The 121896-nt window shown below is 37.0% G+C and overlaps 7 protein-coding genes and 1 long non-coding RNA gene across 23 annotated transcripts in view; 5 read left to right on the forward strand and 3 right to left on the reverse strand.

Moving 5' to 3' along the window:
• LOC149503533 (uncharacterized) overlaps nucleotides 1-5493 on the forward strand; it is a 6615-nt gene extending 1122 nt beyond the window's left edge. The window contains exons 1-2 of the mRNA XM_089729300.1: nucleotides 1-2991; nucleotides 4504-5493. The exon at nucleotides 1-2991 is cut by the window's left edge and continues 1122 nt beyond it. Coding sequence (XP_089585426.1) covers nucleotides 214-1857 — 1644 coding nt within the window. The 5' untranslated portion in view covers nucleotides 1-213 and the 3' untranslated portion in view covers nucleotides 1858-2991; nucleotides 4504-5493. The remainder of the gene's footprint in view (nucleotides 2992-4503) is intronic.
• A 32149-nt stretch (nucleotides 5494-37642) lies between these two features.
• Nucleotides 37643-43074, forward strand: LOC149503534 (uncharacterized). Its single transcript, XR_016323463.1, has 2 exons — nucleotides 37643-38258; nucleotides 40077-43074. It is a non-coding gene; the product is annotated as an uncharacterized LOC149503534 (long non-coding RNA).
• MSL1 (protein) lies at nucleotides 40239-67513 on the reverse strand. Of its 3 annotated transcripts, XM_028177170.2 has the most exons (13): nucleotides 67282-67513; nucleotides 66710-66745; nucleotides 62551-63063; nucleotides 61229-61363; nucleotides 60064-60196; nucleotides 59771-59939; nucleotides 59576-59691; nucleotides 58786-59504; nucleotides 58488-58695; nucleotides 57642-57805; nucleotides 57435-57559; nucleotides 47166-47372; nucleotides 40239-46596 (listed from the first exon to the last, which is right to left on the reverse strand). In XM_028177170.2, exons 3-13 carry the CDS (start codon nucleotides 62944-62946, stop codon nucleotides 46524-46526), a joined length of 2445 nt encoding a protein of 814 aa, XP_028032971.2. In that variant the 5' UTR covers nucleotides 62947-63063; nucleotides 66710-66745; nucleotides 67282-67513; the 3' UTR covers nucleotides 40239-46523. The 3 variants fall into 3 exon arrangements, 2 of the variants coding, with proteins under 2 accessions (XP_028032971.2, XP_089585451.1); XM_089729325.1 differs by lacking the exon at nucleotides 62551-63063; XR_003624755.2 differs by lacking the exons at nucleotides 40239-46596; nucleotides 66710-66745; nucleotides 67282-67513 and adding an exon at nucleotides 49658-49737 and having other exon boundaries at nucleotides 47233-47372; nucleotides 62551-64665.
• On the forward strand, nucleotides 65096-85941 carry Hk (potassium voltage-gated channel subfamily A regulatory beta subunit hyperkinetic). Of its 11 annotated transcripts, none has more exons than XM_028177138.2 (19): nucleotides 65096-65348; nucleotides 65423-65517; nucleotides 66538-66639; nucleotides 67509-67643; nucleotides 68079-68190; nucleotides 68264-68399; nucleotides 71957-72030; nucleotides 74290-74523; nucleotides 74603-74714; nucleotides 75106-75251; nucleotides 75946-76025; nucleotides 76143-76275; nucleotides 77805-77941; nucleotides 78192-78288; nucleotides 78367-78482; nucleotides 79249-79385; nucleotides 81289-81451; nucleotides 82237-82303; nucleotides 82737-85941. In XM_028177138.2, exons 3-17 carry the CDS (start codon nucleotides 66586-66588, stop codon nucleotides 81398-81400), a joined length of 1815 nt encoding a protein of 604 aa, XP_028032939.1. In that variant the 5' UTR covers nucleotides 65096-65348; nucleotides 65423-65517; nucleotides 66538-66585; the 3' UTR covers nucleotides 81401-81451; nucleotides 82237-82303; nucleotides 82737-85941. The 11 variants fall into 11 exon arrangements, with proteins under 11 accessions (XP_028032939.1, XP_028032940.1, XP_028032942.1 ...); XM_028177141.2 differs by having other exon boundaries at nucleotides 65097-65348; nucleotides 75124-75251; XM_028177140.2 differs by having other exon boundaries at nucleotides 65098-65348; nucleotides 74621-74714.
• A 299-nt stretch (nucleotides 85942-86240) lies between these two features.
• Nucleotides 86241-91415, forward strand: LOC114245183 (sodium-coupled monocarboxylate transporter 1). Of its 2 annotated transcripts, XM_028177239.2 has the most exons (13): nucleotides 86242-86508; nucleotides 86580-86739; nucleotides 86824-86941; nucleotides 87043-87110; nucleotides 87259-87413; nucleotides 87491-87631; nucleotides 87716-87934; nucleotides 88006-88133; nucleotides 88607-88749; nucleotides 89128-89309; nucleotides 89932-90052; nucleotides 90769-90912; nucleotides 91299-91415. In XM_028177239.2, the coding sequence occupies exons 1-13, from the start codon at nucleotides 86261-86263 to the stop codon at nucleotides 91350-91352; spliced, it is 1881 nt and encodes a 626-aa protein (XP_028033040.2). In that variant the 5' UTR covers nucleotides 86242-86260; the 3' UTR covers nucleotides 91353-91415. The 2 variants fall into 2 exon arrangements, 1 of the variants encoding a protein (XP_028033040.2); XR_016323450.1 differs by lacking the exon at nucleotides 89932-90052 and having other exon boundaries at nucleotides 86241-86508.
• Nucleotides 91416-92065: 650 nt separating this feature from the next.
• zyd (sodium/potassium/calcium exchanger zydeco) lies at nucleotides 92066-102654 on the reverse strand. Of its 3 annotated transcripts, none has more exons than XM_089729391.1 (10): nucleotides 102448-102654; nucleotides 96816-96998; nucleotides 95738-95925; nucleotides 94675-94861; nucleotides 94468-94530; nucleotides 93936-94270; nucleotides 93694-93856; nucleotides 93501-93602; nucleotides 93305-93426; nucleotides 92066-93121 (listed from the first exon to the last, which is right to left on the reverse strand). In XM_089729391.1, the coding sequence occupies exons 1-10, from the start codon at nucleotides 102464-102466 to the stop codon at nucleotides 92894-92896; spliced, it is 1590 nt and encodes a 529-aa protein (XP_089585517.1). In that variant the 5' UTR covers nucleotides 102467-102654; the 3' UTR covers nucleotides 92066-92893. The 3 variants fall into 3 exon arrangements, with proteins under 3 accessions (XP_089585517.1, XP_089585523.1, XP_028033000.2); XM_089729397.1 differs by lacking the exon at nucleotides 102448-102654 and adding an exon at nucleotides 102082-102236; XM_028177199.2 differs by lacking the exon at nucleotides 102448-102654 and adding an exon at nucleotides 100289-100481.
• A 3789-nt stretch (nucleotides 102655-106443) lies between these two features.
• Nucleotides 106444-116677, forward strand: LOC114245122 (sodium/potassium/calcium exchanger 4). Its single transcript, XM_089729403.1, has 11 exons — nucleotides 106444-106808; nucleotides 106885-107003; nucleotides 107443-107545; nucleotides 107872-108059; nucleotides 110103-110250; nucleotides 111230-111331; nucleotides 111757-111867; nucleotides 112300-112515; nucleotides 114468-114569; nucleotides 115958-116079; nucleotides 116281-116677. The coding sequence occupies exons 1-11, from the start codon at nucleotides 106664-106666 to the stop codon at nucleotides 116491-116493; spliced, it is 1569 nt and encodes a 522-aa protein (XP_089585529.1). The 5' UTR covers nucleotides 106444-106663; the 3' UTR covers nucleotides 116494-116677.
• A 2113-nt stretch (nucleotides 116678-118790) lies between these two features.
• Nucleotides 118791-121484, reverse strand: LOC114245156 (uncharacterized). The gene is made up of 3 exons (XM_028177200.2): nucleotides 121219-121484; nucleotides 119833-119893; nucleotides 118791-119742 (listed from the first exon to the last, which is right to left on the reverse strand). The coding sequence occupies exons 1-3, from the start codon at nucleotides 121321-121323 to the stop codon at nucleotides 119201-119203; spliced, it is 708 nt and encodes a 235-aa protein (XP_028033001.2). The 5' UTR covers nucleotides 121324-121484; the 3' UTR covers nucleotides 118791-119200.
• Nucleotides 121485-121896: the final 412 nt, after the last annotated feature.

The following is a 121896-nucleotide window of genomic DNA, read 5'->3' on the forward strand; positions in this document are numbered from 1 at the left end:
CGGGCGCAGGGCAAACCACCGGGCGGGAGGCAAGGCGTGTTTCCCGTCCGGTGATAACACCGAACGAAACCGGCGCCGGAAATCAAAGCGCCGGCAAAAGAGAAGGTTGGCCAGAGGAGCACTGGCCGACGTTGTAATCCCCGTTGCGGCGCCGGTGCCTGAGAGCGGGGGCAGCGGTGAAGGGGAGGGGGCGATGGATGTGGTCCAACAGTAATGGACCGCACCTATCGCTTCCTCCAAGGAAACCTGAACCACTCCGCCAGAGCTCAGGACATGCTGTCTCAGAGCATGGCGGAGTGGTCAATAGATGTGGCTGTGGTCGCCGAGCCGTACTTCGTTCCCCCGGCAAATGATTGCTGGTTTGGGGACGATGGCGGCCTGGCGGCCATAGTCATAAGAAGAGACGCGGCGATCCCCCCCCTGGCGATGGTGACCAGGGGCCAAGGGTTCGTCGCAGTGCAGCTGGAAGGGACCGTCGTGACCGGCGCATACTTCTCTCCGAACAGGCCTACCGTCGAGTTCGGGCATTTCCTGGGCAGGATCGGGGCGATTGCTCGCCGCCTCGCTCCTCGCCCAGTGATTCTCGCGGGGGACCTCAATGCGAAGTCTGTCGCATGGGGCTCCCCCCGCTCGGACGCTCGGGGTAGGCTACTGGAGAGGTGGGCGAACGCGGCCGGCCTCTGTTTGTTGAATAGAGGGTCGGTTGCGACGTGCGTGCGGTGGCAGGGCGAGTTCATTGTGGACGTTACTTTTGCGAGCCCGGCCATCGCGCGCCGTATCTGCGACTGGAGGGTTTTGGAGGGGGCGGAGACGCTGTCAGATCACCGATATATTCGGTTTGATCTCTTCGCCCGCTCCGCAGTCGCGGACGCCCACGGGGACTACCCACATGGTGCGCCCCGGTCATTCCCCAGGTGGGCATTGAAGCGCCTGAATAAGGCGCTACTGATGGAAGCCTCTACGGTGGCGGCGTGGACGCCCATGCGTCCATATCCGGTTGAGGTCGAGGGCGAAGCGGGGTGGTTCCGGGACACGATGCGACGCATCTGCGACGTATCGATGCCCCGGATCAGCCCTCGGCCTCCCAATCGCCAGGTGTACTGGTGGTCGCCCAAAATCGCGCAGCTCCGCGTGGAGTGCGTTCGGGCGAGGCGCGAGTGCGCCAGGCATCGCCGCCGTCGCTTGCCGCGGCGCAACGATCCGGTTGCGTTCGCGGTGGTGGAGGCCCGGCTGTACGGCACATTTCGCGTCGCGCAGAGGGCTTTGCAGCTGGCCATCAGAAGAGCCAAGAACCAACACATGGAGGGTCTCTTGGAGACGCTGGATGAGGATCCGTGGGGGCGACCCTATCATATGGTGCGCAATAAAATGCGCCCATGGGCCCCCCCAATCACGGAGCGTCTCCAGCCTCAGCAGTTGCGGGACATCGTCTCGGCGCTGTTCCCGCAGGAGCGGGAGGGATTTGTCGCTCCCGCTATGGACGTCCCGTCGGAAAACGGCGGCGACACCCCTGCTGAGGTGCCCCACATAACGGGGGCGGAGCTCCATGTGGCCGTGCGTAAAATGTGCGCGAAGGACACTGCGCCCGGCCCGGACGGCATGCATGGCCGGGTTTGGGCCTTGGCTCTTGGTGCCCTGGGAGACCGACTCTTGAGGCTTTACAACTCCTGCCTCGAGTCGGGACGGTTTCCTTCATCGTGGAGGACGGGCAGACTCGTGCTGTTGAGAAAGGAGGGGCGCCCGGCGGATACTGCCGCCGGGTACCGTCCCATCGTGGACATCCACGGACGCCGTGGAAGGCGATGCTCGACTTCTGCAAGTGCACCATTTCGCAGAAGGAGGCGACGGGGCGCGTGAGAGACGCACAGACCCGCCGCCGTCGAGCGGGGGCCAGGGAGGCGGATCTCGCCCAAGCCCTGGCCCCCTAAGTGTTTCGGGTCTCCCTCACATGCCGGCCTGGGGACCGGCGAAGGGGGCCTAAGAAGACGACGTGCAAGCTGCTCTGCACGCGTTTTATGCATGAGCATCCGGGTGATGGAAGGCCGGCTATCCTCAACCCACGCTGGTTCTGACCCAGCGGGGTATTCCGTAGGATAGACCATTCTAATCGGTGCCATCTAGGCGGGCTTCGGATAGCCTGCCGACCGAGAGGGCTGGTGGTCGTGGCGCCGACGACCGCCAATCCGGCGTCCCGAGGGGGAGGGTGATGGGAGAGATGTGCTCCGCACTAAACGCTTCACTTTCCCCCACTTGCCTTTTCATGAGTTTTGTCTCATGCGAGGTTTGGACGTTGGTTGTTGAGAGACAGGAGGTTTTAGTCGGTTCGACTCCGACATGCCCCGCCCTCCATCCCCAGTGAAGGGCGGAAGTCCGGCGATTTCCTCCTGACAAAAAAAAAAAAAAAATTTCAAATGTAAATATAGTCGAGAATTCTGTCGATGATTTTATTTCACCACATGGTCACCTCACTATCGACAAAATGCACCACGGCCAATCAGGGCAAAGGCCGAAATTACAAAGATTGAAGTGTAGAGAACGCAATGCATGTAGTACATTGGAAGCTGACTGGGTCATTGCGTTCATTGGGCGAGTACACATCGCGCAATGTATGCTATTTATAACTTGCTGCAATAATATTATTAATGTTTGGAATTTCATAATGCTCAGTATATTTTTATGTTTTAGACAAATAATATTGTAATTAAATGGTAATTTCGACTTACCGATCGAAAGATATACCTCCTCGCTCTATACTTGTGCAGGACGAAATAGGGTTTTAAATAGTTTTATCAAACAAATAGAATTAATATAGTTCATAAGTAATTACGTAACATAAATCCGAACAAAAACAGTTTCACTGTAAAAAATTGCGCCAAGTCCACGTTTATAAAACTCATCTCAATAACATTTGCACTTTACAAAAAAAAGAAGACTTCAATAGCTTTCATTCTCTACAAAAATATGTGAAATACAAAAAAATACCAAGAAACCGTCATAAAGATGAAAAAATAAAAAATAAATTGTTGAAAATTTAAAAATAAAAAAATAAAAATTTTATCGTACTTGGCGCGCGTCATTGAGTACCCCAAATTTTTCAGGATAAATGAACATCCTTTCAATGTTTAGAAATTTATAAGTAGGTCAACCTATGAAATGCATAAATGTAATTAATGAATTATTATTTCATAATAAGTTTTACAAAAGTTAAGTAAAATCGACATCTCATACGTATGTTATTTGAATTTTTTTCATTTCCCACTCATCTTTTATGATTTGAACTAAACACCCTCTCGTGTTCGCTTATACAAATACAAACTACTTACGAGTCGATACGTATGTATACGTTGGCTTCAAAACATTTGAAAAAATTCTCAAAGATGTTTTTCAAAGGGTAGAAAAGAATAATAAAGTTTCAGCTGAATCTAAAGGGGTCGAACGCAAAAGTGGTCGATTTGGCATATAATAGCCCATAGGTATATAGTGAGAGCTGTTGAAAATTACCGTAGTTCTGTCTCAATTTCTCATAAAACGCTAACAAGAGCGAAAAAGACAACCTGGGTAACTTTTTCAACTTTCACTGTATATTAAAGCAAAACGGTTTTTTTCTCGGGTTGAAATTCTTCCGAAAAATTTTGGGGTACTCAATGACGCGCGCCAAGTACGATAAAATTTTAATTTTTTTATTTTTAAATTTTCAACAATTTTTTTTTTATTTTTTCATCTTTATGACGGTTTCTTGGTATTTTTTTGTATTTCACATATTTTTGTAGAGAATGAAAGCTATTGAAGTCTTCTTTTTTTTGTAAAGTGCAAATGTTATTGAGATGAGTTTTATAAACGTGGACTTGGCGCAATTTTTTACAGTGAAACTGTTTTTGTTCGGATTTCATATCTTTTTGTTAAGTATTATTTTTTGCTCATTTATTACTTAATAAAAATAAATTATAAATAGTCACTCAGCTTAAAAGCTAATGAAACGCTCAATTAATTAGTGTTTTAATGTTAGGTGCCCGACTGGCATGAGACTCTCGGGTTGTCAGTTCCGGTATCGACCGGGGACGCGTGTATTCCGCTTCAAAGTCTGGCGCGCACTAATTGGGGGTGCGAATGATGCAACAGATGCGCGGGCGCGGGTAGCGCGGGGTGGGTCGTCGCGGCACGGACCTGAGTCACATTGTCTTTGGCTGCTGTTGCCCCGCGAAACGGAACGCTGCGTTACATACTCCCCCTCCAAGTTGGGAACGCGTCCCGAGTCCAACTTGGGACTGTTAGTCTGAAGACGCGGCCTTCCTCTCTGCCTCTTTGGCATAATTGGATGCGTACTTGAATTTGACGGAGAGTGGGTTAAATCCGCGGTGTGATACTTGCCGATGACATTGTTTGACAAGTCTGCTATGAAGTACGTTGTAGGACTAACTATCTTTACTACGCGATACGGGCCATCCCGTCGTGGCATGAACTTACGTATTACACCCGTAGACGCATAAGCAAGCCATAACGAAGGAAATACTCTTCCAGTAGGACTCGGGAGCAAGCCACGGCGGTGGCATCAACAAGTGCGTAGAGTTCTACCCATCTTGTAGCTACATCCTCTACCAGGAGTACCCATCGCTCCCCCTGCTCTCCTTCTGGCAGTGGCCCGAACAAATCGATTGCGAGAACCTCTCCTCGCTGTTGAAGCACAGGAGTGAGCCTATACGGCGGTACCGATATAGGCGGATGATCACCGGTATCAATGTGGTGCTCGGCGTAAAGAGTTGGGGCTCCCCCACCCTAAAGATGTCTCCATTCTGCTGCAATAAATGTGATAGCTGCTGCCGTTCATCGGAGCCAAGCATAGAACCCTTATCATCACGCAGGAAGTCAGCAGTAGAAGCAAACATGCATGGCTTAGGGCACTCATATTCAATTGGATAGGTAACCCGTTTTCCCGAAAAATGCCAAGTGGATGAAGCAAAGTCAAGCACAATACCTGCCGCCACCAAAAAATCCATGCCAAGCAAAGTTTCATTATTTTGAGCATCTGGAAAAACAGTAAATTCAAGGGTTACTGACCTTTCGGGACTTATCCTTACTTCTAGAGTAGTGAGCAAAACTCGGCGGGTGCGCGCGGAACCGTCTGCAAGCCTCACCCGACGCCTGGTTTCCTCACACGGATGGTTATGCTTTAACAGCAATTCATAAAGCAACGCACCGGCAACGCTACTCTTAGCTCCCGTATCCAACAAAGCATTACCTCGTATACCTAAAATTTGAACACTTAAAATTGGTCTTAACCTAACCTGGTGCTCAGTAGAGTTACTCTGGGCAACACTTTTCACATTAGAATTAATCGTCGAAAAATGTCCGACGTTTTCCATGGTCACCCTATTTTCGTTCATCATGGTCACCCACCCTATCGCGGCCACTTGGTACCTCGGAATAACTATGTTTTGGTTCGGTACCACTCGAGTAACGCATCAGGGGCCTATTCCTAGAACTAATATTATTGTTTATATTATGAATTTTATATTTATAATATTAAATTATTATGAATTTCTAGAATAATTTTGAAGTTTTTTTTTTTTTTTTATGATTGAAGGTTTACTGGTGGCCCGAAGGCCTTTCCAGTTTCACCAGGACAGGTGGGCGAGCAAAGGCTCAGCCAAGAGGGGTGGGATTTGCTAACAACTGCCCGAGCGCCTCCGAAGGAGACCTAACAACTCAAGAGCAATTGTTTCGCGAATGAATCTACTACCGGATCGGAATCGCGACCCGCTGAGAAGATCCGGCGAGAAACTCAGCGGGCTGATGCATGGGTTAGGTTGCACGTCGACCTCTTTGTCGAGTTCGACGAGTACGGTTACCGGGGTCCCTAAGCCTGCCCCTAGTATTAGAGCTGAAGGCATCTAATGCAAAGGTTATTGGATCTGATGGATCCGTAAGGACGTGTCTAGGGCGTCGACGGTGACTGGCTCCTGCATGATCAGGATTCGGGGAGTAGTCAGCGGCGGCAACGATAAGGCGATTATCATGACGCATAGCCTTATCGAAGTATCGTTCCGACGCTGACTTCATGTATTTCCGAATTGATTCGAGGCCCAGGTCGTCGTGTAGGTCAACGTTCCTCACGAACCACGGAGCCCCGACAGCTAACCTGCAAAAGCGGGATTGTAGGGATTGGAGGGTGTCTATGTGTGTGCGGGCCGCGTGAGCGAACACCACACTCGCGTAAGTCATGACGGGCCTTATGCAAGTTTTGTAAAGTGTCACCTTGTTCCGAAGGGACATTTTACTCCGCTTACATATCATGGGGTAGAGTCTACCGAGAATAAACGCGGCACGGTCACGGACTGATTTTATATGCGGGCGGAATGTCATCGATGCATCCAGGGTAACGCCCAGGTACTTGACCTTCCTGGCCCAGGGTATGGGTTGTCTAAAGAGAGTAATCGGGGGTGTGAGATTCCTCCTCCTAATCCGGGAGGAAATCCGTGTGGAGCTTCCCCTCTGAAATAGCACCGCAGTACTTTTCGCTGGGTTGATGTCTATGCGCCATTTTCGGAACCACTGTCCTAGGGCTAGGGCTGCGCTCTGAAGCTTCTTCGCGATTAGGGACTTATTTCTACTAGAATAGTAAACAGTCGTGTCGTCGGCGAATAAAGCTAAATGGGTCGGCGGCGACCGGGGAATATCGTTGACGAATAAGCTAAATAGGAGGGGTGAGAGGACAGAGCCTTGCGGGACTCCAGCTGTGAGAGGTCGTGGGGAGGAGCGGGTTCCCTCGACTCGATATCGAAAAGAGCGGTTCGACAAGAAGTCCCGTATGATGAGCACGAGACTATCCGGCACGCCCATGTTGAATAGTTTGAAAATCAAACCATTGTGCCAGACTTTGTCGAACGCTTTTGCGACGTCGAAGAAGAGAGCTCCCGTGTATAACGGTTTTGGTCGATTAAGCCCCACAAGAATGTGCTCCGTGAGGCGGTGCACCTGTTGAACGCATGAGTGATTTGTACGGAATCCGAATTGTTCATCGATGAGAATGCCCTTGGATGAGACGAAATCTCTGAGGCGCTTGTAGAGCAGACGCTCATACAGCTTGCCTAGAGACATGAGGAGGCTAATCGGGCGGTAGCTCGTCGGATGATTTTTTGGTTTACCGGGTTTATGTATGCCGATAACGTCCGCTTCTTTCCACACCGCGGGAAAGATACAGTTCGCCATAGCGGCATTGAAAATAGATGCCAACATCACGATGAGTTGGACGGGTAGAAGTTTAATAACGCGGTTAGATATACCGTCGGAACCGGGAGCCTTGCGAGGACGTAGGTCTTTGATCAAGTCTTTAACTTCCATCGGGGTGACGGGTGGTAACGCATCCGAGGGTGGCAAGGAGGCTCTGCGTTCTACCTCACTGTCTACTAATTCTACATGAACAGGGTCCACGGATTGAGTGCTGGGCGTGCACTGGGTTTGCAATGTATCGGCCAGCAGCTCTGCTTTTTCGTCATCATCAAAGGCCGCGAGTCGGCCTGAGGGGCCTACGAGGGGGGCATAGTTACTACCGTATCCGATTTGAGAGTACGAGCTAAGCGGTAGTAAGACCTTTGGGAGGGCGCGAGTCCTTCTAAGAAATCAGACCATCTGGCATCTCGGACTTCGGCGATGCGAGACTTTACGTCGCGTTGTAGGGCACGCATTCGAATACGATTTTCCGCGGTAGGATACCTGTCGTAGGCGCGTATCGAGGCGTTCTTAGCTCTAAGGAGTTCCCTAATATCGTCGGACAATTTGAAGCGGTGAAGGAAGTCCTCCGCTACAACTTGTTTCGATGACCTATCTAATGTCGAGGTGATGTGTGATGTTAAGATGTCTATGGCTTCAGCGGTATCCTGAGGAGACGGGGTAGAGTCCGGGTTGAACGGGAGCGATGGTGGATCAGATTCAGCCAGGCTGATGCCCAGCGTGTGCCAATCCACCACAGTCCTCGTGACGGGAACGGAATCGGGAGCGCGACCGAGCTTCATAACGACGGGACGGTGGTCTGAATCTAACTCTGAAACTACTTCGATCGAGTGTAAGCGCAGAGTTACGTTTTTTAATAACGCTATGTCGAGTATATCCGGGCGATGCGCGATATTTAGCGGGTAGCGAGTCGGGGTTAACGGAGCGACGATATCGAAGGCGAGATCATCGACTAACGCGTCAAGCCGCCTGCCATTCGGGGTTGTGGTGTGTGAGTTCCACCTGATGTGTTTACAATTTACGTCGCCCGCCAGAATAACAGAGCTCCCCATACCGAGCAGCGCCTCGATATCACTGCTTAGAACGATCTTATCCGGTGGAAGATAAACGGACGCGATAACGATCGGCGCGTGTCCCGTCAGTGAGATTCGGCACACTGATGCTTCGATATTAGCGAGCGCGGGAGGATCGAGCGGGACGCAATGCAGGGCTCTTCTATAGTAAATGACGGTACCACCACCACGGGCAGAGAGCCTGTCGTTCCTGACCATGTTATAGTTCGCGATTTTAGGGTCACGGCGCGCGGGCTTAAGTAGGGTCTCCTGCACTAAAAAGATATCAATTTGATGGTCACGCAAAAAGTCAGAAACCTGATCACGTTGATTTGCGAGACCGTAAGCGTTAAAAAATCCTATCGTCACGGATAGGGGCTTTATTCTACTTATATACGCCATTGATTACCGGCGGAGTGAGGGGAGGACGTACGTATTTAATGACGCGTATACGTCGGCGTATTCTTGCACAACGGCGATAAAGTGTTGTGCAGTGGAGGCAGCGCGAATGGCGTCGCCCAAAGCGTTAACGCGCTGAAAGTTGATCGACTGAAAGAAGTCGATCGCTAAAGCGAGATTTTCGGACGCGGTCGGAGGGCAAGTCGCGGGAGAGGGACGAGTCGCGGGGGCGGGACGAATCGCGGAGGAGGGAGTTGTAGCCGTGTTCGTGTACGGCAGCGGTTTCGCCCAGGCCGAGACACTGGGCACCGCCGCCGGAACGAACGCTGGCTTAGCCTGCGACGCAGAGGGTGCCGAGGCTTTGATGTCTGGGCCGGAAGCTCGGAGGCGGTTTCGGCGGGCGACGCGGCGATTTATTTTCGGGGCTCGGGGGCATCCGCGGTAATTTGCGGGGTGACCCTGTGTTCGACACAGGACGCAGCTAGGCGGTTCCGTCGCGGTTTTTTGATCGCGAGTGCATAGGGCCGTGGCGTGATCGCCTAAACATTTGACGCATCGGGGGCGCGCGTGACAGTTACGGGAAGAGTGCCCATACAATTGACAGTTATGGCACTGGCTAGGAGTGCCTTTTTTATGGGGGGCGTCGACAGCGATACCAGAGAGCCTACAGACGGTCTGTGTGTTAAAGATTTTCTTACCCTCGGGGGTAGGCTGGAGAGCGACTAGAACCATATTATATGGCTCCCTACCGCGACCGGTGTGCATACGGTGCACAGAATTCACTGGTAGGCCTTGTTCTAACAGGTCGACTTTTACGAGCTCTACATCTAACTCTTTAGGGATTCCGCGTATTACAACGCGGAGTTCGCGCTCCTCCTGAAGCGTATAAGTGTGGAAGCTTATACGCTCCTTACGGAGGTAAGAGGTGAGGGCCCTATGGTCATCAGATGAATGCACCTTTATTTGGATGCCGTTCGCGAGGTTACGGGCATTCGTGAAATTGATATTTTTGGCCTTAAGGGCCAGGGAAACTCGATCCCAAGCTGCCTTCTCTTGAAGGATTACCGGAGGAGGGGACTGGGTTTTATTTTGTGCCACCGGACGCGGCGACGGACTGGCACGGGCTGGAGGCGCAACGGGAGTCTGGGAGCGGGGGCGCGACGCGTTCGCGGCTTTGCTAATTTTAGCGGCCGCGGGAGCTCGAGACTCCGCGGCACGCTTCTTACTCTTTTGTACCAGGGTAAATCCATCCGTCGTTGAGGCGGGGGCGAGGTCGACCTCCATCTCCGAGTCAGAGTCGGAGGACGAGGAGGCGGGCGCAGGTGACCTACGAGCAGGTGTTTTGGAGGGCGCGACGGAGGCCGCGGATGATCGCACAGCTGGAACGGTGGCCACGGCGAACGACGCAGCAGTTTTACTCGCCAGTATAGGCGACGCGGGAACGGCAGGCACGACGGAGGCTGCGGTGCTCGATGTAGAAGCTTTGCACGCAGGTACAGGCGACGCAGGAGCAGCGAGCACGGCGGAGTCTTCGAGAGAGCTCGCAGTGTGATTGGCCTTGAAAGCCAGAAACTCTGAGGCGAGCTGTGGATGACGAAGTCGGAGGAACTCCGCGAATACAGCGTCCATGATCGCTGAGTGCCCAGGTGGGGCGGCCCTGGGTCTTGACAACACTCGCCTTGCGGCGAGGCCCCAACTTCTCGGACCTGAGCGGTTCTATTGAACACAGGTGGCGATGCGGCGCGATTACTACAGGACAAAGAAAAAAACACAACAAAACCGAAATAACAAAAAGAAACAAAACAATTAAACACTTCCAGGAAAGCAGTTTGTCGGCAGATGTACCACGAACACAGAAATAACGAAATGAAACAAAACAAATAAAAACTTCCAGGAAAAACACTTGGTCGGCAGATGTACCACGAACACAGGCCGCGCGAACAATGGCCGGGCTAACAAAAGCCGGGCGAACAAAGGCCGGGCGATCGAGTGGTCGATGGGCACGTCCGCACGTGACGGGTGCCTCTATCGGAATCTAATTTTGAAGTCTAACCTTGTTATCAGTACCGAAAAAGCGCGGAGGAAGAATCGCCTTAAAATCGGTAGGATAATAATTATTTTCATTATCAACAAAACATTGTTTACGATTATTAATATAAATGGACGACTTTACGGTGTTTGAAGTGCAAGCTGTATGCAACGAGCTGTCGCGATGAATAGAGTTCACTGAACTTGACAGCTGTGTATTTACTTTACCAATAGGTAAATCGGATGTGACTGATCGGGTCCTTGCAGCGTCGACGGCGTAATAACTTGCGTTACACTTTGTACACTGAGACCGAGTAACACCTTTGGTACCACACCCGTAACACGAGGATACAGCTTGCGTATTTTCGTTGTCGAATTTAGTTTTTGACGCTAATTTTAAACACTCATCACGAATATGTCCGTACTTTTTGCAATAAACACAGAACAGTCTTTTAACAATCGACGTAGATGATACATTATCAGTGTTCGTGTAGCGAGGCGCGGGGACTCGAACGGTGCTCGGCGCAGCGCTGTCGTCGCGTGGCGGGCCGCCAGCGGGGCCCGAGTTGAATATTTTCCGCGGCGTCATCCGCGCGTATGTATGCTGCGAAGTCGAAGCACCGGTGGGAACTTCGCCTACGGTACTACCCGATGAACGTGGCGTCGCTCGCTGAGGATGATGAATAAATTCAGGCGGACTGGTCTCGTAGATGGAGTCCTCGATATGGCGCGTTTTCTTTAATAACGTGTCGTATGAAGTTATTTCGTCTCTTCTTAATCTTTTACGAACACGACGGTGTAGAAGGCCGTAAAGCATATCAATTTGAACTTTCTCACTAAGGTCACCAGGTGGGAGTCGAGCTAGTAGGGCTCGTGCTCTGGCAACGAAGATCTCCGTCTTCTCTCTTTGTCCTTGCGACATTTTGAAGAGCTCTAAGTAGACTCGATGGGGCGGTCTGCAATCACCGAAAGCGCTTCGTAACGATGATAAAGCGTCGTCCCAGGAAGTGATGCTAGCTTTAACGCCTTGCCACCACACGGCTGCATTTCCGGTTAGTAACATCGAGAGTCCTCGTAACGCGATGGCGTGTCCTACGTCAGCACAATCTTTGTATGATTCGACCGCGTCAAGGAAACCGTCGAGTGAGTCGCCGGGCGCTCCGCTGAACCGCGCCGTGCATGACGCGAAGTTCCCAGAATGGTGAGCGGGCGTCGAGGAAGGCGGCGATGTCGGCTCCGACGTCGGTGTTGCTGATGATTCGAGTTGAGTTTTATGCTCAAAAACTCGGTCGAGTAGGCGTTCGAATGCTGCCATTTGACTTTCTTGTAATGACGCCATGTTGTTTGCGGTAAATGTTGGCGTCGGTCCCGCGGTTGAACCAATTTCTTCTTCAACGTCTTGAAAATCGGATTGACGCCGTGACTGACGACGAGTACGTGTCGTAATTACGTAGATTCACTCCGAAATACTAGTTAAAGGGCCCGCGCTTGGGCTGCCAGTTTAATGTTAGGTGCCCGACTGGCATGAGACTCTCTGGTTGTCAGTTCCGGTATCGACCGGGGACGCGTGTATTCCGCTTCAAAGTCTGGCGCGCACTAATTGGGGGTACGAATGATGCAACAGATGCGCGGGCGCGGGTAGCGCGGGGTGGGTCGTCGCGGCACGGACCTGAGTCACATTCCCTTTGGCTGCTGTTGCCCCGCGAAACGGAACGCTGCGTTACAATGTAATAATAATCAACATCAACTTTTACAAATTTAAACCGAATTAAATTTTGTTTCAAATGTGAAGGGTAGATGACGCTGTTCTTAATTATTTCAGAATTTAAAATTAAAATCTGAAAGCCTTGAAACATCAATCCACATAAATGTAATTTAAAAACTACAGTAAGAGGCTTAAATAAAAAGCTGAACTTAACTCAGCCTTAACTAGAATTTTCTTCGGAATTCAATAGTAAAGTTCAAGTTATTTTGATGAAATCAAAACCGAAATATTCATAGCATCTTAAACAATCACCTACGAATAAATATTAGTTATTATATTATTTATTATTCGTAGACAATCACAACGGTTTTATAGTTTTGGGAAGGGATTTTTTGTAACGCCATCTCGTAAAGTATTTCGGTATTACATTACAAAACAAAATTGTTTCTCCAACAGTAACAACAGTACTTGCTTCGGCAGTACTTAAACTAAAATACTAACAGTAACAACATTAACGTTATTTAATGTATAAACCGTTCAATAAGAACTGCAAACTATCCCCTTGAAGCTACAGTTTATGTAGGAATAATGACTTTTTGGCGGGAACGCGAGGTGTGAAGTTGTGTGATTTGTTTTAATTTGTCTATTTAGTGTTTCTTCGGGTTTAAATGTGTAATAATAGTGGTTTATTAACTGTTTAATATCTGTGAAAGTGCACAAATGTGGGAAAATTAAACAAAGACGCTGTACGTAACTTCTCGGTTTCCTCCAAAAAGTCCACTGAGATCTTAGTAAACGACCACCACCATTTTACTGAGATTATATTTCATTCCATATCATCTCATCTCATTTCATTTCATCCCATTTGATTAATGTCTCAAATTAATCATCTTCATTTCATTTCACTCCATAATATCACATTTCATTTCACTCCATAATATCATTTTTCATAAAAATATGAATATAAATTAAAATAAGACATGACTTAAAGGTCTCAGTTACCAGGTCATAAAATCCATTACAAATAGGAATAATTCCAGCGCACCCTGGCGGCCGTAGATTACCATTCTCGAATATTTATAGTCTGTGGCATGTCACTTTTTACATCGAAAAAAGTCAGGATCGAAATTTTTGAGCGAGCCATAGTTTGTGGTGATAAAATTAATAATTTCAAGTAGATTAATTGTTGTAATTGATATAACTAGTTAATATGAGTAAAATAAAGTTGTGAGTGATTGATATAATATACAATTTAGGAACCAGAAGTACCGTAGAATTAAATAAAATTTCGCAACCTCAAACAACTGTTCTGCTCACAGTAAACACAGTCGGTAGTCTGGCGCTCCGTTTACAACGGGATTTTTGAACGGAACTTGGCGCCAGATTCTACCGAATCTGTGGATAGATTTTCTTTATCAAGATTTATTGATATTAAAGGTAAGTAATTTTTGTTGCCGCCTTTAGATTTCTTGTGATTTTGTATTTAGAGTCGCATCTCAAATACTCAAATATTTAAATGAAGCTACCCAGGATGAGGTTTGGTGATTTTAAGGGGATGAGTGTCTTTTATCTGTCTTCGGCGGTTCGTTAGCGCTAACTCTGTTAATTTCATAATCCTCTGAAATGTGTAACAAGATAATATCTGCTTTAACAACCGGTTCGTACTTGCCGTTCGATAAAATTTATATATAAGTACACAACCATACGTTCAGCTTTATTTTAACTTCAGACCAAGAATCAAGTGATTAATCTGTACTTCTAAGAACAACTCCACAAGACATTTCAACAAAAGGTTTATTTATAGTACATTTATTTGAATTCGTAGATGGCTGCGGTATTATGCCGGTCTTTTCATATTGTCTTATTAGCCTCCATTAGATTGAAGTTATTCTATATTGTGTACAAAAAAACTTATTTAATATTTAAAAAAAGCGTTTGTTAGTATTAATGAAATTTGTCTCAAATCATAAGAAAAAAATGTTGTATGGGTTAAACAACAGTATGAAAATCAATGTATCAGTAATCCCAGTATGAAAATCAATCAAAATATAAAAAAATTAACCCGTCAGATATGACAATTCGAATAACAATAACGGGAATAATTATACAGCTTAAGGTTTTTGATAAATAATTTTTTTATTTAAAAAATCTTATGAAGACCGATAGTTTAATATATGCTGGGTAAAGTCCAAAATAATACGTAGTGTTCGATCCAAAATGATACATAATTTTAGTTATAAAAAAGGTAATGCGAAACAAAAACACCCCTGAATGATTTATCGAGTGTATTAGTTTTAGACGGTGCACGGGAAAACATCGTGATAAAACCCGCATATTTAAATGCCGGGTCTCGTTCGCGATCCTACGGAAGAACTGAGCGAAATATTTACAAGATTGGAAGTAAACACTTTCTCGAAATCTTAGCGAATAGCCTGAATCCATGTGATTGGAGTTTATCCTATTATCTATTATATCTGACTAAATATTATCATTTTTATACATCTTTATACAAATCTATTGTAATTAAATAAATAGTTAGAAATGTGTTTGTAGTAAAATCTGGAGGACAAAGGGTAAAGTTAGTGCAAGTTAGTTTAGCTAGACATGGTTCGTAATCGATATTTTTTGTGGTAGTGCGGGTATTAATACTGGGGGTAGGACGTCTTGCGAGTCTGCACGGGTAGGTACCACCACACTGTCTGCTTCTGCCGTGAAGTAGTAATGCGTACGTCTCAACATGGGTGGTGGCATTTACGTTGTATATGTATATGGGCTCCAGTGACCACTTATGATCAGGTGGGCCGTGAGCTCGCTCACTCAACTAAGCAATAGAAAAAAATTAATAAAATTAGAGACTACCAGTGATAGGTACTTAGATACATTTGTAATTAAGCGATATTAAAATGAATACTTGATGATAATAACCGATACGTATTTAAATATTACAAAAACTAATAAATACCGAGAAATGTATAAGAAAAACTAACACAGTATTAAAATGCTGCTATTTTTTGCGGTTAACTAAATAAAATAACTCACTATTATTCAATGAAATTATTTTGAAAATTTTTATTATTTTGAAAATTTTAATCTTTAATTTTTCTTAAAATTTAAATTTGTTCTTTTAAAATCATTTATCGAAACATAATACAGAAAATTTCTAACTTTACCCGATCGACCTTTTCGACTTCTTTATTTGAAGTCTGGGAGGAAGCAATGTCCGAGACTGCTATAACATATTTGTCAATAAAAAGACAACAGTATGATTCTATAAACTATGATATTATTTTTATCTCGTTGAAAGTCTTAAAGTTTATTGTATTTATCTGGAAAATAGGTCAATCGTATTTCAGTCAGCGTCTGACGAACGGAAATAGATTTTCAATTTAATATTTAGGAGTTAGTTCTCAGATTGACTGGAATTTTAAATTTGACTTCCTATATACCTAGTCAGGTCATAAATTCTGTCACAAGTTTAATGTAAAATAATTGAAACAAGTTTATTCATTATGTAACCATTCATATACCAAAATGAACTTAACAAAACATAGATTCTTATGACACTAAAGTTTATTCAAAATGACCTCCGTGATTTTGAATACAGGCCTTCAATCTGCGCGGCCAGTCGTCTATCGCAGCACGAACGAGGTCCATGTCAATATCGGCGGCTGCCTTAATCAAGGATGTTTTGAGTGACTCCAAATTGGGATGAGGCTTTGAACACGCCTTTTCCTCCAAGTGTTGCCATATCTTGTAACCTAACGGATTCAAATCTGGACTGGAGGAGGGCCAGTCTTCGTGCCAGATGAAGTCGATTTCACGCGCCGCCAGCCAGTCTTGTGTGCTCTTCGCTCTATGAGCTGGCGCCGAATCTTGTTGGAATACCCAGTGCCTGTTATTGAACATGGTATGAGAAACAGGTTCCACAAGGTTCGTCAGGACTGTATTTTGATACACAACTGCATTTGTTTTTACACCTTTCTCACAAAAATGTACCTCTGTTAAGCCCCAATAAGAAACTCCCAACCATACCATGAGCGAGGATGGAAAATGACCTCGTTGGACACGCGGAATACGGTTGCTCGCTTCTTCACTACTGTGTGCGTACACCTTATCATTTTGTTTCTTGTAGCTCTCTTCTACGGTAAAAATTTCTTCACCCGAAAAAATAATTTCCCGATATTTTTTTCCCGCGTACCGCTTCAACAAAGCGCGGCATCTCTTCAGTCTCAGGTCCATTAGACGAGCATTCAAACGATGTCCTGTTTTTCTTCGATATGCCCGAAGCCCTAAGTCTTCATTTAACACCCTTTTCACCGTGGTTCTGCTTAACCCCATCTGAAGGGCCAACAGTTTCTGCTTACGTTTAGGATTTCTTTGAATTCGCGCCTTCACAGCTTTTATCACTGCTGGAGTCCTAACAGACCGAGGGCGACCACTTCTTGACCTGTCATCTACACTAGAGTCTTCATTGTATCGTTTGATGGTACGATAAACGAATCTTTTGGTTATATTAAAATTTTTCAGTATGTTAAAAATTTGAATTGGCGCGTAACCGCAACGATGCAACGCGATAACTGCAACACGGTTTTCTTTAAGCGTCCACTCCATATTTAAAAATGAGTAAAATTCTAAAAGTATACATTTTTATTTTCATGAACAATTCGAAATTCGAATTCAATAAACTTTTTTGTGGCCAGCATTCTAAAAGAAAAGTTTTTACTGTGTGACAATACTTATGACCTGACTAGTTATATAAAATTGAATTGCAGTTCGTTAGTCTCGCTAAAACTCGAGAACGGCTGGACCGATTTGGCTAATTTTGGTCTTGAATTATTTGTGGAAGTCCAGAGAAGGTTTAAAAGGTAAATAAATATGCAAATGCTTGGAATTAAATAAAAATAACAATTTTGTTTTTCCTTTGATGTGTCCCCCGTCGGACAGATTCCTTTTGTTTGTTTTAAGTTTATTTTATACAAAAGTTTAGGTCTTTTATTTATCGATTGAGGCACTACGAAGTCTGCTGGGTCTGCTAGTCTATTCCTATTTTTTTCTAAATAACTTGTGTTTTAAAATACATATACTTCGCACACGTTCGGTAAACTGCTTTTAACTCGACCATCCATTAAACTCAAGCGTGCTTGTTAGGATGAGTTTTAAGCACATTTTATGCATAAATTATAAATTTAACTTCGAAGCCGAAATCTGAAAATGTTTTTATTCATGGCTGTATTATCTCTCAATTGATAAGTAACGAATTATTTTTCGTGTAAAATGTTAGTTGATTTTCCTGGTAGTAAAAATTCAGTAAAATACCTACCGTATGTGCTACCCGAAACTATGTAGTTACACGATGCTATATTTCAATACCTTCGAAGAATAGTGTTTAAAGTATTTGATTTTAAAAACAAAGTCGCAATACTAAAGGCTGACATTGATTTCCGTGTTAGCATTTCCGAGACGAAGCGAGGTAACTCTTGTATCTATAACAATACAATTGTCCCCTCGGCCGGTACAGTCAACAACGTTATTGCGCCGCTTATAGCTCAAGTAGCTAGGAATAGAGGAGGGTTAGCAACGCAAATTCCAACGTAATAACAGGCAAATGGCAAGCTAATATTGAAACGGTCTGCGGAGCTTGATTATTGTGGAGAACAACACAATAACACTTCTGCCCTCTTGCTTAGTACTGTGAGCCGAATGCTTAATCGAATGAGTAGTTCACAGATACGATTATATTATAGCTTCCTAAATGTCCGTTTGCGATATTGAAGGTAACAGGTAAGAGAAAAAAAAATCAGATCGAAATTTCCGATAACACATTTTCTGCGGTTGTCCATTTCGGCTTTATGCGTTCATAGAGACCGCAAATAAGACTAACTTTTAATTAATTCTGTCAAACAAATTGTGTTCGGATTAAAATTTGAATAATTCACAATGATTAAACTGAGCATATTGATTAACAATAACGTATTGATTAATCCGGAAATTTACTGTTTTTAGGGTGTTGTTTACTAAATCTGAATACGATTTCGGTGATTGAAATTTTCTAAACTTATGAATCAATTGTAAATTTAAAAGGTAAAATGTACTGTTAATCTAAAACTGGGCAAGCTAAAGAGATTCTGAAACAATTTGAATAAATCTGGAAAATTGATTTATAAGTTGCGTAAAATATTAACTTTTACTGAGTCGTTCTTTGAGACTTCTCGATAAAATTAATATTCAGAAAATATTTAAAAACAAAACAGTAGTAGCTACGTTGACCGTTAGCTAAAAGCTTTTATGCTTTTGGTCAACGTAGCTAAAACCTATTCAAATATTATATGAAAGATAATTTCATTTCTTCAAGCTCTTGTTAATTTAGAATTCATGTAATGATTAGCTCCAGATAGAGAGATTATCTAACCTAACAACTAAAAATATACGAGTATTATGAATTTCAATAGCCAGACCATAAAATTGTCCGGTCTGAGTGAATTGATAGAAACACAAAACCCAAAATCCCAAACATATTTCATAAAGCATAACTCGCTTGCAATACTCATCTAAAAAACTTCATCTGTATTTTTGTTTTAACATAAATAGTATACTAGCCCATCGTCGAGAAAATGAAATGCTAGTGCAGCGACAATAGTGACCGTATGCAGACTGTGACCTCTTTTATTGGCGGATACACGGGCTCAAGCGTGGAAATAAAAGTTTATTCAACGTACTTTCTGATAATGTGTCTGTACTTGTTTGGTTAATGGTCAGAGTTTCTCTTGTATTTATGTTAGAGCTAAAAGCGTTGCATTTTTCCTGGACGATATAATTGTAGACAGCACAGAAGCGCACACTATAATGCTTCGTTTGTGTGAAGTAAACAGTATTAAAAGTCGGAAATTTACTGTCGTAAAATATATTTGAAGTGAAAATTATTTAGGCGCATGAGGGTAAAATTTTTACAGAACGTCACGCAGGTATGCAACGGAAGTGACGTCAAACTACTATTGAAATTAAGTACTTGTCAAATGTCAGTAGTATTAGTTGTTGTATTTTTCCAACTGGAAAGGCAGATGTATCATACCATACAGCCTATTATTTTATTTATTTTTTGTGAAAAATGTTAATAGGAATTGAAATGAAATGAAAAGAATTTGGAACATTAATCAAATAGCATGAAATTAAATTAGTCAATTCATTCATTGGCAAAATATAAGTCATTTACAATTTAGAAATCTTAACATAATGTAACTGTCAACACTGAGATTTGAGATTGACATTTGACAGACTTTTGGCGGGAACATATTTTCCTTTTTCCCTTCCTCTATCGGAAATCTAAAGTTTTAGATTTGTATAAATATAAGCAAGACTCATAAATTAGTTCGCCCAAAAAAGTTTCACTTCTGATATGTGTACTTTGTACGTACGCACTTTTTTTTTATTGCTGTATGTAGACAGCAAAAAAGTCTTATCCAATTAACTTGTGGGCTTACACAGTCGCTGTAGGCATTATTTAACACACGGACGCTTTCATTACGTTATGAGGTAATAATTGCATATAATCCCATGGAGAATTTTGTGTAGTAAGATCATAAAATTTATGTTGTGTAATAATGTTTTTATTCATGTCGAATACTGAACTAAAAAAAAGTATCTAAAAATATTCTATGTAATCGCGATAGTGCGTACCGTTGTAGGGTAGTAGTATTTTTAAACCAAGAGTGATTTGTGCGTAGTCTTAAATAATTCCACACTATAAATAAATAATGTTAGAACTAAATGATCATATAATACTGACTGGTTCATAAGTATAAAGGACCCGCAATGCAATAAATCAGTTTATTTCATATATTTCTAAGCTAAGTCATATAGACAGCTAAGTCTGGTCGTGTTTTATTACTATTAACGTATACATATTAGTACTGTTGATTTATGGGTAAGTAAATCTAAGTATTTTTATTCAGTTTGTCCTGTCATTTGTTCTTGTGCCACTTTTACAATGGTTGATAGGTCCCTACTGTAACTTTAGATAAAAAGATTGACAAATAAACATACTAACTATGAATTCATATAACATACTTATCGATATACACGGATTAAAAAAAATATATAGATAGAAAAGGCACCGTTTTCGTAATTAAAAAAAAAAAAGTCTTTCAAATCCGTTTTTATAAGGATCAAAAGATCAAAAGACAAACAAGGGCTGTCTGTTTCATATTTCCAAACTATATACTCGTAATATTCCAATGACTGACGATAAGGCGACGGCAAAGTGAAGAACCGTTTGTTACGACAAGTAAAAAAATCAACAAAATAGTTACGCAACAGTATTCCATTGTTTTGATTTTTAAAAAAACTACTTGGAGTGGTATTTAGAGCAATAGCAAACAGGCAAACTAAATACATTAATATTTTGTAGGTTTAATCATCTTTAATTAGGAAACATTTCAACTATAAATATTATGATATGATAATAAGACTTAACAATAATCTCGAGAAACTGATTTAATTTTATCTTACTAAAAACTGTAATAATTTCTATGTCAATATGGCAAATTTGATTAAAATCAAACCAATAAAACGCATACCTATTGTATATCAACTTTAAATACCGGTGTGTTCTTCTATACTAATATTATAAAGAGGAAAGATTTGTTTGTTTGTTTGTTTCGAATAGGCTCCGAAACTACTGGACCGATTTGAAAAATTATTTTTCCATTAGAAGCCGACATTGTCCCTGATGAACATAGGCTACTTTTTTTTTTTTTGTTTTGTTTCATGTGTGTTTTAATGTTTCCGAAGCGAAGCAAGGGCGGGTCGCTAGTATTATTATAAAAGTCGAATATGAAATGAAAGTGAATGATATAATGAATTCAGTGAATGAAAAGAATATGATAAGAAATGAAAGTCGAAGAAATTTGTTTTGAAAAAGGATTTAAATACGAAATTTATATTTTGTCGAACGCAACTTCTACAACCCTGTCCCATTTACTTTACTTTGAAAAGAACTAAATGATGTCTGTTTATTGTGACTACATTATTAAAAACAGGCTACGAAAAATAGCCTCGTTTTAAAGAGAAGCGTTGTAGACGAGGTCGTTTCTTTAGAATAAGTTAGAAATCGACCATTTTTATAATATTGTTTATTTATCTTAAAGCGAAAAACATAGTCACCTGGTTTTACATAAAGATTTATCATTATTTGCCGACGCTTTCATTATCATGCCTCTTTAAATATCTGTTCAAGCGTTATTTCAAATGTTTGAGAAAAAATGTTCTGTTCTTTTAAAGAATTATGTTATTAGTCAGCGCGTGTATTTTTTACTATTTATTTATTTATTTATTCAACTTAATGCACATAAGTACAATGGCGGACTCAATGCCTGAGGCATTCTCTACCAGTCAACCAAGGGTGGTGTAGAGAATCCTGTGGTAGGTGCATAATTTAATGTGAAACAACCAAACTACATTATACAATATATAAACACATACACGGTATATATATATATATATATAATCACACAAACAACGTACACAATTTTATATCATGATAATAATATAAAATTTACACATATATCTATATATAATCTCTCTCACATATTCACATACATATTCATATACACACTTAGACACAACTTAAAAATATAACAAAGAAATAGAACCACATATACATATATATATATATAGTACAAGAAAACAGTATATTGCACAGAACACACATTGCAAGTCAAATTGTTAAGTTTTTAAGTTTCTCCAGAAAAAGTTGGCGTACCTTTATTTTGAAAGTTAGGCGATCAGTGATCATCCTAACATTAAGAGGAAGTGAATTCCAAAGTTGAACAGATTGAACTACGAAAGACGAACGGACTAAACTAGAGTTGTGCGTGGGACAGTGAAGGAGTAAATTATTAGAGGAACGCAAGTCCTTATCGTGCGAAGAATGTAAATATTTAAAGTACTGAGTCAGATAGGAGGGAGGAGTTGGGCATGTTAGTATAGAATGAAGCGCAGTAAGAGCATGTAGATTGCGGCGCTCGCGTATAGGAAGAAAATTTATTTCGGAACGGTAAGTAGACACGTGGTCATACTTGCGAAGATTAAAAATGAAACGAATGCAGTTGTTGAGAAGGCGGTCGAGTTTGTTCAAAAGGTCTGCATTCAGGTCAAGATAGCATACATCTCCATAGTCAATTATGGACAGGATTAAAGCTTGAACAAGCATCAACTTTATCTTAAAAGGGAGAAAGTTCTTGAAGCGATAAAGGGCACGCAGAGATCCAGTAACCTTCCGACTAACATTCAACACCTGTACCGCCCAATCAAGTCTCTAGACTTGATTGGGCGGTACAGGTGTTACTGTATATGGATTCTAATCCATATACAGTCCAAGGTTTTTGACTGATGGGCTCAAAGGTATAATTGCTCCATTATAAGTTACGGGTGGGAGTGAGCTAAAATCTAATCGTCCCAACAAACGGGGACTACCAATAATAATCGCCTGACATTTGGTTGGATTGACCGTCAAACCAAACCTACCAGACCAATCGCATATAGCCTCTAGATCCCCATTCACTCTGCGAACCGCTTCAGACACACAGTCCACAGTAGCCTGCGAGTACAGCTGTAGGTCGTCAGCGTACAGGTGATACGAACACTGAAGGGACTGAGTTATGAGATTGATAAAGAGAGAGAAAAGCAAAGGGGAGAGAATTCCGCCTTGAGGGACACCAGTATCTAGATCACGCCATGAAGATGAAGACTCATCAATGCGGACCGATTGCTGGCGCCCTCGAAGATATGATGTAAACCATTTCAGCACCTCAGGCGAAATCATAAGATAGGACAGGATAGATAAAAGGATTTCGTGACTGACGGTATTAAAGGCATTAGAGAAGTCGACCAAAGCCAACAATGTGACTTTAGTATCCTCCATTCCAGCCCTAACATCGCCTGTAACTTTGAGGAGAGCGGAGATGGTGCTGTGGCCCGGTCTGAAGCCAGACTGTAGAGAGTTTATTAAACCATTCTTATGAACAAACTGAGACAGTTGGTTATGTACACAGGCCTCCAACACCTTGGACAGAAAAGGAAGAATCGATATGGGACGGAAATGAGTAGGAAGAGTCGGATTAGAGACTTTGGGTAAGGGAATCACAAATGCTTTGCGCCACTGTACAGGAAAAGTACCAGAGGACAAAGATGAATTGATTAAATGTTGTAACGATGGAAGAAGACAATCGAGAATCAGCACTATCATCTGGCGGCTCACTCCGTCGTGACCCACAGCATTGGATCTTTTATTTGGATTTACTAGATTGATTTACTAGGATTGGATTTACTAGGTTATTTATCTGTACTGCAACTAAACAAACGGTTGGATCGACTTGAATGAGTTTTTCTGTACGCATGCACAGGACTACGTCTGTCATTCCTATAGAGGCACCCGTCACGTGCGGACGTGCTCATCGACCACTCGATTGCCCGGCCTTTGTTCGCCCGGCTTTTGTTAGCCCGGCCATTATTCGCGCGGCCTGTGTTCGTGGTACATCTGCCGACCAAGTGTTTTTCCTGGAAGTTTTTATTTGTTTTGTTTCCTTTTGATATTTCTGTGTTCGTGGTACATCTGCCGACAAACTGTCTTCCTGGAAGTGTTTAATTTTTTTGTTTCTTTTTGTTATTTCCGTTTTGTTGTGTTTTTTCTTTGTCCTGTAGTAATCGTGCCGCATCGCCACCTGTGTTCAATAGAACCGCTCAGGTCCGAGAAGTTGGGGCCTCGCCGCAAGGCGAGTGTTTTCTAAGACCCAGGGTAGCCCCACCTGGGCACGTAGCCATCATGGACGCTGTATTTGCGGAATTTCTCCGGCTTCGCTACCCAAAGCTCACTTCCGAGTTTCAGGCCTTCAAGGCCGATCACACCGCGAGCCCTCTCGTGGACTCCGCCGAGCTGGCTGCTCCTGCGTCGCCTGTACCTGCGTGCAAAGCTTCTGCATCGAGCACCGCAGCCTCCGTCGTGCCTGCCGTTCCCGCGTCGCCTATACTGGCGAGTAAAACTGCTGCGTCGTCCGCCGTGGTCACCGTTCCAGCAGCGCGATCATCCGCGGCCTCCATCGCGCCCTCCAAAACACCTACTCGTAGGTCACCTGCGCCCGCCTCCTCGTCCTCCGACTCTGACTCGGAGATGGAGGTCGACCTCGCCCCCGCCTCATCGACGGATGGATTTACCCTGGTACAAAAGGGTAAGAAGCGTGCCGCGGAGTCTCGAGCTCCCGCGGCCGCTAAAATTAGCAAAGCCGCGAACGCGTCGCGCCCCCGCCCCCAGACTCCCGTTGCGCCTCCAGCCCGTGCCAGTCCGTCGCCGCGTCCGGTGGCACAAAATAAAACCCAGTCCCCTCCTCCGGTAATCCTTCAAGAGAAGGCAGCTTGGGATCGAGTTTCCCTGGCCCTAAGGCCAAAAATATCAATTTCACGAATGCCCGTAACCTCGCGAACGGCATCCAAATAAAGGTGCATTCATCTGATGACCATAGGGCCCTCACCTCTTACCTCCGTAAGGAGCGTATAAGCTTCCACACTTATACGCTTCAGGAGGAGCGGGAACTCCGCGTTGTAATACGCGGAATCCCTAAAGAGTTAGATGTAGAGCTCGTAAAAGTCGACCTGTTAGAACAAGGCCTACCAGTGAATTCTGTGCACCGTATGCACACCGGTCGCGGTAGGGAGCCATATAATATGGTTCTAGTCGCTCTCCAGCCTACCCCCGAGGGTAAGAAAATCTTTAACACACAGACCGTCTGTAGGCTCTCTGGTATCGCTGTCGAAGCCCCCCATAAAAAAGGCACTCCTAGCCAGTGCCATAACTGTCAATTGTATGGGCACTCTTCCCGTAACTGTCACGCGCGCCTCCGATGCGTCAAATGTTTAGGCGATCACGCCACGGCCCTATGCACTCGCGATCAAAAAACCGCGACGGAACCACCTAGCTGCGTCCTGTGTCGAACACAGGGTCACCCCGCAAATTACCGCGGATGCCCCCGAGCCCCGAAAATAAATCGCCGCGTCGCCCGCCAAAACCGCCTCCGAGCTTCCGGCCCAGACATCAAAGCCTCGGCACCCTCTGCGCCGCAGGCTAAGCCAGCGTTCGTTCCGGCAGCGGTGCCCAGTGTCTCGGCCTGGGCGAAACCGCTGCCGTACACGAACACGGCTACAACTCCCTCCCCCGCGATTCGTCCCGCCCCCGCGACTCGTCCCTCTCCCGCGACTTGCCCTCCGACCGCGTCCGAAAATCTCGCTTTAGCGATCGACTTCTTTCAGTCGATCAACTTTGAGCGCGTTAACGCTTTGGGCGACGCCATTCGCGCTGCCTCCACTGCACAACACTTTATCGCCGTTGTGCAGGAATACGCCGACGTATACGCGTCATTAAATACGTACGTCCTCCCCTCACTCCGCCGGTAATCAATGGCGTATACAAGTAGAATAAAGCCCCTATCCGTGACGATAGGATTTTTTAACGCTTACGGTCTCGCAAATCAACGTGATCAGGTTTCTGACTTTTTGCGTGACCATCAAATTGATATCTTTTTAGTGCAGGAGACCCTACTTAAGCCCGCGCGCCGTGACCCTAAAATCGCGAACTATAACATGGTCAGGAACGACAGGCTCTCTGCCCGTGGTGGTGGTACCGTCATTTACTATAGAAGAGCCCTGCATTGCGTCCCGCTCGATCCTCCCGCGCTCGCTAATATCGAAGCATCAGTGTGCCGAATCTCACTGACGGGACACGCGCCGATCGTTATCGCGTCCGTTTATCTTCCACCGGATAAGATCGTTCTAAGCAGTGATATCGAGGCGCTGCTCGGTATGGGGAGCTCTGTCATTCTGGCGGGCGACCTAAATTGTAAACACATCAGGTGGAACTCACACACCACAACCCCGAATGGCAGGCGGCTTGACGCGTTAGTCGATGATCTCGCCTTCGATATCGTCGTTCCGTTAACCCCGACTCACTACCCGCTAAATATCGCGCATCGCCCGGATATACTCGACATAGCGTTATTAAAAAACGTAACTCTGCGCTTACACTCGATCGAAGTAGTTTCAGAGTTAGATTCAGACCACCGTCCCGTCGTTATGAAGCTCGGTCGCGCTCCCGATTCCGTTCCCGTCACGAGGACTGTGGTGGATTGGCACACGCTGGGCATCAGCCTGGCTGAATCTGATCCACCATCGCTCCCGTTTAACCCGGACTCTACCCCGTCTCCTCAGGATACCGCTGAAGCCATAGACATCTTAACATCACACATCACCTCGACATTAGATAGGCCATCGAAACAAGTTGTAGCGGAGGACTTCCTTCACCGCTTCAAATTGTCCGACGATATTAGGAAACTCCTTAGAGCTAAAAACGCCTCGATACGCGCCTACGACAGGTATCCTACCGCGGAAAATCGTATTCGAATGCGTGCCCTACAACGCGACGTAAAGTCTCGCATCGCCGAAGTCCGAGATGCCAGATGGTCTGATTTCTTAGAAGGACTCGCGCCCTCCCAAAGGTCTTACTACCGCTTAGCTCGTACTCTCAAATCGGATACGGTAGTAACTATGCCCCCCCTCGTAGGCCCCTCAGGCCGACTCGCGGCCTTTGATGATGACGAAAAAGCAGAGCTGCTGGCCGATACATTGCAAACCCAGTGCACGCCCAGCACTCAATCCGTGGACCCTGTTCATGTAGAATTAGTAGACAGTGAGGTAGAACGCAGAGCCTCCTTGCCACCCTCGGATGCGTTACCACCCGTCACCCCGATGGAAGTTAAAGACTTGATCAAAGACCTACGTCTTCGCAAGGCTCCCGGTTCCGACGGTATATCTAACCGCGTTATTAAACTTCTACCCGTCCAACTCATCGTGATGTTGGCATCTATTTTCAATGCCGCTATGGCGAACTGTATCTTTCCCGCGGTGTGGAAAGAAGCGGACGTTATCGGCATACATAAACCCGGTAAACCAAAAAATCATCCGACGAGCTACCGCCCGATTAGCCTCCTCATGTCTCTAGGCAAGCTGTATGAGCGTCTGCTCTACAAGCGCCTCAGAGATTTCGTCTCATCCAAGGGCATTCTCATCGATGAACAATTCGGATTCCGTACAAATCACTCATGCGTTCAACAGGTGCACCGCCTCACGGAGCACATTCTTGTGGGGCTTAATCGACCAAAACCGTTATACACGGGAGCTCTCTTCTTCGACGTCGCAAAAGCGTTCGACAAAGTCTGGCACAATGGTTTGATTTTCAAACTATTCAACATGGGCGTGCCGGATAGTCTCGTGCTCATCATACGGGACTTCTTGTCGAACCGCTCTTTTCGATATCGAGTCGAGGGAACCCGCTCCTCCCCACGACCTCTCACAGCTGGAGTCCCGCAAGGCTCTGTCCTCTCACCCCTCCTATTTAGCTTATTCGTCAACGATATTCCCCGGTCGCCGCCGACCCATTTAGCTTTATTCGCCGACGACACGACTGTTTACTATTCTAGTAGAAATAAGTCCCTAATCGCGAAGAAGCTTCAGAGCGCAGCCCTAGCCCTAGGACAGTGGTTCCGAAAATGGCGCATAGACATCAACCCAGCGAAAAGTACTGCGGTGCTATTTCAGAGGGGAAGCTCCACACGGATTTCCTCCCGGATTAGGAGGAGGAATCTCACACCCCCGATTACTCTCTTTAGACAACCCATACCCTGGGCCAGGAAGGTCAAGTACCTGGGCGTTACCCTGGATGCATCGATGAAATTCCGCCCGCATATAAAATCAGTCCGTGACCGAGCCGCGTTTATTCTCGGTAGACTCTACCCCATGATCTGTAAGCGGAGTAAAATGTCCCTTCGGAACAAGGTGACACTTTACAAAACTTGCATAAGGCCCGTCATGACTTACGCGAGTGTGGTGTTCGCTCACGCGGCCCGCACACACATAGACACCCTCCAATCCCTACAATCCCGCTTTTGCAGGTTAGCTGTCGGGGCTCCGTGGTTCGTGAGGAACGTTGACCTACACGACGACCTGGGCCTCGAATCAATTCGGAAATACATGAAGTCAGCGTCGGAACGATACTTCGATAAGGCTATGCGTCATGATAATCGCCTTATCGTTGCCGCCGCTGACTACTCCCCGAATCCTGATCATGCAGGAGCCAGTCACCGTCGACGCCCTAGACACGTCCTTACGGATCCATCAGATCCAATAACCTTTGCATTAGATGCCTTCAGCTCTAATACTAGGGGCAGGCTTAGGGACCCCGGTAACCGTACTCGTCGAACTCGACAAAGAGGTCGACGTGCAACCTAACCCATGCATCAGCCCGCTGAGTTTCTCGCCGGATCTTCTCAGCGGGTCGCGATTCCGATCCGGTAGTAGATTCATTCGCGAAGCAGCTACTCTTGAGCTGTTAGGTCTCCTTCGGAGGCGCTCGGGTAGCTGTTAGCAAATTCCACCTCTCCTGGCTGAGCCTTTGCTCGCCCACGTGTCCTGGTGAAACTGGAAAGGCCTTCGGGCCACCAGTAAACTTTCAATCATAAAAAAAAAAAAAAAAAAAAAAAAAAAAACTACGTCTGTCGAGTCCGCTAGTGTATTATATTTTCACGTGAAGGCGTTACAACCATCCAACTTATTGCTGATGCAAATCTACAGTGGTTTTTACGGATATTCCGTTATAACTACTGAACTTCGTATCCGTGCAGAAAATACAAGTACTTAATGAATAGGCTAATATTTATTTATATGAGTGTTGAACTCCCTAATAATAATGGCAATAAATAATAATGTTAATTTTTAATGCCCAGCGAGTGGGTAAAGCTGGCGAGTACGGCTAGTCACATAATACTAATGTGACCGTGAGCTCGTTCGTCCGTCCGAGCTATAAGAAAAGCAGTCAGTTTGATACGGACAGATTTATTTTCAACAAATAATACCAAAGCTGTCACAAAGTTAAATGACGCTCAGGCTTTTAGATAGTCTTCGAATAAATTTAGATACACAATACAATGTTCAGTCGGCGAATTGTATCGCGAGCGAAAGGAGTTTTGGTAGAGACAGGTCAAACGTTTCGAGCATGAAATAATTCAGTTTGCAAAGACAATTGAAATTTTGTACGATATTTTAAACTGTGATTTGATTTCGTCTAAAACAGTCGACTCGGTACTGTACGATTTATTCGGCTCACTCTTTAGTTGTAGTATTTTATATTCTAATAAATTATTTATTTCGATTTCGTAGTAACCTAAATGCCCTTTTTTCTTTTTTTTGTTATGAAAGGATTACTTGTGGTCCGGAGGCCTTTCCAGTTTCTTCAGGACAGGTGGGCGAGCAAATGCTCAGCCAGAAGGAGTTGGATTAGCTAACAGAAGCACGAGTGCCTTCGAAGGAGACCTAACAGCTCAAAAGTAGCTACTTCGCGAATGAGTCTAAACGCCCCTATATGTAACAGTGTTCGAATTCCTCAGACAGGTACCAATTTTTCTAATAAAATACCTAGGTATATATCCACCCATACAGACAATTTAAAACCATTCAACGGCAAGTATTGAATACGTGAATATTTCAAGTTATGTTGGTAATAGCAAACTAAGTATAATCTTTCGTAACTTACTTCGGTTGTCAGATAACGATAACAGTAGCGTTGGCAGCGTCCACCAAGTCGTGACCACCTACCTCGTTAGAGGGCGCTTCGTTCATTTGACAGTAACGATGATCGATGGCTTCGGGACTTCCCCTGTAATATCCGACACCCACCCGTACCAGTAACCACCCTATTGCACAAAACCTCTATAAATACGAAAGCTTCTTTAGTTTTAAAACTAAGATACAATATCTATACAATATAATAATATCCTTAAGAAAAGATATAAGTATAATACTATAGTGATAGTATTATATTCATATCGTTTCTTAAGGAATCTGGCTCTCATAGTGATTTGTAAATGAAATCGTATTAACAATCGCAAAAAGTGAGTTTAATATGAGAAACAAATAGCTCAAATTGTGGCTAAACATTTTTTATTTTAATGTTAATATAATTTTTTTTATTGCTTAGTTGGGTGGACGAGCTCACAGCCCACCTAGTGTTAAGGGGTTACTGGAGCCCATAAACATCTACAACGTAAATGCACCACCCACCTTGAGATATAAGTTCTAAGGTCTCAGTATAGTTACAACAGCTGCCCTACCCTTCAAACCGAAACGCATTACTACAAATAAATACTAATTTAAGAAATGTGTTTTAGTTTAGTCGTCGATACAAAAATAACTAAGCTTATATAATATATATATAATGCGGAAGGGATGTGCATCGTTATTGCATCGAGTCCGTGACAGTGGCAACAGTCTTTCAGGCAACAAATCATATCGAGCAAGATCGAGGGACTGCTGATTGCCTTTACAGCAGGCACTTGGAAGGAGAAAAATAAATAAAGGTAATGATATAAAATGTATATAATTATAGTTACGTGTTAGATTTTTTAAGTTACTAACATAGATTATAAGTAATTCTTACTAAGAAAATATTATGGTTTTAAAAAATAAAAATAAATAAAATAAAGTACAAATAAATAAATTTACCACCAATAATAGCAGTTAATAGCATAGCATCGTAGACAAAGAAGAGTATTACCACAAAATGGAGCCCTCGGTCCACTTGACTTTACGTTTACCGACCTACATGGATCTAGTCCTAAAAAAACATCAATCGTCGTTTACCCGCTTACTCCTCAGCAAATAGCCTTACAAAGACGGTAAATAATTTAGAAATGTTCACATCCTCTTTATTCATAAGACGATGGATAATATTTGCTTAGAAAATAACATACCATATTGTGTATGTTTTATTTATTATTATTTATTTAATTTTATATACACAGCAGATATTTTTATCAGGTTGCCATTGTCATAATGATAACAGAAATGGAATATGCCTATATTTAGTTTGTACCCTATTTTTGTGTAACCCATTTTTTCTTACTTTTCACAAGGACGCTATTACCCGTAACCACTAAAACTGCAAAATATTTTATACGTCGCAAAGTAAAAATAAAGAACGCAAAGTATAATTAAAACCGCGTGGCCTGCAGTTTCACCTGTGTAAATTTTTATTTCAGAAAGTATGAAACAAATTGCATTTTACAGGGATAATAATAATAAAGAGCTACTTTTGTCACTTACTGGTCTATAAACTGCCATTCAATTTGTAGATGCGATGGCACAGAAAATCGCGAACCGACGAATACACTGTCGTATTTACCATAGCAGGCACGCTCGGCGTAAACCCGGATCATGATATTTACTGTAAGAAAATGTATTCTATGTATTAATCCAGGTAATAAACTATTTTTATGCAAAATTTCATACAAGTCGTTTCAGTAATTATTGCGTGTTTGACTAACATAGTATAATATCTACTATTACAAACTTTCACATTATTATATTATTATGGATTGTAGCTAATTCGTCTTTAACTAAGGCATATTTCCCACGTGTCTTGAAAAGGGCATCAATCCATCGCTCCCCGATCGCTATGACATATCTTTCTTCATAAGAGATCTTAAAAACGACAGACAACAGCCTGGAGATTTAATAGATTCATGATACATTATTAATAGTAGTAGTTATTTTTTTCAATGTAAACTGATTTTCATATCTCGAAAATTTTTGTGTTGTATATTTAAATAACTAACGACCCCGCAAAAAAAGTTGCTAGTCAAGAATGTCATTTTATCACTACAAACAATTTGAATTGCAAATCGGAATCTTTTCACATGGGTAATAGATTCACGTAGACGTCTGTATTCTTTTTACTTTTTAACATAGCCAATTCTTATTCTAGACTTCAATTTTGGCTTTTTGTCTAACTTTGCATATGTATTGCTACATTCTAGGAAAGTTAGCAAACAGTAAAACAATAGACTGTTCCCCGCTTAGGTATACTTGTATAGTATGGAAATTCGCAATAAAGTTGTCTAATCTATAGTTATATTCTTCAAACCGTGGCATAGATGCTCACAGACAGGTAAATAATAGTATTTACGGAATACAAGTAAGATGGGTAATGGAGTGTATGTACACACTTTGTTAGGTATATCTTGTAAATTGATCCCGTTTTTACACAAAAGCAATTCTGGTGACACGCATACTCTATAAAGGCGGTATATAAATAGATAAAAAAAAACTATTAATAAGGTCGAACACAAATTATTTTCCGGTCTGTATTGCATAACAAATAGTTACTTGCTGCAACTTTTGGTATCACTTTTCTATCAGCTTACTTTAGGTACAACTAGTTTTGTTAGCATCAAATTTTACAAAACTTAGCTAAAGTTAAAAATTTAACAAATTAATTAGAATTAAAAACTTAAATCAAATACCCACCTAATGTAGCTAATACCCACCTAATGCCGGAAGGCGAATCTTCCGGATTTGCTTAACTGCTGATAATTACACAGGACCGGACGTAAGTACCTGCAGCTCATGCGCGTTCATTAAAATAAACTCACATTGCTACGAATATTCAAGGAACAATAACGGGATCAGCTAAATGTTACAGACAAATTATAGCTGTTGGTGAGAAAATTCAATTAAACAAATCACAAATCTTAATCTAACAATGTGGTAAGCTTGTTGTTTTCTTAATTGACATAATTTTCATCTGCTTACTATGTATATTTTTGACGTGGTTCATTGCTGAATCGACTCGGAGAGTTCAGTAGAGCGTGTACCAGACACTTAGGAAGATTAAATGAAGCCTGTCAAGATTGTCAAATCTTCAATCCGAACTTTGGGCGTGATAAATGATGCATAAATAAATCGACTCCACTAAAAACTTCGTTAATGGCATTAAATTTTACTACCAAAAGCTGTCAACGTCACATGCTTAACACTATTGTATTGAAATACGTACCTAACAATGTTTAAGTAGGGTTAAACAATAATAGTTCTTAAGCTACATATCACTTATCAAATTTTAAAATGAGCTGAGATTAAATGATCGATTCTCAATTTAAATTTTCTATGAAATGTCAACGCGGCAATATTAAAAAAACGAGTAATTTGTTTATTAGACTTAGCCCGCACTGCGAAAATACCCCGTGGCTTATTTTCTTGTGGTTTGTATTTCGTATAATAAATTACACCTTAAACATCTAACACGCACTGCGAATAAAAGTCCTCGGCAATCGTCCCGATTTTTTAGAGAACAAAAATTCTGATTTACTTGCTGCCGCGTTGTAAAATGTGTGCCAATCTCACCCACTTACGATTTTGATTTTAAATATTTCGGATCTTACACACAGAATGAAAGAATTAAAACATTAGATACTATTAAGTACTAACAATACTAAACAAAAGCAAAAAAAAAACAGGACATTATTTCGCCCCTCGTCATATCGTATTTACTATTTTTTATCGAACCATATTTTATACCAGTACGTCTAAAAAGTACCAGTAAATCTACGTCACTCACAAAATAATTATAATAATTATTAACAAGTGTATTTTTAAAGTGGGCAAGACTCCAAAACTGTTTCATATCTTTCTTAGTTTCATATTTGAATAGCCTGCAAAAATTATTTAGCAATTACATATTATATTGCATTTTTTTAATCGTTAGATAAATGCTACAAGCTTGATTATAACCCGACTTAATATACATATAAGTGAATTCAATAAAATCACCTTACTCCCATAACTGTATTTTGTTTAATTTACATGTGTTGAAAAATCATCTCTGAACTTAGTATTTGAAGCTAAAACAAAATTCTCGTCCTGTACAAGGCAACGGAAATGCGAGGTAAAACCGTCAGAAACCGGTGGGAAGTCGCTAGTATTTCCGGGGTAAGCTTTTAAGAACACTCTATAGTATGGCTCATTGTTGTTGAATATTAACATAAATGATTTATGGACTACGATCTTTCTTCGGGGGTGATTTTCGTGAATTGAACTTACAATTTTAACTCAATAACGGTTACTGAAAATATCGAGGCACATCAAACGTATCTTTTGATACACACACGCGGAAATCGAATCTCATATTGAAAGTTCCCGAAAAACATGTCAATAAAAAACTTTAAGTTGAATGTTACCTACTGTTTGGTGGTTACAGGTATACGCAGATACCATAGTCAATGCCGAAATAACATATTGAGGGATTTCGAATTCTCAATCTTAAACTGGGTACCCAGGTTTGAATTAGCCGTTCCGGAAATTTATTTGGATACAAAGCGTGAATAAGTGCACATGTCGGAAACATGGTCTTTACATGGCTGTCATTAACCGGTTTTATGCGGTTTATGCCTAATGAGTTTTCCGAGACTTATAAGCCGGTTATGAAATTGTCAAAAAATAATTTTTGACAGTCTTCTTAAAACGAGCTTATATTGTAAACCTCTGATAACTCATACCTAATGAATAAGGCCGTTAAAGTTTCAATTAGTAAAACCTATAAGAGCTTTTGTACACCGATGGCTCAACATAGCCTTGTACGATTTGGTATTATAAAATGGTTTTTATAGCATAGATGGGTAAATAAGTTCATAGTTGCAAACTACGGCCCTGACTGTTGCGCAGGGGGCCGTGGGTTTGATTCCCACATCGAGCTAACACTCGCAAGCTGAAGATGTGTGTTAGCTCCTTGTATGAGTGTTTATTATCTGTATATGTATATATTTAAAACATATATAAGTATGTATATCAGTGTCTGGTTCTTATAACACAGGGAATCGTAATTTAGGGCCGGACGACTGTGAGTGACTAGATAGATTTTTTTTTTCTCTTACTTACTTATTTCCCGGTTCTTCTGGTAACCAAAGCCCATATACATGATAACGCGAATCTTGTCTTCTGCCTTGAGGGCGAAGTCTCAATTCCGCACAATAACTTCCCCACACATCCCGGAATTACTAACTTAAAATAGGCAATACTTACCCATGTGGGCTCTCAATGTGTCATACAACCAGTAATTACGCAAATTTGTAATTCTTGTGCTTTGAGTTTTATTACACGATGTTATATTCCTTCATGGCAGAAGTCGTTAACAACACGTCATATGAAATAGGTACGTATTTCCTTAGAAATAAGGTGCCTGCCTGCCGGATTTGGATACCTGAATAATTGCATCGCATAATAGAAGTAAAGCGAGCATCTTGACTTTTAGGCCACGAATTCTTCATTAGAGCCTCACCTTAAAGCTTCTTCTTCTTATCGTTATCCCGCTACTTAGGGTCGGCGCACATCCCATCCACATCTTAAATAAGTAAGTCACTAAACATATACGTATATGCTTCGCCAAAGCATGAACGTTGTGGTTGGGACATTATTTATTTAAATTTTTCGCAAGGAAAGATTATTGGTGCTTCGAAGGCCTTACGGTTTCAACAGGACAGGTGCGCGAGCATAGGCTCAGCCAGGAGGAGCTGCCCGAGCGCCTCCAAATGAGACCTAACAATTCCAGAGCAGGTTCCGAAATTAAGACAATAAAGCAAGCGCTTGCTATTTGGTTTTTTTTTTTTATTGAAGGATTACTGGTGGCCCGGAGGCCTTTCCAGTTTCACCAGGACAGGCGCACATGAGAGAGGCAACCTCGTGGCTTTGTCGTAGAACGTACAATTAGGTAGGTGTATTATTATATTAGGTATATATTATATTAGGTATCGTTTCGTACTCGTCGAACTCTCTGTCGTGCAACCTAACCCATGAATCAGCTCGCTGATTTTATCGCTGGATCTTCTCAGCGGGTCGCGATTCCGATCCGGTAGTTGATTCATTCGCGAAACAGCTGGTCTTAAGTTGTTAGGTCTCCTTCGGAGGCGCCTGGGCAGCTGTTAGCAAATCCCACCCCTCCTGGCTGAGCCTTTGCTCGCCCACCTGTCCTGGTGAAACTGGAAAGGCTTCCGGACCACCAATAATCCTTCAATTCTAAAAAGTCTTTAAGCAATAGCCTCAAATACTTCATCTATTGCTACTTACACTTAAACACAAAATAAAACTTTACGAACCTGTTAAAAATTGTACATTAAAATGTCTATTACTTTAAAGCTTTGAAATGATTCGATTGGCAATTGCGAAATATCATCTCGGATCCTCCCGATCCACTAACGGTGCTTCTAGGTACTTCAAACACCGGTCACCGTTCTCGTCGAACCCGTCGCTTGCGACGAAGGGCTCGACGAGTAAATTAACTCTCAGACACAGCCCACTGAGTTTCTCGCCGGATCTTCTCAGTGGGTCGCGTTTCCGATCCGGTGGTAGATTATGCGAAGCACGGCTCTTGCTAGGGTTCGTGTTAGCAACGTCATCAGGTTTGAGCCCCGTGAGCTCACCTACAAAAGTTAGGGTTACGCTGATATAGCCTCTCAAGGCTCTCAGCTTAGGTAGGAAAAAAAAAAATTGGTTTAATGTGTGATACAATATTACAGCCTGACCACAAATTTCACTAAAGTCATGTGCAAGCGCCATCTAGCGCTAAACCCGAAAAGCCTGAAATTTAACAAGTTCGTAAAGTTTTATTTTGTGTTTAGGTGTAGGTAGCAATAGATGGAGTATTTGAGGCTACTGCTTAAAGACTTTTTAGGATTAATATGATGAATATAAAATGTCTTTTCCAGGGTTATGGATGTATATTGAATATATGTATGTGTATCATAAAAATCTTACATTTATTTCCGTTATCTGGTACCTGTAACACAAGTTCTTTACGAACTTAGCACGGGACCAGTTACTGTTAGCGTGGCGTGATTGTTAGTAAATATTTATTATTTATTTATTATTGCTAATTGATCAACTTTCAGCTATTCCAGCCATATCCTAGTTGCACAAGCAAATACAGACATTGCTTATGAACGTCATAGGCAGCGCCCCGCCGACCCCCGGCGGCGCCTGTGTGCGAAACCCATGAATCGCCTCCTAATTTTACGAATCTTCATTTTTAATGTATTTTTTTTATTATTTGTTAATTTTGACTTATTGTTTTGACGTAAATCTTGGGATGCTTGTACTATAAATGCATTATATATTTTGTTACTTACAAGTTATATGTTTTGCCTATTGTACCTACTTACTTATCAATACTCCACTACAAAGAATTTGTTGTTGTGTAAGTGTATTGTAAATAATTTCGGTGGCGGCCCCTTATTGTCTTCGCGCCTGTGTGCACCGCACACTTCGCACATAGGGGCGGCGCGACCTTGGTCATAGGCTGCGATGATCGACTTTTGTGAATGCACCATTTTGCAAGCAGGCGGCAAGGCATGAGAAAGAGTAGGTACTAATTTCTTTCCGCACCGACCTGTTGACGTCAAGCCGGAGATCATCATAGGGATTACACCCGAATTCTGGACCCCGCCATATGCCGGTTTGGGGACTGTCATGGAAGACGCAATCGTTCAAGCTGCTCTACACATATATTAAGAAAGATCAATCAGGTGACTGATGACAGCCTTCCCCAAGCCGTACTGCGACTGACCCAGTGGGATAACTCGTACCAGTGCCGTCAAAGACAAGCTCCCGTTTTAAGTTTGTATACAATTATGAAAACTATATTTATGGATTGTTTACGCGTTTATTGTATTAATTTTACATCTTTCGACTTTTACATTAGTTTCGCGTGCCACAATAAAGCGATTATCGCAGCGCGCTGCTTTTTCAAAGAAGCGTTCTGACCTTGTCTTCAGATAGGTCCGTATCGGTTCTAATTGAAGATCGTCGTGAAGATCTAAATTCCTCACATAGCACGGTGCTCCAACCAACAGCTATACTGCAGAAACGGAATATAATGAGCTTGAGAGGACAAATGTGTGTGCGGGCCGCGCGAGCGAGCACTTGCACAGGTCATGACGGTTTCCTTGCCACCCTCGGATGCGTTACCACCCGTCACCCCGATGAAAGTTAAAGACTTGATCAAAGACCTACGTCCTCGCAAGGCTCCCGGTTCCGACGGTATATCCAACCGCGTTATTAAACTTCTACCCGTCCAACTCATCGTGATGTTGGCATCTATTTTCAATGCCGCTATGGCGAACTGTATCTTTCCCGCGGTGTGGAAAGAAGCGGATGTTATCGGCATACATAAACCCGGTAAACCAAAAAATCATCCGACGAGCTACCGCCCGATTAGCCTCCTCATGTCTCTAGGCAAACTGTATGAGCGTCTGCTCTACAAACGCCTCAGAGACTTCGTCTCATCCAAGGGCATTCTCATCGATGAACAATTCGGATTCCGTACAAATCACTCATGCGTTCAACAGGTGCACCGCCTCACGGAGCACATTCTTGTGGGGCTTAATCGACCAAAACCGTTATACACGGGAGCTCTCTTCTTCGACGTCGCAAAAGCGTTCGACAAAGTCTGGCACAACGGTTTGATTTTCAAACTATTCAACATGGGTGTGCCGGATAGTCTCGTGCTCATCATACGGGACTTCTTGTCGAACCGCTCTTTTCGATATCGAGTCGAGGGAACCCGCTCCTCCCCACGACCTCTCACAGCTGGAGTCCCGCAAGGCTCTGTCCTCTCACCCCTCCTATTTAGCTTATTCGTTAACGATATTCCCCGGTCGCCGCCGACCCATTTAGCTTTATTCGCCGACGACACGACTGTTTACTATTCCAGTAGAAATAAGTCCCTAATCGCGAAGAAGCTTCAGAGCGCAGCCCTAGCCCTAGGACAGTGGTTCCGAAAATGGCGCATAGACATCAACCCAGCGAAAAGTACTGCGGTGCTATTTCAGAGGGGAAGCTCCACACGGATTTCCTCCCGTATTAGGAGGAGGAATCTCACACCCCCGATTACTCTCTTTAGTCAATCCATACCCTGGGCCAGGAAGGTCAAGTACCTGGGCGTTACCCTGGATGCATCGATGACATTCCGCCCGCATATAAAATCAGTCCGTGACCGTGCCGCGTTTATTCTCGGTAGACTCTACCCCATGATCTGTAAGCGGAGTAAAATGTCCCTTCGGAACAAGGTGACACTTTACAAAACTTGCATAAGGCCCGTCATGACTTACGCGAGTGTGGTGTTCGCTCACGCGGCCCGCACACACATAGACACCCTTCAATCTCTACAATCCCGCTTTTGCAGGTTAGCCGTCGGAGCTCCGTGGTTCGTGAGGAACGTTGACCTACACGACGACCTGGGCCTCGAATCGATCCGCAAACACATGAAGTCAGCGTCGGAACGGTACTTCGATAAGGCTATGCGTCATGATAATCGCCTTATCGTAGCCGCCGCTGACTACTCCCCGAATCCTGATCATGCAGGAGCCAGTCACCGTCGACGCCCTAGACACGTCCTTACGGATCCATCAGATCCAATAACCTTTGCACTAGACGCCTTCAGCTCGGAGCAGGCTTAGGGACCTCGGTAACCGTACTCGTCGAACTCGACAAAGAGTTCGCCGTGCAACCTAACCCATGAATCAGCTCGCTGAGTTTCTCGCCGGATCTTCTCAGCGGGTCGCGATTCCGATCCGGTAGTAGATTCATTCGCGAAGCAGCTACTCTTGAGTTGTTAGGTCTCCTTCGGAGGCGCTCGGGCAGCTGTTAGCAAATCCCACCCCTCCTGGCTGAGCCTTTGCTCGCCCACCTGTCCTGGTGAAACTGGAAAGGCCTCCGGGCCACCAGTAATCCTTCAATCATAAAAAAAGGTCATGACGGCAGCAATCCTGGCGAGTGTTCCAAAGTGGCTCGTTTTGGTCCAAGACGGGGACACCAATAAAACTTCAGTCCGTTCTTCACTAGATATTTCTTTCGTTGCCAACATGCACCGTCGTTGCACCAAATGCATCTTATACAAATAAATACAAGAATTTTAGATCCGAAGGTCCTTTATTTCAATGTACTTAACACATCTTAGTCTGAAGTATCACATCAATTCGTAATTAGGATTCTTAAAGGAAATATAAATATAATAAGCTATCTATACTTTAAGTGTTTAACACACTGCTAACTTGTACATTGATTTCTATGACGTCTTTGAGATTTTTAGTAAATGCATTAATAGGCAACATCTACGTTATGACGATTCAATAACACGTTCTGAATTTTATAGACAACACAAGGCATAAAAGATACCCACTTTCACCACAAAAGTATTTATTAAACATTTGTTTTATATTCATATTATTACATTTTATTAACAGTGAGTCCGTTTGATATCATATTAGAGAAAGATATTAAGTAATAAATCTCTTGAAATCTAAATCATCATCAGCAACAAGAAACTTTCAGTTACAATTCATAAAACTTTTTAAAATTACAATAACATACTAAGAAACAACAATTGAAATTATGACGTACTTTAATATTTTTTTCTTTCCTTAATTAATGTTATTCTCTGACATTCGTTATTTTTCAACAAGTACTTTTTTATATTTGAATACCGCTTTTTATATTATATACATTTAAATTCCATTAAAATTTGAAGTACCCAATTAATTAAGTTTTAATTTAAAACTATCAACGAATATGTTGGTTATCGTCGATGTTTCTTTTTTACTATGATCAATATAATTCAATAATCACGTTTTAGCCGATTTAAATTTACAAGGTTATTAAAATGGCAACACTTTATTTAGTTTAAATACGCAGAAAATGTAAAATTAAGAAGTTAGCAAATAAGTTTTCATTTTAATAAAACGTCGTATTATAGTGTCGATAGACGGTTTTAAAACAATACTAACACTAACAGGGAAGACGGTTCTGACGCTGCTATTATTGCTGTTATTGGAAGTTGTTCATTAGTATTAGTTTTTTATAGTTACATTAGGACATCTTTGACGTCATAAAGCTGTGTTAGCAAGTCATGGGTGTTTAGTCTTTTATTTACTTTACTCCATATATTTATAGTTAGGTACATTATTATTATTATTATTATTTTTATTAACCGAACCTTGTTTACTCGGTTTACCTTTGACAATATTTTATTAATTTTGCAATTAATATTTTCAGTTGCAGTCGTGTATTTTAAAGGGTATGTAATATTTTGGAATGCGGCCAGAATACGATAAAATTTACACATAGTTACCGAGCATTTTAATGGGTCATTAATTTATTAAATTTGGAACAATAAGAGTTCATATTATTATAATAACGTGTAATTCAATAATAAATGAGTCAAACGGACGCTTTAATCACGCTTGTAAATTTATAATATTTACAACAAAAAAAATACAATGAAAAAAATCTAACTTGTTTACAAACATTTAGAACACTTACTTAAGATAGATATTCCGAATAACATTAATGAGATCTTATTTTATGACAACGTACACGGCAGAAAACTAATTGCCTTTAGAAATATGTAGTAATACACGCCTAATGAATATTCCTGTCTAACAATCAGTAATTGGAATTTTAACTGCTACATGAATTCAATATTACATGAACTATTGGGGAAAACAAGAATTCCCGACATCGACACTAATCTAATTAATACTTATCTCAACACCGATTCACATCTATGTTACTACATTTAGCCACAAGTAGATATTATATTACTTGAATATAGAATAAAATGTAACACCAATCATATAAATTAAGAATTTAATAAAATCCTATACTATTCGAGAACAGCGATTTTATATCGGACATATATAATTATGTTATAGGTATAGTTTCAGTCTTAAAAAAAGAAACTTAATATATTTTGGCATATTTACATGAACTATATGGCCACAATCTGTGATGTGTACCGAAATGTCTGTAAATTTACTTGTGGCTCATCAAATTATAAAATGCATTGAATAAACTTTTATTTCTTTATAAATATTCGTGCAACATAATTCAATGTTAATGGACTAAAAACAATTTAAAAATTTTTTATTACCTAACTACTTACAATGACTTAAAATTAGGGTGAACATTGTTGTACATTTCAAATTGTTTAAATAGAATTAAATTCAAATTTTTAAATTAACGCAAACATCTAAGAATACGAAGTGATTCGTGCCATTAAATTTAGTTTCGCATATATCATAATTAGGTACAATAATAAACACGTTCGAATTTAAAACAACTTCGAACTCAATAATTTCATTGAATACATTCAACAACCCGAAATAATAATAAAATCATATTATTCTTAGATCCGTGCACTCATTTAATGAGATCAGATAAAAATAAGACCTCGTTTTTTTACGTTTCCAACCCAAAGATGTTTTATATGTCCAGATTTGGAAGTCCGAAAAAGAAAAAAGTCACAATGAGACATCAAAATCATGAAATTTATTTATTGCCTCAGCAGATTAAAAAGCGAGTGGCCCACTTGATTTTCTATCCACTATCCTTGAAACGAAATATCAATTGCATTAAAATAACGGCTACCCCAAGCATAAGCCCGGAACATACTAGTTCCAGGCCACAAAAAGACGATGGAAATTATCCTCACGCTTTGAGTTTGTTTGATTTTATTGAACATGAACATTTTTAAGAAGCAAGTCGGAAGGAACTCCAAAATCGAATAGTGGCAATTAAAATATACTATTGCATCGATCTTGCATAAGTTTAAGGCCAGTTTATTTTAATCAGTTCATACAAACGTATTCCTCCATTTCCTCTATGCTTAACGAAACTATGACAAATATTTTTATGTCATTATCTACAACGTTTATTACTTTTACATTGTATTATTTACTTTATTTATTACTAGCGACCCGCCCTCGCTTCGCTTCGGAAACATAAAAACACAAATGAAACCAAAAAAATAATAATAATAATAATAATAAAAAAAGTAGCCTATGTTCATCAGGGACAATGTCGGCTTCTAATGGGAAAAGAATTTTTCAAATCGGTCCAGTAGTTTCGGAGCCTATTCGAAACAAACAAACAAACAAATCTTTCCTCTTTATAATATTAGTATAGATAAAAAAAAGAACACAATATTCCTAACCTAAAAGTACATGTTATTATTATCTTGTATATTTAATTTTGTATTATTATCTTGTAACTGTTGTTGTATTATTATTCTGTAACTGTTGGTAATGGGTTCCTAAGTCGAAGAATGATTTTATTGGAGCGTAATGAGAATATGAATAAAATCAATTCACGCGCGAGATCTAAAATATTATAATGAGTGATTTGGAGCTTTATTAGCTACCGCTTAAACCAATTGATAAAGTATAGAAAACCGATGCCGTGCCGCATTTACGATGTTTCATTGTATTAAGAAAATTTTGAAAATTTGTTTATACGCCAATTTTTATTACACACACCTGGGTAATATAAACAAATCAAAACATGCAAGCAAGGAAATATGGTGCTTACTTTTTTTTTTAAATATAAACTTCGCTTCAAATTTTCTTCAGGAAATAGGAATACCAAGTATCAGTTTTTGTTTTACATATGTATTTTCAGCCCAACGTAGTTTTCCATTTAATAGTAACGAACATGTTCCGAGACAATATGTGAAATTTTTATATATTTTTTTAATTAATACTAAAAGGTTCTATTTCATTCTGTGTTGATGTATTTTTATAATAGTGGAGAAATTGGACAGTTTTTTTTTATTTGATTTCTTTTTTTTGATAAATAATGTTTGATTGGAATCGTGCAGCTTTATATTATGTTACGAGGGTTCATCTAACATCATACAAAAGCTGTTTATTTATTGAATCAGTTGAATAATTGGTTAGTTACCCTGACTATTGAACCAAGGTGTTCAAATCAGTTTTCGGCCGGAGTCAGAGCTTTTATGACAGATACTTGCTATTTGGGGCCAGGGTGCATTCGTTTTTATTTCGTATATTTCCGGGTTCATTCATACCAAAAAGATCCTAGTTTGGGACTATTTCGTGTGAAGCTTTTATTAAAAAAGCTTGTATTCGATCTAATGCCAGAAACAAGTTTTTAAAGCTGCACTCGTGGTCGCTGTGTTGTAAAGTGGGTGCAATCGTCATCAAGTCGTCAACAGAAATCAGTTTATAAATCTATTCAATCGAATAAGTTATTTTACAAAACCTAGATGTGAGGGTAGTTGACAAATATCATAATAACAAGAATGCTCATCGCTAAAAAAATGACGTCAGACGTCATTTTTTTAGGCATTTTATGACCTGGTAACTAAGATCTGTAAGTCGTCTTATTTTAATTTTATTGAAATCTTTTTTATATGAATAATGATATTATGAAGTGAAGTTAATTAATACGAAACATGGCATAAAATGAAATGAAAACGAAATGAAATGGGATGAAATATAATCTAAGTAAAATGGTGGTCATTTACTGAGACTTTTTAGAGGTTCCCGAGAAGTTACATTCAGCAGTTTTGTTTCATTTTCCCACATTTGGGCACAGATACCAAACAGTTAATAAGCCACCGTTGTTACGCATTAAAACCTGAAGAAATACTAAATAGACAAAATAATAAATAAAAAACACAACTTCACTCCTCGCCTTCCCGTCAAAAAATCCATTTCTGACGTTATATCTCACTGCCCATAAAGAGATGGGAAGATGTTCTACTAGCCACCTACGTTGCCTATTTAGTATGTGATAATTGAATTTGACAAAACTTCTTAGTAGAAAAAAACAGGTAAGCTACTAATCCTCCAAACCACTTTTTCAGATCGTGAAACCTTAACCTAAATATGAAACACTTCGTAAGTTTTTTTAATTGCTCTGAAATTCACTCCCTGCCTCCAGACCTAAATTATATTTCACATAATTTATCTTTGCTTTTTCTTGTCAGCGCGCGCGTCTTGAAACGCAAAATAAACCACTGTTTAGAGGAGGCTGTCGAAATTTACAAAATTGCCAAAATTTTGATAAGATAAATCAATTGAACTGTGTGCTTCGTATTGAAATCGAAATCTGAACATATACAACATCTTTGTTATTAAAATTTAATAATTGCATTACCGTACGAATTTCATTTATATTTCATACATATTGTTTTTTGTATGTAGCATTTCAATTAACTAAAATACGTTTCTAACCTAATTTTTCCTATATTTTACTAAATACATTTTTAAATATATTCACAAAAAGCTATCATTTCATTCAAATTTTATGGAAATTATTCAATAAACAACATTTCTAATGACTAACGGAGATTCCGGCCCCCTCAGGTAAGCGTACCCAAAACGAGGTGGACCGACCTATTACCTACCTATTTAATTCTTAATTTCATTCGAATTAATTTAAGTAGTTTATCAAAGAAAATTATGTGAGTAACAGCACAATTTCAAAAATTTCACCATTACTACTGCAATATATATCGATTCATTAATTTACAAGTTAAAATTAAATTCACAATGTTTTACCAATATTTTTTTTACAAATACTAATTTACAGAGAAGCTGTTTATCTCGCTTCGGAGGCCTATTTTCCATATTATTTTTACATCCATCGTTTGTGCATAATAATACTTCATATATATACAATTCAACAGAACTAGATTTAAACACGTAAGTTTTTTCTTTTTTATATCTTATCAGTATTAATGAATAGATAGTATATGGATAGTGAAAATATCAATCTTTAAAACACCGTATAGCTAGCTACCGATTCAAAAACAACAATGTTACATTAATAAATTATCCCTACAAATCTAACATAATACTATGGTTTACGCATTTACACTGATAACCATCACGTTTAAACAGATATTTCACACAGTTACATACACGAACAACAACTGACAAATGACGTCATCTCCGACGTTCAGCTTCCGTTCAGAAAGCTCGTTCGGTAAGAGTGACGTAAAATGTCAATGACGATAACTTATACGACAGCAATATGTACTAAACAACAAGCTTTGTTTTTTCTCTTTTTCTTAGAAATTATCTAACAAATATCCTTATTTATATCACTTGTTATTTGTTCATTCCATGCTAAACGTTAAAAAGTAAAATCAAGTATTTACACATACGATTCAAACATTTTTATAGATAGTTTATAATAGAGCTCAAATACTCCATGATGCATCGTAGCTGACAAAATCGTAGATGACACCTTATTAATGTCGTTTGTTTCAGTTCTTATTCACTTCCTATTTGTAGACTGTCTGTGTTATATTTATTTTAATCTTTATTGAAAAGAACATATTTTTTAAATGTCCATACACTATGCACTTCAATAAAGATTATTGCAAACTGTTAGTGTAATGTTTTTGATCTTTTCGAACGCTTTAAACATCTTGAACTTCTAATCCAAGGCAGCTTGAAGTCACTGAAAAAAAAAACAGAAAAACCATTGAAATAAATACTCGAGTTTCATTTCCCAGCAGGATAATAACAATTACGGTTAAATTTATACTAGTGGTCCCTCCCGCAGTAGTCGAAATTCGACTATAATTAATTGAAATTAAAAGTTTGAACATTATTATAGTTGTCAAAGACTATACTACTATACCTCTATAATCACAGATTTCGCCAAGACTACACCATAGACAAATAATATTAAAGATAAACAATATTAACCTATTTTCAATTTGACCACAGACTTTAAGCATTAACTAAAGTTTGAATAAAGAGTAAATATACATTTATGTGTGTGTGTCAAATACAAGGCACTGTGTGTTATGTTTTCTTTATTAATTTAATGTATCTTTTGTGCCTTAATTAAAAAAAATATTAGCATTGTGCACTCCTTCTCTATATTCTCTATAAGTGTGAGAAATTTCATACTCCTCCGTCCGCGCAATCTTCGTAAAAAGGGGTACAAAGTTTTTGCTTCACGTATTAATATATAGATAAAGAGTACATAAAAATATTTGGCAATGTGTTAAATTAACTCACGACTCTGGCAAATCGGGCAATATTTCTCCAAATGCCATAACAGGCAACATATCGGTGATTTCGATGAATCGAGCGTCTCGCTGAGGCTGAGGCCATATTGTGTAGACGGAGGGTTGCTGAGAGAAGGAAGAATTGCCGCACCAATCTCGCTGACGTTGACGAAGTCGTTCCACGTGTCTTTGCTCCCGAATGCGCCGCATGTGCCATCTAGAACATTTTGACAATAATGTAAGACGACGGATCTAACGCTTACAAATGTAATTTCTTTTAATTTCATTCAAATGAAATACAAATCAATGTTTAATCATTTATATTTTGATTCCGCAACGGTTGCTCGTAGACTAGAGATGTGAACCTTCAAAACTGTTTGCTGTTTTTTTTTGACCTTAATCAAATCTTGTACCTCTGTTTGTTTCCTCTTGTTCGGCAGCATGGACATCACTTTTGCAGGTTTCTATTTAATTCTAAATTTAATATTAATTAATAAAACTTGGTTTGCGACCACCATCCAGCCATAGGCCTGCATTTTAGTTCCTGACACTCCCATGGTCCATAGCGATAGGGCATTATTAACACTGCAAGATATCTAGGAAATGTGCGGGCTTCGCTCAATCTATAAATATGCCGATTAGATAAAATATTCTTCGTCAATGAAATATATTTATATTGTATAATACACAAATAAAAAAATAACAAGAACATTTTTATCTGATTACGATTTTGAACGTTATAATCTAATAACAATACAAACATAAAACCCTCGTCCCTATACTCCATTTAATAAGAAAATTATTCTTTTATTCGTAATTACTTACGTACTTAAAAAGACAGGGATAAATTTTGTTAAACTATACACATTTAGGCATACACATCGACTTAGTAAATGTGGATGTTAACACAAACCGATGAAAATCATATTTACGACTGTCATTTAAATATGACATATTATATTTTATTTGCGAATTTTTTACGTTATATTAAAATTTTATACGAAATGTGTCACAAATGAATCTGTAGAGACTAGTTACACACGCAATACCGTGTATTCGTGTCATTTAATTTCACCCCTCATCCGCGTAGTAGTACCATGGGAGTGTCACGAACAAAACATCGGGCTCTAGCTTATGTCCTTCGATTGTTACCAACGATGTGTAGATTTCCTCTGTATATTACCAAAAAACATATTTTAGAATTAATTACATTCACAGATAAAATTATTTAACAAATTCACAATAATCATAACTGCCATGGCACAAACCTCACTCCTTAGAACAAACGAGAGATTAATTTTACAAAAAATAGTGTGTGTAATAATATCGATGACTCGTTAAATATCTGGGAAAATAGAAACATCGAGACTATGAAAGTTTCGCAAAGATGTATTGAAAAATTAGATTTTTACATTACCAAACTTGCTATTCGTAATGAAGAATTCTAATTTTGTAGTGGAAAATTAGGTAGGTAACTTAGTAATTTTTTTTAATACAACTCAAGCCAATCGCGATTATAACAGAAATATTCAAAGTTTGTATCATGGCTATTCAAAAACATTTTTTATTAGATGAAGATGAAGCAAAGCACGGTTGTGCTATTTAATAACATTATAAACAATATTTTTACTTTATTAATAAATATGTTATATTTTTTTAAATCATTATAGGGTAATATCAGTTGATTTAGTCTAAGCGCCATCTTCACCATTAACATATAATCTATTATAAATACGGGGGAAGCTGCCACCGGCCGTCAATGCGATATCATGCAGGATAACATCGACATTTTCTACAAACAAAAGTAAACTCGATCTCCCAAAAGAGTCGATTCATAACAATTGTATTCACGAAATCTATTAATTCAATTAAAATATAACAATTTTCATTTGACAATTTTTTTAAATAACAAATTATATTCATTTATAAATTAAGTCTAAATTGAAAACATTTTTTTGCAACTACCCTTTGGGAGCGGGATAACAATATACATGAACATACGCTCGTACGTATCGTTATGCGAACATTAAATGAAACATCCTAATCTGACCCCCGTTATACTAATTCACTGTAAATTACTAAAATTTTTGATAAAAAATTTATTAAACACTAATAATGATAATCTGTGAAGAATGTACATATCTATAAAATTTACACGGGTTTTTACAAAAAAAAAATAGAAAATTTTCACGTTTCAGGGATAAGAATAGGGCACAAAATAAAATGATTTCTATCAAGCATGGGTTTGCTAAAATGAACAATAATAACATAAAGGACAACATCGAAAACATATCATCCATATTACAAGCGTAAAAATAAAATAAGATCACATTTCCTAAGAAAGAAAAAAAAAACTAACGAAATCGTAAAAAATAAAACACATAGATTCAATAAAAAAAATAAAATTAAATGCGTTCAAAGCTAATGATATGGAGTTCCTTAGAAAAACAGCTGTGACATAGATATACAGGCTGTCTTAAGTTTGTCCGAATTCAATCTTACCGAACAACATCTCTTTGTTATTATCTATTCCGTACAAATCTGCGGGCCGGAGCTGACACGTAGAACTTATATGAGTTCAACTGTAATAAAGTAGCTACTGTAATTATCCAATATCACAGCCGTCTCAGAATAAATGTTTTGTGATTTGTATCTGAGATTATATTTTATTATTTTGTATTTCAAATTCCGCCCCTATTACTATTATGGGCATTAACCGCTAAGTAAGAACAGAAGTGATCTATCGTTGAAATTCTACGAAATGGACTTTAATTTTATGCCGATACACGAGCTAGCAGTTTAAGCATGGGCCGTGACTGCTCATTCCATTAACAATGTTAAACGCATTGCTAACAGTCTAACTCTATGCTGTGAGTACACATTACGTACATACGCAGAATTATGCCGTTTCTGGGACTTGCGACCTTTAGTATGCGAGCACATACATATATACCGCTTTAGACCTCATGCATCATAGTTTGCTTTGGTTTATTAAACTGCTTGTCACTTCTATAATGCTCGTTTTTTTTAAAGTCCATCATTTTTTAATATAATTATCTGAAATGTGTCGATAAAGATAAATGATTTAATATTATTTAATAAAATGTCTTAACAGAACAATGACGTTTCAAATACCAATAGATACGGAATTTCAGAAACGCACAATGTCAAAATGTTAAATGTTTCAAAATACAATTTCCTAGAGTCCTATCCACATTTTTTATCTCGTACATGACCGCTTTACAAGTAGTCTTTTGAAAATATCCATAAAAAACAGTAATGGATAAGAATAACTCAGTCAAAGCTACGTAAGATGATTTGAGGTATTTTACGGAGCAAAGAAAGCAACAGTAACCACGAGCCTTCTTAAAGGAGTAGATTGGGCTTTTTATTTTAAATTTTATAGGTTACACGATCAGTTATTACGTACCCCAGAATAAAGAGGAGTTGGGGGGTGACCTTTCATTGAAATCAAGTCTTGTTTATAATAATAGTTTGGGACAATAGATGAACGTCTTCTTATTTTTGTGCAATACATTTCAGAATTGTTTTGAATTGCAATCCAGATTGTTATGTTAAACATTTAAACTTATAATTTCTTTGGTTGTAATTTGTTTTGTGCATCAATAAAAAAAAAAAAGAATTAAAACTGAAATAATCTTATTCAAATATTAACTAATTTAGTGGGTACTGATAAAGTCAGGATGTATTCAAATTGATGTTAAGAAAACGACATGGCACACTAGTTTTATTGTCAGCAGTAACTTTCTCGATTAGTTTGTAGATTGTATATCTCGTCCTTTTTTTTTTTTAAGTCAAACTTTAAAACGAACAGGCGGAAAACAAAGCCCTATGGATACACACAAATGGACCTGTGGATTAAAGGGCATGATTTCTGTGCTTAAAATTTTTAAATTCCTTCCCTCAAGGGATTTCAACAGGGAAAGAAAGCAGGTATGTACTATGAAACTTTAAAAGAAGCGTGTCTGTACATTGCAGATATTTACAAACAATATATCGATATGACGTTCAAGTGTACCTGACCTTAAATTACTTCTCATGTTTTTTTTAATGTTTGTTTGTTCATCATCACGTAAAAACGAGAACTTTTTTTTAGAGGTTTTACCAAATATTTTTCTTCATGTTACGGCGGCGAGAGCCAGAGAAAATTCAATAAAACGAAATTCTTCATATCCTGCTACAGTACATGGAGAGTTCCTGTTTAATACTGTTTAATTGGCAGCAAGTAGGCAGCGGCTTGGCTCTGCCCCTGGCATTGCTGAAGTCCATGGGCGACGGTAACCACTCACATCTGGTGGACCGTATGCTCGTCTGCCTACAGTTACTACGTTTATTCAAATACGAATGAAATCGTGGTACCTAGCGACCTTCTATAAAAAAACACGTAGAGAAAATATAATTTTGGATAAAACATTCAATATTTGTCATTACTCTTTCAAAATAACGTCTCCAGTTTTTTAAGGCTACGTTCCTTCGGCATCAATTCGATGTTTTTTAACCTACTACGTGTGAAAAAAAACCTATAGATCTTTAATACGATTAAAAATTATTTAACCGATTTTAGTAATAATTCATCCTAAGTACACGTCATGACTTGGCAGGCAATATACATGCCCGAGGCTAACCTTTATCATTGATAATGTTTCGGGAGCATTGTATTTGTCAACTTAAAAGTATATTACACTTGGGTATTTTGGCACCCTAGTGAGTCTGAGTGAGCATTCAAAGCCTGAGCTTTCAAATTTTAGTTCCGCTAACACTATAATGATTCTTATTTCACTTGCACCAACGAATAATTTCTTATGCAAGCCATTTTGTTTCGAAAACAGGACTATTCTTTGAAAGCGCGATTGTGGTTCTTTCTTATAATAAGAAATAAACAATTTTCTGGACTACACAGAACAAACACTTTAAAGTAATAAGGGTTAAAGTATGAAATCGCCGTTTTATTGTAATAGGTACTTCGAATTGACATAGAACCTTCATGGTTTGAGATTTTTGAGTAAAACTTTTTACAAATGGTTCCTATGAGGTTCTTCTTTTAAAAATGTGTAACGTTCGATTATCGACTTTCAGTTGTTTTTTATTCTGCTTAGATAAGAAAGATGGATACTTTGAAAATTCAAGTGATTTTTTAATACGACTTCCGACGCGGAACTAACGCTGCAGAAACAGCTCTCAATATCAATGTTGCGTTTGGGGAGGGGATTGCTAATGAACGCACCGTGCGATTTTGGTTTAAACGCTTTCGTGATGGCAATTTTGATTTGAAGAACGAACCACGATCCACACATGAGAACAACAATCAATTGAAAGAGACGGTGGTAGCCGATCCGAGCCAAACTACCCAGGAATTTGCGGCATGGTTTAACGTTACCTTACCAACAATATTGACTCATTTGCGTCAAATCAATAAAATTAAAAATTATGAAAGATGGGTGCCTCATGATTTGACTGATCTGCAGAAAGAAACGCGTGTCGAATATTTGATCGAATTGTGACATGTGATGAAACGTGGATTCTTTACGATAACCGTAAGCGAAAATGCAATGGCTGATCCCAGGTCAAACGCCGCAAGTGTCCTAAAGCAAAGCTTACCAATAAAAAGGTAATGGTAACGGTTTTGTGGTCTCAGCATGGTATTATTCACTATAGCTTTCTCCGATCTGGTCAAGCAATAATTTCTGATGTCTACTGTGCCGAACTCCGAACAAAGATAGCAAAACTTGGAGTGAAACAGCCCCGACTCATGAATTGATCTTCACCATTATTGCTCCATGATAACGCGAGACCTCATACAGCACGAGAAACCGTTTTAACTCTACAGGAACTGCAATTAGAAATCATTCGTCACCCTCCGTATTCGCCAGACCTCCAACGGACTACCATTTTTTTCCTAATTTGGACAATTTTCTACGTGATAAAAAGTTTTCTTCCCAGGAGATAGTACAAAATTCTTTCACACAGTTTGTAGAATCTAGATCACCAGAGTTCTATCGAAAAGGCATAAATTACCTTCCTATTAGATGGCAGCAATGTATAGATAATAATGGTATAGATATAGTGAGAAAAGATTTTCTTTCGTAATTTTTCGGAAAAGTTAAATTAAATCTTCAAATAGCTTCGCTCTCTCAAATAGCTTCAGTACCCATCTTACAGCCTGGCCACGGGACATTCGCCTATACGAATATTCGCGCGGTGCGAACGGCGAAGCGTCTAGCGACTAAAATAAGCGCATAGAAATGTACTTATCAAGCCACGCGCACCGGCGACCGGCAAAGCGACCGGCGAAATGTACCGAGCGAATCGCGCGGGCAACTTACGACGCGGCGGGCCAGCAAAACAAATGCATGAATAAGGACGGCGCAAGCCACAGAGTCGAGCGGTAGTCGCGGCGAATAGTACAGTGATTAAATTAGTTTAGTTGTTTTCGCCGCGAAAAATTAACACTGAATTTTTTATTGCTGATATGCTACTTAGACGAACTATTTGGAAGTCTAGCCACTCAAAGCAGTCAAAATTTTTCCGGATACATTCTGTATTTCTCGTGCTTCTTGTGGAATTCTCCATCTATACTCCGATTCTTATTCAAATCATGTACTCCACAATCTCTTCCAAATAATAGGTCTTGAACCAAAAAACGATTACTTTCTAAGCAATTTCGAGATAATTTCGATATAGACATTTCGCTGTCGGACTTCCTTGCTAGTTGCGGCGGCGAACGTGACTACCCGTGGCCTGCAAACGGTACTGCGCGAATAGTCGCCTCCTCCGCCGCTTCGTCGTTCGCACCGCCGATCCCCGTGGCCAGGCCGTTAGAGCCGTAGGGGTAAGTCGCACAGCAGACCAATATATATATAGAGTGGATAATACGCAATTCAAATATTCGCTATAGTTTTAATCATATTTTCAAATTACTTATAAATAGGTTATATAGCTATGCCGAAACCTTGAAAACGGTTAAAAAATCCAGTCCAAGGAATTATATTTAATATTAACCTGTACTTCATATCGGAAAATAGCAAATTCATAAATAGCAACAACTCGAGAGTATTTTGCAAAGTTCAATAGCGAATTTCGGACGATTTCGAGCATATCTAGACCAACAATAAGAAAAATTTTGAACGAGGAAGAAGAATACAGAAATAATAAAAATACCAACACAAACAAAATTAAGCTGGGTAGACTGCGCAATAAATTCTATCTAGATCTTGATGATTTTAATTATGCAGTGATACGACGAATAGTTTATAACTTTCATCTCATTTATGAAAAAGTCCCTACAATAAAAGCACTAAAGTCCAAATTAATAGAAACGATGAATTTCAAAGGATGTATATTTACACTAAGAATAATACTTCGCCAAATGAAAATGGTGATGAAAAAGACGACGTCAGACTTAAAAGAGTAAAGTACCTAGACTTAATAAGAAAGTACAGATCTGAAGGCAGAGATATTGTGTATAATGACGAAACTTATGTTCACACATCCCGAACATAACAATTATTAGTTAAAAATATCGGGAACTCATTTCGTATAATACACTGGTTAATATCCCGTTTTAAGTAATAATTGTTATGGTTGTAACATTTCTATATTATATATACAATGACATTTTTCATTTTGACATGTGACACAAAACAATAAAGTTCCATATTAATGGATATGATAACTGTACTGAGACCTTAGAACTTATATCTCAAGGTGGGTGACGCATTTACGTTGTAGATATCTATGGGCTCTAGTAACCACTTAACATCGAGGTGGGCTGTGAGCTTGTCCATATAAGCAATAAAAAATATACATATATCACTCATTTAATACGATCATTCATTGACAGTTCGGGTGTCATCGTATTCCGATAAAGATGCGAGTTTTCCCGAAGGAAAATAATTTCTCACTACAGCTATAGATATTTTGATTAAATAAATAATATATTAAGTGAAAAAAAACGAACTTCAATTTTTCAGTAAAAATCGGCAATTTCATACTTTAACCCCTAATATTTTGAGTCCCGATTTTTTGGGTTAGTGTCTTAAAGAGAACATGAACCATAGTCTGACAGCAGATTTTTCAAGTACGACACACGCTTAGATGATACTTCGACGGAGAGTAATGAACAAACCGAGATTCGTGGCCGTCTACCATCCCGTAAGATTCCCAGTGAGCTTAATAAATCCATGAATCCCCAAGATCGTGAGAACTACTTATTACAACACGTATTTAGACGTACTTGTACTCTTAAACTCAGTATGGATTTTGGTTAGCACGTCCCAACAACCCACGTCTACCGTGAGTTAGACAGCATTAGTTTTCTGAGGGTAGAAATCTCGAGCGGTGTAGTATGGGGTCAAGAATATGCCAAGACCAAACTGCCCTCCAAAAATTTTGCAGAATAGATAAAGATAAGCAAAATACTTCACAACTAGCCAACGACTTGGGCTCCACTAAGCTGAGATTAGACTGGACTTAAATATTGTTCTCATCTTTGGGCTGAGGCTCGAAATTAAATATTGCTTGACGTCACACGTTAGGAAATCATACGGAAACGTATGGTTATGGTTTGGAGTTGTTGGGCGGAGGGAGACTTTAGAAGATCCGAAGTACCTGCGTGATTTACGGCCTATTGAATGTTTCGTTTTAACTAATTATGCCATCGATTTATTGTTATCATCTTCTCTAATTGACTAAATACTATGACTCGACCAAATAATTTATCCTAAATTCCTTCCAACTAGAACCACTTACCTCGATTATTTACATAAACTCTAGAATAAACTTTCCTTGTCGGTACTCCCCGTACGATATGTCAAGTCTTTCTTCGACCGAAATATTAGTAGATTATTTCATTATATAGGCAACAGCACGATCGGGAATTTATAGACATCAACTCAGCAAAAAGCACTGCGGTGCTATTTTAAAGGGGAACTTCGCACGGATTTCCTCCCCGATTAGGAGGAGAAATCTCACACACCCGATTACCCTCTTCAGTCAACCCAACTTCTGGGCCAGGAAGGTCTAGTACCTGGGTGTCACCCTAGATGCATCCATGACATTCCGCCCCCATATAAAATCCGTCCTCGAGTGTTCCGCGTTTCTTCTCGGCAGACTACTCCATGATCTGTAAGCGGAGTAAAATGTCCCTTCGGAACAAGGTGACACTTTACAAAATTTGCATAAGGCCCGTCATGACTTACGAGAGTGTGATATTCGCTCATGCGGCCCGCACACATATACACCCTTCAATCCCCAGAATCCCGCTTTTGCAGGGTAGCCGTTGGAGCTCCGCGGTTCGTGAGAAACGTTGACCTACACGACGATCTGGGCCTCGAATCAATCCGAAAATACATGAAGTCAGCGTCGGAACGGTACTTCGATAAGGCTATGCGTCATGATAATCGCCTTATCTTTGCCGCCGCTGACTAGTTCTCAAATCCTGATCATGCAGGATCCAGTTACCGTCGATGCCCTAGATATGTCCTTACGGATCCATCAGATCCAATAAACTTTGAATTAGATACCTTTAGCTTTAACACTAAGAGTAAGGTAACCGTACTCGTCGAACTCGGCAAAGAGTTCGACGTGCAACCTAACCTAAATATCAGTCCCATTAGTTTCTCGCCGAATCTTCTCAGCGCGTTACGATTCCGAACCGGTAGTAGATTAATTCGCGAAACAGCTACTCTTGAGTCGTTAGGTCTCATTTGAAGGCGCTCGTGTAGCTATTAGCAAATCCCACCCCTCGTGGCTGAGCCCTTGCTCGCCCACATGCCCTGGTAAAACTGGAAAAGCCTCTAGGTCACAAGTAACTTCTCAAACATAAAAAAAGGTCGGGAATTTGCGGCACCCATGAATTGGCCAGTGACCTTACATTCGGCCCGCAAGTGCATATGCCTTGAAAGGAAATTTATTTATTATTTATTTGTTCTTACTACCGCGCCAGCACCCCAATTTACCGGACTATTGAAATTTTTTATTGTTATAAAATGTCTCGTTCTAGTAAAATCCATCTAGAATTTATGAATATTTAAATTTTTTATTAAAGTTTGCGTCTCAGTTAATTATTGCTCATCATCATTGTGCCTACTAATTTTTAAAAATTATATTAAGTACTAAATATTTCTACATACAATAGTAGAGAAGAGGTTTTTGGAGTTATATCCCTATCGAAATCTCGAATCGAGATAATAGAAACTTACGTGCGGCTTAGATCACTTCTGTTCTTACCTAGTCAAATATGCAATTTTAAAATAATCACCTAAGCTGTCGACGTTCTTCTACTTCCAGTTTTTGGTGTCGTTTCTCAAAAACTTTATCATCTAAATTTTCAGTACCCTCTAGTGTATAACAACTAGTATAGGGTTTTTCACGCCATCGAGGTACCTGTTAAATGTCAACGGTTTTTAGTAACAAAATCAAAATTGAAATAACAGTGTTGCCTAGATATTTTAAAAAACACTATTACCTCGACAGTGGCGGCTTTTTTAGCACGGGGCTCATCTACATCCTCTGGTTTTACATCAGGGTCCAAACCCAAGTACCATGAAATGTCAGGGTCACCCATCAGAGAGTGATAAGACTTTTTAGTCGTTTTTCCAGGTACAGGAGACTTTTTTCCTCGAGGAGTAGCTACAAAAAATATTAACTTTAAATGCACCAATATATAAATATTATATATATGAGATATTTAAAGTATGCTAATCTAGGAAATTAAATTAACTGAATAAAACATTAAACGCCTTGTTAACTTTTATTAATTATATTAACATATTAAGCTTATTATAATACAGAAAAATATTCAGATCTCCTCATGGAAGCTAATTTGCTAACAGTAGCTTTTAATTTACTTATAGGAATAATAATGACAATTTCTTTAGTGTCCAAGTAAATTTGGCATGTTATAGACTAATGTTTTTAGCTCATTTATAACTTTAAAAATACATTAATTTAGAATTTTAAGCTTACTATATTTTGTGTTCAATATTGATTTAGACCTGAGCTACATGAAATATAATAGAATTGGTATTTACAGTTTTATTTTGAAAGTTTTATGTTTTTTAACTTTGGTTAAGTTTAAGCATATTTGTTAAGTATGATACAATAAAAATCTATTAACCATTCTAATTTCACTAATGACAAACAAGCAATTAAAATATACAAGCCAAATCCTCATTCCTAACTTCATACTATATACAACTTCTTCCTGAACAATCAATATGATTTAATATGTACTTCAAAGATGTCATAATATAAAAAAATTAATGCTATTGCCATATTTATAATAAGAATTAGTTTTATTTGTCATATTTACTTTTTCCCCTGACTGGTTTTGGTTTCGGAACTGAGGGCTTTGGATGTGCATCACGTTTTACCCCCTTTGTCACACCAGTCGCTGAGAAAGCACGTTTTCTTCCTCGTTTGCTTTCACCGCCGCGTTTATTTGTTGGCATTTCAATTGGCACATCTGGAGCAGCATTTACCACTGGTAGAACGGGCGTTATTGGTGCCAGTGGTTCTTCCTGAAATTAAATAATTATCAATACATTTTAAGATATCACCTTAAAATAGTAAATTTTTTTTTTTGAGATAATTCCTTTCTTTGCTCTTACAGAGGGAATGGTGGGTGTCATTACGCTTGGTGTGCGTCCAACTCGTTTTTTAGTTTTATCAGCCGGTGGTTTATCAGTTATACCAAAATCTGCTGCAGTTAAATTATCCAAGTTTAGTGAAGCGTCTGGTGCAAACAAATCTTGAAATTCCATAGAATCTATTGAGGGAATGTGTATGTTGTTAGGATTCTCGCCATATGAGAAATCACATAAACTAGTTTCATTTCCAGCTTTGGTAGAGGCATAGGTTCGCCAATCGATTTCAGGTTCAGTTTTTACAATATCTAAATCTGGTTCCTCCACAATAACAGTTTTTGTTTCATCTTTCTTTATCTTTGTGTCATGAAATGTATTTGTGGAGCTGAACCTATCTGTGTTCACTTTGTTATCTGGTTTATTGCTGGTTTCTGGAATAGCTGGATCATAAATACGTCTTGTAGATGTTTCTGTACAACGTCTATTTCGATTACTCTTTTGGAGCATAAGTTTTGGTATTGGAGATTGCTCCCTCAGATCTGCTTCACCAAGCTGGTATGGATCTTCACCAGTGGGAGTAGTGTCTATTAATTTAAGTCTTTCTGAGAGTGACCCAGTAACCTGAGTTGTTTTCTTAAAGGCATTAAGGCCCTTTGTTTTTCCATAAGTGTTTATCATTTTTGACTTTTTGTGAACACTATAGTTTGTTCTCTCATATTTTTTTGGTCTTTCAGCTGGTTTACCTGTAATACCAAATAGTTCAATATATAAAAGAAAATATAGAGCAGATTTATTAGAATGTTGAACAACTTACTGGTTTCTGGTTTTTCTGTCTTTGTCGCACTACTCTTAGGCATACGACTCAAACTACCTATGCCACTACCAGTTCGTCGGCGGCTTCTAGGCAATTTTTGAATAATTGGATTTCCACTGCAATTTTTTTTAAGACATTTATAACTGTTTACTTCTTTTAATAGATTACTTTGGTTAATTATTTGATTATAGTTACCTATTTGATGTGACAGTATACAGTGGTTCAGGTTTGGACTCTGATTTTACTTCTTTTTTAACAAAAGGTTTATTTTCAATCATGTTGAAGTTATCACCTAAATTTATATTAGTATCCAAAATAGACATAGGCGGCACGGTTAAATCACTAGGCAAGTAGCTTGTTACATCTGAAATCGAAGTAAATCATTCACATAAAATTTACTCAATAACAACAAATATGAATAAAAATTATCTTAATATCAATTTCTGACAGATTTTATTGTAATCATGAAAATTATTTTTTATATTTACCTGTCTCTGTGACTTTTGGTAAATTAAAGGGTTCTTGTGTTAAAGTTTTACTTTTATTTAAATCACTATTGAAATAGTAAGGGTTTGTTCTATTATCAGGCAGTAGAAGTTCTGTTAAACTATTAAACATAACCTGAAATTGAAAAAGATTATATCAAAGTCAAAGATTATAAGACTATTGATGAAGTGCCCAGTCGTGATCATACTATGTTGTCAAATATATGATTCACATTTATATGAATTTTTAAATCTAATATTATAATAAGTTTTATGAATAAACCATGTTCTTATTTATTTATTTTTATAAATACAGTCAAAATCTGTTATAACTACATCGAAGGGACTGCTCATATTCAGTCGTAAAAACCGATAGTCGTAACAACCGGTGATGCTTAATGTGTATCGTGCAAGTACAAACAAATCGATAGGGAATTATTGGAAAAATATATTTATTCAACTATGCACATTTTGTTTATTACACATAAGTAGAACATTTTTTTCGCCCTCTTTCCAAATGGTTTAATTTGTCGAGTGTAATACACCATATTCCTTTGCTAAGTCTTTGTTTGAAATTCCGCTCTCTAGCTTGGATATAATACGCGATTTTTCTTCAATATTAATTTGTTTTCTTTTTCTTTGCGACATTTTCAAAGTTTCACGAATAACTCCACAAAGTTTTGGTGCGCCTTGTGTATAGATAAGTACAAACTAACTGAAGAGATATGAAGAAGCAGACTTTGACTCTACTGCATGCAGGTGTTTTGTTTCTAAGAATTAGAAATGACCCTACACTAAACTAAACTAAACTAAATCCTATTATCCTATTTAATCATACACTAAAATAATTCATTTCCTGATTTTAATAGCCATTGAAGACAAATGTGGATACCTATTCAAATTGTTTACAATACAGCTTAGCCGGTCGTTCTAACAGATCGAATTCTCCAAAATATTAGTTAAATGTGGTCGTTTTATGAGGTTTGTCGTTATTAGCAATGTCGTATAAAGCAATGTTTTTAATAAGGCAGTCATATAACATTCAGCCGGGACCTTTGTTCTAGGTTATTATAACCGGCATGTTGTTCTAAACAATGTCGCAGTAAACAGTTTTGACTGTAATTATGTTAGCAATAAAAATACATCACAAGTCTTGCTGTTAACTAACCTGGTTTGGTTCACTTTTAACAACAGTAGATGTTACAGCTGGTGTTGGAACATTGGCAGATGGAGGTGGTAAGTTTAGGTTAGGTCTCTGATTTATAGTAACTTTTTTGTCCATCCGATTTAACTTTGTCCGTAGCTGAAAATAATCATAAACACAAAAACAATTTGTTAATAATCTCCTATACTTTTCAGAACATGTAACATGCATAAAATTATGTAATAACGCAATTTGCTGAGAAAAACTATAGAATATATATATTGTAGAGGCAGGTGAAACAAAACATCGCTTACATATAAAAAGAAAGGTAAGCAAATTCCTAAGTCTACAAATACACTTCGCAATGCTTAGCATTTGCAATTGACAAACATAACAACACATGCAAACTTTTTTCTCCTACAATAACTCTCCTAATAAAATCTATTTAACATTCCTTTAATTGTAATCTCATTCAATTAAGAAAAACATATATATGTGAAATTAAATGGAAAATGGATTCAAATCTATGCCTAAAAATACTTATTAATCAACAATTGCTATACTAGTACAATTTTGTAATTTCTATTTATTTATATAATCAATAAATATACTTTTTTTGTGGTTTATGGTAAAACTGCCTCAATTTAACATTATGAGGGCTAATTTCAATTAACATTCGCTACGCCAAATCACTTTGCTTTCTACTTTATCCATTTAAGTTTTAGTGAATATATTTCATTCAAAAGCTTCATCTTTAAGATATTTCATTTCTTAGTTTATATGTACAACATAAATATTGTTCCAGAGTAGTGAGTCTGGCATTCAAAAGACAATTATTAATTCTTAACATAATTTCATAAATTTTTCAATATAAGTATTTCTTGTTTGTGGTTTGAATGCACCATTAGTTTCTGATTATAGGTTATCTTTATATTTAATTTTACATAATGCTGTTAACCTAATTAAACAACTCAGCAAAATTGGCATATTTAATGTGAACAAAATTGCTTCCATAATTATCTTTTTAAAGCATTATGAATGAATTTAAATTTCATTTATGATTTTATATTAATTTCAATCATTGTTTACTTCGTAATAAAAAACATAGGTAATTTTTATAATTTGGGATAATTTCTTACAGTTTATTTTAAAAATTCATTATCATTCTTAAACTTGTAGCAAATCATCTTCGTCTTTAAGTTATAGTTGAAACAGAATAATTGACCATGTCTTCCATAGGTGCATTGTACATTTAAATATCGTTTCCCAAAAACATAGCGATTAAAAAGATATTGTGAGCCAAGCCTATTACTAAAACTAAATACCTCAAATTTTTTTTAACTTACTGTATCATTCTCTTGTCTTAGTGCTTGAAATTGTTTATCCCTTTTTGTAATTAAATCGTTTTGCTGTTGTATTAAATCCAAGTGAAAGAGAAGGAGGTCTTTTAATTTCTTGTTTTGATTTACAGCTTCTGTGAGTCTATCTGAGAGTTGAGTTACCTCTGTATTAGAACCGACTACAAGGTCCTTTTCCTCGGAGACAACACAGTGAGTGGATATTTCCACTTCCTTATCAAGTGTTAGCGTTTGTCTTCTATCTGCGCTCTCAGAGTGACAAGCGTAAATATGATCGAAAGGAAAACTCAGCAACGACTCTTTTGTATCTAGTTGGTTTAAAGTCGACAAATCCGCCGAATAATTCACCAAATTTGTTTCATTTACACTACTGCGACTGTTCATTTTTATAAGAAGGCAATCGTAAGTCACTACGACTAGCCTACCGGCTGTCAAACACTAACTGACCGACACTACACTTTTGTTCGTCTCATTACATCTGTTGCAATCCGTAAATCAGCACTAAATGAAATATATAAACGTAATTACAATAGTCAACGGCATTACATTGTCAATAAAACGACGATTCTACGTGTTCCAATACTTCTATTCTGACATTTTCACGCACATGCAAAATGATAAAAGACGCATGATATTTAGGCAATAATTGGTTCGTCCCCAAAAATTGCAATCATTATACTCTCCGTGTGCAAACATTTGTAATCCAAATGATCTAGCTTTGAAATAGTTTCCAATGAAATGAACATAACACTCAAGTTTCCGAGTAAATTAAACGAACATCAAGGTAAATCGTCAAATAGCAATAGCCAACCAACAAATAGCGTTGAGGCGTCTAACCGTAGACAACTTTTTTTTTTCATCGCACAGTTGTCTAATTATATATTCCTACAAAAGAGGCCATTCTTAGTCGAATTAGTAAAATTTTCAGTTATAATTATTTAATGCTCCACATATGATAGATGTGTAACGTATTTTTGATTCACTTCCGAAAATAAAAATGCTTAATATAATATTAATTAGCATTCAGAAGGCCAAAATTTAAAGAGCTCTGGCATATATCTATTCATTGAATATAAAAGCAACATTCACACAGTACTTACCTGCTCCAACCAAAATTGAGTATTAATTAATAAAGTACTCTTTTAAAGAATTAGGTCGATCTTATTCCGTACCGAATTTTCAAAACGAGAACCACACTAAAATAATACTAAAAGTTTTTATTAGACTTTCGTAATTTTAAGGTTTAACTGCTAAAAAAATCAGGGTTGAATAATGTCATGATCAGAATTTTAATATCGTAGATTTACAAAATGTACTGTTACTCTAATATATTATCTTATCATAGTCTGAAAATAAAATAAAAATATATTTAAAAATACTTTGAGGTAGGTTCACGAGAGAGTTAAAACAAATAGATAATATAAATATCTGAACAGCTGATGCAAGCAACTTCAAGCAATTACAAGTCAGGAATCGCGGGTAATTCAAAACTCGAATCCGCGACCAATTTAAATTATCATTCTTGTAAACTAAATTAAGGTTCAAATATAAATAATCAATATCGGTTAAGATAAAATTGATACTAAGTATGTCTAAAAAATTACTAATTGGCTGTGATCACATTAAATTCATATTATTTAGGTATTTAATTGTATTGTTCGATCCAATATCTTACTTACTATCACGTATTTTTGTATTTATCAACATTAATGTATTTTCTTTCACTCGTTGCACTACTATCAATTAGTGAATTTAATACCTGGGTAATCTCTATCACTCATTATAGATGTTGCAGAGAGATTCACAGGCAGGTGTGGTAATTTGATGGTCTTACCAGTGTCCTTAATGCCAGTATTTTAGCTTCTCGATCGCCCAAAAGTTAAATCAAATTTAGATTATATAATCTGAATCTCGGAAACGGCTCCAACGATTTTCATAAAATTTAGTATACAAGGGATTTCGGGGGCGATAAATCGATCTAGCTACGATTTATTTTCAGAAAATGTTGTATTATTCGTGTTTTCAATAATCAACTTTATCGATAATCAACTTTATGACTCTTCCCGACATCTATTGGCGAATAATAATACTATTTTTCTTAACTGAGAGCAACTAACTGCTTTAAAGACAAAACAAGATGGCGTTATAAAAAAAAACCGAGCAAAGCTCGGTCATCATCTAGTTTTAATTAATCACACATACAATATATTATTGTAGACACTAATTTAAAATATATAAATGGGGATACATCGTTGTTAAATAAATCGATAAATATGTACTCGAAATAATGTTATTGTGGTTCTAATACAAACATAAATGTTATTTATTTAAAAAATAGATACAGAAAATATATATTTAATTACAGTTTACATATTTATTTTTAGCTGCTAATTTTTTTAAGATTATTAATATCAATCAAGAACGAATCTGTCTTCAAATAGGTATTCCTTGAACAAGTAGATTGCAAATCAATGATTTGTTATAGTATTTTTTTGTCGAATGATGCCAAGACACAGCGTCTGTTCAAAATTGGAACTGTGCCAAACGTTTCTATACATAACTTTAGCTTCCATGTATACCTATATTGCTCGTAGCTACCATGAAAATAAACATCTATGAATAAATTCACACGGTTTATACGCATTCGAGTTAACGTTTCAGATTCAGCACCTTTCATTCTCCTTTTCGAATCCTATTACTAGGTTGTACCCATTCCATTATTTTATGAGATATATGATAAAGCAAACTGGCGCATCAATTTTGGATATCCTACCATCCGCCAACAGGTAGTATCTAATTAATAACTATTTCGTATTTATGTATTTACATCTATTAAGCTGTTAAATTTTGTTTTTATAAGGCGCAAAACACACCTCAAGTGGCGATGAAACGCCGCCTATTCCAGAAGAAGAATTGGAACAGCAGAAAATTGAACATGAACGGCAAGTTCAAAAGGTTCGTCGACGTTGTATTTTTTTTAAGTGCTGCATATTTTAGGACAAAGGCCAATTTGTTTAAAATATGCTAGGACAATCCCCAGCTAACAATATTAAAAATAATAGAAATCTATCAATAAATCATTACCTGTAGAGTTTCACAGTCGATGAGGTCATTGAATTTCATCAGTAAAGAAAAAATAATAAATGTTTCTGTAATAAAACTTTCATGCTTGTCTCCAACGTTCATAGCTAAACAAATACACGGTTATAAATATTCATTGCCCACCTACTATTTCATAAAAGGAAGACTTAAGTAATTAAATTTTGTTACTGAGCCAACTGTTTAATTTTTAAATTTTTTTTTTTTTTTTACACTAATTAAGCCTTATTATTTAAGACTAAGAAACGAGATCTAAGTCTCAACGAAAAAAAAAGTAAATTTATTATAATACTAGCGACCCGCCCTCGCTTCGCTTCGGAAACATTAAAACACACATGAAACCAAAAAAACAAAATAATAAAAAATTAAAAAAAAGTAGCCTATGTTCATCAGGGACAATGTCGGCTTCTAATGGAAAAATAATTTTTCAAATCGGTCCAGTACTTTCGGAGCCTATTCGAAACAAACAAACAAACAAATCTTTCCTCTTTATAATATTAGTATAGATAATTCTTCGATATTCTAACCTTTCTTACCTTTCGTTGTAAATATTCACACAAAATGAAAAGACAAGCACAATTAGGCACAGAATGAGGTTTAGGGACATACAAACACATATGGACGAAAATAAAATAAATCACATTTATATAGCATCTATTTACATTTTATATACAAATCTGCAAGCCTTAAATTACTATTGAAAGTCAAGTGAAATCCTATAAAACAGAATTATTAGTTGCAAAATGAATTATAGTTTTAATTTCGTTAAGATCACGTAAAATAAATTTTCTGGTATCCTGGCATTCCTTGTTCAAAAATCATTAAATAGGTAGGTATTACAAATATGTTTTTACATTTAATTTGTATTTTTTTCAGGAAAAGGAATGCCAAGCTAGAGAAGCAGAAGAGGTCCGTAAACTCGACATGGAACTTCTGCACCAACGGGCCATTGAAGCGGAAGAGGAACAGAAAAGAGAGGTAGGGTCAAGCAACACAGATGGAAATGAAAATGGAAACACATATGGATAGATATTGTATTGGTTCAAACCCTCGTCGATCTCCTTAATTCGGCCATGACAGAGAGCTGAAAAAAGGCAATAAATCTAATGTCAATAATATGATCCAGTGCACATATGGTGGATCATTACTTAATTACTTTAAGTTATATCTGCGTAATATATTTTTGCGTTTAATAACGCTTTCGAAAACGTCTAATATTCGGATTCCCGAATGGCTATGGCCAATGTATTTTATGATATGGTCTTTCAAACCAGAACCAGACAGATGTTGCCGTTGGTAGCGGAACGAATCTCCTTTTGGTTTCATCTGCCTTTGAAGGCAATTGAAGAAAAAAACACAAAACTGATGAGAGATATAAGCTAGTTGTTAGTAGCCTGTTGGTAATCTCTCGACATTGTTAATGGCACTTGCTCCTTTGATCACACAATAAAATACATTTGATAGGGCACACTAATTGGTGGCAAAATCATCTTGAAAGACTATTAAATATCTTTTCCTCCATGTTATCCTCCATATTTAATGTCACGTTAATGGATTTTTGGTTTTTGTTTTTTTATTATGTAAAATATATTTTTAAATTATAATAAAACTAATACCTACTTGGTTAAATACCAGTTTAGAATGAAGATATCACTCGATCCCTCTCTTAATAAATTTATTGTTCACGTTTCTTGTCTGTGTACATACTCGATCGCTTTGGTTTTCATTATGATCTGAGCGCATGCGACAATTTATGACGCGCGACCGTAAAAATCCATATGCATTGACGTGATGTTGCAGTTGCAACCGCCTGCAGCCACACCCAATGAATTTATTTTTTACCACAGATAGCTGAAGCTGTCGAAGACCTCCGAGGTATGAACACCTCTTGGTCCCATCACAGATTGTGTGACCTCCAGCGGCAAGCAGCAAGACTCCGTCACAGCCGACCCTCTATTCCTGATACCACTAATAATTACAGGGTAGAAGACATCGTTTGTGAAATCTGCGTTTTTTCCGCTATAAATTTTATACCTTCAACATAATATTAACACAATGAGAAACTGCGATTATACTAAGTTCTAAACTAAACGAGTAACGGATGACTTAAATTATAATATTTGTTTGCCGCCGATCACTATCCCTTGAAGCAGGGCGATTTACTTACTGCGGTACATCGCCGTCACCTTGATATTATTCTTCTAACAATTGCGTAGGTAGCTCTGATAATAAATCAATATCTTCAGTTCACGACACCAAACATTTATAGCCTCCATTATACTTATCATGATGGGAGATGATTGATTGGCAGTGTGTTTCATCTTAGAAGTAATTATGATCTCTCTAAAACATGCAAAAGACTGGAAGCCACAATTAACCGCAATGTTTTTAATAAATTATATTTTGACGGCTTTCAGAGTGTTTTGAAAAAAGCATGTAGCGCACAATTTGCGAAACCACAGTCCAGTCAAAGCATTAGCGAAGGAGATGGTATATTCATCAATCTCTCTCGCCTAGGGCCCTGCCGAGGTATAGATTGCGACACTAATGTTTTCCAAATATTTTTTTATTCCTAAAAAGTTATAACAATATTTTTTTTCAGATCAATCAATAGATAGTGATTGTTGTGAGAATCCAGGTTGTACTGCTAGCACAGAAACACGCACGTGGAGAGCTTCTACTAGTGACGTAAATCCTCGCAGAAGAATAGATTTCGTGAGAGCTCCTTCATGTCCAGGGTAAGCTAACCGGCCTAAGAATACACTACTAGAATCGCTACGGAGTATTTTTCACAAACATTTCGCCTTCTGTTTAGACCATATTGATTTTCAATCGTTACTTATTTACGATTTATAAGCATCAGGAATTGTTGCTTCAACTTTTCTTGGTTCATCTTTCAACAATGGTATCTAAGGTAAGGTTGGGTGATTATTGTTGTTGTTTCTTGTATACAGATAATAGGCAGACAAAAAAAATAACAGCATATACAAAAATGGGCTTCAATCATTCATGAGTTTTCTTCCAGAAAATAGTTTATTATAATCACTGTCATTATCATTAGTTCACACTTTATACCAGCCGTATTTTTTGGAATAGTGGTAAATAATAGACTAATACATACATTGTAATTTCTAATTGTATTCATCGTATTGTATGTTAAGATAAGTAAAAATACAAAGTTCATGAAAATTATACTTTTAATGGAATTCGCTATATTTAGAATCTGAGTCTGGTAATACTGAGCACTTATGAGATTCTCGGTATAGCACATCCGAACAGCGCATTAACTAACCCCCTACCCAGGACATCTAAGTGGACATAAAAATCGATCAGCTTGCACTGAATTGTGATGTAACAATTCAGATTAAACTTATATGAAGAAATTATTTTCTAAAACGATATATACGAATAAACTATTACTGCCAAACGATTTTTTATAGAGAAAAAATGAATAATGGTCTCGTGCTATTTTTTTTTTTTAAATAAAAATTAAAAAAGACCTTGTTTTGAAATACCGTTTGTGTGTGAATCTAGAAATAGGTCAAACAAGTGACAGCAGGGCGCATGTGCATTTATCGCGCACCATCCTTGCGCAGTCCGCCCTTACTTCCCACACCCGCAATACAGTCTAATAACAACGTAATTTATTTCTTGACTTCGCCACAGAACACTTTACACCTTAAGTCTGTATCCGAACCAGTACCGGTGAGTGTTCAACAAAGTTCAAAGTGATCGTTCTATTTACGTGTTTATCGTATGTTCCTAATTGTTTAACATATTATGTATCCTTACCTACATATTTCCTATTTTAATCGTGATTATAGTTCAACGCTTAGATGTTATTATGTCGTAATCCACTGAGTTTGTGAGCATTAGCAGTTTAGTTTTATTAGTGTTTAATGTGTGCATGCTTTTTTGTTAACTGGTCGAGTTCGTGCAGCCCGAGCCCGACTTGAGGGTTTGAAGGTTGGCGTCCGGAGACGTGTGAACGTTTCGTTTCAGATAAGATGTTTATAGGGTGTTAAGATGCAGTTACTAAGCAGCATATGAGCAGAATGAGACGTCACGAGATGCATTGCAAAGGGGTTGAGGGCGGCGGCAAGGAAGGCTCGCAAATGTCCCGCAGCGAGTCCACTGTGAGCCGGTGTACACCTCACACTCCTCTCGGCCTGCCTGATAGCGCCAGCGTCGACTCCAACCCCATGCCCACTATCTATCGGTAACTGGACTCCAGGGAACTGCCCTCCTTCGAGAAGATGTACATGATTCCCGCAACTCCTCATACTATGTTGAAGACTATACGACGTATTCTAACTTTGTATCAATAAGTGTTTTTTTATGTATTTATACCACTTACTTATTATATTTATCTAGTAACAGATCCATATTCCTTATTTAATAATGTCCCAGTCGTATTGTCTATATTATGGAATTTACAAAGACCATACATCTTATCAGTCTTGTTCGTAAATTTTGGGTAAGACAGTACGAAAACCAAATGAACCATGAACGGCTTGATGTACATCTTCTCTTAATGACAAATCAGAGAGCACACTACGCAGCATCGCGCACCGCGATCGTCGCATGCGAGTAGTTACGCTCGTGGAGCTTGTATATCTACGCGTACGATAAAAAAAGACTTGTTTGCATACAGTACTTAATGGTTCACAACAATAAACTAGAAATACTAGCTCCATGGTTACGGGTGCTTGGCTTGATCATGCTGATCATCGGGAGGTACCTACCGGTTCGGCCGCGAAGCACAGGTACGTAACGTCGCAATGTCGTGGGTCACACTGTCGCTTTCCACCCTCACGAACCTTGTGTTATGCCCTCCTACAAATAAAATGAATCCTGCATGCCTCGAACGATAAAGAAGAAAATATTTTCAGTCGGAAACCGCAAATTTCCACATAAAATATCAACAATTTACGATCTAATTACAAATTACAATTAGTATTTGAATTAGCATACCTAATACATAGTTTCAGATAGTATAGACTTAATATATTTTATAACATGGGATTTTCGAATAGCTTATTCATTGCATGTACCCATATCTACCGAAACCTCATAGATGCACACGTATGTAGGTATACCCTGCATCAATATAAAATCTAATTAATAATACAAAACACGCTTATAAAAAAATCAATGACCATAACTACCTAAATTAAATTATTAGCGAGTAATATTTAAAATTGAATAAATATCATTATAGTGTACCATTAGCCAAACTGAACATTTTTATATACATACATTTAGGATTCCATTTGCTTACGTAGAACCAGAATAAATAGTTATCAATCGTCATGTTAACAAAATTTTGACAGTATTCTATAAAAAAATATAAACAAGAAACAATACAATTATTTATTATTATGACAACATTTTAATTATTCTTATGAACAGATTAAAACTAACATGAAACAATACCTTCAGACTCCAACATCGATGCACGATTACGTGCATCTAATTATTTTAAATGGGCGCACAGTGCTAGACTATTTACGTGTGATACTAACATTTTTTATCTTGCCATATCCTCTGTCCATTGTTATTTCCATTGGTTAATGTTTATAAGATTCTTAATAAATTAACCTTGGTTGCGTGTCTAATTCCCTGGGCTCATTTTTGGTCTTATGGCGAAAAAGCTATTTCAGCTTTCGTATACACTGAGTTTCGAATGTTTCTGTGAAAATGCTCAAGTTTTGCCTTCATACGTCGACATCGAAGAACACAAAAATGTTAAGCTTAATATTAAATTTTATTGATTGCCAAAAGAGCTTACTTGCAAATATATTAAGTGTATTAAAGTCATCTATGCACAAATTCGTTTTTTTCCGAAATATTTAACCTTAACTGATATAATTTGCCTTAAAAACATTTTCTTAGTTTTATATATTATATTAAGCAACATCGATTCGTTATATTATTCTCTCTCTATTTTACTACAACCAAATCAGAGGAAAAAAGTAACGCTTAATATCAATCAACAAACTAAAGAAAACAATCAAAATGACAATTCGAAATAAAAAATAATTATACTAGATACATACATGTATTAAATAAAAACATAAACATTTTGTATTTGATCGCGATAATGTATTGTATCAAGAAATATTTTCTTTAATTGAGCATTAGATACATACTTAAAAAATCTTTATCCTAGAGGCAATTTTTGAAAAAATAATATCATGAAGAAATGTTGTCATAATTTCAAAAGGAATCGTAATATTTAAAATTAGCATTTAGTGGCAGAAAATTAATTTCAAATGTATTTTTCTTTGTTTAGATGTCGTGCTCCAATTGCCTCGCTGGATTGTATGGACGATTTTAGTGCGAATTCACAACAAATGCTGGATCAAGGTAAGTGTTTTATTAAAAAAAGTAAATCGGCAAAACGTCAGTACCTTTTTCGTCTCTGTTTGTTAACCGATTCTCTTTTTCTTTTGCTTGGTAGCTAAATATTTATAGATAAAAAATGGAAGCAATTTTTTTCCTCCTTCACAAGAAAACACGTTAACAACAAAATAAAATAAAAAAATGAATTGGGCAAGCACTAGTTCAATAGTAAACCAGTTACAAAAATGAGCATGGTATTCATTTAATTTAGATCAGTTCATGTGTCACTATTATATCGTACGTGCACAATTGTTATGTGCCGTCCTGGTCGAACCCGTCGCTTGCGTCGAAGGGCTCGACGAGCGAATTAACCCATAGACACAGCCCACTGAGTTTCTCACCGGATCTTCTCAGTGGGTCGCGTTTCCGATCCGGTGGTAGATTCTGCGAAGCACTGCTTTTGCTAGGGTCAGTGTTAGCATCACTCCGGTTTGAGCCCCGTGAGCTCACCTACTAGCTAAGGTTACGCTGAAATAGCCTCTCAAGGCTATCAGATTAGGTAGAAAAAAAAAAAGTGGTAGAGGTAGGCTCACACTTATAGGTACTATTATTCTGTCTACTGCGAAGTAATCGCACCTTGCGCTTTGCAGGATGAGGCAACTGTTATACAATTATTGTACAAAGCCGAATCACGTCGCGCGTTTTTATTAGATAAGTTTTAAAAACTCTAAACTTAGATCGTTACAAAATTCAATAATTAATAAAAATCTTGTACGTCATTTATTTCTGGAGATCTAAGCACTGGACGAATGAACATAAATATTTTATTAATATTTGCGTTGTAATACATATTACTACGTTCGAAAGTTCACTTCTATACTAATATTATAAAGAGGAAAGATTTGTTTGTTTGTTTGTTTGTTTCGAATAGGCTCCGAAACTACTGGACCGATTTGAAAAATTATTTTTCCATTAGAAGCCGACATTGTCCCTGATGAACATAGGCTACTTCTTTTATTTTTTTTTATTTTTTTTTATTTCATTTGTGTTTTAATGTTTCCGAAGCGAAGCGAGGGCGGGTCGCTAGTAACTAATAAGGAAAGGTAATTTATCGTTTCTCGTGCAATTTAAAGCGAATGTGCAACGTGCATGTCAATTTGATACGGACGCGCTCATCATATCATCACAAAATATTACAAGCTTCCTGTTCCAGAGTAATGTCGATAAAACGTTCGTGCGTGTTTCTGTGTGTAGTCCAAGTGCGCAATTTAAAGAAAGAAGCTACTTTGAATTTATCTTGAAATCTTCGTCCTAGTTTCATTATAAACGATTTCATTCCAGAATATTCCAGAAAAACCAATACTAACAATAAATTGAAAATTGAATTTTGAAAAGTATTATTATAGCTAAAAAAAATGAAGATAAATATAATTTTGTGTATTTTATTTAATATAGGTCACATTTGAATAAGTACAATATTTAGGTCACGGATTTGAGCCAAGGACGCAACTTGGCCTCGTTATGCTGAACCATGAAAATGGAACAAATGTTTAACTTAGAATCTTACAGAGATTTAGCTTACGCGCTGGAGACACCTTTCTGATTAGTAGGTTATTTATGAATGATTTTGCAAATATCGCATTATCAAACCTCTTGGTTTTCTTAATTTAGGAAAATGACTATTTATTCTACATTATTCCTAAATAATTAATTTGTTTTTTGCTATTAAAAAAGAAATTCTAGTACCGTTACAATTATTTTGAAACTCAGTCAGTACTCTAGTATGCTAGCATACTTTACGGATAGTTTTATAAATACTTGTTATTAACATTTAAATTATCTGTTTACTACAATACATCACAATTTAAATCTTTACCAGAAATCTTGAAACATAAAGACTAGGTTTTAAAAGAATTCCTTCGTCACAAATTCGTGTGTAGTTTTTTGGAGTTCCACCTTTTTTTTTTTTGGAGTTCCACCTAAACTTGACAATATTTAAAATAATATTTCGATCAATATCAACTTAACTTGAAAAATTTGATTTATAAAGTCCTTCCGCCAATTTATAGTATTTAATATAGCAAGCGGTATGTGTCTTTCCAGATTATCAAAATTTGGATTTTTTTGTGTGTTTATTCAAGTTTCTTTTGTTAAAAATATCGATTGCAATATCAGAAATGGTTCTCGGAATACCATTCATTTAGTAATCTAACATTATTGTCATTGAAGGTATTTTCTTACCAAGCAAAAAACAAATGAAATACTTAAATTATGTTTAAACAGCCGGAGAAGTAACTGTAACTCGTCACATGTCGACTTATATGGGAAACCACACAGCGATGCCGTCAGCGGTAACTCCTGGCTTGCGTTACAAGAACCTTGGAAAATCCGGTCTAAGAGTGCCTAACATCGGCTTAGGATTGTGGACAATGCTTAGTGAAGAAAGTATCGAGGATGTGGTAATGACCGCTCTGGAAAACGGCATCAACCTGTTCGACCTCTCTGAGGCTCATTGCGGTATGTTTGCCACTACCACCATAAATTCTTAACTCAAATAACTTCTTTCGAAAGTAATTAACGTTAAAAATCAACCCAGCTGGCTTTGCTTTAACAGCTAAAGGCGAGGCGGAGCTGGGGAGGATTCTTAAAAAACGAAATGTTAGGAGGACCAGCATCATAATTACCACAAAAATATATTGGAGTACAAAGTAAGTAATTTATCAATTTTCCAATCACACTAATGCCGCTTATTTTTGAAAGCATAAAGATTTTTTTATCTGGAATTTGGTAAAAAAATAAGAAAATACTATTTTTTTTTGTTTTTCGATGACCACATATTTATTTTGGAATGAAATAGACTGTTGTCTGTAGTAATAGTCATGGAGATTCATAATCGCTCTAACGTAACTAACAAGCCTCATTATATATCTGAGTATAGCAATCATCCCACGGACTGACCTGCGTCGTTGCGAGTAGAGATTAGTGAATAATGCTTATCGCTACTAGTTACTTGCTACTCGCTACCGAGATACTAACATCGCTTCGATATTATGCTTACCAGCTGGCTATTCCCTAATATATTTTGAAATCTTCTGATAGGTTTCATACTAATAACAGGTCGGATGAAAGAGGCTTATCTCGTAAACATGTAATAGAAAGTGTTAAGGCTTCACTGGGTCGACTTCAAGTGGAATATATTGATGTTGTTCTCCTTCATAAAGTCGATCCTGTATGCCCCATGGAAGGTTAGTGCCTTATATTCTTATTATTGCTTATTTATTTCGTATTGAGGACTCCCTAAGATTTTTTAAATGTATATCGATTTTTCAACCATAATGGATGTAAAGGTCATTCTCATTGCCAAACCAGACAAACAAAAATCATGCTCAGCATAAACACATGATACTTTAATTTAATTGTTGAGATGATCCCGTAATTTCCTTTTGACCGTCGCCCTCTATCGAAATAGAGGCTTTTTCTTCTTCCTGGGAACGCTGTATTCTTGCACGATGCGTTTCTATAAATAATCTTTGCCACGTACCACCCACGTCTGAAATGAACTCTCCACCACTGGTTGTCTTGAGTTCAATGACATGTCTTCCTTCGAAGTTTGAGAAGCGCTCATGTTAGTAACAGCGACTGGGATGTGCCTGTGTCATTATTAACCACGTACGACCAGGAGGGCCATGTAAAACATGTCTTCAAACTCAATAAAAAGTACTGAACTGCGTGTTCACTAAAAGATTTCGGTAACGATTCCAATCGACTCTCAACTTTGACTCTTATATTTACTGTACTTGTTGATAATTAAAATCGAGTTGAAGCGTCTCAGACTCGCACTTGAGGCAGAAGAAGAATTTATTGATTATGACTTTGTGAACTATTAGCAAGCACTCAAATATATATTAACATCTAATAATGAGCGCACTTTATAAACAGAATTGGTACGTGTCATGAATTACGTCATAAATGAAGGATGGGTTATGTATTGGGGAACGGCGCGCTGGTCACCTTCTGAGGTAACTAATTTAGATTAAAGAAATTATATAATTAATAGAGATATTATGATATATGTATACTCAATAGAGAAATCATGTACTTAATAGAACATATCCGATATACTTATATACTTTTAGATAATGGACGCGTATACAAACTGTAGACAGTTCAATTGCATAACACCCATAGTGGAGCAAACTGAGTACCACATGTTTTGTAGGGAAAAACCTGAATTGTACATGCCTGAACTGTACCATAAAATCGGAGTCGGTAAGATATATATTTTATTTTTTATTCAGTTAAATTACAGATATTTGGTACCTTGTAATTCGATTTGGGTCACACTTTTGAAACCATTGGCCGTAATTGGATCGGCTAAAGAAATACGTAGTGTTAAGTTATTAAATAACGCAAACAGTAAGTAAATCCTAATACAATCATATAGTAGTAACCCAAGGTAGACGAGGAATTAAAATATTCTTCAAACTGCAGTTTTAAAGATTAACCGCAGCATTTCGATACGTAGGCAATACCGTCTTTACCATAAGGGCACACGGGGCCCGTGCCCAGGGCCCCCATTCTCAGGGGGCCCCGAAAGACCGACAATTTCTCTCACACGTTTATTCTCAAAACATTTTTGTCGGGGGACATTACACTTTTTTCACAAATCACTAATCAGAAGGTATTTACAAGGCATATACTATGCCTATAATAGAAGATTTTGCTCAACAGAAATCCCGAAAGAAACCGTTATCGAAATCGTAACCAAAAAACCAGCAGCATTCTAATATCATTAATGACATATTATATCATACTGTATTTGATGATAAATATAAATGGGCATACTCAGTAAAAAAATGTTCTTATAATTCGCTTTTTTTACTTTCCAAAAGGGCCTCAAATTCTTGTGTGCCCAAGGGCCCCATCCTAGTTTAAGACGTCCCTGTACGTAGGTACTAACTTTTGTTTAATTTATAAAATGCCCAAATTTGACAGAAGACTTAAGCTTCACTAAAATAGATTGCCAAGTAGATCAATGAAGATTACATTAATTTAGATTTCGATTAAGATCATTTACATTTAAAACGTAATTTATTAAAAAGCGCAAAGGAATCCCACTAATTATTTTTTAAACACAAAAACATCCCACTGATACAAAGTTATTTCGAAAATCTTTAATAATGTTTTTACTTTTAGAAAATCACACTCAGTGGAACAAATGACACACGATTATCTAACAATACGCCTAAAATACAAACTTAAGCATTGAATTTATTATTGAGATTTGAATGCAGCTAAAACACAATGTTCAAATAATGTTTTGGTCATATTAGACATTTTATCGAGTAATTTGTTTATTATTATCTGTGCAAACAAATTCTGCATTTGAGCCTTCTGAGAATACTATCTATACAGTAAACAAGATAAGCCCTAGATTGTTGCGAACCGTTAATCATAATTATTATTGAACATATTATTATGTAAACAAATTCACTGGTAAGTAGGACGTCTTGTGAGACCTACCCGCACGAGTGAGTCCGTATGGCTAGGTATCACCGCCCTGCCTATTTCTGCCGTGAATCAGAAATGCCTTTCGGGTTGAAGGGCAGGGTAGCCATTGTACTGTTAAAAATGAGACCTTACAACTAACGTCTCAAGGAGGGTGGCGGCATTTACTTTGTTTGTGTCTATGGGCTCCTGTAACCATTCAACGTCAGGTGGGCCGTGAGCTCGTTCACACAAATAAGCAATAAAAAAAAAACAAAAAAACGCATATATAGGAAATGCAATTTGATCAGGTATGATGGTGTGGTCAGCCATTACGACAGGTAAAGGTTTGGGTCGCGAGGAGATAACTGGCTTGTTCGCCAAATCGCGCTTCAACAGAAAATACAGTACATTCAGCTGGTGCGAAGAGGATTTAGCGGTACCTGAAGTAAGTTATGCATTATTAATGTTAATTCTTGGCCGGCCTCACTGTAATTATAACTGAATACAAAAAAGATAGATTTGTCGCAGCTGCCGAAGCACTGGCTATTGATGGATGGATGAAGCGAACGCGAGCAAATTAATAACCCCACAAATTTTTCTTATTGGAAAAGGATATAAACACAAAATGAAAAAATGTTTTGAATTTTACATATACATATACAAAAGTGATTTAAATGAAACCTTCATGGTTATAGATGAGAAGTTCTGGAAGCAAAGAGCAAGTGACCGGTGAAGAACCAAGAACGTATGGCGATAAATTACGCGACCTGGCTAATTTAGCTAACTCTCTTAGTAAGTAACCAACTACGACAGAAGCTTTGTAAATTTTATAGCATTTAAAATATCACAAATTAACGTATTCTTCGTTAGATTGCTCGATGAGTCAGCTTGCGGTGGCTTGGTGTTTGAAAAACGAATCTGTCAATTGCCTGCTCCTTGGAGCCACCAGTGTGGAACAGTTTAAAGAAAACATACACGCATTACAGGTATATATAAAAAAATATTCAAAGTATGCGTAAAGTCTTTCAGATTATTGCAGCAACCGCCCTTGAGATTTGATGTAGAAGTCTGTATTAAATTATTTAATGAGAATCCTATTTTTCAAAACGAAACCTATGACCACTTCGTGCTAGAAAAAGGTGGGATTGTGATCGACTGCCTTATGTAACTTACATAATTTTATAATTTCCACAAAGGTTGTGTGTGCTTATTTGGCGGAGACAAATTTGTCTACTGGTGGTAGAACCTGTTGTGAGTCCGTGCGGGTAGGTACCACCACCCCGCCTATTTCTGCCGTGAATCAGTAATGCGTTTCGGTTTGAAGGGTGGGGCAGCCGTTGTAACTATACTGAGACCTTAGAACGCATGTCTCAAGGTGGGTGGTGGCATTTACGTTGTATATGTCTATGGGCTCCGGCAACCACTTAACACCAGGTGGGCCGTGAGCTCGTCAACCCATATAAGCAATAAAAAAAAATTCAATGTGCGCACTTAATTCGTATGACCAGTATTAATACGTTTACTTCCTGGTGGCACTGACTATTGCTAGGATGTCTTATCATACCTAATCGTACCTAACAGTGGTGGTGGTAAATCAATAATGCGTTTCGGTTTGAAGGACGGGGTAGAAGTTCTACTATAAAAATGAGACTTGGTAATCATATCACAAGTTCGGTGGCCACGTTTACATTGTTGCCTTCTATGGGCTTCTGTGGTGTGTGATTATTATTTTTTTTTAACTATATTTTTCAGATTGTCCCACAGCTGACCCCGTCAGTGATGGTCGAAATAGAACGTTTGTTGGCCAACAAGCCTCAGCGTCCACCGATGGTGTCAACCCTTGCAATGCGTAATCAACAAAACAACAACACCGTCCGAGTTGACATGACGTACGTGTAAACATTTTCATTGTTTTATTTAAAACTAGCTAACTCCGCAGACTCCGTAGTGTCTCAATCGATAAATAAAATACCTAAACTTTTGTATAAAATAAACTTAAAACAAACGAAAGGAATGCGTCCGACAGAGGACACATCAATGGAAAAACAAAATTGTTATTTTTATTTAATTCCAAGCATTTTCATATTTATCTACCTTTTGAACCTTTTCTGGACTTCCACAAATTATTCAAGACCAAAATTAGCTAAATCGGTCCAGCCGTTCTTGAGTTTTAGCGAGACTAAGGAACAGCAATTCATTTTTATATAATAATATGTATATAGATAATAGAGAAAACGAATACAGTCAAACCTGGATAAGCGAGAGTTCAAGGGAGCACGATCTCATTCTCGCTTATAGAGGTTTCTCACTAACCCGAGTTTCTCGCTAATGCTCCCTCTGAATTTCATTTCGCGATTTTCCGGATTCAAACGCATTCACTATTCACTTAATGACAGTACTTTAATTTTCCGTTTTGACATGATGCAGAACAGAACTTTCCTTCGCAATTGATTAACGATAAACTGAGTAAGTACGACAAACAGGACGGTACACAGGCACACTTGCCCATTCGAAAAGAATGCGATGAAATAACAACGTTATTTAGTTTCACGAAATAGAACAGGTTCAATATTGACGAGAAAACAATATGGTATGAATAATGGTAGGAAGTTTCACGAAAGTTACGAATGAGTCATAAAATAGCAAATGATGAATTTGTAATTTGTTTTGTGATTTGTTCCTCCTAATAATATAAATAAATAAAGCTCGACTGTCGCTTATAGAGGTATAGATAAGTAGCAGTCTCACTTACGGAGGTCCATGAGGGAAAAACGACTCTCTCTTACAGAGGTTTCTGTTTCTCGCTAATAGAGGTTTTGGGGGCTTAAAATGACGGGTCCTGGCTATTACTCTCACTTATAGAGTTTTCTCACTTATCCTGTTCTCACTTACCCAGGTTTGACTGTATTTATAAATAAATAAACAAAAACAAAAGAGTTCAATACTGTTTTATCCACTATTTGTCAGTTGGTCCTTTTTTCGGTTAAAAGTGAATCAATGACAAAATATAATAAATATTGACAATCAATTACTTTTTAAACAGTAAATAACATACTAAAAGAGTAAATTAAGAGTTTTGTCCAATTTCGATAGTAGAGCGATCACTAGTATTATACATTGAATTATCTACAAAATTAGGTAAATTACATATTAACTAATTATTCCAAATATAATATTGTCTGTAGTAGTATATCTCACTTCTTACCCAACATTTCCTAATACCAACGTCGGATACTATCGTAGGGCGTGCTGTGAACTGACACTATTTCTGCGGTAAAGTAATCAAGCCTTTATTACAATGCAATCTATACTTCTATACTATAATTTTATAAAGAGGAAAGATTTGTTTGTTTGTTTGTTTGTATTGAATAGGTTCCGAAACTACTGAACCGATTTGAAAAATTCTTTCACTATTTTGAAGCTACACTATTCCCGAGCGACATAGGTTATAATCTTTTTTGAAAAAAATTAAGAATCCTTAATAAACCTCCAAGAATGTAATCCAAGGTGTAAAAAAATTACCTAAAATATACTTTACATCGCGTGCCCTGCGAAAACTATCGACGATAGAAAAAATTTATGTACTACGACTTTGCAGAACACATTATTATTTACAAAAAGTGTCGCGACAGCATATGTCTTACTATTATAGTCATGCCGTAATAAGTGTTCTTTTATTTAAAAATATAAAACAACGTCAAACATCGTTGAAAATTTTGCTAAAGACCCGAGCGCGGGCGGTGCGGGCCGCTGGTTGTGAATAAAATTGGACACGTGTCTAAATCTAAACAGGGGAGCGACAACGTCAGGCGCTGGATCTCCGAAGCCCGAGGAGGTGGCGTGCGAAGGTGAAGCCTCCACACCCGCTAAGGAGTCCGGGCGGGCCTTTTGTGATATTCAGTGACCGTGGTGGCGCGGAAGCACTGACTCTGCTTCCAAATCTAATAAATCAAAGGTAATGCATGCAATGCAAATTAAATGCATTCGTAACAGTCAATATCACAAATCTATACAAACAAAAAAACACAATTGCTTCATCATCATCATCATCATCATCTCAGTCTGTCTACTGTCTACTGCTGAACATAGGCCTCTCCAACTGATGTCCAGTGCGGCCGGTCCGTTGCCACCTGCATCCAACGTGACCCAGCAATTTTCACCAGGGCGTCGGTCCATCTGGTAGGTGACCGTTCCACACTGCGTTTGCCAGTACGTGGCCTCCACTCGAGGATCTTTCTGCCACAATTGCTTAGAGACTGATAAAGTACTTTACCTTTTTGTTTTTAGTTAATTCAACTTGCTGCAAATATTCCTTGGACATTTTTTTGTAAATTCCATACCATAAAGTCTTGTAATTATTGAACAGTCCGCTATGCAACTTTTTAGTATAATTTGGTATCCTGAAGATCTAACCCCGTTTAATTTTAGAATAAATCAAATTATGAATGAACTTTGAATATAGTACCTACACATTTTTAATAATAATCATAATCATTATTTCCGGTTCCTAATATCGAAATATCATTACAAATTTTCAATCATAAGCTTTTGAGCAACTAAATTTTCATTAAATTCATACAAATTTCCCAATAGACAAAAAAGGAAGGTACATCTATAAAATATAATATATATATAATAATAATATATATATATGAAAATATTTTATTGTCCATAAACAAACACTTCTGGTACAGAATCGTAATAGTTATAAACTTTATGGAATGATCTGTTCGTTTTCAGGAATCAGTCAAGGATTCGAAGCCGAAATACTTTTTGAACAACGCCGGCGAAGTCATCAAACGTACAGGTAAACATAATTCTGTAATAAAATGAATTTTGGTGTGCTCCTTGTATGATATATGCTGTTGACACTTCAGGGCTTGTTTTATAATTTATATAAATATATCTATACTAATATATAAATCTACAGTGGTTTTTACCGATGTTCCGTTATAACTACTGAACCATGCATCCGATTGACTTGAAACTTGGTATCCATGTAGAAAATATATTATGTACTTAATGGATAGACTAATATTTATATGAGTGTTGGACTCCCTATAATAATAATGACAATAAATAATAATGTTAATTTTAAATGCCCAGCGAAGCGGGCGAGTACGGCTAGTAATAGTAGGTATATTATCATCAATCATATTTATTTAGCCATTGTCGCCACGAAGCATGACCGTTTCACCGAACACTGAATATGGACAATAAAATTGTTTATTTTGATACAGAACAAGACGGTGTATCAACAGACGTAGTTATCTCGGTGTCGTCGATAAAAGGTAAGCAACCAGCGAGTGGTGGGAGTAAAGTGAAGAAGTCCAAAGCGGAACCGGTCCGTCCTAGGTCTGCTTCACTGCAAAGATCTTCTTCAGGACAAATATCAGCAACCCGAGACCGAAGAAGATCCAGACTAGACCTCTCCTCGCCAGCGGACGTATAAACTGTTCACTAATGCAATCAAAATAAGGACTAATTTATACAAGTTTTAGGGACGAACGAAGAACGCGACATCAAGTTTTTCGAATATCTCTCCTGTTCTCGATTATCGTCTGATCATAATCCTTTTCGAGTACCATATTTGTATATTAGTCCTATGAATGGGATTGTATCTAGCCTGTAGCCTTGTCAAATTTAACGTAATTACATCGTTTTAAAACCAAACTAAATAAGAAAACCAATATAAACACATTGGGCAAGACAGGTGATTGACTTCAATATTATTCAAAATAAATGTTATCAAAAGAACGAATCATAAAGTTAAGCTCGTAATAATGTTTCGACAAATTTATTAAAAAACAATATGCATTGCAAAGATAAGCCGAAAGGCTTAGTAAGTTTTAATTTCGGGAAACAGCAATCTGAAAGGATGGCAGTTAATATTATTTGTATTAATTACATTTCGTGCACTAGAAGAACAATCACAAAAATGTAGTTGGTGCGAGATATAGCGAACATTAACCATTGTCTTCGTTTTTGGAGACGATTTTTTTACCCGACTTCCGAAGGAAGGTAATGTTTATCTAGCATTTTAAGAATTTTTAAGTCTTTGGCACGCTCTTTAGCTTAAACTTTCTGATTTTCATTTATGAGGTGTTATTGAATTCGTCTCAACTGTGAAAGTGACTTAAGGTCAACTTAAGGTCCGCGCAAAAAAAAGAGTAATAATAACATTATCTCAAATATACCAAATAATTAAAACTCTGAAATAAAATTAAATATTAAATACAACAACAAATAACTTCAGACCGGAACAACCAAAGAAATAAAATACATAAATTTTTGAGTATAATTTAAACGTCCCCTTAGTCTTAATACACGTTGTATATTATGTTTATCATATACGTATTTTCACAATTTAGTTGACGTTTTTAATGCATATAAAATATGGTTTTATTTTTTTACTTTCTTGTACTATGACAACCAAAATGGCAAAAAACAATCCTATTCCGATTTTGATCGCATTTAGTACATAAGTCGATTAAGCTACGTGGAATTACTTACATATCTTCAATCAGAGTGATATTTATTCGCAATGGGAGCTAAAAAGACCTCGGCGAATAAAAATATATTTTTGTATGAGATTCCAAGAAATTTAATCTTCTGCAACTGTCAAGTGACTTGAGAAATGAAATTCCATCTGCTGAAATGTTTTGACACTGATGTTATCATTACATAAAACAGACACGGACACTAAATAATAATTATACTTCATAATGATACCCACGTTATTATTGTGGCTAACTTATTGAAGTGCTATATAGTTTTGGGCTAAGCTTTTAAATGATTTAATATAAATTTCAAGTCCTCGAACATTTTTCATGTAGCGAATTAATATTAAAAATAAACAGTATTTATAAAATACAAGTTGTGCAAAACACTTAAAGTGATTTATAACGTCTGTGATTAATAAAAGTGAATCGGAAGGTATTCTTATGAATATTGTTGAAATGCATCTCTCCAAACCTCTATAATAATGTAGAATCAATTAATAACACAATAAATGTTGAATTAGAGCATAGCAAGAAATTTTATTCTATAATATGAATTACTATTAATTAGTTGTTCGCAAATGAGTATTTTATTCACGCGTTGTAGACAATGTATTGTGTAGAAGTATAATAATTATTAGGAAATCTTAGAGATCGCCGTCTTCTAACGGTCAATACGTAGATGGAAAAATATTCACGTAGTAACTGTAGATAGTTTGGTCCTTTATTGTCATACTATTACAAAACAAATGATAATAATAAGTTTTAAATTAAATGGAAGAATTAGGTAGGTAGGTAGGTAAAGGTATGCATCGTACGATACTGTAGAATGATTCCTTTGATATATTTGACTGATGAAGCTAGTCAACTACTAATTTAATCTATAAATCTTTTCCTCTCTTAATGATAACGCTTCGAACTATCTGCATTTCTCTTTATAAATAAATACCTCTCTGGCTTAAACATAATTGTTTAATATTCCTTCCAAAGGTGACGATGACACATAAAATTCACAACTTATAATTCCTATTAGTATATTTAAATTCGTTTCGTTACTTAAACTTTCATTGTTAGAAATTTCCATGTTCCCTACACTCCCATCTATGCTAAAAATTTCGTCACAGTCAGTGAAAATATCGGTACATTAAAAAGACACTTCATAAGATTCTTTAAGTCCCCGTCCCCGCTCTCGACGTTAACAGGCAATGAATCTGATTGTTTTCGACCTCGTACGATCTGTACCTTACGGATATTCTAATTGTCTAAAAATATCCTCTCAATTGAACTATAGCGTGTACATATTTGTATGTATATAACTCTACATCTAACGCTTTACCCTGATTTTTGTGTAGATTTTTGTTCTTTCCTCGTTGGTGTTGTAACTACCTTTTAAAAATATTTATAATTACAAAATCAAAAACACAATTGAAATTTTAAATCGTGTACCTTCATCTTTACCGTCAAGAATTATATATGTACCTGGTAGAACTGTTTTAAATGAAAAATATTAATCAATGTTTACACTAGTGATACTTTGTCAAAATAGAAACTTAAATAATTATTATATAAATGTTGTCAAAAGTAAAATATGAGTCTTAGACTCTTCATATTGTTATATTTTTAAATGAAAAGTTTAACTTACTAGCATTAAATGTCGAATTGAATTCCCAGTACCTGCAATAAATTAAAAAGCACGCTATTTTAATATAAAATATTTAAATTTATTAATATTTACTAGAGAAAAAGATGCAAATGAATATCTAGATTGAAATCAATAACTGAATTGAAATAATTGTGCTGCATAATGGAAATGAATTAAAAATATTTTTTCACTTGTATGAGCACAGCTAATTGTGATATTTATAAGTATGTTTAAGCCAGAAATTGTAATGTTATAAAACTAGTGTTTATTCATCAAAAAATCGAAATAAAATATTATAAAGTTCTTGTGTTTAATTCTGATTTGAAATTCCACACTATGAATGCAGTCGTGCAGACACAACTGAGTCAACCAGATAAAATTTAGAACGTTTAAATGACGTGTGGCCGCTGTGTGTGTGGTACCTGCCCACACGAACGTAGCATTTGTATTCTCTTTGCCCACACAGTAAACTAGACTACCGACGACATGCGAATGACACCGGTAACTATTCAATTAGCAAGCCTCATCCCTCCAATGGATCTGGTCCGAGATCCTTCCAAGGATAAGAATAGCAACGATCCAGCTGCAAGTTCCGTTCGGTAAATGACTATTGTGTAGCGAGATGGAGTTTAGTGCCACAGCGGACGGACGCGCGATCTCGTTCGGAGCTCATCACTCGAACTGCATCATGACGATAGTATACTTCGACTGGCTAGACTACGTAGTATTTGGCGCTATGTTGCTCTTATCGTCCTTAATCGGCGTGTACTTCGCGTTTTTCGCGAGTAAGAAGCAAAACACAACGTCCGAATATTTGATGGGCGGGAAGACAATGGGAATGTTTCCTATTTCAATGTCGCTTATAGCCAGGTACATGCTTTTAATTACGTTTTAATTGGATCTTCATTTTCCGTGTTGTTTTCATTTTGCACATTTTCTAGTTACATTTCGGGTATTTCACTACTCGGCTTACCTGCTGAGATGTACACGTATGGTACACAATTGTGGACAATAGTTTTGTCCGAGTGGGCAGTATCGCTCACAATTGCAATAATTTACTTGCCAGTATTCTACAATTTACAAATCACATCAACCTATGAGGTAATTAATTATAAACGCTATTTCAACAGCAAAATATAACTTAACTACTATTCAAAATATAACTATAAATATTCTCTCTTCCAGTATCTAAGACTAAGGTTCAATCAAAAGGTCCGCTTGTTAGGATCAGTCATTTTTATAATCAAAATGCTGCTTTATATACCAATTGTGATTTACGTTCCTGCTCTGGCGTTCAGTCAAGGTATTATTAAACTTATTAAACATAATTGACCTGATTCATGATTTTCTCGTTATAACCAAATAATAACTTATTTGCTTGTTTGTTTCTTCCATTTGTTTCAGTAACCGGTGTAAACCTTCACTTGATAACACCAATTGTTTGCATTGTTTGTATATTTTACACAACTCTTGTAAGTTCTTATATTACTTTTCTGAATGTATATAATTTTTTTTTTATAAGTGATCAGTCATTTTGCACGGAAATGAAACATTTGCTAGAGGTGTCATAATTATTGAGGGCAATTTAGATTAACTAATAATCTTTAAGCACTTTCATAGGGTGGAATAAAGGCAGTAGTATGGACTGATACGCTCCAAACGGTTCTGATGTATTTCGGAGTCGTTTTTGTCCTAGTTTATGGAACTTGGCGACTTGGAGGCATTGGAAATGTAATAGACCTGAACAAAAAAGGAGATCGTCTTGAGTTTTTTAAGTATGAAATAATAAAGTATTTATAATGATAATACGTATAATGTTTTTAATTACATTGTAATAGTATTTCAATTTCAGCATGGACCTTGATCCTACTATTCGACATACATTTTGGTCGACAGTTTTTGGAAATTATTTTAGTTGGTTAGCATCCTGTTCTGTTAACCAAGCCATGGTGCAGAGATGTCTTGCATTGTCTTCTTTAAAAAGAGCCCGAATGTGAGTAGTCTGAATGATTATGCTCACGATTTCCATTGATCAAGCTATTTTTAATCATTTATGTGTTCTTTTATTCCTTAACAGAACCATATTTATTATGGCCGCTGGGATTTTCATCATAGTTTCGTTGTGTTGCTATACAGGGCTAGTTATTTATGCAACTTTTTATAATTGCGATCCTCTAACTATTGGAGCTATAAGGAAAAGTGATCAGTTGTTACCATATTTTGTTATGACCATAACAGGATCGATACCGGCCTTACCTGGTATATTCATGAGTGGAGTGTTCAGTGCCGCATTAAGGTAAAATATATATCTCAAAAACACAATTGCTTAATAGCGATTTTTGTAATGAATATCGTTGATTTTTTTAGTTCCATGTCGACCGGTTTAAATTCAATGTGTGGAGTTATTTTCGAGGATCTAATAAGGCCAGCTTACAACAAGCCCATAACTGAGAAAAACGCCAGTTTTATCATGAAAATTATAGTCGTAGCAATTGGTGGGTATGTTTTTTTCTGCTTAAGATAGGCAACTAAACCTTCGATCCAACAAGAACGGTAAACCAAGCCCATAGATAGACATCTCAATATGGCTGTAACTTGCCTCACTTGCCAGACATGATATCAAACGTAGCATAGCTACTTCCGTATCTTTCAAGCTGGAACGAATATCTGATTCGTCTCAGATATATTACTGCTCATTCTTCGGAGAATGTGTTGTTCATATTTTACGACCGGAAATAGATAAGCTGATGCTATACAAAGCCAATACTTAACAGCGGTAGGCAGCGGCTTGGCTCTTCCCCCGGCATTACTGAAGCCCATGGGCGACGGTAACCACTCACCATCAAGTGGGCCGTATGCTCGTCTGCCTACAAGGGCAATAAAAAAATCCAACGAAAAGCAAACTAAAATTTGAAATGAATTAAACAGACGAGGATTACAATTATTTGACTGACTTTTTAATTTATAGGGGCAACTTGCGTGGCATTGGTTTTTTTAGTAGAACACATGGGTGCACTTATTCAAGCAGGAAAAAGTTTGGCTGGTATAACGGCCGGTAGTCTTTTAGGTTTATTTTCGATGGGATTATTTTTACCATGGATTAATGCTACGGTAGGTATATGATTTTATGGGCCCATTATCTAGTAAGTTGTAATTAGTTTCTAAATTTACCAGTAAAAACCGTTCTCCTCTTCTGTATTAATCGCTAAATATCTGCAAAATACCCATTTATTACAACTAACTATTGGACGCAATCTGTCAGGCGTTGGTGAAGTACCAATAAAAACGGGTAAAAGTTTTAACAGTTGTTGGCCTTTATGATCTAAGGACTCTTTGAAGAAACTTAAAATCGCACGGACCATCTTATAGCTGCCATGATGTTGAGAAAATTTGTTTTTTTTTAAATTATTGCTCGTATATTTCTACTGTTACATTGTTAAAATTAAAATTAGCGTTGTTAACGAACAAATATTTTTAAAAATATTTCAGGGTGCGCTAGCAGGTGGTATATCATCTACATTGTTGGTTGGATGGATATCACTTGGTACTCAAGCTGCTATTATGCGGGGCGAGATAATTATTTTACCAAAAGCTGTGTCTGTCGATGGCTGCGACGGTAACTTTACGGTACCAAAGGAACCTTCAATGTCAACTGAAACGGAATTTGACAGGTTGCTAGCACTCCTATGTTAGCACTTTACCATAGGGTTTGAATCTGTCCGCTACACGATCACAATAAATCCAAAGACATATATCACGCATTGTGACCCCAAATTAACCGCAAGACTCATGTAGTTTACAATTACTACTAATTTGGAAACAATCACTGTACATAAGTTATCTTTAGCTTTATGTTAAGTTTTAACAAAAAATAAGGGTATTGGCAATTAGTACATGCAAATTGCGGGCTCCGAGTGAACAAACACTATTTTCCCTATTTAATGCATGAAAATTCTCCATGGATCAATTTTTACTCTTTGTCAGTAAGCTGCTGAACAACTAATACATTATACTCGATAAAATAAGTAAGGGCCATCTTATTCTGTGCTCTTGTAACTACTCAATACTCTCCATTGCTTATTCTAATTTAAATACAGTTAGAATTTCTTTGTAAATATTTGTTTTTAAGTCTTTTCGAATTCTTTCAATGTCCTCAATAGATATATCGGAATTTTTAGCAGATTTATTTAAAAAAAAAACCACTGTTACTGAACTTCTGCTCAAAAACAGACAGGTTTCCGCTTACATTTGTCATTGTTCTATATATAATAACAGAAGATTGCTTATAAACAGGTCAGGAACATTCTTCCCGTACAGACTGAGCTACTTGTATTACACATTCATCGGCATGATAGTTTGCGTGTTGGTTGGAGCTCTCGTCTCGTATTTTACGCGGCTAAACGATCCCACAATGGTAAGATTAGGATTACTGTTTCCTTTTGAATAAATCATCGTTGGTTTTGAAGATTGAACCATGGGGCAGAGCGAGACCCGTTGTTGATTGACTATAATTCAATTCAGTGATTCACTTCTTACGTGGCCTATTTTATGTGTAATTGTGTCCTTGCGTGATAAGCTACGGCTTCGAGCCTGCAACCGGTAGTTTTCGAAGTATAATCTAATCTTAAAGGTGAAAGGGCATATTATAGACCCACACCATTTTGCCTATTTTTGCCGCGTAGAAGTCAGTTCTGGTTTGAAGGATCGTACAGTACAATCCAATTGAGATCTCGACCTCGTTTCTCAAGGTGGCATTCACGTTGTAAGACCATATAAGTAGGTACCATCCATAGGTACCATCCCGCACTTCTGCCACTGAAGTTGTTTTCTGGTTCGTAGCGTACAACATCCGTTACGGTATGCAATTAGGACTAGGCTGCATTTACCAAAGTGGGTAGCGATGTAAAGCGTTGTTTTTTTTTCTTTTTATAAAATATCAACATAGCTCTTATGAGTTACGCTGCCATATTATATTTTTTTCCACTTTTAACACAAAACATCTCAAATATACTAGCATTGGACAATATTTTCTCAATCCCATCATTACTTGACCAATATTATTTTATATTTAAATGTATAAGATCCGTTATCGCTGTTAATATTCTGCGAGTGTATTATTATAATTGCCAGATCCATCGTGACCTACTGACTCCAGTAATCCATCGTTGGCTTCCACCTCAAAGTGTACATTGTCGCAGACCACGACTCACTCAACATGAGATCGAACTACACGCAAGAGAATTGGATGAACTACGAGCTCATTCCCCTTATAATGTACGTTTTTATGTATTTTTAATGTACCAAAATCCATTTATAATTGTAAATCAAAATGACATTTAATATTTCCACTTTAAGCAAGTGTATCTTACATTTTGCAATCTTAAATCACTACATCACTCCCGTCTTGATGAGACTTGCAAGGCCTCAGAAAATACCACAATCCCAAAAAATTACATCTAAAAAAATATAATATAATTTACTCTTAACTTTAGCCATAAAATGGAAGCCTACAATCAGAGCAATTACTTAGTTACTAAATTATGACGCTAAAATTAATACTAACATAATAATATGTATGCTCCTGAGTTTTTTTTTTATGTTTTATGTGTTATTGTTGATTTGTTTTACGACTTTTAACTTTTTTTTATGTTTTATTACAGAAATTTAACAGTAGCCCAGAGTTCTCGCTGAGGAGGAATAACAATGATTATTAGTAATAATTTTCAAATGAAAAATACCTTAATCATATAATATAAAAATATACAATATTTACGTATTATTTAACTTAGAATAATAGTATGTATGCAGAGTTTTTTATTAATTTTAAAATAAATATTCATATCTAGAAAAGGTTACTTTTATTTATTCTGAAGACTTAATTTTCAAATGTGACTGTTCTAAGGTTTTTTGAGAAAATCCGATCACTCGCCACCGGAGCATGCAAGCCGTCCCTACAATCTTTTTATTTACTGAACACAATGACAGACGAGCTTGCATGCTATTTGGTGGTATGTGGCTATCACAGATTATTGCAATGCCAATTAGTTGCCAACCGAAAAGGACTAATTTCAAATTTCGTTTGAGTAAGGATCAATTATACGTAGATCGTTTTTATCAGGTGATCCCGAAAGATGAACTTCATCTCCACGGTGCTACTAATCTCATACTAAGTAATTAGATTCAATAGAAATTCCTGAATTGTAGTGGTCCCTCGTGATAATGTAAGGTACATAATTTAAGTAAAAAAAGACTTACGCTGTGTACCATCCAAAGCATACTCATACTTACATACTACTTATGTAGTGTACTATAGGCGTCTTACCTTCTTAAATAAGGCTATGAGCACTTAGAAGATAGATAACAAGGGACATGTATACTAGGAGGAAGGGAAGAGCCAAATGAAGAATTTGATGAATAAATTAATGACTTCGTTTGGTAAGATATATTTAACTAATAATCAAATAACATTATATCGTAAATTAACACATTTTTGTATTTACATAAAACTGCCGCTATTATTAAACAGAAAAACACTTCACAAATAAAGAGCAGGACATCAGTGCCAAAAAGACAAAAAATGAAATTTTTCACAAATATAATAATTTGAAAATTTGATATTGAACAATATTTGTTCGTTTGGTTCTGATGTCGAAAATTTACAATTAATATTAGGTTTCATTGAAGCCAACAATATTTAATAATATTGCATATTTGTAAATAACAACAACCATAATATTATTGTACTTGAGCCAAGGCACTTTTCAGAAGTATCAGTTTGGAAGCTGTCTAGAATTTACTAGTGAAATAAGTAATGGAAAAATATGATTCTATTACTTTATTTATCGAGAATATATTCGGAATTGTAACGTTTTATTTATTTTAAACTTACAATTAAAACTTCACAGCTCATTAAATCTAACAAAAAATTAAAGATTCAAATTGAGACTCGCAAAGTTAAGAAAGTTATCTAAAGATAAATTAGCTTCACCAAACATAAATTATCCAGAACTTCTCACATTGTCCCCTTAATTTATTAAACAAAAGTGCAATAAGTTAACTAATTTCTAGCGAACTTCGTTAAATTACACGAACTTACTTTAATTTTAGATTAAACAATACGTAATTAATTATAAAGAAACATGTTTAATGATAACATTCAAAAAACACATTCAGAACATTCATCGCACTTCAATATGTAACAATTTATAAGAGGTGATTGTACTTGTTTATGATGTATTATTAACAGTACACTAACTTAAGATTTCATATCCGCTCTTTTGCAAGTACGCACATTAACAGGGAAGAAAACATTAAGTTCGATTAGTGTTGCGAGAATTAAAAACATGGCGTACATAGCGAGACACGCCCGCCCCACTGCAGCATCTAGTTTGAATTTGTTGAACCAAAATGTCAAATATAATAGTAGTAGCGTCGATAGTAGTGATATTGCTGAATATTCCAATCCCATTGAATTAATTTTAACCTGTTAAAATCATAAAGAACAATAAGTATTATAAACTGTAACGATCACAATGAAAAACTTATTAAATTTCGCAGAGCAAGTTTAAAGGCAAACAAAGAATCGCAAAGTCATACATTCGCATGGTATGGAAAAGTACACAAGGAATTCGCATACAGAAAAATAAGTTATAAAACAAAATCTGACCCAATAATGTCCTGGCTCGGCTGGAGTTAGCGATGCTTTTATAAGCCACGGTAAGCCAAGGCAAAGTAAAATATCAAATGTATTCGATCCTATTGAGTTACTGATTCCCATCGAACCATGCCCTGTCAAAAAATAATCAATTTTAGTTATCTTTTCAAAAACCCTTAGCTGTTGCTTGGTTTCTTGTAAATACTACCTTGTTTAGCTACTATAACGCTGGAAACCGCTTCGGGAACTGAAGTGCCAGCAGCAAGAAAAGTAATACCCATAACTGAGTCTGGGATCATCAGTGTATCACCTAAAAATATACGTGTTTAAAATATTCATATAAATATATATATATATACATTTATGTACATTTTTAACTTCAATGGCTTATTTTTTCTTACCTATTATTGTTATCATCCATGCAACTATATAAGACAGTGAACCGATCCAAACAATACACATAATGAAAGTAAGCGGAAACCAGTTTTTAAATCGTGGTTTCTCACAATCTGGAATTGTAAACAGGAACACCAAGTGAATGGGCCATGTTACAATTTTGGTTATCTGAAAGGAAAATAATTAAGCTTCATAAAAATTGGAATAAAATATTATTTGTGAAATATAGAAATCAAAATTAAAATACCTTAGCTAGGCAACTCTTGTTGCTAGGCCATTTCCACAATGAGTTCTCGGATCCATCTTCAACATCTTTATTATCTTCTGCAGTTGGCTGATATAAGTTTTCCTCTGGGCTAGTGATTTCCATTTCATTGGGCTTAGAATCCATGTCAATATTTACATTTTTATCTTTTCCTTCTTCACTGGCGGAAACTTTATCCGAAACATCGACACTTTCTAAAATCTTTTCTTTCGCATCTTGACGAAGGGGTGATGTTTTAACATTACCGTTATGTTGATGGCGTTGTTCTATAGGTACATCTATTTTTAGAATATGGGTCGATAACTTTAAATCTTTACCTGAAAATTCATAGATTAATATCGTTTTTATAAGTGTGTAATGATTATTTCACTATACTTCTCATGTTCTATCTAACTTATGAGATAATAAAATAAAGCTATGTGAGGTTTAAAAGAATCGTGTGAAATATCGAAACATCCAAACTAAATTTATCTATTCTATGTGGCATAAAAATATGTAATTAACGTATATATACCATTCTCTGCATCTTGTTTCTCTTCATTATCTTTGAACATGTTTGATACCCATTTCCAGCTCCCTGTGAAATTTAAAACATTCATCTATTCCGATCCTTATTAATAATATTGTTGTGTATACTAAAAGTCTTCGTCACTCTTTTTTACTTTTAGCAAGGAAGATACGTAACGTCAATTAATAAATAACCTTTATTTCCGAAACTCACCTTTGGCAAAATTCTGTATAGGCTTGTCATAATACATTATGCAAATGTAAACCCCATACAATGAAACTAGAAGAAATGCTTCATACCACTGAACATATTCATCGTGTATAATACAAATAAGTATTGAAACTGTAATCCCATAAGCCAGACAATCTCTAGTAAGAGGCCACCAGTCCAAAGGAACAACCTGAAAAGTTTAAAAACTAGAAAATTTTAAATTCTCAACTACCTACCATATTTTAGCTACTATTTTAATAAATTACAACCATTATTTTGCTTCATAATATCGCCGAACAATTTGGTTCATATTTTGTGCAAGAATACAAACACGTCACTAATCAATTATTTGTCTATATTCAGCGAACTTAAATTTGAAAATGGATGACATGCGAATCGTTGCTATGACTTCATACATATATTTTAATGTGTATCACAAAATATTATAAAATAAAAAACAAGACGACTTTACACCCTTTTAAATTTAGTGAAACACTTTAAAGTAATCGTTCGTCCAATCCATCGTAGATAATAAGCCGCTTGCGACAAAGTTCACAAGTCAATTAAACAATGACGAATCAGTAAAAACCGCGCACAAACGCCTTTTGAATCGTGCCAAAAAGCAGACAGCGTGCACTTAACGGACGAGTATTCGTGGCAAATACTGAATACCCCCGAATAAACACTACATCCTGGTATTCGTGCGTATTGAGTTAATTCCGCGAGTATCTTAATGAGACATTACTATTAAGCCTTGTAATGCGGCATATATGCGTATTGTAGGCAAGAGTTAAGGCCTCACTAGGAATTTTAACATATATGTAACTGTTTTACTAATGATCATATTTATTATTATTCTTATTTTTTTATTGCTTATATGGTTGGACCAGCTCACAGCCCACCTGGTGTTAAGTGGATACTGGAGCCCATAGCCATCTACAACATAAATGCGCCACCCACTATGAGATATAAGTTCTAAGGTCTCAAGTATAGCTACTAATACTAATGACATTTATTAAAAACCTGGAAATAAAATTGATCTTCGAAGGACATCAGAAATACAAACCATTCCCGCACCAATACCGCAGCAAGCCGCCACGGCTAATATATTGAAGACAGCCGAACCCACTATGGTCCCCACTCCGATATCACCCTCCGTAATGAAGGTACCTATGACGTTCACGAATAATTCTGGTGCAGAAGTAGCTGCGGCCATGAAAGTCGCTCCAGCCACATCGTTTGTCATGTTAAGCGCTGAAACCAAATATTACAATTTAATGAAGGTATCTCATAGGGTTTATATAAGTAGTAATAAATTTACGAACAGTATTTTCATGCGTAATAACAACGAATGTGTAAAATTATAGAATTCGAAATTTCGTCCTCCACGCGTAAAACCAGTCAACCAACCACCACCATGAATTATTTTTGGATCACCAACAATACTTAATTCCGGATACAATAATTCTGGGCCAATAATATAATAATAATAATAATATCATGCGGCCAATGATCGGAGGCGCTGGCGGGACATCACAAGGAGTAAAATCATGTCGAATTATAATGGTCACGACCCTCAGCAGTGAGGAAACGACGCGAGGAGGAGGAAGAGAATATTGTGCCAGGAAATGAGGATTCCAAAACGGACAGGTTATACTCAGTGAACAATATTAGCATAGAAAGTAAAGAATCAATCGACAAAATATAATAGTTTTCTCGAATGTGACAAAGAGATCTCCTGGTTGATTAACAACAGTTAAATCTTTGCGATGCATATGGAAATTTGTTGAAATAAATATTAAGTATAAGTTGGCGTCCGTTCTATACTAAATTGACTTTTAACAGTTTTATTTTATCTAATATAATATGCTAAATTATTTGGATTGACGAACCTATCCAGAAAATTTAAATTGAAGAACTCAAGGAATTCAGTTTCTCTTTTTTATTTTATTTCTTGGTTAAAAATAATACGATAGAGCTTTTTCGAATAGTAATCAATCATTCCAAACTCAAATCAGCCAGCTAACTAGAAAGTATTTCACGTCATTTACACAGAGCTCCTGCATAACCCGACCGGTGTACTTTTTTTGTTTTCTTTTGTAAATTGCATTATTTTCAGTATACCATATTTTAAGTAAACGTACCATGACAAATTTTTTCAACAGCAGGTACAAAGTATTTGTCGCAAACAACTGCAAGAGCTAAAAAAAGATAGATGGAGATGAGCGCGTGCAGCACGATAGCTCCGTGCTGTCGTTGCAGCTCCGTGAAGAGTCCAGCAGGGAAGTCATCGATAGCAGGCGGAGTGCAGTTCCGGATATAGCCATCTGTAGATTGCAATAAATAAATAACGTAATTAATTTGTTAGTTATCCCATTAGAGTTAACGCATCAGTCTTGAGGCAACCCAAATCCAGCCATATCAGATTTCCATTCTGATTTAAGCCCCCAAAGCTTACTAATGACTTTATTTTATGTATTTAATAATTTCCAAGGCTCTGGATTGTTTTTTTTTTCATATGTTTTATATTGTTTAAATGTTTTATTGCTTTGTTTCCCTCATACATTTATTCTAAAAGTTTCCATAGAAAGTGAAATGTATGGATGTACACTTTACTTAATTATGCGGGTTGAATATAACCTCTTTATTATATTTCATCTAAGCCTATTAGAAGGGCATATCCAACCCTAAGCCAATGTTATATTTTATTACGGGGACGGTTTTAAGATTACTGAAATATGCAAATCGTAAAAACTAAAAAGCTAGTAAAAATCTAATTTGGGCTTATATTGCTCAATAGTCTCTTTATCATAATAGGACAGCATGTAGATAACAGGACAGATTGTGCCATTTAACCCTTGTGTCAACTATAATTGAATTACTATTGATGCATTATTGATCATGTAATTGTAATAAGCGACTGGCTACTAGGAGTATCTTGATTTTAATAAGTCTTACCAACATCATTCAGCACACTTAAAATACAGCTCAGTTTATGTCTAACAAGTGTGTGATTTGAAATATTCATCAGCATCATAATTCATGAGCAATAGAGTTATTATCATAAAGATGTAGAGTGCCAAGCTGACGTGCAATTTAAAGATGTCTTAACAAGACAATTGGTACTTCAATCCCTCCGTTATCACGAACACCGAAATGAAAATGACAAACGCATTCATTGGATGAGAAGCATTTCCTGTTCTATACACGCGAAAGAAGCATTGAGACACCCTTGCAATCTTTAAACTTGATTAAGTGGGACATGGCCTCTTCTATCATTCATAGAGAATGAGAACAAGGTTGAATGGTATCTAGAAGGATGTGAGGATCTACTGGCCGACAATGTTTGCCACGTGTGAAGCATACAGTTCTTTCATGCTTATTAATTCTGTTACAATGAGTGCGATGCATAAAAATAGTAAAATCTAATATCTTCGTAGTGATATTTAGGACGATCATGAGTACCGTCACTGTTTTACGGAACTGGTCCAAGACATCCTGTTTTAGAATAACGGTTGCATAGGTTTTATTAAGCGCTTATGCGTTTACTAGTTGAGTAGTCATTGTCCTGTAAATTAAACTGACACCTGAATTTTCCTTTTTTCTCGTGACAAACGTCAAAAGGGCAAAAGATTATCTGAATTTTTTTTCTTTCGTATAAACCACTATTTTTTTATTTATTACACTTCATGTAAAATTTACATTGGCGGACTTAATGCCTAAGGCATTCTCTAACAGTAAACCAAAGGTAGTGCAGAGTAAATAGTGGTAGGTGCAATGAAATTTATATTAAGTTACGAACACATACAAAAAAAAGTATATATACATATATACAAAATTACATATACATACATACATATATACACACATACATATTATAGATTATACAGTATTAAGAGGAATATATTAATAAATTTACTTAACAAATAACTTCATCTTAATAAGTTCATGACGATTCAGCTAACTTACTACTACTACTATTGAAATTACGTAAAATTTTTGCTGATTTTCTTTGGAAATTTTGTTTCTTTGTCTGTATCTTTCATAAGCTTTGTACTGACAATTACGAACGCAACGTAAAAGGAATCAATCAAATCGTTCAAGCCATTCTCTAACTACTCGTACACTCCATCAAACATGTAGCAATTGTTTCTCATTGAAATACTCGTGTATTTATAGAAAATATTTTGTAGTTATTGTATATTATGGGTTTATATTACATATTATATATTAGTAGTAGTATATATTTGCCATATACCAGACATTTCACACAGACAACAAGTATGAAAACTCCATAAAAATTAGTTTTTGCTACGGTAACCATTTTTCGTCCGAATCGGGACGCATGACTGTTTTTAGTAGAATTTGTCATCTAACTGGTACCTATACCAGTTTACAATAATTACCAGTCATTTTGGTGTGAATATAAAAAACACTATATGAAGCGATAATTTTTGGCAATGTGACGTTTTTAACCCGCTTCCACTCGTAGTAATTTGAACTGCGTCTATTAACGCAAAGGAATATTTATAAGTAATTTTCACTAACTTCAAGACGTACGAACTTCACTGATAATACATAAAGCACATTGACTTAAAACCCAGTGCCGTTAGAATTAAAAAAATAGAAAAATCAATTTGCTATTAAAGCAAGTGCTTTTTAGTTTTAAAATTATTTGTAATGTCCCTAAAGAAATGTTATCAATTATAAAGAAAAAGAAAGCTCCCAGAAAACAAAAAAAAATGGGTAGAACGCCATCCCGACCCATTACTAAATAAATTGTAATACTAATAAGCTCGAGGATCGAGCAGACGTAATAGTTTAACCACGAGAATCGAGAATTCCTAAAAACTTCATAAAATCCAATAACAACTTTATTTAATAGAAGTCGAACCATTCTTATTGGAGTCACAACATTTTAAAATAATTACTTTCTTTCAAAACAATTACAACAATTATGACTACTATACTTATTACATTACATGCATTTACGAAAAATGTAACGTCAAAACTTCGGTAAAATAATAATTAATCCGATGACTAATGAACTGATCGAGAATATGTGGTAGCTTCAAGCATTGATTGGATAATTTTTTACGACTCTAATTAACCTTGGACACTTAAAAATTTTGAGCGAGCGTGAAGACTTAATTCTATATCTTCGACGTATGCTTTGGAGTAAAAATATGGTGTTTTATTTCCTTGATTGCAATGACAACATATTTTTGTCGCGCTATAAAACAAGTGCGAACACAAGCATCGAGCCTAAATTAATGAACCATAGTGATGATATTTCCATATAAATAACTATCTCAAATATTTACAATTGATAGGTACGGAAATATATATGAATTATCAAAAAATCTTCTAAAAATACACAACGTTGACAGGTAAACGAGTATGATTCTCTTTTAAAACCAATAAGGTTACGAAGGGCGTGGATACGCCTGTTTTATATAAAGCTAATCCCGTATTGGATTTATCTCTTTTCAATATATACATTTATTATTTATACATGTGTATATAAAATGAAAATTGTAATTGTAAATTGTATTATACGTGAATATTATGATTTAGTTTTAAAAGTGCATTTTTGTAAATAGTTAGAATTACATACGGCTTTTGTAATGAGACATGTCGCTCTCGATCAACCGTCAGACTTCCTTTGGCACTTCTAAACCGACACCAGCAAATAGTAAAGTCAACAAGCCAATCATGGACAAATTGTCTCAAATGACCAGTGCACTGAGCTCTTTAACTGGATTAACTGAAATCGGTAAATATGATGTGTCGCCACCGGCCTTACTGTGGATTCTGATACACAAACTTTATTAGAAGTAATAAGTAGACATGTCAAATGTGCGTGTCATGTCTCGTTTAGACACTCGCATATCACCAAGTGCATTGTAGAGGAAATTGACAGACCAAAGAGGCAGGAAGTCCGTATTAACGTCATGTGAGACGTATTTCGATGAACTATCAGTACTTGAGCGGAAAAAAAAAACAATAAGAAATACATACGAAGTTATTTACTACATAGAGTTTTGCATAAAATCACGTAATACAGTTTACTGTGTTCCCAATACCAATTCTTTCATACAAAATTATAGTAGAAACGATTTGTGTAATTATTTTTGGATGTTGATAAATGTTTTGTGAATCATCAATACTATTATTTTATTTAAATATTAAAACTTTGTACTGATGTGTACGGGTACGCCTCGAGCGTTATCTTAGAAAAATTCAAATACGCACGCTTAGTTTTCACAACGTTTATTATTATATTTATTGCTCTTTATCTGTTGCCCTTATTTTTTTACTATTTATGACTAGATAGATATTTAAAGAATAAGGACAAACACAAGTAGATCAGATATGAATGATTTTGGACAGCGGTCGTGGCAGATCACGTGAAGATTACCGGCACTCAACCTTGCACGACAGCCCTGAGTCGACGGCGGCCAATTGATAATTTGCGCGAGGAGCGACCGGATGAGGCGCCGAGCCGGAGCTCATGCCTCCCCCTTCTAACTTTAGAAACGTCACTCTAACTGCGGCAAATGGATATACGAGTATCAGCAAAATTACCTAATCAAACCATACGCGAATGACAACATTGTTTCTTATTTATTAATTTGTTCCTAAGATCCTTTGCGGTGAGCAGCGGCTTGGCTCTGCCCCTGGCATTGCCGAAGTCCATGGGCGACGGTAACCACTCATCATCAGGTGGGCCGTATGCTCGTCTGTGTACAAGGGCAATAAAAAAAAAGATTCGCAACTCTACGGTGAAAACATTTAATATTTCGTGACATTTTATGTGAGGTATCCTGAGAATCCCATTCACATACTACATCATTTATTTTTTGCAGTTACTTTGAAACGGTATATTTATTTTGTTAGAAACTTAGACTAGTATTGTTCAGTTATTACAGATATTTATATGAACGGCGACCATATTATTAAAAAGCTTCACCCAGGACTCTAATGGCTTTACCTAATTAGAAAATAAGAAAAAGAAACTAGATTTTTATGGTATACGTTATTACAGCACATAACAAATCGTATTTATTTGTAGAAGTTGCGGAAGGTCAGCACATGTTTCATTATTGCTAACAATAAACGTTTACGTGCTCTTAATAAAAGGTGCGGCTAACATTAGTTCGTAATTTCGTGAACTCATTACTCCTTGACACGGTTATATTCAAAAAGAGATACATACATAGAAGACCACACCCACGATAGTTTAATGATTAAGTATTACATGTTAAAAGAACTGTGTTCACTATAAATTATCTCTTAATTCACACCATTAAAATTTGGTTAAACTGCAAATAAAACTTTCTTTAGTATTCACTTGGAATGTGGCGTTTAAATTGAATTTATCACAGAGATATGAAATTCTCATCGTACCTGAACTTTTATTAGCCATGGTGTAGAGCTGTTCAGTTGATTACTTACGAACCACATAAGCTACAAGCCGGTGTAAAGCACCATGACATCTAACCCACGACCGAGCAAGACACTGCGGATTCACACTTTCAAAGACGAGCACTCGTGTCGGGTCTACTGCTTTGCTCCACTACTTGGCTCACTCCCCAGTAGGGAGCGACCTAACCACTAACCGGGAATTGGACGCACTTCCGCCCCCTTCTCTATAACCTTGTCATGTACGGCTACGCACTCCTTACTTACAACTAAATGATAGTTAAACTCTTTGAAATTAAATAGAATCCAGTAATAAAACTTATCGATTAAATTAAAGGCAATACGCCATACCTCGTTCGGAGGTGTTCATATTTTGAAGTGGCGTTGTATGGAGCGCGACGCAGGCAACCGAGGACGTCGCCACTGGCGTCCGAATGCCACTAGTCACGATCAAATGAACATAATGGACCCGCCGGAGAGATCGTCAAAAGAAGAATACGGGGGCCAATTATTTATTTCCATACAATGAGCGTACGGCGCGCGACCGGCGCTCAGGCGCAGTGCAGAGACGCTCCCAAGCCGAGCATCGTGGGCCACCCGCGCAATCCCACACACTGATTAGCTGCACATGTTTCTACATACACACGGAAATTGTATATTTAAATGCAATAAAAATCACCGGGGTCGTTGTCCTAATTGGATCGTATTACTGGTGGGTAATCGTATTTTAGATACATTTTAAATTTTAACTAATCTAGCAACTATAAAATTTTCCTGTTCGGCTTGCGCATCATAATATTATGAAAATGTAGTGTACGTATCATATTACTCAAGGAAGTTTTTATTTTGAGCGCCTATTCGAGGAATTCTTAGGTCAAAGAGTAATTCATAATACAGTGTACTGAGATGCCGCTAGTTGATGGCTAATTAAAGCTATTAAAAATTTGAAGATTTTAACATGATTTGTCACAGAGCCTCATCATAATTGCCTCTATTAATTCTCTTTAAATGACAGTTTTTAAGTGTTATTAAATTATAAACTAAATAAACATTATTTCTAAATTTGTATCTATACATATATTATAGTCTCTAACGAAAAACATGCGATGTTACACAGTCACAGGAAATTAATTTCAGTTTTAAAGCCCGAAGTAGAATAAAACTCTGATATTGCACAATCCATAACCAAAGTAAATGCATGTAAAAGGAAAAAACTTTGTTCCAATGAGTACAACAGATATGTCGTACCAACGAGCTATTAGTAAAGTAGGTGCGTTGGCATAATTGTCAATATTATTTCTGTAGCATAATTCTTATAGGTATATTTTATTAGGACTCATGCATATTATTAGAAACATGTCTTGTGTAAATCAGCCCTTATAAGCGATAAGGAGTGTTCATGATATAAGACACGTAGGCGACTCCGCGACGGTCACAGTCGCTATATACAAGTGCCTAAACAAATAATATCCGAAACTTGTAGTTTGGCCACAACCAATATAGTTGGACATGGAGTGTTTACTTATACCCGTCCAATACTGCTATATTTCGTATCATCGAACGCATTGAAACGATAAAAATTCAATTATGTAATTCTCCAAAAAAAGAATCGATAGATCGACGACCATTTAATTTAACAAAATAGATAGAATTTATTACAGAAACACTATGCAACTGTATTTTTTTCATATTAAATACTTTCATTATTCGTTGTCATGAATTAATATAAAATATTTACATACAATCTTATAGGGATATTAAAACACAAATTTCCAAATATTTTATAAATTAGCTTTTTTGTATTTGTTTTGATTTTAGCAAGGATCGGTGGTTGTGCGCTAACTGAAGCTCATAGACATCGCATTATGAATGCCATCATCCATCTTAAGAGTTCAGGTCTAAGATTTAACGGCTACCCAATTTATTGAACTCACAAAGAAGTATACATAAACCAAAAGATCAGATGGCGCTTTGAGTATAATACCGGACACTATAAAAATAGAGAGCCAAAGAATTCCAGCGACCGAACCTATAAGTGTAATTATCACAAATTTAAGTTCAAATTATATTTTAGTGTGGAATTTCATTTATTAATTTTTCCATTCCTAATCCATGAAACCTAATCTTTCATTTTGGTGTTAGTTGTTACCCAATAACAATATTTCTAAACAAATAAAAACGTTCTAAGCAATATGAATACTGTTTTAAAAACGTATGAATACAATAGGTTTTAGGAAAATTATAGTTACGTTTCGCTTAATAAAATATTATCTTCGTACAAGTAAACTACCACTTCTAACTTCGTACAATATACATTTAATTTATCAACACTATTTATAATTGATAACCATGTTCCACATGTTGTATATACTCCGTAAACGGAATTCAGCAAATAGTGGAAAGTTTCTTGACCACTTAAATCCCTGTAATCTTTAGATTAACGATTTAGTGGAATTTTTTATTCGTTCACAGCTACTTCGAATGAAACTGTTATTGAGGTATTAAACATGATTTGTTTACGTTTTATTTTCTTTATTACGTTGCCTTGAAAAAGTATTAAAATTTGAGGATATCTAAATTATATTCCTATCACTGTCCCAATTCACTAATACTTCGATAGAAGCACGTGCCAAAATTTACGATAAAAGCTCGTAAATTATTCGCGTCACCCTTATCACTTTTAACGGCATCGTATTAAAAATGTAAATAACTTATTGGCTTCATTTTGCGTATTTGAATAATTGTTGTTTTGTATTAATGAAACTGTTGACATAATTATTAAAAATTTAATAATTTAGCCACGAATAAGCTTGTGTGACTAATATTTTATTAGTTGTGACCGCGACGTCGTTCGTATGACGTGTATGCCCATTCCATGAGAATTTTTATTTTAACTGTCTTAGTAAAAGTAAATGTTAATATGTATATAGAATGGCTAAACAATAATTTTTATTTTATTTTATAGCTTAGATGGGTGGACGAGCTCACAGCCCACCTGGTGATAAGTGGTTACTGGAGCCCATAGACATTTACAACGTAAATGCGCCACCCACCTTGAGATATAAGTTCTAAGGTGTTAGTATAGTTACAACGGCTGCCCCACCCTTCAAGCCGAAACGCATTACTGCTTCGCGGCAGAAATAGGCGGGGTGGTGGTGGAACCTACCCGTGCGGACTCACAAGAGGTCCTACCACCAGAAAAAAATATTTATGTATCAATCAATATCATTGTGTACAGAGGTATTCCTTATAAACAATGTTATTAGAATTACTTTTCTGATGGCATGGCTCATCACATTAACGCTATAAAAACGGGCGGCGTTGCGTATTTGGAATTTTTGTTGAACATTTTTTTTTTTTCTGAAAAAAAACCTCAATATGACCCCTTTTGCGCGGCTTCATCAATATATTGGTATATTTATTGTTCTAATAGATGTCTAGTTTAGTATTTAAATGTATAGTAATTTCATGTTCCCATGTGATGTTTATGCAAATCAGTTTTGACTTTTTTTCTAGAAATTAAGATAAATCACGAAGTTAAAAGCATCCTAATTTTCATCATAATCTATCCCTATAGGTTTTTTGGTTGATGCGTAAAGAGACGGACAAGCAGTAGCAAAGATATTGAAAGCATATTTTATACATTCAAGCTTTATTAGTTTTATTAAGATTTATAATATAGTGTAAATATAGAATATAAATAAACATGAACGATGGGTAACTTAATATTGAGCAGTAGACATTACTGGATCGAGCTACATAGCTGCTTCCGTTGCTAATGGAAATTTCCGAAGATGCGCTAGAGATTTTCTTACGATACTCAAAGATATATATATGATTGGATAGAGCACCGCATCGTCTTTTTCGTTCATTTTTCAATTAATAATATTTTAATTATTTTTCTAACGTACATATGTAGATACAAATCAAACGAGATGATGATCAACTGAAATGATGAGTATAATAATTTAAATACAATCGATCCAGCCTTTTACGAGTTTAATTACAAGCATGTTTACAAAAGAATGGTGTATTAATTATTAAGATATCAAAATTAACAACACAATCATCTTAGCGTCCGAAAATACAACGCACTTGCTATCAAAATATCGTCGGTTAAACGTGCACATACTGTGTAATAATACATATGAAAATTGTTTTTAACATATAAAGATTACCTGCAGATACGGTGAAGGTATCAATTCTTGAGCTACTGGGAAGATCAAAAAGACTATTTTATTTACACAACGATTACAAATCGATAACACTGTTATCAATGTGTAACTAAATGCAGCAATAATAATATTTATTGACAATTATTTATTTTCATTAAGGGTCGCAAGGAGCAATCTCCCGTAGTGGCTTTCAAACTTTGAACACATTAACACGTCCATGCTAACATATGTGTATCATTTAAGAAAAGTGGTACTAATGCTTTTGTATTGCAAGCAGAGCAAATTATACGACTTTTTTATTTGATATTCGCTAAAAAATAAAAAATAATAAAAATTGTTTAGATTTTTTTTAATCTATCTAGTCAAAGTTTGTGGTTCTTAATTTATATTAAATGGCAAAAATGCTCATAAGGACTAGACAATATGAACGTAAACATAGAGTTGCGACAATAGTGCGTGTGGTTTTGTTTTTCGGCATCCCTATTGTTTATATGGTGGCAAAATCTATTGCAAGCAATCAAGTTATCGTTTTTGATGGTAAGGAAACTCTACAAAAACGATTGTATGTATTACCAAAAAAAAGTCAGCAGTCAATACTGTGTTTTTGTTACAGAACCTGAGGCGTTTACGTCGCGGCATCTTCTGGGCGTCGTAGAGATTGAAAGGAACTGCACTCCAGCAGCTATCCTTGAGTTTCCATCTGACGGCTTGACACGTTTCCAAAGACAACATGTAAGCATTGTAAAAGACAATATGAATTTCCAAACAAACTGCAAATACAGAGTAAAGGCACTGTATTTTGTCGATATTTAACCAGAAATTGTGCAATTTGTTTTAAACAATTTTTATTTTCGATACTATTTCGGGTTACGCCCTGACTGAGTCATGTCACGACAATTTGTGAAAAATCAGAATTAAATAATTGTGGTAGCTTATTTTGTATTTAGCACTATAAAAAATCAGCTAAAGCGCTGTATAAATAAGATGTCGGGAGCCTCGCGAAAATGAGCGCGTGCGAATATTTTATGATTTTAATTGTATCAATTTATTATGAATCAGAATTGGTATCGTCAGTCATTTTGAATGATTCGCCTTCTTAGTATCAAAAACTATTAGGTCGTGTGAAGTATAATTAAGATCAATGAAAATTATTACGACTGTTTTTTTACAGGGCTTCATACTGTTACACTGTTTTCTAGCTTTGTACTGTTTTCTACTACTCGGTACTGTTTGCGAAGATTATTTCGTACCGGCCATTGAAATTATTTGCGAGCGTAAGTAAAATAAATTATTTTCCATCTTAGAAAAATACTCATAAATGATAAGCTTAAATAATAAATAATAAGGATTACGCGCCATGCGCACGCTATTCAACCACCGAGTCATATTTTGTATTCCCATCCTGATGTTTTAAATTATAATCTCTCATTCACTAGCAATAGTTCTAAATATTTTGGGATAAAATAGAATAGCAGTGATCATTCACTTTGCTCTTTGGTCGTGAGCCTTCGAAGTTAATAAAAAAATAAAAAACAAGCTCAATAGCCGTACAATACAACAGTAGGTACCTACCTACAGCTGCAATTATATCACCTTACAGGTTTAAACATAGCTTCGGATATCGCAGGCGCAACTTTCATGGCAGCAGCCAGTTCAAGCCCAGAGTTGTTCATTAATTGCGTGGGTACCTTCGTCACTGAAGGAGATCTGGGCGTTGGTGCTGTGGTTGGGTCTGCAGTTTTCAATGTCTTAGCAGTTCCGGCATGCTGCGCGCTTTTCGCTGGGGCAGTAAGTTCCATACTATATCTACAACATAAACAATAGTCATGTCTTTATGAATTCAGCACATTTCAAACATAGTGGTTGCACAGATCACACTAATTTTCATATATATGTATATATTAGATTTCAGATATGCTCGTAAAAAAGTTAAGGAAAATGCAAACGAAATGTCAGTCCTTCGTCAGTGTGAAAAAGTAATACCTAAACGATGATTTGGCGCATACAAAATGACGCAGTAAATTGTAGTAATTCATTCTACGAATTGTGTGATAGTGATAAGAAAAAGACGAGATTTTCAAACATAATCGTATTGCAATAAAGATATAATATAATAAACCTTAATCCACAGCAACGGAGAAATAGATAAGAGAACAATTCTTATTTATTTTATGTTGAGATGTATTTCAAATATCGGATCTAAAAGAAGAAAAACTATTTTTTGTAAGTGACTTCACCTAAAAACGAAGGCTTCGTGTGGCTGCTTCCCTACCATTTAACCTAAAACTCTTAATTACTTCAGGGCAAAAACTAGCAGATTATTTTATATACCCCCACCCCACTTCGCGTGCTAATGATATGCACCGTCACTAGTAATTATGAGATATTTTTTTTAATTTACGGTTTTCAATTATATCACACGATATTAGTCTTTCAACTTGGAAGTCAACCGTAAACAAACACGTATTAGGAAAGTATTGTTTCTCAATTCGCTTCTTCCGCTTCGCTTCAGGTGATCCGTTCGCTGTTTCGCTTCGAGTAGTTCCGATTACTGATTAACTGCGTACCATCTCTACGACGCTTTTATAGTCGAAACGACATCCCTAGAAGCGTCGAGAACGTTTCTCACAAGTCGAGTACCTTCGATGTGTGTTTCCGCTATTTGACAATAGGTGGCGTTGTACTTCTCGAGCATTCTCAAGGCTATTCGATGTTCGTTAGGCTATTCGGCGATAGATGGCGCAACTCTTACCGGCGTAGAAGTATTTACGTCAGCAAACTAACACATGTCTTCACGATTGAAGCTCCACATCTCTGGTTACGAATAGAGTGGACGTCTTATCTATTAGGTCACACGGATACTTCAGTTTAAGTATTAAAGTAACAATAACAAGGTAGGCCGATTTCAGGCTTACCAAATTCTACTACTGATATGGAGGAATGATAAAATATATTTATTTTATTAAATCGTTGCTTTTTTTATCAATGCTTTAATAAATATTTAATCTCATTTTTATTACCGTATATTATAATCGGTACTGAGTGTTTATCGAAGTACATAGTTAGGAATGTGCCATTTTCGAATAATACTATCCCTTCCGGTTTCTGTGTGAAACAATAAGTTCCAGTTTGGAGACCAGAACGATCAGTGTGGCTCTAGTAACATGACAAGTTACACCTGGTCAAATAAAAAAACCTTAATACAAGATGTAAGCAACCTCCTTAAAGACCGTTAACTGCACTACATCTTAACTGTGTACTCGTATTGCCGATGTCCACGAGCAATGGTAACCATTTACGATCAGAGGCATCCAAAGCTTTTATAGTCATAAAAAATTTAAACATATTAAATGAATTTTGAATAAGGAAATTGTGTTGAATGTTTGAAAACATAACGCGTCACTACCGTACGTTGTGATTGCAATACTCAATCGCCAACAGGTGGAGTCGCAAACACGTATTTTATTAGCTTGACCTGTATTTATGTGACGGAATCTTACAGCGTAATTTTAACTAACACCAAGACGTCTGATTAAATCGAAATTTTTCACACATACCAACCACCGCAAATAAAGATAAATTTTAGTTCCACATGCTGTGTTTTGTTAATTAAACTTTATTTAGTTTTAATAAATACATATGCATATCTTCAGTTCAACAATTTTATGTCTTCCTTCGATTATCAGGTGCATCTCAATTATATAATTCGATCATTTTCCTATAGCCATTCACGAGTTACTGTGTCTTCAAAAATGACCAATTAGTAATATGGCTTTGTAATAATTGACTTTATAATAAAAAAATGAAGAAATTTCGACTTTTGTGTTACAGGTAATAGAATTGGACTGGTGGTCAGTCACCAGGGATTGCATGATGTACGCAGTTGCCGTGGTCGCCCTTATCTTGACTCTCCTCGATGACAAAATATACTGGCACGAAGCTCTGCTTCTCGTACTTATGTACACATTTTATATATTAGGTATGTTCGTATTGCTTTATTTCTCTATACTAATAACAAACTAAGTTATAAACTAGCATTTGGTGTTGAAGTGTCCGTCACAAGTGGGTAAAATGTGCGCTCACTAACTTATCCAAGTGTTAGTTAGTGTACTTATTATGTGTTTAAGCACAACGTTCATAATAAAGGAATAAGATCGTGTAAAATTAGTCTAGCCCGTAAAATATATAAATTTCATAATTGTATTAAAATCACGCTTGTTCAGATACTGTTTTCCTGTCTATATCTGTCTAATTTAAGGCGCGCGATTGCCGTTCTAAAACAAAATTGTAACTACGACTTCTTGTCTCAAGGTACCTACGCTTAGAAATAACACATTGTAATATCTTTTGGTTTTTTAAGGTAGAAAGTAGATGCTTACGAAAGTCTAAAAGGTTATGATATAACTGATAAAACTAATAAATAACTTATCTAATAAGAACTATCCTGGACAGTATTAGTTAAACTTAGCAACTTAGCGCTAACTTAATTTGTTATATGAGAACGCTCGATGCACTAAATGAACTAGTTATTTTATAATACAATGTATAAATATTTATAAAGTAATCGAAATGATGGCTGAATAGTGCCTACATGCATGCTCGTACAGGCTTCTCTAAACAGGTAGATAACGCTCGGCAGACTGTGGTAGTCTCACAGATGGACTGTGGTAGACTTTAAAAATACGAAACGATTTTAGAATTTTATTATAGTTATTTATGTGTATTTTTGCAAACATTTAACAAATATACGTTTTTTTTTAGTTTTTTTTTACTAAAACAATTTATAAATATGTCTATATTAATTATGATTATTTTATCAATATTCACGTTTACAAAACCTAAGACGATCCCTAAGTTGTGGAAAACTGAGAAAAGGCAGAAATTTGACTTTTGTCAAGTTTGAAGGAGTATTAAATTTAAGGATGACTACTAACACTGATTCGAACAATTGATTTTAGCAATGGTTTTCAACAATCGACTGGGTTCAGTGGTCAAGAGAGGCTGTTGTTTTTTCAAAAAGTCCAAAACATACACTGAAGTCACACCGCTACTCATCAAAGGTAAGTTCAACTTTCAAATATATTAGAAAACCGTAATAAGTAAACCTATACATGTTACGCATAATGAAAAAAACATTGAGAAAGTGTATGTATATAGAAAGAAATTAATATACTTAATCTTAATTATTGATTGTGTAATATATAGAATAAATGATGGTCTCTAGATGCGTTTACAACCGAAAAATCTTATAGCATAATACCTTACAAATAGTACTATTAGATTTAAGATTCGGAACAGTCATAAACTTACTTATTGAAAATTATAAGGAAAAGCTTACTAAGCTGATGGGATTTTGATTAGGCCTTGTTGATTATTTTTGCTTGACTTATTTATTAGTTCACGAGCCGTTCATTATTCAATAAAATAATAACTTGAAAGCGTCTTACCATACTTTATAAATCAATAATACTTTTTCTTTTTACAGAAAAAATCAACCCTTTAGATGCATCACAACGTATGACGCCCCGTTCTGTTCAACAGGGTGACCTGGAGCGAGGAATAGAAATGACGAGAAGACACGATTCTACGGGATCAGGTATTACCCATTCATTATTTGTTGTCGTGTTCAAGATGCTAAGGCCCCCAGATGAGGCAGAAAGGTCTTCATTAGTATTTCGCCACGGCGATCGGTCTTGGGCCACGCGCTTTACTTCGGGCCAAATTAGACTAATTACCTTCATCTCGAGACGTTCATTCTTTCATTCGGCATCTCATCATTATTCATATTCATTATGTCTAGACATTATTGGTAATTAGCAGTACTGCCATGCCAACTTTAGATATAGGTTGATAATGATGATGATAAAATAAAAAAGTTCGAACCAAAACAATTTGCTTCTATGAATGAATGAATGAATGAAAATATATGATTTTTGCGCGAACCATCCGGTTGATCCTGGAATGATATTCTGCTAACGAGGTTTGAATAAAGTCCGTAGTTTCCTTAATTTGAGAATTCCCTTTTCAGATATAAGCACTAGCTCAGTTTGGTCTTTTCCTGGCGATAAGATATCATTTTGGAAGAAATTATTCTGGGTACTGACATGGCCGATTCGACTTATCCTTTGGGCTACAATACCCGACTGCAGGCATCGACACAGCATTTATCCTCTAACCTTCATCATGTGTATTACGTGGATAGGCAGTGTGTCTTACCTAGTCGCTTGGATAATTACTGTTGTTGGTAAGTTTTCTATTTAGAAATCTAAATGCTAATTTTCTTTTTATATTATAAAACTAGCTGACCCGGCAAACGTTGTGTTGCCTTAAATAAGATTTCTAGGGAAATTCTACTGAGAAAAAAAAACCTCACTTAACCACATAATACCTCATTATAAACAAAAAAAATATCAAAAAAATTAAAATAAAAAATAAATGTTTGGGGTAGACCACCCTTTTCACTTAGGGGTATGAAAAATAGATAGTAGCCGATTCTCAGACCTACTGAACATACTATTGATACACAAATAAAACCAATAAAACATGGCTGAAAAATGTATAGTATTGTATAGCTCTCAAATATATTAAGTGTATAATCTATGATGTATAGTGAGTAAGTAAGACAGGAGACCGGCTTCGTCCCCATCTCTACTACGTGATGTTTGCTGGATCAGTGGTGACACCTGGTGGGGATAGCTGATCGATTGATAGTTGATCAGTAGTCGACGGGCGAGGGCGGGAGACTAAATTTAATTTAAAAAAAATCATAATTAAAGGAACTTGAAATTATAAACTCTGAATAAGAATTTATCGTACTACAATTATAATATTTGATTGCCATCTTGCAACCTTATTGCGGATCTGTGCATAGAATAAAAAAAATATTAATCGGGATGGAAAAATAGGGGTTGATCGTATAAGAGTGAAAATTGAGAGTAATATGATTTTTTTTATTTTAAGTCATGACAAAACAAAATAAAAAACTTGCCAAAAAAATTAAAGTTTATAATTAACAAATAAAAAATAGGGGTTGATCATAGAGGGATGAAAAATTGAGAGTAACATCAGATTTTTTATTTTAATTCATGACAAAATAAAAATAAAAATGAAAATCTTGCCAAAAAAATTAAAGTTTATAATTAACAAATAAAAATAGGGGTTGATCGTAGAGGGGTGAAAATTTCAGAGTAATATGAATTTTTTTATTCTACGTCATGACAAAATGAAAACAAAATTCTCGCAAAAAAATTTAAAGTTTTTAATTAGCAAATAAAAAATAAGGGTTGATCGTAGAAGGGTGAAAATTTAGGGTTGTATGTATTTTTGTATGCTGTATCATAAAAAAATAAAAACAAAAATTTTCGTCTAAAAAATAACAAATAAAATTTAGGGGTGGACCACCCTTAACATTTAGGGGGATGAAAAATAGATGTTGTTCGATTCTCAACCCTGACCGATATGCACGCTAAGATTCACGAAAATCGGTCGAGCCGTTTCGGAGGAGTATGGCAACGAAAACTGTGACACGAGAATTTTATATATTAGATGTAAATTAAGTTAACTTATTGAGAATTTGACTGCCATACTACAAATCTCACCATCTACATCTTACATCGGAACCGAGTCCGATGACCGAGAAAACCCGTTGTCATGGTGGCGTGCCAACGCGACAGGGTAAAATTCCTGGGGCCCGCGGTCTGCTGCCAACACCTTGCAGATCGTCAGGTCCCACATATCCTGCGCGCCCCCTAGACGCGGGGACATCGTAGGAGGTTCGGCCCCAGACCCGAAAAAAAAAAGGGTGGCGGGAAGTCATACGTTCAACGCGAAAATCATTATCTTGTCCCCAGCCGACATAGAGTGATTTGTCTCATCCGAGGCTTGAGCCTGATCAACGGCTCGCCTCTGAAGGTGAGTTGTTGATCGATAGGAGTTTTAATTGGTTCAACACCATCACATCCTGCCTTCCGGCGAAAGTGCGGTGATATATTCAGAAAAATCAGAATAGCATCCACGATGAAGAAAATCTTCTTCTTCTTCGTCGCTTCCTCATTACTGAGGATCGTGACAAACTTGCTCTAGTTTTTGCAGCTTCCTCCAATGTTGCCTGCATTCGACCTGCTTAATGAAGAAATAAGGTCGTATAAAACATACAAACCATAATAAACCATAGTTTATTTTTATTTTTTTATTCAGGCGACACTCTGGACGTCCCCGACAGTATAACAGGACTTACGATTCTCGCAGCTGGTACAAGTCTACCTGAAGCAGTTTCAAGCGTGCTCGTTACTAAACAAGGTTATTATTTTAAACAAACTTTTATGACATAGGTTCATAGCATATAGAGATAATGCAGCATGATTTCTGTCGTGAAGCAGTAATGCGTTTCGGTTTGAAGGGTGGGGCATCCGTTGTAACTATATTGAGACCTTAGAACTTATATCTCAAGGCGGTTGGCGCATTTACGTCCTAGATGTCTATGGGCTCCAATAACCTCTTAACACCAGGTGGGTTGTGAGCTCATTCCCCCTATCTAAGAAGCAAAAAAAAACCGAAATACCATGAGCCACCTAGTACTTGACCGCTACAGGAGTCCAAAGTTTTGCACAGAGGAGGGAACATCGTAGACAGTCACTAACTTGTTATTTCAATCTATTCAAGGGAGCTACTTAAATCACTACTAATTGATTATCTTATAATGACTAAAACTGCTGGATAGTGGTAACGGATTGTGGTAATAGCAGTGAAATGTCAGAGAAAATGACGATCTACTATGTGCAGTAATGTGCACTACTGATGCAACTATTACACCCTAACCAGAGTAACCTAATAAAACTGTAAAAAGGTTTCATATCCGTAACACGAACGCTTTTATTTATTACAATCTATATATTACTGAATAGTTTAAAGCATGAAGATAGTTCTCAAATACATGGGTAAATAAAAATAAAATGAAAAATTGTTCAAGTAAAATCTTGTCTTCGATTCGGAATACAATTTCATCACTTAAAAGAAACGACAAGGAGCTCTCGATTTGTTCTTTTTTTATTAAATGTGAATTATACAGGATATTCACAACATATTATTCAATTAGTGCATATTATAAAATCGAAATGAAATACATATAAAATTTCAAACAGGATAAGTAGGGTATCTTTCCTACTTATTCGTTGGAAGCTTAAGGGATTACTCCAGCTACGCGCGGACGGGCTCCACCTGAGAGATTTTGCTAACACTAGCAAGAACAGTACTACACAAAATCTATCGCCTATTTGGAGTCACGACCCACTGAGAGGCCCCGGCGAGAAACTCATAGGGTTGTGTCTATGAGTAAGTGCGCTCGTCAAATTCTTGGACGATGACCGGTGCTTGACGACCCTTAAAGCACCGACTGTGGGTAATGTAATGTAATTAGCGGAGGTCACGATAAGAGTGTTATCATGTCGCGCCGCTTTGTCGAAGTAGAGGTAGGACTGTGCTACCAGCCAAAGCGATATTCACAATATGACTTTGAATCAATGCTTAAGACCAGGTGAGATGAAATATTGGACCAAGAAAGTTATAATAAAGGCAGAAAGGTTGTGTGAGAAGAAATTCAATGAACACACTTTTTAGATTGTAAACTGTAGGTAACCAACAAAAATTCTTCGGCAAACAATATTAATAACAATTCGTTTGATTTCTAGGGCACGGCACAATGGGTATAAGCAACTCAATTGGATCCAACACATTCGACATATTACTGTGCTTAGGACTGCCATGGCTAGTGAAGTCATTGTTTTATCCAAGCACTCCAGAAAACCATTGGGTAACTGATTTATACTTTATACGTATCAATAATTGGTAGGGCTATCAAAAATTAATTGACACAAGATTTTACAGCGGCTTTCACTTTCGAAGTACTCATGGGAAAATATTAACTTGCTAAAACTTAAAAGCATCATGATTCATTTAGTGTCTGATATTATTATCGGATATGATTAAATATTTATTTAATTTAATTTTACAGGTTACAATAAATTCTAGCGGTCTGTCCTACAGTGTAATCTCACTACTGTCGACTTTATTCGCGCTGTACGGATGTCTTTCACTCAACAAGTTTCAATTAGACTGGAAAGTTGGCATTACATGCAGCGTCGTATATGCCGGTTTCTTAACTCTGGCTGCTTTGATTGAGCTCAATGTGTTTTTTATTGTCAATCTACCTGTTTGCCCACATTAAATTCAAAAATATTATTTAAGACTGCATCTTATATTAAAACGACTGAGATAACAAAAAAAATGACAGCTATGTGTAGATTGTTATTGATTAATAAATTGATTCTGTAGAAAACTATTTTTTTTTAAAAGAACTGACCATAAGACTGTTCTACTAAACAGTTTAGTTAACACATGTTTTATTAAAGTGATCGATTTAAGATTTAAACTTATAAATAGCAATAAAAAATTAGCATATACCATTTGTGATTAGTACTTAATAAATATTTAATCTCTTTTAATAAATTTTGTTTAATTTTCACTATCTAATTTGCAACATCCTGTATATCATTTTTTCTGGTGAGAGTTTCAATAGTAATTTGGTCGACTGTGCGTCGATGTCTGGGCTGCAACTTTGATAGTCGAACCCACTAAGTAATCCCTTCGTCGCTGATACACTTAAAAGCCCAATATCCACCGCGACAAGACAAGAAAATGGTATAAGGCTAGTTCGTGTTCTTTTGTGAGTCTTGTCACCTCCAGCGCACAAGATGGCATGGCTGACGGTCGTCGACGCTCTCGTTCGAAGGTCTCTGGATGCCAAGTTTTTAAAAATGCTCTGCCGTCCTTGTTTGTATGCATCTCAGACTACGCTTGCATTGAAAAAATGTATTTGTAATCCCCTAAGAGAAACTATGCGGCGATACCATTCTATAATTATTTTTTGTGAAAACAAACTTGTAACGTGTTTATGTACTTAAGAAAATCTCATGATTGTTAACACAAGATCACAACAAAAACATTAACTTTCACATGAAGGCGCAACATCTCGTAGTTTATAGTTGTTTATTTATACGATAAGTTATAATGATGAACAATTTACAAATTAAATGCTATATAATTCTATGTACCTATATCTTTAAATCTACTTTAAATTTACAGTACATTATCTAACATGTTAAAAATAATATGAAGGGTTTAATTTGTTCCTTAGTTTTCCAAGCGTTTGCAAGACCTTTCCACACGTTGAAGATTCAAGGAATGTCCGACCAACAACAGGGTTTTAACTTCGACTTGCATTTTTTCAAGTTTCAAAATTGATTTTACAACTCTTCGATATTCAAACTTGCGTAAATTCCATATCCAAGCAGAATGAAATTGTGTTATGTTATTATTAGGTTAACTGAATGTCACAGTTACAGAACAGAATCAAAAAAATTGTGAAACATTTGTACTTTTTAAATTATTACGTTACTTGTAAATCGTTCAAAGAAAAATGTCCATTTATTTTAATAAAACAAGTACGATGCTAATATTATATGCGTAACGAGAACGCGACAAGCGTAATAGTTTCATCATAACACATAAGACGTTCAACTTTTCCATTCCGACGCGTAAAAGTGCTAAAAAAGAATATTATCGGCATCTGCAATTAAATGCCGCACGCAAACTGTCTCACGCAAACGTACAATATGACATGACGAACATAAGACACGGCCAACTATTTGATATCATTGTTTAGATGTGTCCAAACGTCTGTAACTTTAAATAATCGATTTAAATTAAGTGAAACTATTAGCCAATTAGTCTATAATTATTGAAGGCAAAACGTCAAGTCATTAAAATAACTAGACACACACAACTTTTTCCTTACAGTTTGTAATTCATTGTTTTATACAGCAAAAAACACTTTGTAATAAACTAAAAAATCTGTGTTAAACAGGATGCTTACCTATATTTTGTGATCTGTATGAAACAGAACTAAAACCGCTCCCAAAGCTGAAAGACATTAAATTACTAATACGCAAAAGTGAGACTGCTGGACACATTGGTCATTTAGATCTTCCTGTATAGCGCAGGAATATCAAAGATAGAAGTAAAGTCAACGTCATTTAGATCTGGTCTTGGGGACGCCTAATCAAATGCTCTAAATAAATTACAACAACAAGACTTAACCTTTTGCCAACAAATTCTGAGCTAGTTTGGACACGTTGCTCGTATACACCTAGATACTCTAATAATACTTTTTATAGTAGTGGGTAAGGTCGAAGTGAAGTCACCAAATGAAATTCCGCACAGGTCTGCCTATATCAAATTTCGTATGGCTTGATGGATGAATCAATCTTGGAAAATTCAGTGTAGAGACAACATTCTGTAATGAAGATAAAGACAAAGAACAAGAAACAGGAAACAATCTTAATTTACTATTCTAGGTAATCGTAAATAGTACCTACACGTCCCCGCATATCGTCAAATTCCGCGCGTCGATGGGGTTTTAAGGCATGCGGAAAAATAAAATATTATTTTATTGACTGTGTTTTTAATGGCCTTCACTAGTTTTTATGAAAACGAATCGAAAGAAAACTAGAGTTTGTTTAATTATAACAAGCTTTATTTTAAATACAAAATACATACACTTTAATACTACAATTTAATACTTATTTGTCAATTTAATACTGTCTGCTCTAAAACTTTAACAAAAATTTTATTATGTGGTTTGTAAGTTTATTAAATATATGGTTTTTTTTTTAATTTAGTGTTGTAATTTGATACAAGTATGTAGCTTAAAATAAATTAAATCATAACAGACAGTAGACAGTTATCAATCCACTATTTATACAAATTTGATAACTGAACAAAAAGAGGAAAATCGGAGTTCACAATTTTTTTTTATTATGTAGGGTTTCGAGCATACTTGTTTTCAGTTAGAAATTATTACTAATATATCAAATTTATTTAGGTATTATCGATTTTAAGAATCGTTCCCAAAATGAAGGCCGTCGGGTGGTTGTGGTATAAATTAAAGGTACAGGGGGTATACAAAATTTAAACGGTTTTCGCGGTTTCATCACGAACGGATAGGGATGTAGAGCTGGCGATGATGTCGTCCCTATGAGACTTATAGTGGGCCTTGGAAACTCTAATGGAGAACTTTTTACTATGTGACTTTGACTGGCGCCTCCTAGGTAGATAATAGGTATAGAACTATGTCTCATTGGCCTTCTTGGAGGTTTAGTTGATGTCGGTCTAACAGTAGAAGTCGTTTCAATGATTTCATGAAATACGGAATCATCATAATCCCTGTTATCATCGGGAAATGGTGCAATAAATACGACTTGTTTCAAGCTGTTAATATCCTGCACTAATTTAGCATGTTCTTTCACAATGTCATCAGCGCTCGGCGGTAAAAGATTATTATATCTACGAGAAATTTTTTTCGTTAACGAAGGCTGTTGTAACATTTTTTCACCTAAATCAGTACTTCTGCGCCAACCTACGATATAAAACATTATTAAACATAAGTAATAATTTAATACTTCTATTATTATTATTATTTGATTATTTTGACTTTTTTTATAATTACCTGCGTGTATTAGATCAGGAAAGTGATCGATATTAAATTTGGAGTATCCTGCACAGTTTACCTGCAACAAAACCCATCAGCAAATCACATCAATGCGAAAAGGCAATAGAATTCCCGTTAAGGAGACTTAGTAGTTCAGTTTAAAAGTAAGCAATGCGTTCGTGTGCACAAGTTATCGGTAACTGCTCTCAGGTGTATGTATCTATATTTACACGCTTTGGTAATTACACAAGTAAATGTTGCATGTCGTGAATTAAGTGACAAAACAGAAAACATAGGCGACAGAAACTCGGAAACAGGATTTTACGCAAAATCCATAACATCTTTGAATATTTTTATACAAATCTACCGTTTTATTTTATCTGGTCAAACATTGCATTGTTTTGGGTTTTCAGGACAGCTCTGTCATAGTACCGCTCAGTATCAAACCACAGATGACGCACATGTAGTTTCAACAAATTAATGTGATAGTTGGACAGTAGATCAGATAGCAATGTTTCACAAATAGAAAATAAGTATTATAATTTTTGTCATCGTAGGCAGAGGAGCACGCGATCCATCTGATGGTGAGTGATCACAATATGATGTGATTTCAATATACATCAGCAATCACTCATATACATCAGCAATCACTCTCTTCAAACCTTGTTTAAAGACATGTCATAGCGTTCAAAAAACACGAGAACGAATTCCAGGGCCAAAAGGATCTTTGGAATACTGTAGATCAACACAGAGGAACTTCCGGCCCACCTAGTGGTAGTAGTAGTGGTTTTTCATAATACCATTAACAATATTTTTTCTAACTACAATTTTCATGACCAGTAGTAAAAATCGCTTATTTCCCAACTTATCTAATTGTCAATAAAAACAATATATCATGTCGGTCTTGTAATTACGACGCTATTGGAAGCGTGATATTCGTTCATAATTAGTAATTAAACTCGTAAGTTAGCACGTTATCTATATGGACACTAACTTACTATTAAACACGCACAAATATAATAAGTAACATTTCTCTTTTCCACTTAAGACTTTCTTGCTATTAAACCTTAAAAATTCTCATTTTGTTCTAACATTAGTTAGTAGTTTTCGTAAGTAATGTTTAATTTTAGGGAACAGGAAAGTATACTCTATATTGTAATGAATCACTCTATATATAAAATCAGGTAAATTCTGATTAAGTCTTTAAATAATAATATCTTGGATAAATTCAATTTTCGTAGGTTTACACAAAAAAAAACGATTTCTGAAAATCGAATAACTATATTCGTTTTAAAATTTATTTAATAAATTTAAGTTTGAGTGAAGCATCGAAAAACAGCAGTTCGCCGATCGAACAGCCCAAATTTCGCAGAAATGCTATTAAACAACTAAATTAAAATGTACCTCTGTAGGTTGCGTAAAAAGCCGTTTCTGCGTGAAGTAGCCAATGTCAAGGGTTCCGCCGACAAGTAACACCGAAGCTTGCCATAATACCAACCACCGCCACATCTTTGCACTACTGTCTAACTATACCGACTGCATCGAACAATACCACCACCTCTCAACACTTACCTAGTCTATTGCATGCTGTATTTCTAGAGGCTAGTTAGTTCGATTAGTTACGTTTAGATATTATTTCGAGCACTATGGTAATACTTTTTTTTTTTTTTTTTTTCGTGTAGAGGGCCGAACCTCCTACGAGGTCCCCGCGCGAAAGGGGCGCGCGGGGTATGTGAGACTCAACGATCTGCATGGTGTTGTGAGCAGACCGCGGGCCCAAGGATTTTAGGGCCCACCCACTAAACGACTCCCCTGCACTCTTACACCCGACGTCCGATCCCCTCCGAGGTCAGAACCCGAATGAGGTAGGGGGGCTACCGCGGTCAACACTACAACCAGACGGCGCAGCTCACCCCAAGGACGCCCAGCCGACGGAGCCTTCGAGGCGAATCGAAGGCTCTGAAACGTCGGCCGTCTCGGTACGGCAGCCCGTCGGGCCGCCCAGACGGTGCCGCTGGTGTCCCGGAATACCCCGCTGGACCAGAACCAGCCTGCCGGGTCGGGACGCGATACACCGTCGAC

Source organism: Bombyx mandarina, chromosome 01 (genome assembly GCF_030267445.1).
Source record: "Bombyx mandarina strain Sakado chromosome 01, ASM3026744v2".
NCBI classification, from domain to species: Eukaryota; Metazoa; Arthropoda; class Insecta; order Lepidoptera; family Bombycidae; genus Bombyx; species Bombyx mandarina.

Bases quoted from the DNA above. Each gene is read 5' to 3' on its own strand.
- zyd (XM_089729391.1), bottom strand. The intron at 94,862-95,737 runs GTTTGTATTTCT...TAAACTTTTCAG, and splicing joins GCGGTATTGGTGCGGGAATG to GTTGTTCCTTTGGACTGGTG. The intron at 93,427-93,500 runs GTAGTATTTACA...ATTTTTTGACAG, and splicing joins CGTTATAGTAGCTAAACAAG to GGCATGGTTCGATGGGAATC.
- MSL1 (XM_028177170.2), bottom strand. From the start codon at position 62,946: ATGAACAGTCGCAGTAGTGTAAATGAAACAAATTTGGTGAATTATTCG. The intron at 57,806-58,487 runs GTAAATATGACA...TATTTTTTGTAG, and splicing joins AAAACCAGTCAGGGGAAAAA to CTACTCCTCGAGGAAAAAAG. The intron at 47,373-57,434 runs GTGATTATTTTA...AAAATGTTCTAG, and splicing joins GAAGAACGTCGACAGCTTAG to ATGGCACATGCGGCGCATTC.
- Hk (XM_028177139.2), top strand. From the start codon at position 66,586: ATGGAACTTCTGCACCAACGGGCCATTGAAGCGGAAGAGGAACAGAAA. The intron at 66,640-67,508 runs GTAGGGTCAAGC...TTTTTACCACAG, and splicing joins AAGAGGAACAGAAAAGAGAG to ATAGCTGAAGCTGTCGAAGA. The intron at 68,400-71,956 runs GTAAGCTAACCG...TTCTTTGTTTAG, and splicing joins AGAGCTCCTTCATGTCCAGG to ATGTCGTGCTCCAATTGCCT.
- LOC114245156 (XM_028177200.2), bottom strand. From the start codon at position 121,323: ATGTGGCGGTGGTTGGTATTATGGCAAGCTTCGGTGTTACTTGTCGGC. The intron at 119,894-121,218 runs GTACATTTTAAT...GTTTTGTTGCAG, and splicing joins TTTTTACGCAACCTACAGAG to GTAAACTGTGCAGGATACTC. The intron at 119,743-119,832 runs GTAATTATAAAA...TTTATATCGTAG, and splicing joins TCCTGATCTAATACACGCAG to GTTGGCGCAGAAGTACTGAT.
- LOC114245183 (XM_028177239.2), top strand. From the start codon at position 86,261: ATGGAGTTTAGTGCCACAGCGGACGGACGCGCGATCTCGTTCGGAGCT. The intron at 88,134-88,606 runs GTGGGTATGTTT...TTTAATTTATAG, and splicing joins AATTATAGTCGTAGCAATTG to GGGCAACTTGCGTGGCATTG. The intron at 89,310-89,931 runs GTTGCTAGCACT...GCTTATAAACAG, and splicing joins ACTGAAACGGAATTTGACAG to GTCAGGAACATTCTTCCCGT.
- LOC114245122 (XM_089729403.1), top strand. From the start codon at position 106,664: ATGGCAAAAATGCTCATAAGGACTAGACAATATGAACGTAAACATAGA. The intron at 107,004-107,442 runs GTAAGCATTGTA...GTTTTTTTACAG, and splicing joins CACGTTTCCAAAGACAACAT to GGCTTCATACTGTTACACTG. The intron at 116,080-116,280 runs GTAACTGATTTA...TTAATTTTACAG, and splicing joins GCACTCCAGAAAACCATTGG to GTTACAATAAATTCTAGCGG.